This window comes from Mustela putorius, unplaced genomic scaffold (genome assembly GCF_011764305.1).
Source record: "Mustela putorius furo isolate JIRA1106 unplaced genomic scaffold, ASM1176430v1.1 tig00004007_pilon_pilon_pilon, whole genome shotgun sequence".
Classification (NCBI taxonomy): Eukaryota; Metazoa; Chordata; class Mammalia; order Carnivora; family Mustelidae; genus Mustela; species Mustela putorius.
The window spans coordinates 14,754,042-14,875,937 of record NW_025422145.1 but is presented as its reverse complement, the minus strand read 5'-3'; the positions used below and the strand labels follow the sequence as shown (position 1 = coordinate 14,875,937).

Below are 121,896 nucleotides of genomic sequence, written 5' to 3'. Positions count from 1 at the left end.
CCCTGCTGAGCAGAGAGCCCGATGTGGGGCTCGATCCTAGGACCCTGGGACCATGACCTGAGCCGAAGGCAGAGGCTTTAACCCACTGAGCCACCCAGGTGCCCCTGGTTCAGTCTTTTGGAAGGTGTTTTTTATTATTGTTGGGTGCAGTGGTGAGTGAGCCTGTTGTCATGGTTTCGGTTTCCGACTCCTCGTCGCTGGTTCTGTACCTGCCGCTCTGCTCAGCTGGTTCATTAGCTCTAGTGCATTTCTTTGGTGGATCATTGGGATTTTTTTTCTAGAGGATCATGTCATCTGTGAATTAGAGGTAATTTTACTTTCTTTTTACTTTATTAAAACTTTATTTTAAAAAATTTTTTATTTTTAAAGATTTTATTATTTATTTGACAGAGATCACAAGTACGCGGGGAGGGGGGAGCAGGCTCCCGCTGAGCAGAGAGCCCGACACAGGGCTCGATCCCAGGACCCTGGGATCATGACCTAAGCCGAAGGCAGAGGCTTTAACCCCCCAGGTGCCCCTGAAACGTTTTAGTGTTTTGACCAGCGGTGCTGGCTGGAACTTTAGTTGCCGTTACGAGCATGGACGGCAGCGGCCTCTCTCGTCTGTCTGGCTCTGCAGGAAGGTCTTCACGTTCGCTGTTGGCTGTGGGTTCACTGACGACATTTTATGATCACTATTATTCCAGAGTGGCTTTGCTCATGAACGGGCTTTGGATTGTGTCAAATGCTTTTCTTGCGTCCGTCGAGAGGACCGTGCCCCCCCACCCCCCCACGTTCTGTGGGCGCGAGGGACCCACCGATCCCACCTGGGCACGGCGCGGCGTCCATCTGTCATGCTGCTGTTTCGTTGAGGGCGTTTGCTTCCGGCAAAAATCCTGAGAGATGCTGGCATCTTGGGGTTAATCAGGGTAAACCAGGCCTGTGAGAGGAGTCGGGAAGCGCTCCCTTCTCTGATTTTGGGGAGCGTTTGGGAAGGGCCAGCGCCCGTTCTTGCCCGTCCTGGGGAGCACACAGTGAGGCTGCCTGGGCTAGCGCTGTCTCTGGTGGGAGGCGTCTACACAGATGCCTCTTCACACTGTGAAAGTTGGCGACTTCGTCTCTTCCTGAGTCACTTGCGGTGGCTGCGGGCTTCCGGGATTTCGTCCACTTCGCTGTGGGGATCTGGTTCTGCTGCTGCCACTTCATGGTGTTGTTGCGGCTCCTGGGACCTGCGGAAGGTCCACCGCAGTGGCCCTGATTTCCGCTCGCTTTCCCGTGGGTGTTTCCACTCCCCGTCAGGGAAGCTAAAGGCGCGACTGTTTCATCTCAAAGGTCTGTTCGTGGCCGTGAGCCCCATTTCGCAGCGGGGTTTGGAAGCTGCATCCCCCGGGGCGGAGGCGTCTTCATGCTGCACGCAGGGCAGGGGTTGACATGGGGAGCGGACCCAGGGAGCAGGGGGCTTCTGGGCAGAGGGAGGCAAGCAGCCACCGGGGGACCGCGGAGGCCGTCCTTCCCCGAGCCGGTTCGCGTCTGAGAGGGACGTCAGTCTGAAGGGTGCTGTGGGGCGTTGGGGCCGAGGTGTGGGTCGGTGGCAAATGCTGGGGGGACAGCGGAGGGGACAGCCCCACATGCACTCCTCTGGCAACCAAAACTCCCACCTCTGTTGGTCTGACACGTTAACGGGGAGATCAGCATTTCTAGAATTCCGGGAAGGCTCGCTGTGTCTGGCAGAGCCTGCGGCTGGGGCCTCCAGCTGCGTCTTCCTGAGAGCAGGAGGAGGAATAGAAAGAAACGGGAGTTTTCAGCCCAAGATGGCAGCGAGCGAGCACTGGGACCTGTTGGACGGACCAGCGACAGCAGAGCTGACAGGAAAACCCTGTGTCGGGGCTTTGAGACTGATGAGGAGGTAAGAGGGGAAAGGCCAAAATCAGCATCGGGAATGGAGAAGGGCCATCTCGCCCAAGTCAGGGACCGCTCCCAAGGTCACAGGGACACGAGGCGAACAGTGGGAGTAGTTGCACCAGAAACCGAGTGGAACCGTCGGGGGCAGGAACCGCTCGGTCTTCGGGCCCAATCTGGGCCAGTGGCGGTGACCCGTCACGTTCTTGGGTTCACCGTGGTGTCTGTCCTCCAGCAGCAGGGGCCCGCAGAGCACAGGGCCGTCCCAGGTCAGGTGCCGAGCACTGCGAGAGACCCGACGCCCCCGCAGCTCTCAGATCTGAGTGAGGTGCGAACCCTCCCGGTGGCCCAGCAGATGCCCCTGCCCGATGGCTGGGCGGAGGCTGGCGCACATCCTGCCTCCCACACGGCCCCTTGTGTAGTAGTGGGATCAAGAGGGCTCGGCCCCCTGGGTCAAGCCCCTCCCTTAACCTTGGTGGCCCCCCCGCCCGCCCGACCCCTGGGAGGGTGAGGGCAGCGTCTCTGGCGTGTGGACGAAGCCTGAGCCACTGCTTCTGCCACATCTGGTCCTCGCCAGCGGGGAGGAAAGGATGTTCTCGGTCCGCCTGGGCACAGCGGTCCAGCGGCCCCTCAGCCCTGGTGGGGAATGGTGGGCTCACATTTCGTGTCCCCGAGCCACCCTTCTTGTGTGGAAACTGCGGATTCCAAGAGAGGGCAGGGTCGGGCAGAGCGGAGGCAAATGGAGTTTGGGCCTTTCCCCTTCCTGAGGTGGTGCTTGTCCCGGCCTGGATTGGTGCTGCCCGTCACTGGGGGCTGGGTCGAGCCCCCACCTGCCTCATGTGTGACCAGGAGCAGTGTGGCCCTGAGGGCTGTGTAGGTGTGTGGCTGCCGGGCTGAGCCCAGGCTTGTGCTAGCGAGCTGGGGGGACCTCCGGAGGAGCTGTGCTGACATGTGGGTGGAGGCTGGGGGAGATCTGAGGGGGCTCCTCTGTCAGAGGCCCCATGGCCGGGACCCAGAGTCCCCTGCCGTGGCCTCCACGGTGAGCACGTTTGTCTTGTCCCAGGACAGGGGCGCCTCCGGGACACGAGGCCTTCCGAAGGGTACGGGGAGGCCGGGGGTGGTGCCGAGCCCGACAGAGGCCTGGAGGGGAGCCCCCAGACAGGGGTTCTGAGGCCCCGGGGGACAGGGAGTCCGGCATGCAGCAAGGGCAGGCAGCGGCCGCCTGGGCCAAGGTGTAAGCTCCTTGGGTCCCTGCCCACTGTGGTGCCCCTGGCCAGCGGCGGAGTCCCCGGGACGGCCCCCCAGGAAGGGCCGCCCAGGCCGTGGCTGGCCGGTGCTCTGCTCTGTGCGGTGGCCACGGGCAGACTTGCTGGCTCCGGGCTCCCCGTCTGAGGCTGCGTCTGTTCTGAGATAGACACTGGGAGCCTGTTTCCCTGTGAGTAGGAACACGGCCTCTCTGTTGGCACCTGGACTGGCCGGCCCCCCGGGCAGGCTCTCAGGGGCGGGCGCCGCACACAGACCCGTACTTGTGCCCGCCCCGGCCAGGCCTCCTGCCTGAACCACCGTGTTCCCGCTGGGACCCTCCCTGGAGCAGCGTGGCCCTCCAGGCGGTTTTGGGTCGGGGAAGGGAGGGAGGGGAGCTGTGGGAAAAGGGAGGGGTGACCGGGGCTGGGCCACTGGGGTGCGGCCCTTGGTGGGAGCTGTTTGCTCGCAGCTCACGTCAGGCCTTAGGACTGGGGCCGCACACACGTCTGGAGGCAGATGGCCCGGAAGCCCCACCACACCGGGAATACCCCGTCCCGCCCAAGCCGCAGCAGGCACGCCCAGGGCCCAGGCCTGATGTCCCCAGCTGAGGCCCCTCTGCAGGTCAGGGAGTTGGGGCGGGGGGCGGGGGGACGTGGTCAAAAGGAGGGGGGAGGAGGTGGCCCACCGGAGGAGGAACAAGGGGCTTCTGTCCATGCCTCCGGATGCTGGACACGTCCCCCCTAGGGAGGCACGAAGGTTCTGAGAAGGGGGCAGGCATGAGGGGAGGAATGGCTGCCTTGGCCTCTCCTTTTTCCAGGCTTATCCTGGATGTGGGGGGATAGCCACGGGGGCCAAGAGCACAGTGAGTGGCAGCTTCCTTGGGGCCACACCAGGCAGTGAATGGGGCTCAGCTGTCCGGGCAGAAGGGCCTGACTGGGGACCCGCCCTCCCTTGTACGGCAGGTGCCAGTGGACACCACGGGGTCAGGGGCTTTACAGGGGCTCTGTGTAACGAACTCAGGACAAAAGGAGGGGACCCGCTGGCCCGGGGAGCCCCTGCTCTCTGAGCCTGCTTCCCAAGAGGTCAGGACGCAGGGCAGCGGGGCCCGGGCACACGAGCCTTCACTCCAGCAGCTGGGCTCCTGCTTTTATTGGTCTGCGCGCAGGCCCGAGGCCGCTCCTACGGCAGTTCGGGGTACGGCCACTCCCGCGACTGGAAGTAGTCCTTCAGGTCTGGGAGGCTGACCGGGGGGAAGTAGGGCCCGAGCCTCCTGCGGACCCACCACTTGCCTGCAGCAGCGTGCCGGCCCCCCGGGCGGCTGAACTTGTACCTGTAGTGCTCTCCCCGGACCCACCTGTGAGGGGAGACCCCAGGTCAGGCGGCCTGTCCCGCTGCCTGCCGAGTGGCCACTCCTCGGAGTGGCACACGGACCCGGCCCAGGGACCGCAGGGGCCCAGGTGACATCTGCAGAAGGGCCCTCAGGCCCGGAGCCCGCAGGCCCTGCGGACTGGCCATGGCTGGGGGGGCTCCCAGCACAGGGGACCTGCACCCGCACGTTGCAGGGGTTCCAAGCTAGCTGTGGGTGCCTCTGGAGGAGGGGTCCGAAAGGCTGCAGTGCACAGGGGTCCCGTGCAGGAAGGGGTACCTACCTGGGGGGCGCCCTGTTCTCGAAAGGGTTGAGGGCCAGTAGGGACAGTGCCGTTGCGTCGTTGGCCAGGAGCTTGCCTGCCAGGTACAGGATCCACTCGTGGTGCTCGTAGGTCTGGGCGAGAAGGGAGAGGGCGCGGGCTCCAGGCAGAGCCGGGGACGCAGGGAGCCCTCTGGGGGAGGCAACCCAGCCGTGGGCCCAGGGCCCTCAGCTCCCCGCCTGTGCCCCCTCAGGTGTGGTGGGGGGTCAGCCCTCCCGGCAGGTGGGCCCATGCCCGCGCCTGCCCTGGCTCACTGGGCAGGTGTCTGTGGACGGCCCCTCTTGGCGGGAGAGGGGGGAGTCCTGCGGCGGTCCCCTTCTGGGGGGGCGAGGTGGTGGCCTCTCAGTGTTGGCACCTGCCAGCCCTGGGGGTCGCACGTGAGCGACCATCTGCACAGGCAGACGGGACAGGGACAGCCCTACCAGGCCTGTCCTGCCATCGCTGATAGTGACACTGTGGCCCTCTGCGTCCACAGACCCTTAATGGAGGCGGTCCAGGCGATGCGGAGACCCCACCTGGGAGGGGCCCTGCTGCCCAGAGGCAGGGCCTGTGCTTGCAGGAACACCAAGGGAAAGACCCAGAAGGAAGATGTGTGCAGTGGGGTGGTCATGTGAGGCAGCGATCGCACCCCACCAGCCACACTTCGGGCGTCCCCACTGTGGGGCCTGCAGCCTTGGGAACCCAGCCGGTGGGGAGGACAGCAGAGGCCTTACCTGGAAGGCTGCGAACCACATGAGCCAGTCCAGGCGGTAGTGGTAGGGGGAGATGAGGCACAGCCGCCGCCCTGGGTCACCGGGCTTGCACTTGAACTCATAGTCCTCCCACACGGCATCCGGCATGCTGGCGTTGAGGCTGGCCGTGCCCTGCAGGATGACCTCTGTGCGCTCCTTGGTGATGCTGTGGGGAGACCAAGGAGGGGGCTGTGGCACACGGAGGGTCGGGGAGCTCCCTCAGGGCCCTGGGTCCCGCGTGTGCGCACAGGGGATGGGGCAAGGAGCTGCCGCGCCCGTACCTTCCGAAGGCGCCATACGTGTTGACGATCCTGAGAGGGTTGAAGGACGTGTTCATGACCTGCGTGGGACTCAGCAGGTTGACGACCACGGGGACACTGAGCCAGGCCACCAGGATGCCCAGGGCCACATGCACCGCCTGCCGTACCATGCAGCCTGGTGGGGGGCAGAGAGGGGGACGGTGGGCTGAGCTCTGCTCCGGGGCTCAGACCCTCGGCGGCCCCTTGCTCCCAAGCTGGGACTCTGGCTAGTGGCTCTGCTGTCCACTCACCGTATCTTGGCGGGGGCCGGAGCCCTCGGGCGGCCTCCTCCTGCAGCTTCAGGACTCGGTCCTTGAGGCCGCCGGGCCCGGAGGGAAACAAGAACCCCAAGGTGGCGTCATCGAAGCAGGCCACGCTGGGCACCATGGTCAGCCAGTTCAGGAAGCTCAGGTTCCCGCTGATGATGAGGACCGCCTGGAGGGGATGGGGCAGTGTCTGAGCCTAGGCCCACAGTGGACTCTGGAGGATGTGGCGGCTGCCGTGCTGGTGTGGGGGGACGTCTGGAGGGCCAGGCCCCGTGCGTGCCCACGCCTCAGCTGATCGGAGGCGGTTCTTACTAGAGCCCTGGTGTGCCCCAACCTGAGGACCTTGGTTCCAGCCTCTGGGGCTGCCCGACGCCCACCCACAGACCTGGGAGCCGGCGGCTTTGTGCGGCCGGGGGCTGGAGTTTGAGTGTGGGGCCGTCGTGCTGGTGACTGTCCGCGGGTGTCCTCAGTCCTGCGGGAGGTAGACGAGGCTCTCGCTGCTCCCCCAGAAGTCAGGATGAGGGCCCCTGTTTGGCCGCCCTACTCTCCATATCTAGCAGCCCCCGAGCCATGTCCTCAGTGACTCTGCGTGAGGCTGGCCTGGACCTGGGTACATGCTGGGATGGGCGTGGCTGACCTTCCCTTCCGTGCGGCTTCGTGGAGCCCGACCTCCTCCACTTTCTGGGCACCGTGACCTGGGGCAGGCCACCATCCCTCAGAGGCCTGGAGCAGCCTTGGCTTGTGCCGCCGAAGCGTCGGGGGTGACACAGGGTCTAGATGACATCCAGCGGGCCTCCCCCGTGTCCCAGTCCCACTGGGCTCATCTGAGGACTTGGTAATAACCGGGTGGCAGCAGCGTCCCCGTGGGGCTCACCCTAGAGACGACTTAGCCTCTTGGTCTTAAGAACCAAGGTCGCAAAGCCTCTGGCCGGAGTGCGACGGCCGGGGCTGTCCTGCGTGCTCAGCCCCTTGCCCGGTGAGCTGCTGGCCGGCGAGGGGCTGCACCTGAAGCCACCTTGCACCGAGACTTCCCGAGCGTCCTTCTAGCAGCTGCATGTGTTGCAGGTTGCTTAGTGACTTAAAAATAACATCTTTGGCCTGATGATGACACCGTCGTTGGGTACTGGAGGGCGATGAGGGGACACTGTGCGCCCAGCCAGCCCTCCGAGGCCGTGGCTGCTGAGGGGGCCCCTGGGAAGGAGGCGTCTGGGTGGGAGCAGGTGGCCCCACGGTGGCCCCACGGTGGCCCCACGGCGGCATGGGCTCAGGAGCCCATCGGGAGCAGTGTGTCCCTGGCCACTTGGCATTCTCTGCTCCTTAGTCTCCCGGACACACGTGGGAGGTCGCGCGTTTCTGAAGCACCCAGTGCAAAGGCTTTTCCCAGATGCTGACTCTTGTGCAAACCACCATAGAATCCTGAAGCTTCCATCCCAGACAGCTACCAACCTCCACCCTACGACCTGTGAACTGACCGCTGCCGCCTGTCACTCTGCCTGTTCCTGAACTTGGTGGGCGCTGTGGCTTGTGCGCTCGCCCCTGCCTCTGGGACCGCGCGTAGCCGGCTGGGGGCCCCGTGCACCTACTGGCCCAGCTGTGGTCCGTATGAGGCGCGTGGCCAGTGACAGCATCTCCAGGAGAGGAGTCTGCTTTTCACGAGGTTCTGAGTTACCCATGTCTCGAGCTTCACGACCGTGCTGTGCCCACGTTCTGGGCAGTGCTGGCTTCCTCTGGGCTTCCGAGGATGACGACGTACCCCAGCTGTGATGTGCTGCTGTGAATCCGCTTTCTGTGCGCTGTGAGGCCGAGGGCTCTTCCTCACGTGGACTCGGGTGTGGGGCTGCAGCAGAGTCTCTGCGGGTTCCAGAACTGTCCCAGGGGTGAGTCCTGAGTAGAGGCGGCCCCAGGCTGAGGCAGGAGAGGAAGCCGTTAACGGCAATCACTAGCCGCCACCTGCCGCCCCAGGAGCAGTGAAGATGGGAGGGGGACCTGGTGAGCTGGGCAGTGGCCAGACATGCTTCCATGGCGACTGCGAAAAATGGTGAGACCAGAACACCGCACAGTCACCCCAGAGGCTGGAGGAGAAGGGCCAGAGTTCATCCACATGCATGACCGAACGGACATTATTTCTGCAACAAGCGTGACCTTCAGAAGCCCACGGCCATCCACCAAGCAGAGCAGGCCATCCCCTCGCGCGGGCGACTGGACAGGTGTGGTCTGGCGTGGGCGGGGGTGTCGAGATCGGGCTTCCCGGCAGCCGGGCTCCCACTCGTCCTCTCCGGTGGGCCTGTCATTACTGGGCGCTGGTCTGCCTCAGCTGTCCCCTGCAGGAGGCGACCCACGGCCAACCACTGGCCCTGCGTCTCAGCCGGGTCCTGATCCCGGCCATCAGGGACGAATGTGAGGTCCCAGACGCCAGCCTAATGAGGGTCTGGCAGGAGGAGCCGTGCTTTCGATGGGTCGTGTCAGTTTTATGGATTACGATGGCATTTTACGAGGTGTGACCTGAGATGTGTGGATTCACGGCTCTCCCAGGATTAATTTGGAAACCTAGCGTTCTTGGTTCTGAGCCCCCAAATCGATGATTTCTCATTCTTCACTGTCTGCAACACTAATAGCCCTGGGCCGCAGTCTCTCCCCCAGGTGGGGCCCTGGGGCTCCTGCCCGAGCCACCTGCGAGCCACATCCCTGTGCCTCCTCCCTGGGGGCCTGACTTCCCAGCTCGTCTTTCCGGGCCGGCGGCCCCTCACACTCCTCTCAGCTCCCCAGTCTCTCCTTGCTGCATGAGCAAGAGACCAGGCAGGCAGGTGTCCCCGAAGCTCGGCTCTGCCTCCTCCTCTCAGGAGTCTGGGCTGCTCTGGCCGAGTCTGGCAGGTCTCTGCACGCTCACGGAAACGTCCTGTTTGTCTGGGTCCCCGTCAAGATGCCGACCACTGGCGGTCTCCGTGCAGCTCTCTGCGGCCACAGGGGAAGGTGGCGGCTGCAGCTCCCTCCACTGCTCTGTATGGCCTGAGGGCTTCTGAGATGGTGACCTTGCCTCCGTCCCCCATGGCCCGAAGCCCGTGCTTGTGCCGGGTGGGGCGCCAGGCAGGTGGGGGCCCTCACACCTGCCCCTCAGAGTCCCTGTTGAGCTGCTGGCCATCAGCAACCCCCTCAAGCCACGAGGGGCCTGTCTGGGCAAACCCTCACGGCAACCCTCAGACCGCCCGGACACACGGCCACCGTCACCAGTAGAAGGCCCGGCAGCCACGTGGCCAGGGGCCAACCTCTCCAGGCGCGACGAGCCCAGCCGGCAGCCACTCTGAGACATGGCGTCACCCCCTGGCCCCTCGCGGCCATGCTGAGAGCCCATAGCAACCCAGGCCCAAAGCCGCCTGTCGGACCGGACGCTCCTGCGGAGCGCTCCCTGCCCGTGCTCCCGTGTGTCGCAGCGAGCCCCGGAAGGACCCAGTTCAGAGCAGATGGGACTGCTGCGCCAGAAGGTACCGCCGCGCCGGAAGGTGTGTCTGAGAAACGCTGAGGGGAGGGCAGACCCGCCGACCAGCCCCAGGGGCTTCCCGACAGCCCTTATACAGGACGCCCCAGCAGAGTGACCTGCCAGCTCATAGGGCCCCTCGTGTCCTGGGATGAAGTCGATGTTAAGACCATGTAAACATTTAGACTGAAACATGGAAGGTGCGGGGCCAGTCGCCCGTGGATGCCGGGCCTCGGACGTGAGTGGGAGGACAGTGCAGGGGGTGTCCTGCGGCATTGCGGGGCTGCCCTCGTGCGGGGTCGCCCACTCCCCCCTCTGGAACAAAGCCCGGCTTGGAGCGCAGGTGGTCACGTGGTGTGGGCACAGCAGGTGTCGTCTGGAGAGAGAGCAGCACGCAGCCATGGGGTCTGGCTCCCCTAAGAACGGAGCAGAGCCCCGGGGCCCTGTCCGCCCAGGCACCGGGCCTCCCTGAGTTCCATGTGCAAACCCCCAGCGGTGAGGATGGGGACAGAGGAGAGTCCAGGGAGCCTGTCCGAGGTGCCCCGTTTCCTCCAGCATCTCCGTCCTGTCTGTGTCCCTGGAACCATCTGATCCCACACTCGGGCACACCCTTCCTGCCACTTCTGCGGAGAAGAGCCCAGCAGGCATGAACTTGGGAGTTTCTGAAGACTCCCACGGAGCCATCGGTCGCTGGTGGGCCACCACTGACCATGCCCTTTCGTTCTTGATAAGTGGAGAGAGCCCCTGCGTCCCAAAGCCACGACCCTTCTGTGCCGTCACTCAGTGGCTCTCCAGGAACAGTCTGACTCTGCATCCAAGGTGACTGGCTTCTCAAGGCTCAAGGGCTTGGAAGGCGGGAGCAGTGCTGCAGCTGGACGGGGGACAGGGCTGGCGACGCTTGAGCCCAGGCAGCCACACAGATCCATGCCAGCTTCTGCTCTCCCTAGAGGCATTTAGCGGGCCTCGGACCAGGGAAGGAACCCTTGAAGGGCAGAGCTTGATGCCGGGGAGGTCAAGGCGGCGGGCTGGTGCTGTGCCGGAAGGAGGCACGCAGGCCAGTAAGCGCAGGGACGGCCAGGGTGCCCTTGCGTCTGCCAGCCACAGGGTCCCAGGCACGTGGAAGTTCCCAGAGAACATGGTGGAGACCTAGGGGAAAGCCAGGCACATAGCAAAGACCCCGCCAGGCCCAGCCCCGAGGAAGGCTAAGCCAGCCCTTCCTCGGAGGCTCCGTCAGACCCGCCCGGTACCATGAGCTAGACCCGTGAGTAGGAGAGCTGCTTGGCAGGGCGGGATTCGGCACAGAGAAGGACACGGCGTCCGCACCCTCACCCACGGCCCATGGCGGCTGGCGTCCCGTCGGGGCCTGAGGACCCGCGAGCCAAGGAGAAGGGCTCAGGAGAATAGATGGGAGGCGGGGGGAAACCTGGAACTGGTGGATAAGCGTGTCCAAGCAGCCTCTACGAACGAGAGAGTGGATTTATGAGACGCTGTCACAAGCAGGAGAAATGCGCCAAGTGTGAAAAGAACCACACACACTCCGAGAGCGGCCACGGGCCTGCCAGCAACGGAGCGGCTCCCACCCAGACATGAGGTGAGTGGGCACAGGGACGGCAGGGCCCGGAGGCGAGGCGCCCTCTGAGCCGCAGCACGGACTGTGACGGGACCGGATGCCCGACAGACACACCGGGTGCCACGGGAAGGGAGGATGGCAGAGAAAGTACCGAGAGATCATGTCCCAGAATTCTGATTGAGGACAGTGACGAACAGATCAGAGATAACCTACGACACCACCAGCGGGATGAGGGGCAGAGTCACATGGTGAGCACGGGGGAGTGTGGCGGGGCCCTGCACAGACGGCACAGCCGTGCTGCAAGAATGCGGTCAGGCTCTGAACCGCAGTGGTAAAAGCGTCAGGAGGGTAGGGACTGGAGGACAGCGGCCGGCGGCCTCTCCGCACGGACTCCGGGCTGCGTGCAGGGGCACAGGTCAAGAACAGCCCATCTGCGCGTGAATAACTTCTGGACGTCTTTTCTATTCCCTTACAGCGTAGGCGTCCCAGGGGACACACGTGCTCATGGGCAACTTTGTGTGTCCTGGGACCCCAGCTCTGGGCGTGTGGCTCAGGAGCCGGGGGAGGCAGCTCCCTCTGGCTGTTGCCCTGGTGATGACCCTCACCATGACCCATTCCTGACTCCGACCAAAGTCACAGAGGGTAGAAGGAGCAGGACATGATGGGAGGCGGAGACGGGTCTCTCTGCTCCAACCAGGAGCCTCTGGCCTCTGAGTACCTGGTCCCACTAGGGAGGGTGCCCACTCCTATCCCTCACAGATGCTGCCCCTGCCAGGGTCCCTCCCTGACTCGAGGCTTAATGTCACAAGGCGGGGGGCGTCTGGGCCCAGGCGGTTCAGCTCTCCCATTGAGTCTCACGTGCACCTCTCCAAGTGGACAGCGGCCCTGTGGCCTCGCAGAACCCTCCGGAACAGCTGTGTAAACCGAGCGTAGGAGGAGAGGAGCATGTCCACATCCTCAGCCCTCCCCCGGAGGAATGAGCGGAAACAACCGATCTGGAGGTTTCCCTCGGACTGTTGGGCACAGGAGAAGCGTGGCCTGTCAGGACTGAGCATAACCCCCCCACTCTGTACACTGCTCCCCCCAGTGACCGGCCCCTGGCACAGCGCGGGGATTCCTCAGAATTAAGCTGCGGCCGCAAGGCTGTGCCCACACCAGAGCCCCAGACTGCCTGGGATGGCAGCAGACCAGCTGTCCGGCCATCCTCTCTGCTCCAGAGAGCTGGGCAGCGCACTGGACCCTGGAGAGCCACAGTGATACCGTGGCTCTGGCGAGGACTCCTGGGACATGCTTGGACCAGGGGATCCCCAGGTCTCTGGGGGACAGAAGGCAAGCTCCTGAGCTGGTCTTCTGGAATAACGTCCAGAGCTGCGGGCCAGCAAAGTCCAGCTTGGGCCCCGCCCTGCGCTCCTGGGGCGCTCGCTGTCCACTGTTACCCACCCGGGCAGCCGCCCCCAGGGCCGGGTCATGGCCCAACCCCGAGGCTGCTCCTGGCTGAGCCATCCACTCTTGAGCCCTGAGCCCCTCCACATGCTGTGGGGACACTGGTGGCCTGGGCTGGGGTTCGGACTTGCCACTGAGCCGGGTCCAGCTAACCAGTTGCCGGCCTGGAGCAGGAGTCCTGCCACATACTCTGTGGACAAGGGCACTCAGAGGGTCCCAGGTCGGAGAGCTGAGTCTGCCCTAGGGTAGCAGACCTCCTTCACTTACTCTTTCAAGTGACAGGACAACTGGCTTCTCCTTGGTACTCGTCACAGCCGGCCGTCAGGTTTTGGGGAGAGAAAGCGGGAGGTGGACACTGCTTCCCCCAGGCCCAGGCAGGTTTAGAGATTGGAGAGGGTCCCTAGCAGTCCGCAGCCAAGGTGGATGGGGGCTAATGAATACCCCCTAGTCCCCTCCCCAGGCAGTTGTCTGTCACCACGGTGACCCCAAAGCCACGCAGAGCCCCACTCCCAGCTGTGCAGGGCTGGATCGTCCGAGTTGCCTTGGAATTGGGACAGTAGGGGAGGGTCCGGCACGAGGTGGTGCCCACACTGGCGGACCCCATCAGGGGCGCTTGAGCCAGCCCGGAGTCGCCTTCTGCTGGCTTGGGACCGTGGGAGCACAGGGCTCAGGGTGGGTGCGGCAGGCGTGCGGCCCTTGCGCCCCCACCTACCGGCGGGTGGCCCTTACCTGGGGGGGGGGTGCAGGGCTCACCAGCCCAGCCGCAGCGCTGCCCTTGAGCCCAGTCTGGTTGGCTGATGTGTGAACTGTGGCGCCCGGACTGCAGAGGGTTGCTCCACGGTGGAAGTGAGCGCTTCAGCCGGGAGAACAAGGACCCCCGAGCGTGTGCTGCTAAGTGAGGGGACGTCTGGAGAGCAAGTGTCCCGGACGCCTGCAGCCACGGGATGCCCTGGAGAAGGCCAAGTGTCAGGGGCTGCCCTGGGCTTGAGGCGGGGAGGGGTCTGGGAGCACAGATGGCTGTCAGGGTGGTGGAGGGACTCTGACTGACAGTGCGACGGACACCTATCACTAGATGTGTCCGAACCCAGAGGATGCACAGTGCCCGTGACCCTGCAGCGAACTTGTAATCCCGCTGTCCGTCTGGGCTCCTGAGTCAACGTGTCACGTGGCATGGATAGGGGGTCCTCTACTGCCGTGTCATGTGACGGTGACATTGGGACCATCCACGCTCTGTGCTGTGTCTTTCTGCAGATCTGTGACCGTCCACAACAAGAATGTTACTCCAACAGCGGTTGAAGCACGGGGGATGATAGCAGGTGGCAGGCCCGGGCCTGAGCTCTTGGGTGGCCGCGGCAGCCGCATGGGGGTGAAATCTGGGCGTGGAGTCGTGCAGGGAGCACGTCACCCGCGGGAAGCACGTGTGTAACCACTGAGTCAGAAGACGGATGCTGAGAATAATGAAAGGAAGACGAGGGAACACAAAGATGTGAAAGTCCAAAGATGCCGGCTGGGACGGCTGCTCTGTTAGGGAAGCCGCTCTGCTCTGACGCGCCGCCCATCCCAAGGACAACGTCTGCTGCTAAGTCTGCCTTCAGAAGAAATGGGCGTGGCCCAGCCGCCAGCCCCAGGGGCCGAGTCCCCATCCCCCCACAGTCCTGCCTCTGTCCTGCTTGCCGGGAGCACAGCCAGGTAGGTCACCGCCACCGCTGCACGGCCTGCAGCGACGGCCATGCGTGGTGCACACCCACGCCGGCCAGGCAGCCCCCGGGACGCATCCCAGTGTGCAGGGTGACCGAAGAGGCGTTCGTCCTGGGAGGTGAACCGTGATGGACCACGTTGGCCACTTGGGAGCGTGAAGTGACCTCCTCACAGCAGGTGCAGAGAGAACCACGTGTTTAATTCAGTGACTAAAAATAGCCCAAGGAAACCACAAACTGACGGGACTTGGGGAAGGGTGGCCCACACCAGCATTCCCTGCTGGGGCCCTCGAGAGCATGCAGGAGCCCGGCGCTGCCTGCCCAAGCACTGGGACGGGGGCAGGGCCCGGACCGCCCGAGCCGCAGGAAGCAGTCGCGGGGAGCTCGACTTGCCGGTGTGCCGCCACTCCAGGAACTGCCACGGGGCGAGCACATGGTTATCCGGGACTGTCCGGCGCAGAGGCTGGCACGCGTGACGATGGCTGCATCCGTGGTATTGGCATGCTTGGGTAGCACAAAGGAAGATGTTGTAGTTAAAGATGGCATTTACAGTGTCAAAAAGCAAGGTGCCTCGTATGAACACACCCCGGTGTGGACCAGAGCTCCTGTGCCCATCATAGCCGCTGCGGGGACCAGCCTTGTGGTCGAGGACCCGAAGGCAGTCCCGTGACACTGCCGGTGTTTTCTGCACGCCGCCGCCCGCTGTCAGGCCCTCGGCCACACAATAGGACAAAGGTGGACACGTGGCACAGGGAGGAGGTAAAGCGAGGGGTTCGGGGCTGGAGGGCAGGGGACGGTGAGACCCCAGGACACGCACTTAATGTATGTCACGGCGCATTTACGAGAAGTGGGCATCCCTATGCCCATGTCATTGCAACCGTAGCAAGAAACTGCAAAATGCCGCAGACCTAGCGATTTCGGGGAAGGCGCCCCCACCCTGAATGCCTGCTTAACCCCGTGCGTTTGCTTCTGTGTTGTGCTTGGCCGTTCCTGGAAACTGGCAACAGGACGTGGTTCATGCCTTTCTACGTCTACCCCCGAGCGCATTCAGATTTTGGAGCGCATGCGCTCCCTTGCGGCCTCCTGAGTATGGGGTCCGTCTGCACAACTCGCTGCTCTAGTTACGACAGTGGTACCACGGGAGTCACGCCCGCCTGGACACGGGCCTCCCTTCACACCCCCCGCCCCCAGCCTTACCTGTTACCACAAAGACTTGGAAACACCCGGAAATTCCACCGAAATTCCACCGATGGAACAACAGATCAGCCAACTACGGGACACAGGGAGGGGCAAAGCCCGAGGGGGAGGGCCCTCCCCGGCCCAAGGCCCTTGGCTCTCCCTGTGGGCAGGCGAGGTGGGGCACGCACTTCCCAGAACGCTCACGCCCATGCCCTTCCCTGCGAGCTGTCCCCCGGCAAGGACAGCAGCTATGACAGAGCAGTTGGAATCCCAGTTTTGGACACTCCGTCTCCAAAGCTAATGATGACCTCCAGGTCGGCTGCCTGAATTTAAATTACAAGGAAACGGGAGACCTGGGTGGCTCAGTTGTTAGGTGTCTGCATTCTGCTCCGGTCATGATCCCCGGGGTCATGGGATCGAGTCCCATGTCAGGCTCCCAGTTCAGCTCTGCTTCTGCCTCTTTCCCTCCCCCGTTTGTGTTCCTCTCTCACTGTCTCTGTCAAATAAATAAATTACAAGGAATTTACAAGTCCCAACGGAGTTCTTCTTGGGAATCAATGATCAGATGCCCTAGTTGAGGGAAAGGAGAGGCCCAGAGAGTAGAGGCCCCAGACGGCGGCAGTGGAAGCACTGCTCAGGGGGCGCGGGCTTGGTGCCACGGGCACTGAGGCCGACGGCTGGGGGGAGGCAGGGCGGCAGGCGAGGGCTCAGGACCATGGTCCACGTGGACATAACATAGCACCAGCCTCTACCTTGGAGCCTGACTGACGAGGGCTGGACGGCTCACCCAGGAGAGGGATGACCCTGTGGGAGGATGCCCCTAGAACCCACCACAGACGGCTTCCTGGACGCAAGGGAGGAGCACGTCCCAGGCCACCTGTCTGTCCTCCCAGCGACAGTTACAGGGATGATGCAGGTGGGGGCTCACCTGGAACAGGATCTGTAAGACCCCGTGGAGGGTGCACATTCGCCGTCCGAGGAAGAGGAAGAAAGGCACCACGAGCTCGAGGAAGTGGTTGCTGAGGGTCTCGAAGCGGTGGACCCACCATGGGGACTGGTGCAGGAAGTAGGCCATAGGGTTGGGCACTGGCTGTGTCTGGGGGACAGAAGGAGGCCCGTGAGCCAAGCCTGGAGCTCCACCCCGCAGGGGACCTCTGCACACCCCCACCACGCCGCCCGGCCCTGCCCACTCTGTGCCCACTGGCTGTCCCAGGAGAGCGTCCTGGCTGGGAAAGGCTCAGGGGAGACCAGTCCCATGGACCTTCCTCCGGCAGCTCAGATGCCTGTGGCCAAGATATCAGACCTAGAACCAAGTGTCTCAGCTTTAGGGTGTGAATCATGGGCGCCCTCCCCCTGCCTGGTCTCCTTTAATTCTGACGCGGGCCCCGGGGGGCACCCTGAGTGTCCTGGGGACCCAGAAGCAAAGGGATGAGCACTAGGGGAACCCAGGTTTCAGGTCCGTGCTCACATGTGGGAATTTCCGCTTGGAGGCCGGTGGAAGCTGGGGGTTCCGGCCGCGTGTGTGTTCCTGGGAACAGCCCCCGAGCATGTGTGAGGGGGCGGGGGGGAGCATCCCGGGAGGCCTGCATGTTGACTCAGCCGTGGTGCTGGCCGCCCCAGGACCCAGCTGACAGGCCCTATACCTCTGACCGCAGTGGCCCAGTCTTCCCCCAGAGCCCTGGCAGCAGCCGAGGCTGGGAGCCTCCCACCCAAGCCCGATGCCCGGGTGGGTACACGCAGCCATCCGTGAGGAGACCACCACCCAGAGCGCTCTGGTTCCGGGAGCCGCGTGTGGCCCGGCTCACCCGCCACCCCCACCCGGGTCTGGAACCCAGGGCGTCCAAAAGCAGGTGTAGGGGAGCCCAGCCCAGGTGAGTGGCCTTGTTCCTCTTCTCGCCACTATGGCTCTGAGCACAAGCCCCTCATGTGCCCCATTCTTCCTCCTGGGACTTCTCTCCACGCCTGCCCATCGTGGCCATGACGTCGCCATCTGAGTGAGGGGAATGTCGGGGTCTCAGAGACAACGGGCAACAGCAGTTGGGCTGACCTGGTTCCAGTTTTGAAACTCCAACATGGTTCTGGTACAAAATGATGTCTACTCGTCACGGGTGTGCAGCCCCTGCCGTTGCCCCTGGAGGCCTGTGCTGGCCCCACCCGGCTCCCCAGCTCGGCCCGGCTGCAGGCTCTCCTACCCCTACCCTGGGTGTGTGTCCCCCCTCCCCTCCGGACACAAGGAGGTGCCTGTGCCACGGGTCCAGGTGTGCCAGCCCGGTGCTGCCCTCGGGGCACGGAGCCTCCTGCCAGGACACGTGGGGCGGCAGGATCAGGTAAGAGGCTGCGGGAAAAAGTCGCGTGAACGGCAGCCCTCGGCTGACTGCCCCTGCCCACCACTCAGGGCTGGAGATGGCCCCGGGAAGGACGGCCACTAGGGAAGGGCCACTGTCCCATCCAGTTCGTTCCCTTGCTAACTTTTCATTCGGACACAATTTCTGACTTAGAGAAAAGTCAGAAGAGGAAAGAAAACCCCCGAATGGCACACTTCGCGCCCATGCTCTCCCGCTTCCCACCACAGGAGCGGCGGTGGGTGGGCGGCTGGGCCCCGCGGCACCAGAGCGTTGAAGGGCGAGTGCTCCCGTGACTTGGCAAGCACAACCACGACGGGCCGTTGCGCCCATGGGCCTGGCTGGTGTGAGGGCGGCCCCAGGCCATGTGGCCTGTAGTCCTGCACCTTGCCAGCCTCTCATTGGAACGTCAGGACACAGCCAAGCCCATGTGCCCCGTGTCCCTCAGGGCGGGTCTGGGGCACATGCTCTCGGCAGGAGGCCCGCAGGGGTGACAGGGCTGTCCCGGCGGACCCAGGGTGGCATGGTGCTTTGTGCCGGGACTTCTGGGTTGAGGGGTGTCCGTCGGGTCCCGCCTGGCACTGTGAGGCAGACAGAAGCAGCCTCCTGTGTTCCAGCATCCTGGGACGTTTTTCGCCAGAATCTGGGGTTCCCTTGGCCACTGAGTGGTGACTTCCGGGGCCAGTGTTCCTTCTGCCTCTGTGAGCTGGCTTTCCACCGCAAGGTCAAGTGTGCTTCCAGCCTGTTTATCAGCGCTCACGTGGCCACGTGGGCTTTCTTCACGGCCACTTCTGATGTGTCCACAGCCCTTCCAGAGACTCCCGACTTTCTGGCCCTAAAGATGCCCCAGGGTCATCAGAACCCCTTGCTGCTGCTGCCCCCAGTGCCTCTCTTCTCCCCAAGGAGCCCTGGTCCCCATTAGGGCAGGCTGGGAGCCGGCACCCAGCCTGGGCGTGGGGGTTGCTGTCTCTGGGCTCCTCCGTGGGCGCAAGTAGAGAAAAAGGCGAGTGACCGCGTCTCCACTGCCGCACCCACGCCGTCTCGCTCACAGGGCTGTGCGTCCCACCGCGTTCCGAGCGGATTTCTGCCGCACAGGGAGGCAGACCGGTCTCTTCTCATCTACCCCAGGGGCTCTTGGCCACCGACACCTGTTCCCACCTGTGAGCATGGGGGGCCCACCTGCCACGAGACCTCTGAACCCTGTCTGCTCCCTCCTGAGGCTTCTGCCACACTGAGTCCCCAGCAACCACGGAATGACATGTGGCTGATACTTGGTAGATGGGCACATGGCGGCCACTGCTCGTGGGTGGGTAAGTGCAGCGCGTGTCCCTGTGACGCGGCCTTCCCGTTCATTGTCCCACAGGGTCTCCAGACAGGCGGCCGCATGTGCTCTGCCCTCCAACACGGACGGCCCACGGATGGCCGAAAAGGACAAAGGTCTTGGTGCCCGTTCTGCGGAGTCTTCAGCTGGCGCGCTTCTGAAAAGCACTTGAGACACATGACTGTCGAGGCCACCGTGGTGATAGGGTGCACACATGAGGGGAACGAGCACAGATGCAGGGAGAAGATGGGTTTCCCTTTGCCTTCGGAGCAGTCACTGCCCCAGAAGTGCACGCACCACAGGGTCACTTCCGCGTCTCTGGAGGTGTGGGGCCGCCCGCACCCAAGGAGGGCCCTAGTGACGGCCGACCTTCTAGGACTCCTCCAGGATGGCAGGCCTGGCTGAGGGTAGGATGCGTGTATAAAGAAAAAGAAACACAACTCGCCGCGCTTGCTTGGAGCCTGGGGAGGGAAGCCATGCTCCTCTCTGAATTCGGGAGAAACTGCCAGAGGCCCCCACCTGCGACACTTCCTCCCCATGGAGGGTGCCCGGCCGCGGTGCGGGTGGCGACAGGGCAGAGAGCACGACTTGGCTTCAGCATTTGCCATAAGAGATACACTGTCCGGGGCAGGGAGTGAGGCTGAGCGGCCCCTGAGGCCTCTGGGCACTGGCCCCACCTTTGGGCTGCAAGGCTCTGTCCACCAGGGCGGGCTCACTGCGTCCTCTGCAGGCTGGCCCCTGGGACCAGGGATGAGGAGGGGACCCGGCAGTGCACCTGCTTCAGCCTCTGGGTCCTGCCTGTAGCGGCGGGAGCCCAGACGGAGAGCACTGCAGAGGCAGGTCAGGGTTCGGAGAAGGGCTCCAGCCCAAACGTATCCTCTCTGTGGGGCAGCGACTGCCAGTTCTGGTCAGCACATGCCTAGGGAGTGCCGAGAAGCCATGCTCAGCAGAAGTATCCCTGCCACCACAGCAGGGAGCAGCTGCACGGCTGGGGGAGCAGTGGGGCCGGGGTCGGCAGGTGTGAGCTCAGAGCAGCCGGGCCCCACCGTGCTGTGGAAATGCCAGCTGATGCCTGGGGACAGACGCTAGCCGCGGCGTGGAATTCCTTCCAGGGATGCTCTGTCTTCCAGTGCCTGCACTGCCCGTGCAGGGACTAGGCTCCTCTTGTGGGTTTACGGTCTGCTGGGCAGGGGGTGTCAGCTCTACCTGCCCTCTCTGCAGGGCCGGGGAGGGTCCCGAGGCCTTCCTGCTCCTGCAAGCCCAGGACAGTTTTATTTTTGTTTGCACTGAAGCTGGGAAAAACCCCACTGTGTCGTAGAATCTGGCTGTAAACCCTGGAAACGGCGTCTGGAACATCACACCCCATAAAGCGGGGGAAGGGGTGCCCAGTGCTGCCTCTGGCAGGAAGCTCAGCCACGCTCACCCTTGTGGCCAAGTGGCCCAAGTGCTGCACAGCCTGGATGTTGGCGGCCGGCCAGCCCTGACCCCAGGAACACTTTACAGCTGGTTCCCTTAAGAAGAGACACTTTTAAAAAAGAAAAACACGAAGGGTGATAAAAACAGTTGTAGGGTTTGGGGAAAGCAACGTTCCTTCATGCTTGTTCCAACACCTTCCCTTCCAGGCCTCAGTGGTGAGTCTGAAAGAGACAGAAATGGCTTTTTCAGCCATTTTCCCATTTCGGGGATAGTAAATTATGTGTTTGAGGCTTCAGTCAGGAAGGGTATATGTGTAATTCTTGTCTGAAGAACAAATTTCTGAAAATCGTCAAGCCACCTGCATTCTGTTCCGTCAGAAGACTGAGTCACAAGCCCTCCGCTGCAGGACCCCTGCCCCTTGTTGAGCCCAGAACTGAGGTGTCCACAGAAAGGCCACTGGGAATTCTTAGTCCCCATATGTTTGAGGGGTGGGGGGCCTCCCCGTATACCAGAGGCATCCACCTGCTGGTGGCCCCCGGACGGCAGGAGGGGGGACCGCTGGCATCTGGCTGGTGAGGGTCTCAGGATAAAACCCGGAGATGGACGCTGTTTGTACACAGCTGCCGGCCGGCTCCCCACGGGCCTCGGGACGGGTGGGGCCCCAGATGTCAGGGCTGAAGGCTCCGTCCGGAGTGAGAGGCCAAGGCAGAGCCAGCGGTGGCCGCCGCCCCCGCCCACCCAAGGCCCACCCAAGATGCAGGAGGAGGAGCGAGCTATGAATGTGACAGGGCGCCCCAGGGCCCATGGGACAGGAGCAGTCACAGTGCTGTGGGGCAGGACTGGACACCAGGGTGAGCTGCGGTGGCACCCCAAGAGCTGCCGCCGACCACCCCGCTTTGCGGGGGCTCTTCCTGCCCGATGGTGGGGAGAGGCCGGGTCCCACCCTTGTCTTCGAGGGATGGGTGTGGTCTGCCCCCGCGTGCTGTACCTGTTGCACACCACCCAGGCAGGCAGGAGAGAGGCCTTCAGAGTGGAGCCCGCCGGCAGCGAGCCCACGCGTGAGCAACATGAGGGGCGTCCGGCAGGCAGTGGGGGGACGGCGGGCTGGGTCCAGTCGACGCGGAGCAGCGTCCAGTCGACGCGGAGCAGCAGCCCTGGAAGTGGCAAGTCCGTGGACGAACACAGGAGCACCGCGACACGCGGTTTCTGGGACGGGAACTGTGTGACCACAGCCACGGGGGGCTGGGAGGGAGAGTGAGAGAGCATCGCGGCCACAGCCCTACGGGTCCCCAGGGCTCACTGGAGCAGCATGTCACTCACAGGTACGCGGTGACACACCTGAGACGTGCTGTGAACCCTGACGTTCCCGCTCGTGAGCCAAGGGAAGCCAAGGAGCCGTGGTGAGAATGGAGTGACCCGAGAGAAGCCGTGGGCGATGCGGGAGGACAGACGGGAGAAGGAGCCAGCAACGGTGTCGGAAACCAGGTCGAAGCGCAGCTTGGTGCGGGCGGCCCAAACGCACTCCGAGGCAGAACCCGGGGCTGCCCAGGCGGCTTGTCGTGACCTCAGAATCCTGGGATCGAGCCCCATGGCTGGCTCCCTGCTCCGCTGCCCATTCCCCTGCCTGTGCGCCCTCTTGCTCACACTCTAATAAAATCTTAAAAAAAAAAAAAAAGGCTGAATTTGTCATACCCCCAAGACAAGACCCAGCACAGCGGCATGTGAGACGCACACTTTGGAGGCGAGGGCGCACGGGGGCGGCTGTCAGACCTTGGAAGCACCGAGACCAGGGACAGAAGGTGGTTTCTTAAGGCCACTGGGGATCACCAGGAGGCCCCAGGGCACCGACACTTAGGTGCCTTGTACCAGAGTGTCTAGACCCACCGCGTGGGCAGCAGACACCATAGCTGGGGCCCACGCGCCCACAGTTGCTGCTGCACGTTTTGGGCCCTTCTCAACTGTACTAGGACGAGCGGACAGCGGGGAGGAGACCGGGAGGCACCGAGCCCGCAGCCCAACTTTGGGAGCAGTCATGCGGCACGAGACATTCCTGTGGTCGGCTCAAAGGCAGTGCTCCCTGAGGCCACGCTCTGGGCCACGACACAGGTCTGAGTGGACACACGCTGTCTCTGAAAATGATGAACTAAATCAGAAAGGAGTAACCGAAAACCACGTGCAAAGCACCCACCTGTTTGGGTACTCGGTCACGCCGATGGAGCAGCCTACCTGAGCACACACTCTAGTATACGGGCCACGAATCTGATCACAACCTCAGGGTTGTTACTCAAGTGGGGGAAACCGAGTCAAGCTGTGAGGTCGCTTCCTTAGGAGCATGTGAGCCAGTGTGGCTGCGGGAGGGCGGGCAGCACAGGTCTGTACGAAAAGCAGGAGTGACATGGACCTGTGCTCAAGTCTAGTACTTGCAGCAGCGACCGTCACTGACCCTGATGCTCTGTCCCTGCATCTCATGGACTTGGCCTTGGTCTGGCGGGGCTTGCCCTTCCCAGTGACTGCAGGGCATGGGCTGCACCAGGAGCACACACCAGACTGCATTTGCCTCCTGGCCCCAGCGCTGACCCACCCAGTCCCCAGGACACACACAAAAATATACTCTTCCTATAACATCAGTAAAACCGCAGGGGCACAGAGCACAGAGGCCCAGGGCCTCCCCACCACCCACCGGAGATAACCGAGTCACGGCTTCTGCCAAGTGAACATTCATAGCTTTCATGGTAACTTCAACCTTGATTCAAATTACTTCCAGGTTACCAGACCCTCCCCCAGTTACGGGACAAAACAGCTGTAACCGTGTCCCAGGGTCACAGTTAAAGGTTGGACTCACCAGCCCGAGAGACATATGGAAGCCTCCAGTGCTGGGGCTGGTTTGGGAACTCTAGAGGAAGGTTCCGCTGTGCTTGGTGGGGGCCGCGGCTCAGCAGCCCCAGCTGTGCCCTCGGCTGCACCCAAGGCCACGGGCATAGCACACAGGGCGTTGGCTCTGGAACCAAGGGAGGGACTCATGGGCCCTTGGGCAGGAGGGGAGGGGAGTTTGGTGGGACGGGGCGAGATCTCCAGTCTGATCTCCCCGCCAAACACACCCCTGCAGGACGTCCCTGCTGCCAGGCTGGGTCACAGGTGACATGGCCGCAGATGCACCCAGGACTCGGGAGGCAGCAGCTCTGACACACCAAGGACTGAAAAGCCACAGGAGGAGTGGGGCGGTCCCAGCAGCGTTTACAGGATAGCTGCTGCGTAGCTGTGAGTGGGAGACGGAGCAAGTGTCCCATCTGACAGGTGGCGCTCCAGGCACCACCAGTGTTTTTGTGGCCGACAAGGGGCAGAGGACACCGTGACAGGCATTTGCTGTGTCCACGGATGAGTGGATGAGGTCGCTCTGACCCAAGTGCCCTCGTGTTAATTCATTCACGGGGAGACACGGTCCCAGCCCCCCACAAACATGTGAGCGGGCAGCAGGGACAGGAATGTCTGGAGGAGCTCGGACCTGGGTGGGGTCCCAGGGAGTGGGGGGCAGGGATGACAACTGCCTAAAGCTGGGGGTTGAGGTGGGGGAGAGGGCCATAGGTCTCTGAGGACAGCAGGACTTGCACCTCCTCCCATGTCCATGTGCCCTGATTTGGGGGGCAGGACATGTGGCAGAGCAGCTCCCCACTATGCACTCCTGTCGGAGGCATGTCTGGCAGCCCCGATGCCAGGAGCAGGGGGTACCTGGGCAGGACCACACGCAGCGGTGGAGGGACCAGTGCCCACAGCCAGAATGGACCCCTGGACCACAGCCGTGGGGGCCAGGAGACCCCCGCCAGCCCAGCACACAGGACGTCCTACAAGCGCCCGTGTGACCTGCCTGTGCCCTGCCAAGAGAGCAAACAGGAGGGGCCTCCATGAACTGAGCTGTGGCCTCCGAGAGGCTTGCGCCTGCGGTATGAGGGCCGGTGCCCCTGGACCGGGCAGGCAGGGACAGGGAGCTGGGTCCGCGGCCGCCATGCAGCTCACCTCATAGTGGAAGTCCATGCAGGTGAGGTCCCGCCAGCACTGGTCCCCCCGGATCTTGATCAGGCCCTGCCAAGGCAAGACACAGAAGCGTGAGCCACTCCCGAGGCTGCCAGCGGTCCCAGGGGGCGTGCAAACTGGCCGCAGGTGCAACCCAGGAGGCTTCAGGGGAGCGGCAGGAGGGCGTCTCCTGCCTGAGATGTGCAACAGGAGAGACATAAGCGGCCGCAGCAACAGCACAGCCAGGCCCTCGATGGCCAAGTCCAACATGCATGCGATGCGTCCAGCTACCAGCTTCCTTGGGTGAACGTGGTGACCTCTGTGCTTTCCTGAAACTCCGGTTCTCTGAGCACCATCGCACTTCGGAGGCTTTGAAAGCGGACAGGAAAGCAAAGCTACGGCTGGACAGATGCCAGAGGCCGAGGGAGCCAGGAAAGGGGGCTGCATGTCTCAGGAGGGCGGCGAGCGACTCAGAAGCTCGGGGCCTGCAGATCCCCTCCCGGCAGCCCGAGGCTCACTTCTGCGCAGCACGCAGGGAAAACGGGTGCCTGACCCGAGTGTCCAGGGAACGGCTCTGCCGCTCTGGAGGAGGGTCTCCTGAATGGTCTGTGGCCGAGGTCCCCAGCACCATGCCTGCTCCCTACTTCCTCTCGGGAACTCACGGCCATCCCCGCCAGCACTGGAAGCTCCACTGGGGAGCCTAAACGTGGACTCGTGGTTCCAAGGAGGCGAGGAGGTACGCGGCCCGTGAAACCAGTGTGGGACGCAGCTGGGCTCTCTCGTGATGCCGGTTTTTACAGCTGCTGCTGCTCTGGCCGAGGCCCAGCTTCACCCGCCCGCCCCGTCGGCAGACTCCCCTGCAGTGGCCCATCCCGGCACGGGAGCGGGCCTGCCTTGGTTGGGGTGGCGTGGGCAGAGAAGAGGCGCTGGGCTCCTCGGCAGGAGGGCGGGCAGCCACGGAGAAGCAGGATGGGCTGGAGGAGCGTGGAGCAGACACGGACGCGCCAGGCAGCGGGGGTGAGCGATGCCTGAGACTGGCGCCTCTGGAGCAGAGAAGACCAGGAAAGGCCATGGTGGACGATGCCCAGGGGCGCCGGGGCCACCATGTCAGTGTGGTTCGGGGAAGGACAGAGCTGGCCAGGGCTGAGGCTGGGAGGACGGCCACCAGGAGGGATGACTGCGGGAGCCTCAGCTCTGCCTTCTCACGGGCGCCCCGTGACCATGGGCTTTAGTCCCGTGGGCAGCACAGCCTCGTGGCAATGCCAAGCTGAGTGGACGCAGACCTGGGTACTGGCCCTGCTGCTGACATGTAAAATGGGACCTCGACGCAGGGAAGGACCCTGGGGTGGTGAGGGCTCTTAGCGGGAACAGGACGGTCCTGTGTCAGCCCTGTGGCCATCCAGGCAGAAGGACCACCCAGGAGTTGGGACGCAGAGCCCACAGGATGTGTTGCGGGGCAACACGGGTGTTGAGTGGGGAGCGGCATGGACACAGCAACACTCAAAGAGGCAGGGACAAGATGTGACAAGAAGTCCCAGGGACATGTGGCAGCCCCTGGGGCCCCCGAAGCCTGAGAAATGACGCTCTGGCCACGCACAGGAGCTCGGCAGGAGCTCAACATGCTGCCAACGGCCGGATCACAAACCTATGTCCCAGAGTTCCGAGAACCCCAGCGTCCCGAGCCCTGACCACCGGCTGCTCGGACCAGGTCGTGCACTCGCTGTGCTCAGCCCCCCCGGCCAGCTGGCCCCTCGGGGGTGCCCTTGTGCCCCCTCACCCAGCTGTAGCCACCAGGCACCTGGGTGGTACTATTTGGAGACTGGAGTCCTGTCCTTCCGGGAACTGGGTTTGCTTGGGCATAGCAATGTGGGAGACACAGCCCCTGGGTGCCCCTCTGTGGGACACGCAGGAAGACCTGCACGCCTGCGGTCCAGACCCAAGTGCGTCCCCCCAGGGCGGGAGAGCAGCTGCTGTCACGCGACAGCCCCGTGAGCGGGTCTCCGCTCCCCGCACCCCTCGGAATCCAAGAGTGGGTTTCTTTAGAGACTCGAACCAGGCAGAGAAGAAAAAAACAAAATAATTAAAATGTCATTCAAGTTCTAAGCTGATACGAGACACTTAAAGATCTGAGACATTCTTCCGGGAGCGGAGAGTAATTATATTCCTCCCCATCCGCTGACTTCTCCCTGTAGTGCACATGTCAGATTTTCCACGGATTTTTCCTTCCTGAGTGAGCGTCAAAGGAACAAAGACTTCTGTCAGCCTTTTTCAGCCCCAAATTAGTTCTGAAAAAATGGCTCAGACAAGCCAGTACCAGGCCAGACCCAGAGAGAGCCACGTGACCACAGCTGTCCACGCCTGCTCTCTGGGGAAGGGAGGGTGCGAGGTACTGGAACATTCCAGGCCTGCCGGGGCAGCCTCAGGCCTGGCGCAGTGAGGGGGAGGCAGAAGCACAAAGGCAGCTGCCCAGGGAAGTGGACAGGCCTCTCCAGATGTTCACGGGTCTGAGGACATGCTTCTGACACCCCCATTTGGACACAGGCAGCCCAAGGCCTTGGCGCAGGAAGGACCTCTGTTTCCTTGTGCTGCCAGGCCTGTGGGGGCACCAGGCGCAGGGAGCTGTCTGCAGCAGCCCCATCCCTGAGAGCGTACGGCATCCTGCTCTCCCACGGGCAGCCCTGCCTCCAACCTCTGCAAACAGGGGGGCTGGGCCACGCTGGGGCTTCTCCCCTCCGAGTTCCAGAAGGCTCGATGACCCTGGACTGCACACAGTAATGGGGTCATGGGCTGAGAAGGATACGCCACTCTTCCTGCGGGCAGGCCTGGCCGTCTGGGACGCCACTCGGGCTTCCCGCCATCCCTCTCCTCTGGGGGCTGCGCAGGCGTGTGGGGGCCTCTACGTCTTGAGTGTACGTGAGGGTGAGGGTCACGAGCTGTTGCTCTGCACTGGGGTCACAGGACCGCTTGGGCTCCTCTCGGGACGGAGCCATCCCACTGCGCCCCACGCCTTCAGTCTCCTGCCGTGGCAGGTGCTGCCGGCATTCTCCCGGCCCGGGGACAGCGGTGCAGGAGCCGCCCCGGGGTCCAGCGTGCAGGGTGGAGTCAGCACGGCCGGTAGGTGCCGGGAAAACAGTGTTGTGTGTGTGGGGGTGACTCACGGTGTCGTCTCCTCCCACCCCGGCCCGTGAGGGGCTGCCTGCAGCAGCTGGGAGCACTGCAGGCGCTCAGGAGCCACGAGGCCTCGCTGCCCATCTAGGCCCAGGCTGTTCGGAGGCAGACAGCAGCTGAGGTACCGAGCGTGCGGCCATGAGTGGGGTCTGCAGCTGAGGCCAGAGGTCACAGCGCTGCCGTGACCGAGCGGGGGTGTGGTCCGGCCTCCCGGCCCCTCGCTCTGCTGTCTGCACGAACGTGATGAGGCAGGTTGGAGGACGTGCTCTCCTCTCAGAGCGGGGATCCCGGGACAGGATGGCAAGGACCCGGTGACAGCCACGCGGGGCTCGCCTTCATGGGGGCATGTGACACTTACTCCATTATGTTTGACGCAGTTTTACTGGAGGAATGGGAGTCCGAGGGAGATTCCTGACTTCTACCCATGGTCAGAAGCTCGAGGTGGCTGGCAGCACCTCTCTTGTCCCCTCAGTGCCAGTCGGGACCCAGACCCTCAGGAGGGGGGGCACCCGGACACAGAACTGCTTCCCAGAGAGCTCCAGATTACTCACCTCCCAAGTAAAGAGCCGACGCAGGTGCAGCCTGGGGGGTTTCCTCGCCACAGCCCCTTCTCCCTCTCACAGAAGTGGGGCGAGTCTCCCAAGGGGTACGGCTTGGACACCGAGGGAGCAACTGCTTTGGTGCGGAGCAGACATGGGCCCATGTTCCACGTGTACCCGGAAACACTGTCCTGCTGCCAGCCAGCGTTGGAGCCTCGAGGGGCCCTGGCACAAATGGGCTGGGCTAAAGAGAGGAGTGCGCCACCTGCCCCGGAGCCCACGCCCCACATTCGGCGTCTGCTGGGCATTGGTGGTCTCTGGGCTGGGGTCCCCCAGGGCTGGGGCTGCCTTTGCCAGCAAGTCCTGTGTGGGAGAAGAAGACCCACGACACGCTCTGAATGACGGGCTCAGTGACCACATGAAACAGAACACCCATCGTGAATGTCCCGTGCTTCCTGACAACCGCATAGTCAGGTCACCCGTGCAGGATGCAGCCACTCCTCCCGCAAACGTTCTTGGGGACCCCCTCCCAGGCGTGCCCAGGCCCTGCTGGGCGGGAGGCAGCTGTAGCCAGCACCAGCTCTGCCTGTCCCCAGACGTCCACACACAGCCTCTTACGAATGCACCCCCAGCACCACCATTTACACTGTGTCGCTGGACCCATGGTTGTCCCGAGGTGTGCCTGTCATGAACAGACGTGCGGTGTGTGCCCGCCCCCATGTAGACGCAGGCTCTCCGTTCTGCCGGCAAACCCGCAGGAGTGCAAGGCTGGCTTGCAGGGGGGCTGGCCGACCGCTCTCCCTGAGGCTGCATCCCATCCCCGAGCCAGCATCGTGCCCCACGAGGTGCCCGCCCATGGGATGTGCTGGTCCCAGCCTAGACTCCTCCGGTGTCCGTCCTCCATGTGTGCTTAAGCCTGGTGCCCGCCCTTCTCCTGCGGTGTGTTCCAGATGTCAGTTTTTGGTTGGGTCTGTGCACTCTTTGCCTCTCTTCTCAATGCTGTGTTTTGATCAGAGAAATGTTAGTATCGATGAAGTATGTTTAGCAACATTTTGTTTTCTCATAGTTACTGTATTCTGTGTTCTGTCAGAGAGTCTTCACCTACCCCAAGGTAAGTGCAGGTGCATTCTCTTCGGGAACCTTTATTTCCTGGCATCTGTGTTTGTCAGCCAAGCCCTGGCGTGTGACCTCACGCCTCGGCTGGCCACGACCGACTTGCTGTGTGGGCTGCTGCCGCAAGGCGCTCTCCCGAGCCTTTTAGAACTTGGTAGAGCTGCTTCTGCACTTCCATCCAGTCCATCTCGTACGAGAGTTGGTGCGATGGAACCACACTCAAGCGTCCTTGCTTGCAGACTCACCATCTCCCCTCGGCTCTGTCGGCAAAAACGGGCTTTCCTTTTTCCATGGACTTGAACTGGGACCCTTGGCTGAGTGTCCACTGGCAGGAGAGACGTGGTCCATTTCTCTAGCTTCGGTCAGTGCCACACTTAAGTTTTACGTGAAGCTGTGAAACCAGGAAGTATGTCTCCCAGCTTTGTTCTTTTCCAAAATTCTGTTTTCCCGTGTATGCTTGACCGTCGGCATATTAACTTCTCCAGAAAGCCTGCTGGCACTGTGACAGGAACGGCCTGGAATCTGCACACGCGTGTGGACACAACACATGGCGGTGACAGTGTCTTCCTGCCTGTGAGGCCAGGTGCACGTCCTGGCGTCGGCCGCCCACGCACCTCAGACAGCTGCAGACAGGCTGCCTTGCGGCCCTGGTGGTGCTTGTGGCAGCTGGAGATGGTACTTCCCGGATCTTCTCTTGGAATGATCCCTTCATGGCACACCAAGTACGGCCGGGCTTCACGCTGACCATGTGTCCTGAGCCTTGCCAAGTTCACGCACTCGTTTCACGAGCTGGTTTTCAGATGCCACCAGGCTTTCTGCTTCTCTGATCACGTGTGTAAACAACAGTGTCATTACTTTTCTTCCAAGCTTTATGCGTTGTCTTTCTTTCTCCTATTTTCCTGCACCATGACTTCTAACAACGCTGACTGTGGGCAAGGACAGACAGTGGCCTGGTCTGCTGCCGCGAGTGCTCCTATCCCCAGCAGCCAGGACGGGCTGGCCGGGCTTTCAGATGTGTCCGGAGGATGGCCCCCCAGCTATCACGGTGAGGCGTCGAACTGTGGTGCGCACCTGTCTTGGGCTTCTGTTACCGGAGTGAGCTGCACTCACTGATTTTCAAACGTTAAACCAGCCTTGCATTCCCGAGATAGACCACGCCTTTCTTGGGTGCTGGATTTGATTTGCTGGTGTTTTGCTAAGGGTTTCTGCGCTTTGCTCCTGGGGGAGGAGGATGCCGGTCTCTTCCTGCTCTGTAATGACCGCCACGAGTCTGGTTTCACAGTCACGAAACGACCTGGCAAGTGTTCCAGCACAGTCTGGGTAGGAGTACGACCGTTTCCTCCTCCGGCGTCTGCTCGAGAAGCCGTCTGGCCCACACTTCTCTCTCTGGAAGGAGTTCTGATTACAGATTCAATGTATTTAATAGGCACGGAGCGGTTTAGGTTTCCTGTTTCCTCCTCGGTTTTGGGAAGTGCATGTGTGACGGGACGTGTCCATTTCATCTAGGCTGTCGGGCTGCAGACAGTGGCCTCTCGCAGCAGGGGCCTCAGACGCACCCGCCTGTGGGCTGAGGACAGCACCTTCTCCTGGGGCTGTGGCCACAGCCCAACCGGGGCTCCTGCTTCTGCCGAATACTGACCTGAAAAATGCAGGTGCACAGTCCTCGCTCTTTTCCTCCTCTGGTGGTTGCAGGACAGTCTACACACGTGGAGCAGTGGGAGGGCCCCACAGTGGGCGCTGCAGCCGGCGCCAGCACACAGCTGTGAGCACAAGCAGAACAGGCGCTTTGCGGTCACCCCGTGACGGAGCCGCACAGAGAACACACTGGCATCTCTTCCTGGCAGGCCGCCCAGGGCTCCACACGTATGGGACGGGGAGGCTCACGCCTTGTCAGCTTCCGGCAGGTGTCTGGGGGCTCTGGCACGGGCCCCTGCCTCCCACCATCGCACTCTCCATTCACTGAATATGCAGGTGACCTGCTCAGCCACCGCAGAATGCGCAGCTCCTGAACCAAATGGCTTACTTCAGCAGTGACTTGGTCATTAAGAATTCAGGATATTCATTTTTTTGGAGAGGTGGAGGGGCAAAGAGGGACGGAGGGGGGAGAGAGAATCTCCAGCAGACTCCCTGCGGAGCATGAGCCTGATGCAGGGCTCGAGCTCATACCAAGACCATGGGCTGAGCCGCAACCAAGAGTCGGACACTAAACTGACAGTGCGCCCCAGGCGCCCCAAGGGTATCATTTCTTGGCTAATGTGACGCACAGTCAGGAGAAGCGCGACACGCCGTTCCGGAAGAACCGCAGAGAGAGCAGAAACACGGAAGCCGCGCGGACCAACGGAGCCCAAGCCCACAGAGGCTGCTGCGCCCCCACAAGGGCGATCTCATGGTGCCCTGACTGTCCTTATCTGCCTGCGCTGAGGTGTGCTGCAGCGCTCCTCCCCTGCCCTGGCCTGATCCGCACACGCTCCTCCTCCTCGTGGGCCAGCGAGCCCCCTGCATGGTTCTCACGGGACGAGTTGTCAAGCGCCTGCCTATGGCCGCAAACCAAGACCAGGTGCACAGCCAGACAGGCACTGAGCGGAAGGCGGGCCATGAAGAAGATGGTCTTGGCTGTCCAGACAGAAACCAATTCCTGCCTCCCCTCGCTGCCGTCCTGCTCGCTTGCCAGGGCTCCAGCAATGGAGGGCTCAGCCCTTGGCACAGCAAGGGGCCAGGACAGCCGTGGCTCTGAAGCCACGTGGAAGCCTGCGGCCTGGTCTGACTCGGGGCACGGAGGCACCAGATGCAAAGCACTCGGGCTTCGGATGCTGGCTGCGCACGTGACCGCTTGCCCCCGCTGAAACCGGCCAGTCTCAATGGAGCTACAAACACGGAGGCGTTTCTGTCTTGACAAAAGCAGAGATTTGAGAACAAAGTGAAAACCTTTTTAAAGCATAATTAAGGGCAAACTATTACCTTAAATACAGTGAGTCAGACACCCACGCTCTTTGCCATTTTCTGCAAATGAAAAAGATTCTCCACACTAATATGGTTGAAATCTATGCAGCTAAAAGAGAAAACTGAGCTGAAACAGGCAAGAAAGGTTCCAGAGCTTTTCCAGAGATGCACCTGGGACGTGTCTGCCCCATTCCAGCGGGAGGGCACAGGGGAACCCGCGGAGTGGACCTGTGCCATGGCTCCAAGGGAGGGGGCCGGGGGGTGGTCTGTACCACACGGCCGCTCCCGGCTCAGCAGCGTGAAGGAGCCCTGCTCCCTGGAGAAGCCCCCAGCAGGTCAGCTCGCAGCCACATGGAGGGAGCTGCCGGAGTGTAGCTCGTCAACAGGAGCGGAGGGTTTGGGGCATCGTGGAACCTCCCTGTTGGTGGCGCTAAGGACAGGAGACAAATCAGGGTGTCCCACCCCACACGGCCCATGCCTGCAGTTGTGCCCAGAGTTGGCAAGGAAGCCGGTCCTGTGGTACTGTCTCAAGCTGAAGCTTCCAGCTGAGCTGGTGGTCCTACAGGAGTGCAGGGCACACGATTCTCTCTGGCACTCAGCAGAGGCATGGCAAGGAGAAACTGCCGCGTTGTCTGTCTCTAGCCCTGCCCGCAAACACAGAGATCTCTGCTCAACATGGGGGCCCGCCGCCATCTCCCCCGCTGCTTCCCCCACCGCTGTTCACCTCGTTAAGTTTCAAAAAATGATTTGTCCTACCAGGAAGCCTGCAGCTCCCCTACCCCATCAGCACAGGAGACACTCTGAGTGTCCGCCCCCCCCCCCAGGAGTCCCCCCGCCAAATCCTGGAGAAGTGTAACATCTTCTAACAAAACAGAAACATTTCTCAGAACATTGGCTATGGCCACGTGCTGGCCCTGCTGTTCTGGAAGGCCCTGCACAAGGACCTGGACAGTGTGTCTGACTTCTCTCCCCCAGCACGCCACCTGCGAGATGGCGTGGTCCTCTGTGTTCCATTCTGGGGAGTCAGCAAGGTTGGTCCTCATGCTTCCGCTCACGGGCCAAGCTTGGTTTCTAGCTCCTGGTGCCGGGGGAGGCTATAGGCAGCGCATTTCCGGCTCCCCTGGCTCCGTCCCCCTGGGGTGGGAACACAACAGCGAAGAGGAGGCCAACTTTGTAGGTAATGGCCTAGCTGCTCCCACCCACTCGAGTTGTCCTCCCCAGTCTGCAGGCTGAAGCCTCAGCCCCCCGTGTGGCCATATTTAGACTGAGGAAAGAGCTAAGTGTCAGAGAGGCCGGAGGCTGGGATCCCGGCCTGACAGGATAGGCACACACAGTAGAGACACGGGGGCTTGCCCCTTGGCCAGCAGAAGACGCAGCAGAGAGCGGCCGTCCATGAGCCAGGAAGCATCCCCACTGGGCACGGAAGTCCCCAGAACGTTGTTCTTCAGCTGCCAGCCTCCAGAGGCATGAGGAAGTCTGGGCTGTTGAAGCCGCTCAGCCGGTGGTAGTTGGGGCGGCCCTAGCTGGGATGCTTGCCATCTGTCTGTCCAGTTCTTCCTGCGGTGGCCAGTGAGGCTGAGTGGGGTTTCAGGTGCTGGCAGCGACCATCTACGGGTCTTGGTAAACTACCTGATAAAACCATCCCCTTTTTCTGCCGAGTGATCCTTGTTACTGGGTTTTATGCATTCTTCACTGACCCACCACACGCTCTCCTGGTCTGCCACTGGCATCCGCCAGGAGCAGAGGGTTTTTATCCCAACGGAGTCCCACTCACCTGTTTTTGTCTTTTATGCTAACGTCCTCCGTGTTCTAAGAAACCTGGGCCCGTTGCAAACTGCAGACACACCCTGTTACCCTCAGGACGTGTGACTTCAGGGTACTGCTCTCAGTGCCTCTCCGATGTGTGCCTCTCCGATGTGTGCCTCTCCGATGTGTGCCTCTCCGATGTGTGCCTCTCCGATGTGTGCCTCTCCGATGTGTGCCTCTCCGATGTGTGCCTCTCCGATGTGTGCCTCTCCGATGTGTGCCTGTGCGCGGCTCGCTGGCCCTCTGCAGAGAACCACACCCCCCGGCACCTGGGTGAAGATGCCGGTCTTTCTTGGTCTGGGGGACTCCTCCTTTGGCAAAAAGTGTGTGCCGGTGATTTCCGTGTGGGACTATTTTCAGACACATGGGCTGTCCCCAGGTCAGCCGTCTGTCCTCATGCCCTCACCGCCCATGGTCAGTCTTGCTGACCATGACCTCTGGGAAGTCCTGAAACCAGGGACAAATCTCTGACAACTTATTCAAGATTTTCTGGCTATTCTTGGCCTGTGGCATTTCCATCCAAATCTGAGTCAGTTCACCAACCTTTTTTTTTTTTAATTAAAAAAAATTTTTTTTAAAAAGATTTTATTTATTTGACAAAGATCACAAGTAGAGAGAGAGATGGGGCACAGAGAGAGAAGGGGAAACAGGCTCCCTGCTGAGCAGAGAGCCCAATCTGGGGCTCGATCCCAGGACCCTGAGATCATGACCTGAGCTGAAGGCAGAGGCTTAACCCACTGAGCCACCCAGGTGCCCCTGTTCACCAACTTCTAAAACGAAGATCCTTCTAGGGTTACATCTGGGCTGCAGGAAATCTATGGATGGGTTTGGGGACAGCTGTGGGGGGCTGTGACAATTCTGGGAACTTTTTTTTTTTTTAAGTTTGTATTTATTTGAGGGGGAGAGAGAGAGAGAAAGCCGAGAGGGGAGGTCAGAGGGGAAGCAGACTCCCCACAGAGCAGGGAGCCCAATGTAGAATTCGATCCCAGGACTCCAGGATCATGACCTGAACCGAAGGCAGACGCTTCACCGATGAAGCCCGCCAGGCGCCCAGTTCTGGGACTCTGACTTGCACATGCGTGTCTGTCTGTTGAAGCCTGTCATTTCTCTCAGCAACGTCTAGTGGCTTTTGGGGTACAGAGCATCAGACTTGTTAAAATTTCCCGATTTTGGATGTTATTAATGATGTAGTTAAAATTTTGTTTAAAAGAACACTCAGGGGACGCCTGGGTGGCTCAGTGGGTTAAGCCGCTGCCTTCGGCTCAGGTCATGATCTTAGGGTCCTGGGATCGAGTCCCGCATCGGGCTCTCTGCTTGGCGGGGAGCCTGCTTCCCTCTCTCTCTCTCTCTGCCTGCCTCTCCATCTACTTGTGATTTCTCTCTGTCAAATAAATAAAAAATAAAAATCTTTAAAAACAAACAAACAAACACTCAGTATGTTTATTTAATATATTCATCACAAGGGATAAACCACAGACTCAATTTAGGAAACAGGAACAAAACAGAAGTGACACCACAGATCACAGAGTCATAGACAGAAGCGAAGAAAGGGACAGATGACCACAGGAGAGAGTAAGAAGCACCAGGAGAGGCTCCCAGGTTAGGTGCCAGCCGGGGGCCTGTGTTCGGCGCCATCTTTGTAGAGACTTCTTGAAGGCTCTGGCTTGTCCCAGAGCTCGGCAGCGTGTGTCTTCAAAGGGCCTTCAATGTTGCCTTCTCCTTGCAGGCTCTGGACGGAGAGCGGGTTGGTCCTGACGTCACCGACAGCAGACCCCTCGTCTGTCAGGATGTCCAGGCAGATGTGACTCCGGGTGTTGGCGCTGGGGTGTCGGCAGGGTGCACGGCATGGGGACCGCTAGGGAGCTCCGGGGAGAACTGACGCCTCAGATCTTCATTTACTTTGCAGGCTGCACGGTGGTCCCCGTTTGAAAAGGTCTGATTCAGGGAAGGCAGAAATCGCCTTGTCGCCAGACACCATGGGGGCCACTGCTCCTTCTGTAGCCTCTTGTGCCCAGGGCTCTGGGCAGCATTCCCGCTGGGCCCAGATCCTCTGCAGCAGCAGTGGCAATGGCAGCAGCCAGGTCGCAGTTCCGGAAGGCCTCCCGGGTGGTGTGGGCCGGGAGACAGGACCTCGGGTGAGCACGACTGCAACTGCCCAACGTTTCATTTCCTGAGAGCGTCTGCCCGCGTGGGGAGAGCACTGACTTCTGCGCAGGGTCTGTGGCTCCTGCCCTGGTGACTGCGTAGTTCCCCCCGAGGAGCTCGTGACCCTCCACATGCGTGGTCTCCTCTCCCGTGAGGACAGGTGCTTCTTCCCATGTTCGGAGCTTTTGTTACGTTCTCTTGCTTTTCTGCAGAAGCCACTCTCTCCATCCTGATGCCAAGCAGATGTGACGATGGTGCGTGCTCTGTGTCTCGTGGCAGGAGAGTGCAAGCCCCTGGCAGGGACGGGGTCGACATTGTGTCGTGTCAGCCTGAAGAAACCGCCTGTTCCTCATGAGCTGGAGGATGTTTCATGACCTCTGGGGTTAACAAATGTCCTCCCTCCGTTGGCTGAGATGACCTCCCCGCATCCGGTCACTGGCTGAACCACAGCGGTGCGTTCCCGCCCGCCCAGTCCTGCGTCCCGGGAAAGGCCGCTCGGTGCCCACGCCTCACGCCATTCTAGCGCTGCAGGCTCCGTTTGCTAACGGGTCAAAACGTTGTTGGTGCTCCTGAAGATTAGCGCTCCGGAACGTTCTTTTCTTGAAACGCCCTTGCCCTCCGTGTTTCACACACCTGAGCTGGGAAGGCTTTCCTCTCCGCTCTCTGGATGCACGGCGCCGAGTTTACACACTTCCTGCCGTAAATGTTGAGAGAATGTGTTGGCGAGGGCTTCTGGGCCCGTAGTTACGCAGTTGGAAAGGTGCGCTGTTCCTGACATTTCGCAGAGTTTTTGTTTCTTCTGTCTGTTGGTAATTCACGTCTGAGAGAGCGGAGTGTCTTCTCGGACTGTCCCCTCCATACACGACAAGTATGTAAGCTGTTTACCTTTTACTTCGAGAACACCCCAGCGCCCGGGAAAGCTGTGTACACGGCACGGAGGCCCTGCGCACCTGTCACGTTCATTTCACGCCAGAACCTCCCCACGCTGCCCGATGTTACCAGTTCCCCCCAGAAGTCCTCCCCTGTGCCAGGGCCATCCAGCACGCAGGCTGAGTGGCTGTGCTCCCCGGGCGGAGCCATGCCCTGCACTCCATGACCTCAGCCCTGCAGAGTGCTGGGGAGTAACTCTGAAGACTGTCCTCCGGTCAGGGTTTGCACGGCCTTGGGTTCTCCTGGTCAGATCAGAGCTGGGCACTGTCGCAGGTCTCCAACAGCAACGGGCCGTGTTCTCCTTGGGGCTCCTTCTGTGCCCAGCGCCCTCCTTCCTGTACCTTGCCCCCAAAGTCCAGCAGGACGTGAGGCGGAGCAGAGCCAACGGGCGCCGGCTGTTTCCCCCAGCCCCACTGTCTGCTGTCCGGTGTGATGCGGGCCGCACAACACCCTGGGTCATCTCCAGCTGTGTAGGGAGAGCCGGGCAGCCCACTGCCACCGCTCCTCCACGGCCCCACGTGGCATGAACACGTGGGAGCCCTGAGAAGGGGAGGTTGTGCCGCCCAACCGTGGGAGGCCTGAGCTCTCAGCACAGCGGAAGCGCTGCGGATGACACCGTCACCGCAGCCTCCGTGTCCAAGGCTCCAGATCGGCACAGGCCAGGGCCCGGGGCTCCCAGCTGCTGGCAGCCCCGTCCTTGGCGGCCTCCACACCCTGTCACTTCCTAAGCAGCAGGCGCTGTGCAGGCTGCCGCTCTCCCGTCCCATGCATTCTCTGCTTCCGTTCCCACAAAGGAAGACAAGCACCCAGTGCGCCGACAGAAGCACGAACGGCTCCTCTTCCCAGTAACTCCTGCGCAGCTGGGGTTAGCCGTCAGTCACGATGCCATGGAAGGTGCTTGGGGGTGCCGGCAGGCCCCGTGGGGGCCACTCCCCTCCCAGTATCACAAGCCCTGCGCCCAGCATCCTGACAGCTCCGCCGCCCCGTGCCCCGCGCCCCGACCCTGGCTGTGCTCCCATGGGGCCCTTGGCTTCCCGCCCCCCACCTGATGAAACTGCTGCCCCAGGCAGGTCCCCCGCGGCGAAGGAAACTGCGCACGCTATCATCTTTAGTATATGTGCTGCCGAACCGAGCACCATGCTGTCATCTTTAAAGGCAGCTGAGTAGAAAATCAAGATGAGGTGGGAGATGTGCACGGAGCCTCAGCCCACTACTAACCGTGTCCTACGAGACGCAGCCGGGAACTTCTCAGTGGCGGAAAAGGAACAGTGAAAAGGAGGCTGGCCGTCCTGGTAGTGACGTGGACATGGAGTCTGGAGAACGCACCCTTCGTGGCTCCACAGGGCTGCTCCCAGCACCTGCAGCCGCGCACGCCTGCCCGGGGCTGAGCACCTCCCGGCTACACCATAGCCAGACGCATGCTCCTGTGGCTTCCCGCACGGGCACCCAGGTCCCAGGCAGAGCACCCCGCTTCTGTACTCTGGCCGCTCTCGAGAGCCCCGGGTGCGGCATCAGCAGACCACAGGCGGCCGCCACACCAGCACGAAGCTGCTTTGGCATCCTGGAGGGTGTCAGAAACACGTAAGCACAGGCTCCTGGTGGTCCCATAAGCAGTCGGGGCCCTCTGTGCCCACAGACACCTGTGCTGCTCAGGAACCACCCATTGCCAGCAAGAGCGGGCCCTGCTCAGCATTTGAGGGCGATGCGGCAGTAAGACAGACTCCTGCTGGCCACGCAGACCTGGGGAGCGAGGGCATCCGATGACTGGCAGCCCCAGAGGGGTGTACGGCCGCTGGGTGGAGCAGAGGGGAGGTGGACACACTCCCACGTACAAAGCGTCTGTCGAGGGCAACCACAGAATCCCCTGGGAGTGCACCACACCACGCTCACTAAGTACACAGTGGGGGAGAAGGCAGCTCCTTGGAGAACTGGCTGGACATGCCTGAGTCAGAGACAGGACACACGGACCCTGCCCCGGACTGAGTGAGAGGCTGCCTACTGGGGATGCAGGGCACACAGCCAGTGTCAGTTGCAGGGGACGGGGTGGGGGGACTGTGGGCCATCTGGACTGCAGGGGACACGGGCGGGGGGGCTGCTGTTTCGGGCACGGCAGAAGCAGGCTGTCTGTGGGTTCATGCTGGCCCCCGGTCCCGGCCCCTGGGGAGACTTCAAGCAAACAGGTACTTCCCAGACCTGAATGACAAGGTGTCCGGTACGAAAGAAGTTAGTGTTGTAGGATAAAAACCCAGATCTCGTTACCAAAGGAGAGAAGTGCTAGAGCAAGTGAACACAATTTGCCAGGCTCCGTGCCTCGTCAGTTGGGGGTCAGAAGGAAACATGTCACTCCTGATTCTACGGTTCAGAGAGCGTTTCTGGAAATGGGAAAGGTGACGGGAGGCAGACGCGTGCACCTACAAAGGCCCTGAGGAAGTTGGTGGCAGGGACGTCCAGGCCCGGGGCCTGGTGAGAGGGTGTGAGCCGAGACTCCGCGGCAGGCAGCCATGGCCATGCGCCGAGCAGCCACAGCGGTCGGACAGTGCTGCCCACTCGCCTGGCCTGTGGGAGACACTCCCTGGAGAGCGACGTGTCTGCAGATGGCACTCAGCAGGCGCAGACAGGAGGAAGCCGGCGTGGCTGCTTTGGGGTGACACGGGGACTGTGAGCCTTGCTATTAGGAGCTCATCAGACACGTATGTAGTTAGGACCAGGGGCCCCAACATGAAGCCAAGAAGCCGGGCCAGCTGAGACGAAAGTGTACTAGCATCCCGTTCGATCGCGTGCATGAGACACGAAAGCTTGCTATCTGCAGCCTCTGCAGGGGGGACTTTCGCAGGACGTCCCAAAAGAAAACGGTGACCCATAAAACACTGGCCACTATCACTTAGCCTCCAAATGTCCGGTCCTAAGAGCACCACCACGTGAACAATAAGAGGCAGACGAGTACGTGGTCAGAGCCGTCACACCGTAGTGGCCAACCCACGGGCCCAGTCTCAGGAGGCTTACGATAGCTCCTTGAGAGTGTTTGTAAAACCCCCACGTTGGAAGCTCACAGGGCACCCCTTCCAAGCCCGGCCCCTGCCCTCTCCAGAAGCTTTACACTCTCGCTCGAGAACGTGGCTTTGCTACCCACCACTCTGGGTCTGGTCGACCTCTTCGTTCCCTAAGGCAACAGGACCAAGAACCACGGCACCGAGGGACACGAATCCTCTAGCACGTCTCGCTTTGTCCCTGTCCTTACTGGCTTAAACCAGTCCCAGGAACCAGCAGGAGGGCTGGTGGGGAGAGGGGCAGCTGCCAGGGGACTCTTCTGTGAGTCTCCCTTGTGCAGCGGGTTCAGGGTTGGGACACGTTCACAGAGAGTGCTCATGCAAAGGGCCGGGGGCATCTCAAGGGCTCACGGTAGGCCAGAGAGCACGGAGAGCAGCCAGAGAACATGGAGAGCGGCAGGAGGGACCCAGCAGGCACCGCCCAGCCAAGAGGGTGGTGAGGGATGGCTCCTTTGCGACGCATTCCCCCGAAACATAGTAAATGAGAGTTCTACTTACTGCTCCAAGCATGATTCTGAAAATCAGCCATCGAAAGCCCCACAGCACAATCTGGGATGGGGGGGTCCCCGTGGGCAGTCGAGACAGACTCCAAAGAGGGCACAGGAAGATCCCCAGGAATCCTGTTTCCAGAAGCTGGGACTCCCATCCTGCAACGAGGACAGGAAGAACACAAAGGGCCACGTTAGCACCAGCCATTCTCCAGAGCAGCAAGTCACCAAACTCAGTTGAACTTACATGGTCCCCAAACCAAACAGGTGGTGTGACGATGTGTAGGGCCAGACATCCTGATGGGAGGGTCTGCTCGGTCTGCGCTAGGGTGGGGGAAGCCAGAGGGAGACACAGGTCCGGCATCAGGGGCCCCAGCTCCACCTCGGGATGCAAGGGTGCGAGCCGGAAGCTGCCGAGAAACGCAGCAAGCAGTGCACACGGCAGTGGGAGCAGCTCCACGTTCTCACAAGCATGCCCAGAGCTGGGACCTGAAGCAGATCTCAGGCTGCCGTCCCTTGGCCTTTCTGTGTGCTGCCCATGCCCCTTAGGAGCTCACTTTGCTCAAAAACCTTGTGCAGCATGAAAGCTACTTTACACAAGGTCCGTGCGCTACGGTCCCATTCACAGAACGCTCAAGAATGAGCGGAACTGATACAGGAGAAATGGACACCTAGCCTCCAGGGTGACACTGGCGGGGGTGAGGGGCAGGGGGTGCCTGGGCCAAGACTCATCAGAGACAGCTGAATGTGTACTTCACTGTAAATTTCTTCCTGCAACAAAACAAAACAGCCAACAGACAAACTTAACTGAGTTCTGAACCTGAGTTTTACGGCTGGACAGACAGCTCTTGGGGTCTGCAACTCGGGTTGACATGCACAGAAGGTTACAGCGTGGGACAGGTTGACGTTTGCAGAGCGGATGCCCAGTGTGGCCCTGGTGGTGGGTTTACGGGTCTCACCGCACCCCCTCTTTGAAACTCTGCAGTTTGACACTTTTCATAACAAAGTGGGGGACCCGCTTACTCTCATGTCTTCGGGAATTTCTGAAGTCCCAGTTCCAAACCCGCTCCTCTGTAGGAGAGGACGGTTTGCTGTGAGGCAGTGCCCGGTACCTGTGCTGGGGACTCTGGGGCTGCCAGCATGCACCCTGTACCCATCCAGAGGGGCTTCCAGAAGCAGGCAGAAGCCTGGGCAGTGCGGGGGAGGGGGCGCCTTCAGGAGCTGGGACGTGAGGTGGGGGCTGTGTCCAGGAAGGGGCACTCATGCCCCGTTCTGTGGAGACCCAGTGAGTGGCGTCCACCAGCCGTGACTAAGTGCTGGGAGACCTGACTCCTGTCCGAACTCCAAGAGGAAAAAGGCAGGAAGCCTCAGCACTTAGTCTGTTTTGGGGATTCCGGACACAGAGCACCCAGGGTCAAGGTTCCCTTCTCGTTCACGTCGCTGGAAGAGTTTGCTTTACAACTTGCTTCAAACTCCCTTTCTTGTCTCAAGCAGAAGAAATAGACTTTGTTCCTTGTGACAGTTTCTCCAGTCTTGTGTTGAGAGAGGGCTGTCGTCAACCTCGGGCTCGCTTCACGTGGACTGTTTCCCAAGCCATGTCCCTACTGCCCCGGGGATGCCACAGAAGGCGGAAGTGACCGGGCGCTGCGGCTGCTTCCCAGGGGGCGCTTCTGCTCGTGGAGAGACCTCTGAGGCCTGCCGCCGGCTCCGGGCCCTCCGCCCATGCGCCGAGAGTGCGAGGGAGCCGGGAGGCCCCGCGGCACGGAGCAGCAGTTTGGGGCAGTGGCCCAGCGAGCAGGCAGGTGCGGGGCCTTCTGGGCAGAACCTGGCAAGCCACAGAGACGGACGGGCAGGTGGGGCGCCCGCCCAGAACCCCATGGTCATGGGCACGTTTGCTCGGCCCCCAGTACAAGGCTGGTGCTGCCCACACTCACAGGAAAGCCCTGGCAGACTCGGAGCCGCTGGCGCGGGTGCAGAGCGTTCCCCAGAGCACAGGCCCGCCTTCTCTAATTGCCGCCGCACTTCACACAGATGTGCCGAGCGGAATTTTAACACGTTGTTTGAATGACACCAGTCAAAGTGATGTGCAAATGGCGGAGCCCAGAGACCCACTCAAGTGCCGGCAAGCGGGTGATGGGGCGGGCGAGGGATACACAGCCACCTCGGGGACTCACGTGGACTGGCAGGGGTCAGCCGCCCTCCTGCTTCCTGTGAACCTGCTGGAACCTTCCTTACCCTGCTGGCGAGTTCGGGGACAGTGGAGACACCTAAGGCCCTCGCCAACCCCTCCCAGCCGGCTGGAGCCACCAGGTCACTGGCTGCTGGCTCCTGGGCCATGAGCACTCGCCAACACCGCTGGGATGGAAAATGTCGCTGGCAGAGCCCCCTGCTCCTGCAGATCCTGTCAAGGCCAAGCAGACTGGGTTGCGGCACAAGGAGCAGCACTGTTCTCACCCAGTGTGGTGGGCAGGCGTCCCCAGAACCAGATGCCTGGACGGCTGGCTTCCCACAGCCCCGTGGCCAGGTGCAGAGGACGGCCAGCCCACGCTTGCCGGGGCCCCACAACACACGGCTCCCCGCCGCAAGCGCTGAACGCCACCCGCAGACTCCACGGCGGCCTCACCGCAGCTTCAAGTCCCTCGGGGAGGGCGCCTGCGCCTCCTCCACCTGTACTCAGACCCTTTTCCGGACGGGAGACTGCAGACTGGCTCCTGCACTGCTATGCCAATGCCCGCTTATGGGGCTCAGTCGGCTGGGCGGCGTCTGACTCAACTTGGGCTCACGTTACCAGCTCAGGTCGTGGGGTGGAGCCGGCACAGAGTCCGTTTGGGATTCTGTTTCTTCTGCTGCACCCCCCACAACTCTCTCTTTCTCTCTCTCACAAATAAATAAAATCTTTAAGAAAAACATTTCGCTTCCATGGTGACCCTAGAAGGCTCCGACCCCTCGGGTGTCTCTCAGGGGTGCTGCTGATGTGTGGTCCCACACGGCTCTGGGGGGATGGCTAGTTGACGTCCTCTAGGAAGCCACAAAGCCTGAGGTCCAGGGAGCTGCCTGTTTCTGGAATGGCCACTTCCAGAAACCTACTGGCTTATTTGCAATAGTGTAGACAAGCGGTGAATAGGCCACATTTGGGAAGCTTCCACGTGAACTGGGGGGGGAAGTCCTGCAGCTCAGAGAAATGGGGTCAGCACTCTTGACCCTGACACTTGGACAGTGACTACCGGAGCATCTGTCAGCCGGCAGGCAGTTCCCAAGCTATGTTAGCTCTTTGGCCATGTCACCAGATAGGCAGTGGGACCAGGGCTGGACCACACTCAAGAGAGGCTGCAGGGTCAACCCCCCGGTGCTGCTGCTGGGACCATGAACCCCGATGTAGCTCTGCCCAGAGCTTGGGGCCAACCACCACTGTTCACATCCTTCAGGTCAGAGGGCAGCCACAGCCCTGAGCCCTGCAGTCCGTGGGCGGCTTGTGGGGCCGGGGCCGGTGGGCACTGCTCTCTTGGCTGGTGCCACCGAGCTAGCATTTCACACTGGTGGGGCACACGCCCTTGTCTGCCAGGCCACTGCGGGGAGCCTGAGGAAAGACCCCAGGGCACGTGCTGAACGCGGACCCTCAGCACATGCAGAAGCACAGGGGTTCAGTCTGTGGCCCCGCGTCCCGCGACTCTGGCTCACCTCAGGGACCTGCTCTCGAAATAAAACCAGCATACCAGTGGCACCGAGCTTTCTGCCCTACTTGGGGACATGTGGAGAGTGAAGGTGCTCTTCTGTTAAACACCCAGAGAACCCAGCGCCCACAGGCCCAACCTGTGCCTGCAGACCCGGGAGCAGCCGAAGGCATGGCGCCTTGAGGCCAACGGCACGGGGGTGGGGGACCCTGGCTGCCTCTCCGGGTCTTGCCTGCTCGTGGTGGGAAGCAGACGTGCTCTGGCTGGTGAGGGGCTTGTGGGGCCAGGGCAGTTCAGAGGCCTGCACCAGGCCTCTGAGGAGGTCATCCGGAGTTGAGGTCCCATGAGGCACAAGCGCAGCTGCTTCTGAGCCTGGAGAAAGACCTGGTCGAGGTGCAAACTGCAGACGGCCGCTGGCAGAGACGGTACCAAGCGAGGGCTCGTCACCTTCCTGAAATTTATTACAGCTACTTAGAATACTGAAGCGTGGCACCTACAGATCCTTCAAGAGTGACAGCCGCCATCCACAGGAGGGGCAGGAAACCCATTAGCCTCGGGTTAGAAACTGGGAAGAGGCAGAGAGACGCCTCCCCTCTGACGGGCTGTCACTCCTGCACGGCGCCCTCCCCCCCCACGGCGCCGCCCGGGGCTCCCAGCGGCACCCAGAGAGCACGCACAGCTCTTCCACGCCGCGTTCTCCACCTTCGAGGTCCTCCGCCAGGGTGGGGAGTGATGAACCAGCCCACCAGTCCGCTGTGCACAGTCCGGCTGTGGCACCAGAGGGCTGTGGGCCACGGCGGCGCAAGGGGCCCTTTCCATGGTGTGGGGGTGACAGAGTGCCCCACACGGTTCTGGGGTTACCATGTCTTTCACGGGTACCAACGCCTTCACCCCTGCTAATATCCCCCTGCCGTGGCAACCAGCCACAGCCAGCATGTGTCACGTGTCTGCAGGAAAGGACACCGTTTGAGGGGCCTGGCCTTGATGACCCCTTTAGGCCATCGGAATGGCTTGTAGAGCTGACCGACCTTGCCCTAAGGGGACAGACTGGGGACAGTCCTTTGTCCTCGGGCTGGCGGTACTGATGCCAGCCTCACCCCAGAGATAGGCCCACACTCTTGCCTCCCCCAGCCCTGGCCTGGTTGGAGGTGGGTCTCCCCCAAGAATCCCCTAGAACCAGCATGAACCGAGTAGGGGAATGTGGCCCGAGAGGCTCTGCTCTGGCTGTTAGTCCAGGAGACAAAGCCTGGTTTCTGAAAGGAGAGGCAAGCCGGGGACTCCACATTTCGGAGGCAGGATTTAAGTCCAGTAGTGAACAAATCGTGAACAGGAGTGAATTTTCTAGCAAGTGGATACTTTTGGAAGAGTCGGTTAAAGGCTTCATGCTTCAAATAAAATCATTTTAAACTGCATGCTCCCAATTATGAATCATTTAGAAAATTGTTAATCTGTGTTGTGAGGATGTCCTTGGGCGTTGCAGGGAATAGGAAGTGACCTCTGTAACCTGCACACCCACACAGCGACCCTCCGTCCACTGCACTTTGTCACGGTGCTGGTTAATACTCAGTTACCATGGCAACCAGACTTCCTAGCCCCAGGTGTCCCCTGCTGCTCAGATCTGTGCAGGTGTCACCAGCTAGCCCGAAAACAAAACTCAGTAATGACCTTAGCTAGCTTTACTGGTTTTGGATAAATATGAAAATGCTTCCTGTCCACGGAAATTAGATCTAGCAACAGAGATTTCTTAGGATTAATATATTCCAAATAGCTAACATACATCCGGCTGAAGGGCACGATGCACTACCATTCCTTTGTCTTTTGTTTCCTTCCTGCGCTTGGAAACTAGCCGGAGCCTGTCTCAAAGCAGCCTGTCAGGATGCTGAAGACGTGCAGGTCATGCCATCTGGGGCTGCCGCGGCAAGGGATGCTCCAGGTCTACTGTGCCCCAGGAGGTGTGTCCGCTGAGGCACACCCTGTATCTGTGGGCCCCGCACGGCATTGCCTCATGCAGCAGAGGGAGTGCCCGCCTGCGTGCACAACGGGCCCCGTGCCCGCGGAGGCGGGCCACTCATCCCACATGCTCTGCGGCGTGACCCACTTTCACCCTCCACTGTTCCCGATCTTCCACATACTCCGTGCGTACGGTTTCTGGGCATCCCCGAAGCTGCTGAGGGGTGCACCCTGTCACCGAAGGAGGGCAGGCCTGGTGGGTGCACAAGGCTGGCACATCCACTTACCGTATGCATAGGCGAACGCGTCGGGAACCACGCGAGGGTCAGCTCTTCTGAACAGCAGGAAGGGGTCACGCACGACTCTAGCCGCTGTGTGCCCAGGACCGAGGTCGGGTGGCACTGCAGCCTTAGCCCCCCAGACACGGTCTCCCCTGGAGTCACTGCACTGGGCACAGCGGCGCTCCCCCTTCCCACACGCAATAGGATTGGCCTCACTCCCCTTTGAGAGGGAGAGATTTCTGGCCCTCTCATGAGGTGACCGGCAGCTCCAGGTCTGGAAGCAGGATGGCCACTAAGGCGCAGCTCACCCCACAGACCCTGCTCTGGGCAGCGTGTACGTTCCACGGTGCCATGGAAAGGAGAGGCAGGCGTCAGGCACAGAACGAGGACCCCGTGGGCACTGCCGGTGGCCAGTGTTGATCCCAGGTTGTGCGCAGAGAAGCCTGGGGGCGGTCTGGTGAGGGGAAGGGCCAGTGATGTCCACGGGCACCACATCCCTGAGGCCGTCAGGGCAGGTTTCCAGAAATGCTTTTTGTTTTTCGAAGGGTCAGGTACGACGGAGGAAGGGCTTCAGCTAAGTCAGCTGATGTGAATCACCAGAGGAAAACAGCACACGAGCGATGCATAGGCCCTGGCAGGGAGAGGGCAAAGCTCGCCGGCACCCCACTGACAGCCCCCCCCACCCCTCCGCTCCAGCCCGGCTCTCCTCCCTCACTGGAGACCAGGCCCACCTTAGGTCTCTGCCCCCAGTGCCCGTTCCTGGCCCCTTTGGTCAAGTCTCTGCTGAGATGCCGCCTTCTCAGGACGTAAAATTTACAACTGGGCCACAGCGCGTCCCAGCACAGCCTCCCGATCGATGCGCTAGCCCCGACTGCACGTCGCGCACCTCCCGCCTCCACTCACGTGAGGCATGGACAGACAGGGAAACTGCACAAAGAAACAGAACTACAAGAAAACAACCCGACAAATTCTAGAACTGGAAAAGAAAATATCTGAAATTAAAATTTTACTAGATGAATGCAGTAACAGCTGGGAGGACACAGAACAAAAAGGTAGTGACCGTGAAAATAGCTCAACTGAAGTTATTCAACTTGAAAAACAGATCTTTTTTTTTTTTTTCCTAAGATTTATTTTAGCACACGAGCAGGGGAGGGGCAGAGGGACAGAGGGTAGCAGGCTCCCCACTGAGCAGGGAGCCCGACATGGGGCTCGATCCCGGGACCCTGAGATCACGACCTGAGCTGAAACCAAGAGTAGGATGCTGACTGACTACCCAGGTGCCCCTAGATTTTTTTTTCAAAGATTGAGTAACAAAAGAACACACCCCTAGGAAGTGGGGGACACCATCAGATGTTCCTACATACACATCATTGGAACCTTGGAGAGAAAAGGGCAGAAAAAACCCTGAAAATATACTGGCAGAAGTTACTCAAATTTGGTAAAAGACATAAAGGTACAGATTCAGGAGCCTCAGAGAATCACAAGACAGCGTCCAAAAAATGCCACACAGAGTCAGACTGCCGACAACCGGAGACAAACCCTCCCCCACAGTCGGAGAAAAACACGGCGCTAGGTCTGGAGGAGTGACTGGGTGAGGGACAGCTGCCTTCTTGCCAGACAGTGGAGGCGAGCAGACCGCAGACTGAATGCAGACCCTTCCACCTCCCGCAACTGTGTTCCGAGACCAGAACCAAGAACCCCACGCTTTCACATGGCAAGGACCCAAACCGTCCGCAGAGACAGAATGCGGAGACAGTCAAGGATCTTTGGAGGACAGGAAGCACTCAAGCAGCCCAGCACAAGTGAGAGAAGGCACTCGTGTCCCTCGGGGGACAGATCAGCTGCCTGGGAGCACAGGACACAGTCTTAGAAAACGTCACTATGAAGAATACTGCAGCCTACGAGAAAGCGGGAGATGGTTCCCCACTGTCAGCTACTGAAGATCCGCTTTCATTTGGGTCATTTTGATTTCATTTCTCAGACATACCCTGTTAACGATGGCCCTTCCCCATAGGCCACCAAGATCAAGGATCCCCAGTGGGGGACGGACAGGCACACTGTCTGCAGAGAGGTATCGGCTGAGGAGGAGCTCTGGAAAGTGGCCGAGAAGCCAGGCACAAAGCAGACCTTCCCTCCCTGTGGAAAGCATGGGTGCGGACAGACACACCTCACAATAGACAGGGTCCTCCCTTTGCATACACGGGAGTGACGGGAATTTTCTACATCCTGACAGCAAGTTACACAGGTGTACGCATTTGCCAAACACTAAAACTGTGTACTTAGGATCTGCGCGTCTCATGGCACGTGAACTCTGTCGGGGACAGCGCTCCAGTCTAGCGAACGACCAGTGGTGCTGAAGTTAATGATCAGGGCAAGTACGTGGGTCACAGGACACAGACTCTGAAACGCATCAAAACAGATTGTGGATTGACAGATGGACAGAGATATGAAGAGATCAGCCAAATAAAGCAAAAAAGCTAGTAAAATGTAAACTGTAGAAGCTAGATGGTCCATATATGGGTTTTTACCACACAATCCTTTAAGCTCTTTTGGCATGTTTAAAATTTTTCATGACATGATTTAAAAAGTCCTATGTAACACTTATTCTTAGCCACTGTAAAAATAAGAAAAAAGTTCTAAGACTTGACATAGAAAAAAAACACGTTTGCCTACACAGAAAGTTTAAAAAAATCTACAGAAAATGAGCTTAACTATCAAGAGGCACTGGCAGCAATCGCAAATGACATTAAAAGGAACCCTATAGGGCACTTAGGGACCAGTGATTCTCCTGGAAGTTGACAAGGGAAAGATTAAGTGTTCTATCTTGAGTTTTCCGGAGAAGCTGGGTTTCAAGCGACCAAGGAGTTGAAGAAGGAAAGTTGATTCAATTAAAAAAAAAAATCGCAAAAAAAAAAAGAATTGCAGAGAAATGCAAGCAGAATGACAGAATGAGAGCATGTGCCCTGGGCGGGCACCGGGTACCGAGGAGCTGAGTCCAGACACTTGGTACAACCTTGGCTAGACCTTCCGGTGCTGCTGACGGAGAACTTTCTGGGAACAGATCGGGTTGGTAACACTTGGCCCGTTGCTGATCTCACCATCGCAGAGCGAGGGAAGGTAGCCTGTGCTTTCTGACCGACAGCGAGAGAAGTCCCCGCACCCGTGAGGCACCCCGCTCTGATGCCGCCTGGAGCCAATGGCTAGCCCACCAGCGACCGGCAGGGGATGGCAGGGCTGGAGGCAGTCAGCTGCTCACAGAATCCTGTCTGGATGCCCGGGGGCTGCAGGAGAGGCCTCCACAGCTATGGAACACACCGCGGTCTCCTCCAGACACAGCAACCCCACACAAGGTATTTATTCACGAGGCGGCCAGCAACGCTGGAACCTGTTGGAACCTGCTGGAACCCCCGCGACATTTCCAAGGTACGGCTGTAGGGGGCTGCGCCGGGGGGCGCGTTCCTAAGCAGCGTGGCCTGCAGTCCGCTCCAGCCGGCACAGCAGACCCTCGTTGCACACTCCCAGAGTCACGTAACCCTAAGTTCAGTGAGCAGGGCCTTCTCCCATCTGCTGGGACATCTAGACTGACTGCCAGCATGTCCACAAATCCTACCAGCCTGTGAAATGCAGGGTTTTAAACCACCATTTGTTCTAGAAGCCAAGCTTACAGTGAGTATGGGAATACGTCTTTTAAGAAAATATTCAGAAGGAAAGCCATTACACTTTATAGAGAGACACACAAGGTTTTTAAAAACACCAGCACAGCGTGCGTGCGTTTTCCAAAAGAGGACAGCAGCAGAGCAGCTGAAAGCCAGGGCTCCGGGAGCGTGGCGAGGCTAGCCAAACTCTTCAGGCGAAGCTCTAACAGCGGTTTCGTCGCCCCATCCTCTGTCCGGTGGCCAGCTGCCCAAAGGAGGTGAGGAGCTGGAGGCGGATGAGGGCCGGAGGGCTGGCGGCCACGGTGTGCTGATGGGGAGAGTGCCGCCCCCGGAAGCAAGCAGACTGCGGCCACATGGCCCGCACATGCCAGCCTGCTGGGCCCAAGGAAAGGGGAGGGAGGATCCAGGGTCCTGGGGTCCGGCAGCCACATTCACGAAGACTGAGGGTTCTGTTCCCGTTTGGTGACCGTGTAAGAGGGGGCGTCCTGCTCCCAAACCATGGAGCTCATGTTGACATAGAAGCCAACCGCTGCTCATACCCACACCAGGTGTGCCCCCGTCAGTATATTCCTTGGGATTAAGGACTATACTTGCTGATTTGGGCACCATCAAAAGGGAAGAGAACTGTCCGTTTATGGATACTCAATCTGGGTCTTCAAGCCAAGTGACCGAATGGCGGGTGCGAGAGCTGCATGAGGGCGTCTGTTCTAAGTGGCGGGCGCTGACCTTGCCACACTGTGGGAACGGGTACTGTGCCCAGGCAGGCTGGGCCCAGACACCAAGTGACAGCCTGAGTCAACACAACCACATACGTGCTTAGAATTTAGGAAGGGGCCGAGCTGTGGGGAGTCCAGAAGCTTCTGAGGCGCGGAGAGCCACTTGGCGTGGTGAGAATCACAGCTTCCTGTCTCCTGAGTCACAGCTTTCATCCCCAAGCCCCGGGCCTTTCTTGAGGCAGATCACACAGCTCTTACTCAGATGGAAGGGGGTTTCTTGCCATCAAAAACCACAAAATCAGAAACACAGCACAGACAGAGTGGACAGGAAAGCAGTAAAGTCACCAGTCCCGACGAAGCACCAAGAGCCACACTGAGCACCGCCCCTGTTCTGTGGACTGCCCTTGCAGATCCCAGGCACCAAATCCTTTCCTCAGGCTCACTCACACCCACTGCTGGGTTCCCTCAGTGGCTCCAGCAGACCATCTCCCTGCCTTACTAGCCCCTCCCACGATAACCTAGATGTCGCTTCCTAGACGACCACTCTTTGGACCCTCAGCTCTCTCCATGCACAACCTGGAGAGGGAGCTTTCCCACACACCACCTGCAGGGCATCTGGGGGGTTCTCTCCATGCACCACCTGCGGGGCACCTCTGGGCTCTCTCCATGTACGGGGGGTGGGGTGGGCGTCTCTCCACACACCACCTGGGGCGTTCTCTCCATGAACCACCTGTGGGGCACCTGCGGGCTCTCTCCACGTACCACCTGGAGGGGCTCTCTCCACGTACCCTCTGGGGGGACCCTCTCCACATACCACCTGTGGGCTCTCTCCATGTACCACCGGGGTGGGGTGTCTATCTACGCACCACCTGGGGGGGGTCTCTCCATCCACCACCTGGAGGAGCTCCCTCCATGCACCACCTGGGGGGATGTCTCCACGCACCATCTGCAAGATATCTGGGGGCCTCTTCTCACCTACCACGGGGGGCCTCTCTCCACACACCCCCTGGGGGACCATCTCCACATACCATCTGCAGGGCACCTGGGGGGCTCTCTTCACACACCACCTCACGGAGGGACTCTCTCCACATACCACCTGAGGGGCACCTGGGGGCTCTCTCCATGCACCTCCTGGGGGAACCCTCTCTATACACCACCAGAGGGGATTTCTCCACACACTACCTACGGGACACCTGGGGTGGTCTCCTCATGTACCAGCTGGGGGGGTTCTCTCCACATACCATCTGCAGGGGTACCTGGGAGGCTCTCTCCATGCACCACCGGGAGGCGGGGGTGGGTATGTCACCATGCACCACCTGAAGGCATCTGTGGGGCTCTGTCCACACACTGTCTGTGGGGCACCTGGGGGGAATCCCTCCATGTACCACCTGGAGGAAGCTCCCTCCACACACCACCTGGGGGTGGCTCCCTCAATGCATCATCTTGGGGGGGCCCCTCTCTACACACCACCTGGGGGGCGCTCTCTATGCACCACCTATAGGACACCTGCAAGGCTCTCTCCACGCGCCTGGGTGGCTCTCTCCATGCACCACCTGGGGGGGTCCCTCTCTACACACCACCTGGGGGGCACCTGGGTGGTTCTCTTCATGTACCCCTTCTGCGGGGGAAGCTCCTGTCCACGCACCACGTGGGTGGGGGGGGCTTTCTCCATGTACCACCGGGGCAGGGGATGTCTTCATGCACCACCGGCGGGACATCTGGGGGCCTCTCCCCACATACCACCTACGGGGCACCTGAGGGCTGTCTCCACGCACCACGTGGGGGACCCTCTCCACGCACCACCTAGGGGCCTCTTTCCACACACCACCTGTGGGGCACCTGGGGGGCTCTCTTTATGCACCACCTGGGGAGGCCGTCTCCACATACCACCTGGGAGAGTTCTCTCTATGCAACACCTGGGGGGGGGGGCTCTGTCCATGCACCACTGGGGTGGGGGGGATGTCTCCTCACACCACCTGCGGGGCACCTAGAGGAGCTCTGTCCATGCAACACCTGCGAGGGCTCTCTCCACGCACCACCAAGAGAACCTAGATAGACTGTGTCCAATCCTGCCGGGAGTTACACAGAGCACAGGTCAACCTCGGACTGGCCAACAGGAGAGACAAATCCGAGTCTGCTCCTAGTGTGAACACCCTGCCATCCTCTGAAGACCTCCACTCCTCCCAAACCCCCAGCAGGGGCAGGCCCCCATCGCCCCCACACTTAGAACAGGCTCCTGAACCCGTCCATATCCCACCTCTAACCATAAACACCATGAAGCCCCCAGTCCCAGAAAAGGAAGGGACTTTCCACCAAGCCAAAGGCCCCTAGCTGGGAGTAGGCCTCACTACAGCCCCCAGCCAAAGTGTCAGTGGCTCCCCTCTCCAGCCCTCCCTGTCCCAAGCCGGACTTCTCACGGCCTTCTGGGAGCGTGGTCCCTCTGCTGTTCACCTTCCATCTAACGCTGATCGTGTTTTACTAAAACCAACTTATTAAAACGAATGCTATCAACTTTACTAATTCTTAATGGAAAGCAAACATGCTCAGTTAAAGTGGAGCTAAGAAGAAAAGTGACCTGATCACCTAGAGATAAGTCTAATTCCCTGATCAGGTACCTCAAAATCATTTCAAAGGATTTCTCAGAAGTAGCAATGGAATAGAGTACATGTAGTTTAAAACCCACTTTAATATATTTTAAGTATATTTTTGCATCATTAAATATTACGTTTAGTAATCCACAGAAATGTCATTTTAACTCATTCTCTGTGGCTGAACCTTTCGGGCTGTTTCCATTTTCTCCTGCCGCAAACACAGTGGCAAAGACCTCACAGTCTTTCTGCACACCCCCAGCCTTGCCGGAGAAAACTGTCAAGTGGGCCGGCGACCCAGAGGCTCATGCACTTGGAAGAGGCCAAGCCATACCCGTGTGGCCATGCTGTCCTCGAGAGGTGGCGCTGAGTTGTGGGCTCGCGCTGGGACCCGGCTGCCCAGCCACCCCAGGGCTGCTGCAGACAGTCCTCCCCGGCACCCGGCACCCCCGCTTGTTGCTGGTTTAAGGACTGCCTCCCGCAATTCCTGGCCAAATCATGTCACAGGCTCTCAGTCCCGAAAACCGCTCAGCGAATGGCTTGCTGTTCCGGCACGTTGGCACTTTCTCTCATAAATGCCTCCGTGGAGGACAGCGCCCTGCGACACTGAGGTCCTCTCGCGCAGGTGCACAGTGGAAATGCCTTCCGCAAGCCCTTGGCGCACCGCGAGCAGACACATGGGCGGGCCGGACACAAGCACAACACGTCACAGGTAGCACATCCGTGTACCAGACCACATGGCCATGAGTGTGCAGATGCTGCACCGTGATAAGCACGCTCCATGCTTACGGTTTCTGTTTGCCTTGCCCACACATCCCTGCCTGCTTTTTCTAAGATTTACAGATGGTGCGATGGCCTCTTTGGGCCGTACTGCTCCGTGTTTACCGTTTGGAGCTGTCGCCGGCTCACAGCACGCCGAGGAGCAGTGCAGAGCCCCCAGGAACCCCTGCCGCAGGTTCCACGACGCGGGCACAGGTGTGGACTTGAGAAGCCCCGTCAGTGCCCACGCAGCTGGCTCCCCAGCATCACGGCGCAGGCGCCAGCAGAGCGGGCAGCTCTCCAGCAGCCCGGGGCCTCGGAGGGGCATCCGGGTCTGAGGGGCGCTCCCAGCCTGTCGGTGCTGGGCTCTAAGTGCTCACATACTTCCTGGCTCCGTCCACTGTGAGCGACGAGCGTATATACCCAGCACCTGGGCTGTGGCGCCTGACGATGTTCTCTGTTACAGGGAACCAGGGCCTAGGGAGAAAGAGCTGAAGTGACGGCTGCAGAAGGGACGTCTCTGGATGGGCCCCCATCTCCCGTAGGGCTGGGAAGTCAGGCAGGGGAGGAGGGGGGACTCCAAAAGGCCGCAGCAGCCAGCCCTGGGGTTCCCACAGCCACGGCTGGGCGACGAGCAGCGAAGCAGGTCCTCCTCATGCAGGATCCTACTCTGTGAAATCTTGCAAGTGGCCACGGCAACAAAAACGAGAATTTGATAAATAAATGGGTGGGGAAAGGACGGCCCTTCCATGCAGGGGAATTCCAAAGAAGGAATGAGGGAAAGAAAAATCACTTCCAGAACATCGCAGTAATCATGGCTGCAGGGAAGCCTAAATCAGCAGGCAAATCTTGAAGGAAAAAAATAGGACAATTGCATAATCTCAAAAAGAAAACCTTCCCCAGGGGCGCCTGGGTGGCTCATTGAGTTAAGCCTCTGCCTTCAGCTCAGGACATGATTGCAGGGTCCTGGGATTGAGCCCCACATCAGGCTCTCTGCTCAGCGGGGAGCCTGCTTCCTCCTCTCTGCCTTGTGATCTCTGTCAAATAAATAAACAAAATCTTAAAAAAATAAATAAATAAAAACCAAAAACTTCCCCAATTTCTAATGACTACATGACTGTAATGTGTAGCCACATATTGTTTGACACCCATCTTCTGGAACAGTGTGGGACATAACCCAGAGCCCCACTCGACGTGAGCCCTGGTGAAGATGTGGGGAGCCGACATGAACCTTCCTCACTGAGGGATTCCCAGTGATGCGGGGAGATGCCCTCCGGGGCTGGAGCGGAGTCCTCCCTCCCCTGGGGCATGGGCCGGGCCCAGTGACCGGCTTCCAGGGGACAGGGAACGGGCGGGAGGAGACACCTGGAAACACACCTTCACCAGGTGATCTAGGCCCGAGGCAAGTCGCGCAAGTCAGCACCCAATCGGTGACAAGGGCACCTCGCCTCTGTGACCTGTCTCGTGCCAGAAACACCAGACAAACCCAGTGTGGGGGCATCGGAGCAAACATGGGACGAGAGCTGCCCAGAATGATCAAGCTCACGAAGAGCCAAGGAGGTCCTACAGACTGCTGCAGACCAGAGGGGCCCAAGGAGAGACGGCGACAGAGTGCAGTGTGGCCCCGGGGTGGGAAGGGGCACCGGTGGGGAAGCTGGAGAAGCCCAACCATGGTCTGGTTCAGTCGACAGCCCTGCCAGTGCCAATGTCTGTCTGACCCCAGTTATGTGCCACCTGCAGGGACGCAAGATTAAGGCTGATGCGGCCTCTGCACGTCTCTCTGCAACATTTCGGTGAGTCAGAAACTAGGTCCAGATCATCGTTTACAAGAGCTGCTGACACGGTTCTACCAGGTACAAGTTACAGCCTCAGGTCAGCAGCGGGCTCGCAAGGCCTTGCCCCTGGACAGGATACCGGGGGCTTTGCCCCGGACAAGAGCCACCTCTCGCCTTGCAACCTGGGAACAAAGCACGGCCGTGCCACTGTTAACCCTGAGTTCACCCCGGCTGGTGCCGAGGAGCACAGACCTCACATGGGACCTCGCATGGTACCTCCTGCTCTGTGGTTGGTTTTCCATTTTGCGCTTTGTGTCTGGTCGGGTCTAATTGGTGCACCATGGACATCTTACTCAGTGCATCTTTTATGTGCAGCTCACAGCATGGAGGAGGAAGAGGTGCCACATTCCCACCTCTGAGGCTCTCATGCCACAGAGGCCCATGGAGTCCCCAGGAACGGCTGTGTGTGCGTCAACGCAGCCATGTCCCACACACCAGAACGCATGGTGCAACTGTGCCCGTGGTCTGAGTTCAAGAGCCACAGCACTGGGAACATTGAACGCCCTGATCGGTTTTCTCCGTGAACACGTCAGGCACCACACCAAGCTCGGCTCCTGAGCTGCCAGTGGTCTAGAGAAGAATGACAACGTAAGGATGCGTAGCCACTTCTACAAACCCAGACCACTGCCTCCTCGTGGCATGTGAGCGCGAACCCACGTGCAGGCTCACCGTGACCAGCCACGCTGTGATCGAGCTCCCCCATCCTGTGTGTCACAGTGATGCTGGGGGACCCACGAAGCCCTGGCCCTCATGGGCTGACTCTCTCAGGGAGGAGGACAGGCAGATCAATGATAAACCGACATACACATATGAACCCACGTCGGGGCAGGGGGAGGTGGAGACAAACAGGTGGGCTGGGGCCGTGTCCCACAGTGGGAGCAGCCAGTCTGGAGGCCAAGTCAGTGTGAATGGATGTGGCACAAAAGTGTATCACAGTCCTGTCTGCAGGTAAGTCTTCTGAATGCTCAAAAGCCGCTCGCTAAAGCCGAGGCTAAAACCAAATGGAAAACCAGCGGTGTTCCGCCTTGTCCCAGAGATGTAGATCTGCGACCTGCCAGCACGTCCACAGTAAGCACAGGGACCTCCTCCGGAAGAGCTGTGAAGTTCCCCGCAGGAAAAGGACACCAGCCGCTGAGAAGAGATGTGTTCTGTGCACTTAGGAACTATTAAGGGCACTGAAACAGCCCTGGTATCAGGACCTCCATTCAACGAGTCCACACACACAAGGGCTGCTATTGTAACAGCAACAAAGCACGGCCTCCTTGCTTAAAATTTCTGTTTTAAAATATCAAAGCATTTACAAAAGAAACGGGCACACAGCTGCTACTCCGGGCTAACTTAACAATGCCTCTCCCTGTTACTGGCGCTGGCAAAGGTCAGGCTCGCCGACGCTGGGTTCCTCTTGCATCCAACAATGGGGCATTGGAGCCAGGAAGCTCCAGGGACACACACCAGATTCTGGAGGTTCCAGGCCAGCCAGTGGCTGCAGTGGTGTCTGAAGACCAAAGCCCTTCTCTGGCCTCTCAGCCGCTCAGGGTGATTCAGGACGCGTTAATGTTTACCTGGCAGGGAAAGAGCATGGGGGTGATGGTTGGGGGCGATGGTTCTTCTTGCCTCAGAAAGGCAACTGCTAGTGCTAGGGAAGGAGAGGGAAGGACTCGTCTCCCCCGCTGCTTGTAGTGGTCTTTCTACAATGTGATCAATATAAGCACTTAAAAAAGACCCTTCCTAAGAATGTTGCTCTAGAAGATACATGGGGAAGAAGGCAGTGGAGTGGCTGTGTCTCTAAGCCTTTCCCCTAGCACCACTGGGACCACTCTCTGTGAACTATAACTCCAAATCCGGGGGCCTGTAAAGCATCCACTCCAGGGGGCTACGGTTCCCAAGCAGAAATCTCTGTGAAGGGGGAAAGGAAGTGATAGATTATTCAACATGTGTGGGTCAGTAAAAATAGTACTGGGAGAGGTCAAGCAGTTGTGTTGGTGAATGTGGAATGGAATGGTGAAGCATGATCAGAGATGGAAAAGCAAACCAAAAAAGAGGAGGCAACTATTAACTTCAGGAGAAACCAAGAGTTATTAGAGACAATTGAGCTCAAGCCACTGCTGGCTCAGCAGCTGACGTTTACACAATATAAAGAGTGAACATGAGTTTCATAAATTATATTTGTGACATAACTCTACTGAGGTGGTAAGGGAAAGAGAATTAGAGATAGGAGAATGTAATCCTTATCATTCATAATAAGAAGGATATCGAGTCTAGAAGCAGACACCAAGAATAATCTACAAACCGTATTATTCAGAAATAAGGAAGCAAATACCAGCAGTAGTAGAAGGAGTAAAGGAGTTGCTCTGGGAAACAGAAGGGGGTGAGCAGAGGTCAAAGAAGATACTTTTTGATGTTGTTGTTAGAAGCTGTGTGATAACAATTTCTTTCTAATCCATACACATCTTTTTTTTTTTTTTTTTTTTAAATAACTCAAAGAACAACCTTCGGGCCCACTTATCTGCTCACTATGTACTAAATTCAGAAACTGATCAACGAAAGATCACCTATAAAACTCTGAAGGGCTTGGGATTTTTGAAGCTCTTCTCTGAACAGCACTTGGACCAAATAAGTATCAGCACTGATGATTACAAAACCACAGTATGTGGGATGCCCAGGCAGCTGAGTTGGTTAAGTGTCTGCCTTCGGCTCAGGTCATGATCCCAGGATCCTGGGTTGGAGCCCTGCATTGGGCTCCCCACTCAGCGGGAAGCCTGCTTCTCCCTCCCCCTACTTGTGCTCCCTCTTTCAAATAAATAAAAGCTTAAAGAAAAAACCCCAAAACCTACACTATGTGCCATTGTCAGGAAGACACTAGAATGTCACCTGACAGGGTGGGTAGGCCAGGGACACAGTCAGAAGAGAGTGGCGACCCGTCTGCATGCTTTCATTAGCAGCCAAGAAAAGATGGAAAATTAATGAGTTAAACAATCAACTCAAAATCTTAGAAAATAATAAACCCCTTCCTCCTAGAAAGAGGAAACATATAAAAACTACAAATTAATGAACTGGAACACAATTTTTAAAAAATCAGATAAAACCACTTATGTGAAAAGACCCATGATAGTTTTGACCACAGAAATAAGGAGGGAACAGACGAGGACTCAGCACTGCCCAGCAGAGAGAGAACTACGACTGGGCGTGGGGGTGGGAAGGCCACTCCTAGCGGCCACTCACAGCAACAGTGGGACGGCGGAAGGGAGAGCGTGTACCAGTCAGACAGACCTGGCCACAGGAACTTGCACCAAGTCTCCAGAAAATGGGGTGGTGACAAAACCATGTTTTTCAACCACGAGGGCACCAGCACCCAGGAGACAACAGTTCATCGACCGTGTTGTTACGTGATTACTGCGACTAACAAGAAATGCTGTCTATATTAATTCCAAAGCACATCCTTTGCCACATTTAGTCTGTAGTGACTTTTCTGTTTGAAAGTCATTAATGGGGAGACTGGGTGGCTCAGTGGGTTAAAGCCTCTGCCTTGGGCTCTGGTCATGTTCTCAGGGTCCTGGGATCAAGCCCCGCATCAGGCTCGCTGCTCAGTGGGGAGCCTGCTCCCCATCCCCCACTGCCTGCCTCTGTCAAATAAATAGATAAAATCTTTTTTAAAAAAAGTTGTATTAAGTTGGATACAAATCATTTTTCACATTTATGTTTCAAATTATTGGAAATAAATCCAAAAGCCAAAAAAGCAAGTGTTAGTCAAGCATCCACATCTATACAATTTAGTAAAAGGTAATTCAGAAGTATTTCAGACAAAAGCTGCCCAAATGGATTCAGAACGAGAAGTATAAATTAAAGCAACAAAATGCTTCTTCACTATTCTAGAATTCTACATATTAAAGAGATAAGCAAGTTTAGAACTGGAAATGGGTAGCTAAACGTGATGGGAAAAATTGAGAAAAACAAAATGTTACTGATTGTGTAAGAAAAAAAGATCTTTAAAATATATTTTCTTGGGACGCCTGAGTGGCTGGCTCAGTGGGTTGAGCCGCTGCCTTCGGCTCAGGTCCTGATCCCAGGCTCTTGGGATCGGGTCCCACGTTGGGCTCCTTGCTCAGCAGGGAGCTTGCTTCTCCCTTTGCCTCTGCCTGCTGCTCTGCCTGCCTCTGTGTGCGGGCTCTCTCTCTCTCTCTCTGACAGATAAATCTTTAAAAAAAAAAGATTTTAAATTAAAAAATGTGTGTGTGTGTGTGTGTATTTTTTCCCCCCTTGTAGGTCCAACAAAAGAACTCTCACCAGACAGTCCTGAGTGAAGAGAGAGAGCAGACACACACGTAGCATGGCCCCACTCGGGTACAGTGGTGTTAACCGGAGTGCGTGTGCGTCCACGTGTGCACATAGCTCTGAGGAGGCATGAGGGTCAAAGAGGGTATAAGGCAGGGGGTTGACACAGAGGGAGGAGCAAACATCACACAAGAAAGGCAAAACTAAAAATCAGGCAGCATGCTCAGTGCAAACACGCGAGGATGGAGAACCCAGTACTGTGCGAGACGTCCCCTAAGGGGACTCTGGACCTGACTTTGCCCCTTCCACATGCTAGTCCCCTGGGGACAACTGTGCCAAGTGGGTCATAGCCAGGAGCGCCAACTGCTCCTCGTGGGGAGTGTGCCTTGAAAGACCCCCAGGCCCCAGCCCCTCATTGCTAGCTCCTTCTCTCCGGCAGCAGAAAGTCGCCGTGCCCTGGTGTTCCGGGGAGCAGAGGAGGGAACTGTGGTGTGCAGACAGACAGCTGGGCGAAGAGAGGATGGCGATGGCTGGGGAGGTGGCGGGGGAGGCAAGAATACTCCCCCCGGATCAGGACCAGCCCCAAGACCCTGGTTGAGAGAGCACCTGAAATTTCAGACACGACAGGCTCATGGCCGCCAGGCTCCGGGCCCCTCTCAGGCTGCCCGGCCAACCAGGGCAGAGACCCTGGGGCTCAGGGCTGAGCCCCTCGCACATGCGCTTAGAGACCGTTTCCTCACCATGCACTGCGCAGCTCTGCTGGCGGAGCCTGGTCACAGCCCATGCGGGTCACGTGGTGGCTCTGGGAATCACTGGATCCAGGCTTCTCTGTCCTTCCTCGGGACAGGAGTGGACGAGGGACCAAACATCAACAGTGCCGGAAGGCCCCTCTCAGGCCCACGTGTCAGGGAGGAAGGGTGCGCTGAGAACTGTGGGCTGTGCTCAGAGAGCAGCCTCGTCCAGCCCGAGCACCCAGGAAACAGCGGGGAGACACCCCTGAAAGGGTGCACTGCCAGGAAAGCTCACAAGACGGCAGGCCGGGCTGCCTCTGATTACAGCAATAATTTGATTAAAAGAAACTGCTTGCTTGGACATGGGGGCTGGGAAGGGAATTAGACAAACCATACATTAAAGCAGAGGATATGAGAACCAGGCAAAGCGCAGTGCGGGGGCCACGAGGGTCTGGAAACGGTTTGCTGGACCTGCTGCAGCCGAGTCAGCCTGGAACTCCGGGGCTGGCTAATCGCTTCCTGTAGGCAGGCTCCGCTCCAGCACTAATAGGTTTTAATAAAAAATTCCAATTGGACCAGTAAACCCCTCATTAAGCTGTTTTTAAAGCATGAATTTAAGAGCAGCAAGGGTAAGGGGTCACGGGGAGCATTTAATTCACAACGGCTGGCGGGAGGTGCTGCTTGGACTGACCCAGAGTTCAAGAGTCCAGACCACGTTACCATCGATGCCAGCACTGGACCTGCATGAAAATCAGACTTCATAAGGCACCAGCAGAAGTCTCGCTCTGGACAGGAGGCACAGCCGAACACCCGAAGGGGCTGGTTCTTCTGCATTCCAAGCACAGACACAGCAGGCTTGGACTAGGCCCTGCAGCGAGGCACCTGCCCTCAGTGCCCGGCCCAGCAGGTGTGGGCGCCCCCGCTGCAGCCCCGCTCCCGCCAGACACCGACCACGCAGGAGAAGCACCTGCCCGCCCAGCCCCTCAGCTCTCCCCTCTGCTGCTATCCTGCCCTCCACGCCCCTGTGAGAACGCAGTCAGCCCCCCAACTCCTCCAGGGTCCTGCTCCCTGACCCAGAGGTTTGTGGCCGGGCCTCCGGACACCGCCGGCCCAAGTAACAGCTGACACCCAACCTTGAGCACATCAGCATAAAACAGTAGTTCACGGAGCTTCTTACTGAAACCGACGGTCCCTAGAGCATACTGTCCCCCACTAGATGGGCCCTCAGTGAAAACAGAATGCTCTTTTCCCACAGAGGAATGTCCCCCAGCATGGAGCCCCCGGAACCCTTCTGTCAGATGCTTCACACTCCAGGGACCGGGAAGGGGTGCCCAGGCTCCCTGTCTAACCGAGAAGGACCTGTGTTTCATCGCCTCCCATGTTCAGGCGCCGTGTGAGGGTTCAATCTGTCGGCCCCGTTTGAGAAAAACCAAAGCAGACGTGACCCTGAGGCATGTCCCAGGCACACGCCGGCAGCACAGCTCAGTCGGCGCTTGCCTGCTGGTCCCCGAACTCAGCAGGGTGGCAAGGCCTTGGAAATGGCTGGATTTAGTGACCTCACGACAAAAGACCTTCAGAACCATGATGGAACGACCAAAACCGATGGAGACACCAGTCCATGAAGCAGCACTCCTGAGCGTGAACCAGACGAACTCACGAGGCACACTGCGCCCTCCTGAACAGCAAAGTTCCAGGGGCTCCTGACAGAAGATCAGGGTTGGGGAGACCGACCCAGGACCTGCCTGGGAGAGCACCTGGGGGCAACACCTGCACGCACTCGAGCTAAAATCTGCTTACGGGATCCTTTTAGGACTGGAAACACTCTAGAAGCCTCAGGGGCCTTGAACGCTACAGGAGGCCTCAGCCAAGCACCCATCCTTCTCGTATGTGGGAGGGGGCACGAGGGCCCCTGTGACAGCCTGGCTCCTGGCCGAGGGGACCGACCCCATTGTGGCCATCGGCCAGCCTCTCCTCGAGGTCTCAACCACACCAGGTCTCGGGGCCTGCCTCCGCAGAAGCATCTGGGGCTAAGCTGCCTGACTCCCCACCCGGAAAGGACTGCGGGGCCCTCTGTGGGTCCCAACCTCGCCAAACAGCACTTGAGCAACGGCAGGCGGTCGTGGGCTAAGAGCAGTCCCTTCTGGGTAAAAGTGACTAGAAGCACCAGCTGGGTGAGGCCTGTTGGTTCCTGGGCTGCTTTCAAGGACAGAGCGAAGTCAGACAAGTTCCCCGCCCTGAGCACACATTCCCAGGGGAGCAGGAAATAGCACTTAGCGGGGACCTGAATTAATCACACTTAGACCCATCTTTGCAGTAAAAGTTCCCAAACCAGGGCCTTCCAGGCGCAGCCGCACTAAAGCTTCCTCACAGACGCGGCCGGCAAACAACTTCCTAACACGCCAGGCGCTTCCCCGTGACCCGGGGTAAACAGCCCCATTCCCGTGCCCGGCCCCTCCCGCAGGCCCACTGGCGGCAAACGGGCACTCAAGACCCCGGGTCCCAGAGCCACTCACACTGCAGAGGGGACCCTTATGACAGCAGAAACCCAGACACCCCGAGAAACGTGACGTCCTTCTGAACAAAGGGAAGGTGCCTAGAAAGAGGCCCGGTGGTGCAGCCCTCGTCCCAAACTGGAGGGGCTAATACTTCACCCACCGTGTCCTTCGAGGTCAGGGAAGGCAGCTGCTTGTGTCCGTGCCTCTGGAGTCCCAGCCAGCGAGTCCACAGGGCTTCCTTCAGCAGCGGGCTGTGATGTGCGGGCCGACGTGGCTACTGAGCGCTGGCCACGGTGCAGGTGTGGCTAAGGGGCCGCACCTGCTCCCACCTGGGCCTCCTTAATCGACACCCCCGTGGCCGCCGACGCCAGTGCTGGGGTAGCTGCTCCAGCAGCCTGCTGGCGGAGCTTGCCTGCTGGGAACGTGCTCCCAGGCACCCTGGCCCTCGGCAGGCCTCTTCATCGGAGCCCACAGGTCGAAACAAAGATGCTGCCCACAGACGAACACGCAGGAGCAGGTGCACGCGGGCCCAGACGACCTGCTCCTGTCAGGAAACAGGCTGGCCCAGGGCCTCCATCTTCCTCCTGTGCTGGTTCGGGGCCGGCAGGCGGGCCTCACCTCAGCCGCTGGCGTGGCCTCTGCAATGAGTGAAGGGGAAAGCATCCAGAACCGGCGGCGGCGGCCAGCAGCGCTCTGATGCGGGTGGGTGGGCGGTCCGCGGGAGGCCCCCCCACCCCGGGCGGCTCGGGCTCCTCGTGACACAGCTGGGGCTCGTGAACGCCAGGACGACGCCCACAACGCACAGATGGCTCGCAGACTGCCCGACCGCCGAGCGAAACAGTGGCTGTTCGCTGGCTCTTGCGACAGCAACACTCCCGCTGGGATGCCGCCCTGGTCTCACAGCCACGCACAAGGTCCGTGTGCCACCAACTGCGGGGCCCCGAGGGGCTGGGCCCTGGACTCGGCCTCGCATGTCCCAGGGGCGGCCACAGGTCCCCCACAGCCCACTGCCCCGGCTTGGGCAGCCCTGCGAACCCCTGCCCTGCAGATGTCCCCTGGGGTAGGTCTTCCTGCTGCATCTGCAGCCACGCCGGTCCCTTCACAGCCACGGACCAGCGCTTCCGGTGGCTTCACGGAAACTGATCTGATGCTCATTCACTGTAACTGCCCCAAATGAGCGGCGCTGGGCACGGGGCCTCAGCCACCCTGAAATGGGGTGAGGGTCTGATGGTTGCTCAGTCACAACACGGTTACAGGTTCACACGAAGTGCCAGATTTTAGCCAGACAAGAAGAAGGCAGGTCTGCTGGAGAAGGACCCTGAGGTCGCACGAACTGAAGCACGGGGCAGCACTCTCGCTTGGATGTCCGTCCCAGCCCCACGGCCGCTCCTTCCCTTGTCGCAGCTGCTCGGAGCACCGCCTAGACCGTATCACCCCACTGGCGAGTGGGACGCAAGAGCGGATCCTGTGATCCCTGCATCACCTGCCTCTTGCTTCAGACAGAAGCACAAACCCCAGCAGGAAGACCATATGTGGGCAGGGCTGGCCGGGAAGGCGCCGGCAGCGCTGGACCCCGAGGGGGCCCCCCGCTCCAGGATGGCTGCGTCCAGCCACTAAGAAGTCCGTGAGGGACACAGGCCCACATGAATGAATAGCTTCACTTGCAACTTCAGACTTAGATGCTCGCTTGCTCTCCTATCTCTGCAAGTGGCCAGAGGCTCCCCTCCTCCACACGGACTGCCATCCTCCTCCTCTCGCTGAGTGAATGCAACCTCCGTGGGCATCCGGCCCCCTTGCCGGAAGGCTCCGTCAGCTCCGACGGCGGGCCACCGAGGGGAGGCGGACGCACTTTCTTGGGGAAGGCCTCATGTGGGCCGGCAGAGGGGTCTTCCCTCCGCTCTGGCGCAGAGGCAAGATTTTCTCATCCTGCTGGTTTTCAGCCTTACGCGTGTGCAGGGGGTGTGGGGTAGTCTCCTGGATCTGTGACCTGTGCCTTTCATTCACTTTTAGAAAGTTGGCTTTTACTCCTTTAAACCTTCCTCCACCAGCCTCCTCCAGCCTCCGATGTTCCGTGCTTTCCTCCTCCCATGCCACGTCACGGCGGGCACCCCAGGCAGAGTCCGTCCGCCAGCTGCAGGCCCAGCAAGGATGCCCTGGTCCCGGCACCTCTTTCTGGCCCATCCTTCTCGCTCCTCTGGGGGCTGGGACTGCGCACAGATGCCTCCCTGGATTTCAGAGCCCATACCTGGCAGTTCAACAGCAGTTGGAACCTCTTGACAACCCACCGTCAGCAAGTACTTTTTTCCACGGGTGTATGTCTGGGAGTTGTTCTGTAAAATGCTGTGTAAGACACGGTAGCTCTTGGGGCACCTGGGTGGCTCAGTGGGTTAAAGCCTCTGCCTTCGGCTCAGGTCGTGATTTCAGGGTCCTGGGATCGAGTCCCGCACTGGGCTCTCTGCTCGGTGGGGAGCCTGCTCCCCCCGCCCCCCGCCTATGCCTGCCTCTCTGCCTACTTGTGATCTCTCTCTCTGTCAAATAAATAAATAAAATAAAATAAAAAAAGAGGAAACAGTAGCTCCTGAAGGGAACATAACCCCCCAGACAAGCATTTGCAGAGAGGCTGCAGTCGGGTGGGGTGGGGAGCTGGGGATGGGGCCAGCAAGCTGAGAAACAGGCTGTGCTTGGGTCTGTAGCTGCCATCAGTGCCCGTGACCATGACCGCCTGCTGCCGTACTAGCCTGCTGGTTGGAAACAGGCTTGCACCGGCACACCCTGCCCGCAGGTCCAATGTCTCTCCAGGCCTCTCCTTGCCCTCTTGCTGCTAGGGCTTAGCCCAAGGTGAAAGGTGGAACCCGTCACGGCCCCGCCCTCCTGAGCCAGTGCCGGGGATGCAGACCCTGCTGCTGTCCCATGGAGGTGCCTGCCGGCAAGCTGCCCTTCTTCCATCTGGCGGGACAGAGGGCTCATGGGGAATGGAACCCCACCAAACAGGGTCCCTCCTCACTGTCCTGCTTGTTAATGGCCAGTACACGGCTGCTGTGCCTTGTGGTGTCCCCACACATGGGATAGGATGTGTCACCACTCAGCAGCTCCTGAGCCAGGGCCCAGCAGCACAGCACAGGCAATCCTCGCCTGTCCCCCTTCTCTGTCCCACTGCTGTACCCCCAGGGGTCAGTGTTCCCCTCCGATCCCATCATGCTCTCCCATCCCTGCTCTCAGCTCGGAGTGTCTTCCTGACTGCTCTGACACGACCCAGTGCAGCTGGGGCCTCACCTGTCTCCCGGCGCACCCTCTGCCCACCCCCGCTCCGTGACTCTCCTTCACCGTGGGCAGCTTTGCGGGCACCCTGGGTGGCCTCAGTTTCAGCTCAGGCCCCCATCTCAGGGTCGTGGGATCAAGCCCTGGGTCAGGCTCCATGCTCAGTGCTGAGTTGCTAAGCTTCTCTCTCCCTCCGCCCCTCCCTACCTGCGTGAATGCTCGCTCTCAAATAATAAATAAATTAAAACAAAACAAAACAAAACAAAACAAAACAAAGGCAGGGGCACTTGAGTGGTACAGTTACTGAGCATCTGACTCTTGATCTCAGCTCAGGTAGTGATCTCAGGGTCCTGGGGCCGAGACCCGTGTCAGACTATGTGCTAGAGGGGGGCCTGCTTCAGGACTCCCTCTCTCTCTCCGCCCCTCCCCGCCCTGCATGCGTCCACACACACTCTCTCTCTCATATAAATTAATGTATTTTTGTAAAAGTTGTGCAGCTTCACATAACGCATGGAAACCCGAGACCATGTGGGCCCACCCACTGTGTGCCCTCAGCCTGTCGCGTGTGTCTGCTCTGGGGGGCACTGTCCGTCTCAGGGTAAACAACGTCCTTTGCTTTAAATGATCAGGTGTGTGTAAAGAAAGAGGGGAGCAGAGGCATTCACGCTGCCCAGCAGATTCCCGCTCTCTGTGCTTGGCACTCCTCCCAGACGCCCAGCTTACCCTTCCATTCCTCCTGTCCCTCCCGCGTGACCTGGAACCCCACACTGGCACCCCAAGTCTGCCCCTGGACCCTGAGTTCTCTCACTCCCCCGATCTGAAGGCTCCGCCCCCAGACAGGGTCCCGGTTCCCACATTAGCACCAAGGCGCATGGCCCACTGCTCCTGAGCTCTCAGGGCCATGTCCCCTTTCTCCTACCGCTTTCAACACGCTCCCTTTCCCTGGTTTTCAGCAGCGTGTGGATGACCTGGAGGCAGAGCCTCCTCCCGTTCATGCTGTGCGGGATTCACAGGGTTCTCTGGGCCAGGCATCTGTGTGTTGTTCCACATCTGGAAACTTTGGCCACCGAGCCCCGCCCCCCAGGACTCCATACATACGCCACCAACCTCTGAGCTCTCCCTATGGCGCCTGAGCTCTGCTGGGCCTGATGGCCTCTGGGACCCCTCCATCCCCTGCTGTCACCCACATCCTGCCAGCCAGCCGGTCCAGGGAGTCTTTCGTTTCAAATACTGTATTTTCCACCTGGTTCTTTTCTCATCTAATCAGTTCCTCTCCTGAGAGCTCTTGTTTTCGTGCATTAGGGCCTTGCGCCCAGTCACGACAGGGGCACTAGACCCTGGGGATTCCTCGTGTGGTCGGGGATTCTGCCTGGGCGCTGGGGGTGCTGTGCGGTGGGGCATGTAGGCTGTCATGACCGCTGGAGCGAGCAGCCGTCTCTGTGATACTGGCGCGCGATGAGGCTCAGCCCAGAGGAAGTAGGGGGCTGTCCTCTGCTCACCCCCACCAGCAGCCTAGTGCCCACTGCCCCTCATTTCTGAACAAACCCGACTCCACAGGCTCACACTGGGAACAGCACTCCCCACAGAGCACGGGCTGCGGGATCCGAAGTCCTCCCTTCAGCAAAATGAACAGGCACCTGACCGCCTCTGGGGTGCCCACAAGTGTCAGCCCCAAGTTGACCCCTCCACAAGCGTGTGTCCTCTGGGAATTTGGCACGGCCTAGAGTGGGGAGGAGCTGGCCTGCAGGATGGCATGGCCTCCACCCAGGGAACGGAACTGACACGCGACAGGACCGCGCTGTCACTGCCGTGGGGCAGCTCATCCCAGCTGTGCGGAGACCGCCATCGACACCAAGACGCCTGAACATCCTCTGCCTCCTTGCTTGCCCTGGTCCACCACTGTGGGCACGGAAGCCAGCGTGGGCCACGATTCCAGACTAGACAGCGGACCTCAGACAACACGGACACCTGCCAAGCCGACAACAGCAGCTCAGGCAAGGAGACAAGCGGGAAGAGCATGGGAATACATACCCCACCAACAACGCTAAACTCCCACGGAGGACTTTCTGACTTCACTTACCAAATGAATACCTAAAAAACAAAAGGAGAAAAAGGCATTAAAATTCTGCCTTGCTGGGTGCCTGGGTGGCTCAGTCGGTTATGCATCTGCCTTCAGCTCAGGTCACAATCCCGGGGTCCTGGGATTGAGTCTTGAGTTGGGCTCCCTGCTCAGTGGGAAGCCTGCTCTTCCCTCTCCCTCTGCCCCCTACCCCAATTGTGCTGGCTTTCTGCCTCTCTCTCAAATAAATCTCAAAAAAAATGTTTTGCCTTGCTTTGTCAAAAAATTTGGTATCATGCTACCCAACTAGGTAAAGCCCAACTCAGTGACCCCAGGACACAGTGGGTCAGGTCACAGACCCCATGGACATTAAATGTGGTGGGAGAAGGTGGGGGAGGGGAGACCAGCCCTCAAGTGTTTTGTGCAGGGCCCACCTGCTGGCCAGGCCCCCATTCCACCTAGGGGTCTAAGGCCATGCCCACCCAGGCCAATCAAGGAGTCTTTCAGGAAAAAGCAAACGTAACAGTGGAAATCTGGCAAGTAATTCTGTAAGTAATTAAACTTCAGGAAAATGTCCTACCCTAGAACTTGAAAGTTTCAAAGTTGCCCAGTACCCCGAGCACAGATGATTGCAAAGGGGACCCTAACTGAAAGGTGTCTGGTCTCCACTCCCAGGGCTGAGGAAGGGTTGTCCCAGAGTGGACTGTGATGCGAACACAGGGTCCTTGGCAGCACGCAGGCACTGGGTGTGCAAGGCCACTGCTCCCACAGAGCGGAAACGGCCCCACTCTGCTCCCCGAACCTCGCAGAACTGAAGCAGGAGTTCACGACTATGTATCAATTCCATCTTCAGTCCATACTCAGTAGACACAACATCTGGGCTCTGGGCAAGGTCCATGGCAGAGCTGCGGGCAGCGGGCAGAGGCCGGGCAGTGGCGTGGGGCCTCAGGGAGTGCTAGTGTGTTTAAGACAAAATGAGGTTTTCACTGTTGACAGTCAGAAGGGAGCAGCCTGGCAGCGCACCCCGTGGCACTGACCCTGACCCCCGCGCCCCCCGCGGCCCTCTGGCATCTGCTCTCGGTGCTCTTTGAAGTGCAAGCTCTGTCCGCTCTCTCAGAGGGACGTGGCCAAGGCGGCTTCCTCCACAGGAAGGGACCCCCTGAGCCTCCCCGACCTCCGTCCAAGTTTCTGGAGATAATCCTTTCTTCTTTTGGGGGGCCAGGAAGGTGGGGAAGAGAAAAGGCAGTCGCACAGCCGTCCTCGCTAGCAACAAAGGAGCCCTTTAGGAGCACTGCCAAAGTAAAGCACAGATAAAAGGATCAGAAACCAGTGTTCTGGAAAACTGATGCTAAGTGGGGCGGCCGGAGCAAAGTCACAATTCTAGGGCCTCCTGTGTTCTTCCACGTTCCCCCGTCGGAGGACAGAACTGGTGCGACAAGACTCTTCTGTAAACTCACGTAAACTTCCTGTGGTCACGGCTACTGAACTTTCGTTCTCTCTTCCAATGTCACCGGTCCCCAAGACAGTTAAGGCCCTAGAGCAAGAGGACAGACACCCGAAGCCTCACAATGACTTGCTGTGACTGACACAGGGCCAGGAGACCTGACTCCCCAGCAGAAGCGTTCCAGTCCCCAGCACCCTGCCCTGACACAGGGCAGATGGGACCTTGGCCGGGAGCAGGGGGGCAGCAGCGGCGCAGGCGAGTCACGTCGGTGTCACCCACCCTGACAAGCCGCGCTGTGCTGAGGAGGCCGCGTGCACTCCATGGCCTTCTCCCCAAACCCACGGCCCAGTCCAGTCACGAGAAGAGCATCAACCAAGTCCCCGCGCAGAGACGTCCCACAGCATCCCTGACTGGTCCTCCTCAAAGCCGGAGAGTGAGAGATGCTGTCTCAGCCCAGAGGAGCCTGAGGGGACATGATGCCCAAATGTCCCAGAGGGGAGCCAGGGACGGAAGAGGTCAGTGTTAGCTCTTTAAATTGGACGAGGAAAAGGCAGACAATACAAGAAGCGGGGTGTGGGTACACAGGAGTTCTCTATACTGTCTCCGCAATGAACCTGTAAGCCCACAACTATTTCAAAAAGGAGGTTTATTCAATTAAAAGGAGGGGGAAGTAGCTAGGCAGCAACAGAATCTCTGCCTGGGGGAAGAAGCACTCCGGCCCGCCGGGTCCCCACCAGCCACCCGACCTGTGTGTGGCGCCCGCACAGGCCAGGCCCAAGCTTCCTTCCACAGAACGAAACCTCTGGAGCTCTGGGCAACGTGCAAGGCAGACAAAGTCAAGTCCTCACCAAGAACAGCACCCGTCCACAGTGCGTGCAGATGTGTGCACGCGGCCCACTGTGTCCAAGGACAAGGACGCGTCGGCTCAGCCACGGGGTGCCACCTGCCAGCCGTGTGCCCCGGGCCCCTTCTTGCTCGACCCAGTCCCAGGTCGCCTCCTCTCCGTGTGCACCCGGCAGATGGTGCCGCACCCCTGCTAACAAGGCTTCCTTTGCTCATAAGCAAGAGGAACCACTGGCGGTCATCTCTCTGCCCCAACCGCACAACCTCGGGGATGGACACCCTTGTGATGCTCCTGCCCTGTAGACCAGGCAAAGAAAACCTGTTCCGACCACACTCAAGAGCTGAGGATGGGAAGGGGGCGAAAGCAGTTGGGTGAAAGCCACTCGGCACCCCTGCACGGGTGTGCCCTACGTCGGCGCCTCGACTGCTGGCTCGCAGTGGCCTCCAAGATGAAGCCCCGGAGGACGTGGGGTGCCTGGTGCCAGGCCCTGTCCGTACTTCCTGCCTGCTCACCTCTCTTGCATGAGCAAGGCCTGCATGGCATCTCCTGTGTCCCTTCCTCTACTCAGGCAGAGGAAAGCCCAAGTCTACTGCGACACCACAGGGGAAAGGACCGCACTCCTCCCTCACCCTCCTGAGCACAGCACAGCCCCCGGTGGTCCTGGGACGCGCACCCCTGCCCCAGCTACTTCCTGCAGCAGACAGGCCCCTCCCCTGGGGTGTGGGGCTCCCATTCCCTGACAGGGGCCACAACCAACATCGTGTCTGCCCTGGTCCTCAGCACGAGGCTGACAGGGAGGGCGGTGGCCGGAGTCCATGGAGAAATCGTGATTCATCACCTTAGACTGCCCGACATACGGAAACAGTGGGTCTTCACTGCCCGTAAGTGGAACGACAGAATGAAGCTGGCCCGTGCCTGTGACAAAACAACACCGTGTGGGAAGGAGAGCTGAAAGCTGTCATGAACGTGGGGCCACACCGGGTGTTGACAGCAGAGGAAGGTTCTGGAAACACTTGGTAGGTAAAATCAGGAGGATGTGGAGTCCAGGGAAACATGGGGGAAGCGGAGAGAGTCGGCGTCCCAGGTTCCCCAGGTTCCCACCGATGGCTATGGAACCGCAGGCACGGGGGCTCGTGAGACAGAGGGGGTGGCCTCACGGAAGGCTGAACGTCCAGCCCGGCAGTGCTCCCTCACAGTCCACGGTCACCCCATGCCCAACCATAGGCCACCCACACTGCTGCCAGCCCTGCAGCTCTGGGACAGGGCCCGCTGGGGTGCAGCTGCCCAGGGCACAGTCCCCAGTCCGCCCCCAGCCTCAGTCCCTCATGCTGGCCCCTGTGGCCCTGGGCTCCCTCTGGCTGTGCCTCCCGCAGCCCCAGCAAGGACCTCAGAGCATCAGCGCCCCGCCCCCCAATTCTAAGGGCCATCACAGGCCGTCACTCTGCAGAGCGCTCACCGCCTGGATGGGAGCCGCTCTCCCCATGATGAGATCCCTAGTCACTGCCGTCACAAAGTGGCTTTGTGAGTTCCCACCCATGATACAGCGTCAGGAACGGGTCAGGAGAGTGGGAGAAGGACGGTTGTGGTTCTGGAAGGGGCAGGGTGCTGTGTAAGGACACCTGCCTGCACCCCATGGCATCTGCCTCAGACACTCACGGTGCCCCCAAGCACAAGGTTCACCTGCCTCCCAGGGCAGCCGCATGGGCTTCCCACTGCTCTGGAACACGTGTGTGAGATGCCAGGTCCTGGGCAGGGGCACTAGTCTGAGATGGGAAGCAGCTCGGCGGACGCCCCCAGAGGGACAGGAGACGCAGAGGGCCTAGCAAACCAACAGCTACCGCACACACGCAGCAACGGCCAGCGGACGCAGGGTCGTCCCCACAGGACCCCAGACCAAGGCAGCAGTGCCCTCAGAGAAGCACCCTGTGCCCCTGCCCGGAGCTGGACAACACCTGAAAGACGTCTGTCAAGAGTGCCCATTATCTGACACCTCACCTCATTCTTTTTTTTCAACTTTAAATAAATGGGACAGGTGAGAACAGTCTGTGCCTCTCACTCTGGGGTACCAGGAAAAAGAAAGCCTACTGTCCACAGGAGGGGTCCTCACTTAGTAAGTGTTCAATGTCACTCTGACCCTGAAGCTGCCGTCTGTCCGGGAAACCCGCATCAAGGGCAAGGCTGGACAGACCGTGGAGGCAGAGGGCTCGGAGCCCAACCCCGCGGCCCCACCAGAGCACGAAACCAGTGCCAAGCAGCTGGGCTGGGAATGAGTGCATCCGCAGCAGGGGCAGGGTGAAGAAACCACTGGTCTCCATGACAGATTTTGTTTTCTTCCTCATTTTCTAATCATTTCTGAGAAGATGTACCTTTATTCTGTTTTGCTTTAGTGAGCTTAACCTAATTTGAATCACATTTTTCTTTTTTACGTATCTGAGGGAAGGGGAGCAAAGTATCTCTTCCAGGGAAAACAATACAAGACTACCTTGGCCATGCGTACCCAAAATGGTTTTCAGAAGTTTAAACCTGGGGTTACTCTTTCCTGACCATACCCTACTTGTGACTAGGAAATACTTCTCACAGGGAACTTAAAGTCAGAATGATCTCTCTGGCTGCCAGACACCGAAGCGTGACCCAAGCCATGCACCATGCAGGACGTGTGCCGCCCTGGCCACCCACACAGTCGGGTGTGCTCACCGCGTGTGCCCAGAGCTCTCCCTGGTCTGGTGTGGACTAAAAGCACATGTCTCAAAACCCAGCAACCTCTTTAGCACCACAGAAATACCAGCCAGAGTCTCTGTGTGTGACCAAGAGCCTAGGGGCAGAAGGGACAGCGCCTTGGGCGTCTGACCTCCAAGAATTCCACGAGGGAAGGAGCAGGTGGGGGTCCAGGGGGCATCACACCTCACAGCTGCTTAATGTGCAGGAGGCATGTGGGACTGTCACCCAGACCCCACCCAAGGTACCCCAGCTCATTTGCACCGCCATGGTCAACAGTAATACACTGACAGGAGGGCCCCAGGCGTGGGCAGAGCAGGGGTCTCCCAGGGTGCCCGGGATACCCAGCCTTCTTGGCCACAGACCAGATCTGCATGACAGACCTCCTGCACGGGAGTGTCTTCCACACCTGGCCTCCCCAGTGTGGTGCGAAGCGGCACTTCCCACGGCCAGGAAGAGGCCAGAGTCCAGCCCCAACTCCTCTCCGAGTGGCGCACACCTGCCCACGGGGACCAGGGCGCAGCTGCACACGGGGGAGCCAGGCCACAGCCCTGACAGACCAGTCGAAACAGACCTGCCAGACGGGACTGAAGGGCAGGCAGCTCCGTAGGCCCAGGTGGAGACAGTCTGGGTCAGAGCCCACATTCCGGGAAGACTGCACAAGCCTCCCCAGGCCGGGCCAGCGCTAGAGGAACCGTCGGGACACTGGACTTACATCTGTCCTCCGGAAAACAGATGACCCTGCGGTCAGTGCCCACCACCTCCGCACGTGCACAGCTGCAGATGCTCACATCTGCTTCCTCCACATCTGCACAGACACCAACCCCCATCCCAGAGCTTCTCCCCAAACCATGCCTTTTCTTAGAGTCCTCCGTGCTTCCTCTGGAGCCCACGACAGGAAGGAGTGCCAGCCCTCGGCTCGGGCACACTGTAGCAGCCCGCGGCTGCTGCGCTTCCATCAGGGCCCCTGGAGGGTGGGCCACCCTGGCACACTCCCCCAGCTCCCCGTAGGACTCCTCCAGCCTCCCTGGCTGTGTGAAGCGCCAAGCAGGCCCAACCTGATAGTGACCCCTGACATTGCCGGTAGCAGCTCCTCCTGAACGAGGAAGGAGCTGGAGTGGGGACGAGCGGAAGAAACGGGCCCCCAAAGCTGGCCCCCACCCCCAGAGCACTCCCAGAAGCCCACGGCAGGACCCTACATCCACCTCCTATTTTCCGGCCCCAGGAGGCTGAATGCAGACTCTCAGGGGTGGCCACGCCACACTGAACAGAATCATGGTTCTTCCCAAGGCACAAAGTCCCTTGGATTCCGGTCAACTGGCAACTAGCAGACTCACCTACCGCCAGAGCGACATGGTGGTACCCCTCGGACGAGCGTGAGCAGCAAGCTTGCTCCGTCTCCCCAGCTGCCAGGAGGCTGCCAGGCCACGGGGCCCCAGCCTGCCTGAACCCCAACACTCCACGTCCTCCTGCTTACCAGATCTGTCCCACGTTGACCAGGGACATGTAGAGAACCCAGAGAGTGGCCATGAGCGCCATGTTGGCACAGCCAGTGAGCAGGACGAAAGACGAGACACCCAGCCCAAGCAGTGCCAGGGTGTCCAGGTTGGAGTCCATGTGTGACCAGTCCAGCAGCCAGAGCAGGGTGGGTGCATAGCTCACGGCATCCCAGCCGACTGGGCCCCGGAAATACTGCTGTACGCTCTTCAGGTATGTGCGGCACGGCAGCAGGCCCCGGTCTCCGATCAGCTGCTTGTTCTGGTGGAAAGCCACCAGGAACGCCACGACTGGAAGAAACAGACAGAAGGACCGTGAACAGGAGCACAGCCGTCTGTGGACACCTGCAGGAGGGGGCATGGCGGGGTGAGGAGACGAGGGGCTGTCTGAGCCATGGTTTGGAATCAAAGCAGGGATGCAAGAGGTCCAAATTCCAAAATCCTAGGGAAAATACTAGAAGACCCAATCTGGGAAGGTTAGGCTGTGTTGCACACATACACAAACCAACACGGGTTGTGTCCAATTACGTGTCATGTATGTGTATGTGACACAGATGCAGGTGTCTCACGTGACCACAAGGGAACATCACTCAGCATCTGTCATGACAACGCATGTCTGCACGGCCCATGGTCCAGGTCCACAGCGGCCCTCCCGGACGGGCTACAGCTCACATATCAGTCACGATCGCCCGCATTGGGGGCCGCGGGCTTCCTTCAAGCCCTGCCCCACAAGAGTACACCAGCACTCTATAGAGTCTAGGGTTGGGTGCGTGCACAGACGTGTCTGCACAGGGATGCCGCAGGCAGGGAGCGAGGGCACACATTCCCCTCCACGAATGTGTAGAGCAGGGCGACTCCACGCCCACCAAGGAGAAAGAGCAAGGCAACAGGCCATCTCAGGCCGCACTGCACGCACGGCAGGGACGCCCGCCCTGTGGACACAGCTGCACACCTGAGGGCCGGGCAGCTGCACCACAAGGCCGGATGGGGTAGAGGGAGAGAAGGGAGCATGGCTGTAGCTCAGATTCTAGTTCCACAAACACGGGTCTGGGCTCACAGTGTGATGTTGACTGGCGGAAACGTGTGTTACCCCTCGTCTAAAGCAAAACCAATCACATTCGCCTAACGCACATGAAGGGCCCAATGTGAGAAAACATCAAGGCCAGAGGGAGATGTTGGAAGCCACTCTTAGAAGGACCTGATGCCACACAGGAAGTTGCAGGCTCAGATTAATTTGTTTACTGGAAGTCCTATGGGAGAGCAAATAAAAATTTAAGTGACTCTAAATAATTAATACAGATACAAAAAGGGAATCATAGAAAATGCTAAACTAACCAAAGAGAAGGCAGGAAAAGAAAAAAAAAAAGAACAGAAGAAACAAATAGAACACAACTAGCAATATGACAGATTTTAATCTGATGCTTTAAATGAGAATGTTCTAAACCTACCAGTAAAGACAAATTGTCAGAATGGATAAAAAAGCAGGACTCAGGTGCCTGGATGGCTCAGTCAGTTAAGTGTCTGCTGTCAGCTCAGGTCATGATCCCAGGGTTCTGAGACTGAGCCCCACGTTGGGCTCCCTGCTCAGCAGGGAGTCTGCTTCCCCCTCTCCCTCTGCCCTTGCTCATGCTCTCTCTTGCTCACCCTCAAATTTAAAACAAAAAAAAAAAGACTCAAATCTGTGGTGTTTATAAGAAATTCATTCAAAATATAAACACACAGGTAGACTAAAAGCAAAAGCACAGAAAAACATGTATCATACAAACATTAATCAAAAGAAAGCTGATCGCTATATGAATATCAGACAAAAGACATAAAAACAAGGAACAATATGAGGGATAAAAAAGGACATTGCATAATGATAAGGAATCAACAAATAGACATGAGAACATTAAATGCACGAGTCTAGCAACAAAACTTATGTATATTAAATCACCTCAGCTAAAACATATCTATACGCTATGCGTACATTAACTGACTTGATCTGACAGTTAGAGACTGTCATACGGTATAAAAGGGCAAGATATGGTACCATGACATCCATAGAACACCCTACCCAACAGCTAAACAGATATGATTTTCAACTACTATGCGGAACGTCCGCCAGGACACTCCACGCTGTGACCGCACAGCAAATACCAACATACCGAAAAGAACTGGAATCAAAAATAATGTGTGTCCTGAACAAAGAGAATTAACCTAGCAGTTGGCCACAGGACGTTATCTGGAAACGTACCCAAGTCTTTGGAAATTACACCCACTCTTCTAAATAAACCATATATATGTGATGAATACTTATGTTAAATGTGATGAATACGAATTGAAAAAATACACATATATAACCACAAAAAGGGGCACCTGGGCAGCTCAGTTGGTGAAACCTCTGCCTTCAGCTCAGGTCATGATCTCAGGGTCCTGGGATCAAGCCTCCCATCAAGCTCTCTGCTCAGTGGGGAGCCTGCTTCTTCCTCTGTTCCTCCTCCCTGTTTATGCTCTTTCTCAAATAAATAAAATCTTAAAAAATAAAACAAAAGCAAAATTATAAGGTATTTTTCAACAGAATGAAAATTGAAAACACAATATATCAAAAAAAAAATGCAAGATGCTGTTGAAGCAGCACTTAAAGGGAAATTTATAGTAAAGTGCTCACGTTAGAAAGATAGGGCTCAAGTCTAAACTTCTACTTTAAGAAATCAGAAAAAAAGAGCAATGATACACAAAACAAGCAGAAGGAAAGAAACCTTTAAAAACTTAAGAGTGGAGTTGAATGAAATTGAAAACAAGAAAAAAAAATGGATAAGATCAAGAAAATCAAAAGTTGGTTCTTCCAAAGGATAACCGACAGACCTCTAGCCAGACTAATCAAGAAAAAGAGAGAGCAGTATCAAGAACAGAGAAGGGAGCGCTGCTACTGGTCTCACAGACACTAAAAAGATGAAAAGGATACTACAGGTCTCTCAGCAGCTCAGATGAAACAAATTACTTGAAAGACACAAACTACCAAAACTCACAAAACAAGAAATATGGGTGACAAATCGCAACCCACTGCAGGCCAGGGATGCAAGGCTGGTTCAATCCTCACAGATCACTGTGATGTACCAACGACCAGACTGAGAAGAGAAAGCAATACGGTAAGACCAGCAGACACATGACAGCAGTGACAGCATTCAGCAGCTGCTCACGGTGAAAACCTCCAGCACGCTGGGAACAGAAGGGAACTTCCATCAGCCCACAAGGGCGGCTATGCACAACGACAGCCAACACCAGACCTCAGTCCTTTCCTGAGATCTGGGACAAAGCAAGGACATCTCACCAACCTACTGAGCAGTGTATGGAAGTCCTGACTCACACAGTGAGGCCGGCAAGAGAAGTAAAAGGCACATGGACTGGAAAGAAAGAAATCAAACTGTCTTTATTAACAGATGATATGAGGGTCTGAGTAGAAGATCTCAAAAAAATACCAAAAAACCCCCTCTTGGACCTAATCAACAAGTTGATCACAAGCACAGAACACAAGATCAATACTTAAAAGTTCATTGTATTCATATGTATCAGCAGTGAACTGTAATCTGAATTTTCTAATTATAATAAATAGCAACCCCCAAAATACATAAGTAAAACTCTTACAAAACACCCGCAGAGTCTGTATGTGGAAAACAGAAAGGCACTGACAAAGGAAGACCTAAATAAGCAGGAGGTACATGACGTTTGTGGACCAGGAGATTCAGCATCACGAGGATGTCCACTCTCCCCAGTCTGACCTACAGACTCACTCTCGATCCAAGCACCCAGAAAGTTCCGCTGTTGGTAGAGACAAGCTGGTTCTAAAACAGATGCGGAGAAGCAAAGGAACTAGAACCGCCAGAGTGACCCTGAGAAAGAACGATGCCGGAGGAGCCGTACTACCCAATGTCAAGAGTTACTACAAAGCACGGCGATCAAGACAGTGTGGCAGAAGGAAGGACCTGGATGGCGTGGCACAGGACACAGAGCCCAGAAACAAAGGCACATGAGTATGGCCAACTGATCTCTGACAAAGAGGCACAGACGGGTCGACGGAGAAAGATGATCCCGAACAACGGGCGACCAGAAGCAGACGGACGGTCCCACACACATCTTACACGTTACCCCGAAATTTACTCAAAAAGGACCACAGACCTCCACGTGAAGTGTAAAAGTAGGGAGCTTCTACAAGAAAATCTGCGGCTTGGGTGTGGCAACCCCGGAAGTGTGACACAAGACAGAGAAAGACCGACAGACAGAGCTGCATCAGACGAAAACCTCCTGCTCTGTAAGTGAGGCTGAAAAAACAAAGCACGGATTGGGAGAAAACATTCACAGACCACATAAATGACCTGATCAGGCACTTGCATCCAGAATATTCAAGTGCCGGAATCCTGTGTTCGCAGGATACTAAGTGCCTTCAAGAAAGTCAAGAATAAGGAAACAAACAGCCCAATGTTTAAGCTGGGCAGAGCACCTGGACGCCGAAGTCATCTGCGGCACATGAGTAAGACACACGGATGTTACATACACACAGAAAAGACGCTCAGTAGCATTTACTGGGGAAATGCCAAGTAAGGCCTGAATGCACCAGCACCTATCACAACAGGCAAAATCCCAAATGCGGGGAACACCAAGCGCCCCCGAGGGTCCAGAGCCACAGACGCTCACCGCCGGCGAGAGGGCATGGGCTGCAGCTGCCGTGGGCGAGGCGCTGGCTGTTTCTTCTAAAGCAGAACCCGGGTTACCGCAGATAGCCCAGAAGTCCGACGCTTAGGTTTGTGCCCGCATGAACTGAAAACTCCCATTTCCGCAAAAGCTCGTGCGCAAATGCAGCCAACAGGGGCCTGGTTCACAACCGCTAGCATGGGAAACAGCACAGAGGTCCCCGCATGTGGGGGGTAAACATCCACAGGTGGAAGCTGCCTATAGTCGGGGGACAGTGGGGGGACAGTGGAGAGAAGCTACACAAGCCGCTGAGTCACACAACAGCATGGCAGGATCACAAATGTCCTTTTCCAACGAACAGAATAGGACCCAAAGGCTACATACTCTAGGGTTCCATTCACACTAGAAAAGGCAAAGCCAGGGGGACGACAACGGCCGTGCCGGGGCTGGGTGGGGGGTAGGTGATGACATGCACAGGGGAGTCTGGGGGGGATACAGCTACCCTGTATAGTACCACCGTGACAGAGAAACATGCATGTGTCAATACCCACAGATCTGTAGGTCACAAGCAATGAACTTCAGTGTTTTCGAACCATCGAAACAAGCCAGACTGGAGGTCAGAAGAAGCCAGGACGAAATGCAGACTGTGACCCCTGAACGCCACTCTATGGCAGATATCTAACGTCATCGCACTGTGCCCAAGGAGGAAGGGAAGGCTGGCTTAAGGGACTCCGGAAAATGCTTCGCGTGAACAGTGTCAGGACAAAGACCAAAGGAATGGCTGAGAAACCCCGGAGTCTGGCTGGTTTTTTTTAGGGCGGGAGCGCAGCAGTCTGAAGCCGTCTGCATGTGCGGGGGGTGGAGCAAGGGTCCCAGCAGGACACAAGGAGGTTCCAGAGAAGCGAGGAAGGAAGGGGCGCACCTGTGTCCTGGATCGGGACTGGAGAGGCCAGCGTGAATTCACGTTAACCCCGGCAGACATTCCGACGGATTGTGACCGCACGCGACAGCAGGCACTCCCGGCACACAGATCTGGGCTCCAAACACTGCTCCCTGGGGAAGAAACTACGCCAGACAAACCACCAGTGTTAGGGATGGCAAAGGCGGGTGAGGAGAGCAACAAAGGAAGGAAGGGGAGACGGCAGGGCCGGGCGGGGCAAGAGGAGCGCAGAGCGCTGACCAGAGGCGGACAGTCTGGAGCCACAGTAAGGAACAGTGTGGGACACAACCTGGAGCCCCTGGTGAAGACAAGGAGAGCAGACATGAGCCTTCCTCACAGAGGGATTCCCAGTGATGCGGGGAGATGCCCTCCGGGGCTGGAGCAGAGTCCTCCCTCCCCTAGGGCACCGTAACCAGGGACAGGGAACCGGTGGGAGGAGACACCTGGAAACACACCTTCATCAGGTGATACAGGCCCACGGCGAGTCGTGTGGACTTGGGCACCCGATCGGTGACAAAGGCACCTCGCCTCTGTGACCCGTCTTGTCCCAGAAACACCAGATAAACCCAGTGTGGAGGCATTGGAGCAAATATGGGACGAGAACTTCCCAGAATGACCAAGCTCACGAAGAGCCAAGGAGGTCCTACAGACTGCCACAGACCAGAGGGGCCCAAGGAGACGCGGCGACAGAGTGCAGTGTGGCCCCGGGAGGGGCCCTGGGATGAGAAGGGGCACCTGTGAGAAATTCCAATGAAGTCTGGGGTTTTCTTAACAGGTTGGTCTTTTTCTTCCAAGTGTCTTGAACGCCCACGATATGAAGCTCAGAGCAGCGGAGATAGAGAAGTGAGGCCTGACCCTCACGTGACCACGGGAGGCCAAGGGAAGGGACAGTGGGTGGGAGTCACCTGAGGACGAAAGCCCCCACCATCCACAGAGGGTCAGTGGGAAAGCAGTGGAGCACCCGCAGACATCCTTCTCCCTCACCCGCCTCCACCTCGGGCAGAACCAATCAAGTCCACATGCCACTGACCCTCGAGGCCACAGCAGGGCTGCCCCACATGGAGCCCAGCCCGTCTCCTTCCTCACTGACAATACCCTGGCCCATTCCAGAGCCGTGGGGCTCACCCACACAGGGACCTGATGAGCGATGACGGAAGAGAGGCACGTCCTTTCTCCCTATGACCATGATTCACACTCCATTGCCAGGGAAGGAAAACAAGATCTGGTCTAACCGATCTGTTCGAGGACTTCTCTCTCTCTCTCTCTTTTTAAAGTAATCTTTATGCCCAACGTGAGGCTCGGGCTCACAATCCCAAGATCAAGAGTCGGACGCTTCACCGACTCAGCTGCCAGGGACCCCTGGTCTCACCCATTATTTCTTCCTAAAAAAAGATTTTACTTATTTGACAGAGAGCGAGCGAGCACATACACGAGTGGGGGAAGGGAGGCAAAGGGAGAGGGAGAAGCAGACTCCCTGCTGAGCCCCAGCTGCGGCTCGATCCCAGGACCCAGGACCACAACCAGAGCTAAAGGGAGCTGTTCAACTGACTGAGCCACCCAGATGCCCCGTACCAATTAGTTTTAAAAAGTGATTCTAAGGCAAGAAGCTTAGGAAATTTCCTATCTTATCAGGAAGCCATGAACAAAGCTTCGATTAAAATTTCAGGAAAGAAAACCTATTTAAATTTCCACTCCTGTTACAGAAATGCCTAAGTAGAAAGAAGTGAAAATGTCAAAATATCATAGCATCCAAAAGCTCAACCAACCAACTGAACCTCCAAAGCCTTAGCACCCCCGCCCCGCCACCCCACCCCAGGCAGGCAGGAGTCTGCCCCACCCCCACCCCAGCTCCTGAAGGCAGGAAACTGGGGGTGCGGGGTGGGAGGTAACCCAGATGCTGATCTAGGAGAGGTGAGCAGATTCCCTAAATATCCATTACCTAGGACGTCTGCAGATACTTTCTTTAGAAACTAAAAATTGAGGTTTCTGTCTCATTCAGATGAATGTCTATAAAACTGAAACAGAATCACCCCAGATGCCATTCTGGGCAGGGGTTTTACCGAGTGTGGCTAAGCCCTGGCCAGGGCACGGCAGCGCCCAGGCCTCGCTCTTTGGAGGCGTGCGCTGCGGACAGCTCTGAAGCGGGCAGTGGCACCTGTTTTTAAACAACCTGGCAGCGCTTCACAGAGAACCCTGTAAAAGCCAGCAGAGCACCTTGTTCAAATCCAAGGGCCCGGAGCACCTCGTTTGAATCCAAGGGCCCGGAGCACAGACAAGGGCTGACCTCCGCGAGCTCTTGGAGCAGGAAGCGTCACCACCATATACAATGAAGCAGGATTTCTTTTGGCTCCATTTTTTCCTCAAACTTTCCACGGAGCAGCTAGGAGTTCCGAAAGTCCAGTGCCCACCAGGCCCGGGCTCTGCTGTCTGCGCGGCAAGCGCCCCCTTCCCGGTCCCTGGGGTGGCAGTGAGGGAGGAGACAGCAGAGCCCTGATGGGGAGGTCAACCAGCTTCTGCTTCTAGAAAGTGCAGTTCTGACTCGCCTCGAAGAGCAGCCGCGGTCGGGTCGGGGCTAGCACATGGACTGAACAAGGAGAGCCGCCAGAGCCGCCACACACACACGCACGTAAAGCAAAACCAAGAATCAGCGTCTGGCCACAACTAGCCCCGAGACCACTCAGAGACAGGATTTTCAAAGAAATTCGATTCTAGGGACTCTGCAGTAAGAGAGGGAAGTGGAATGTGCAATCTGCTTACATGCCCCCGTCCTCTGTGGCGTGGGAAACAAAGGCAGCCGAGAAATGATCACATTTCCGTGGCTACCTAAGCCCACTGACGGGTCCTGGAACAGGCAGTGACCTTCCTCTAGGGACTCAACTGCCCCAATGTGGACAGTTTGCTAAGGACAAAAGGCAGTCCTAGCCCAACCCTGTAAGTCTACTTGAACATAAAAAAACTCCTTCGGAAACTCCCTTTTCTCTACCCCTCAAGATGCGTGTTAGCAATCACCACCCAAGCACATGGCCCACAAATTTACATCTGAGGGGTCTCACAACTGAGTTTTTACTAAATGGTAAGAATGGCCTTTTAATAACAATAGCTAGCACCCTTGGGATCTTGAAAACCTTGTTTCCAAAATTCCTGGGAGACTCACACTGTCCCCAACCCTCCCCAGACTTGAAGGTACGAATGGGCCACTCCCCATGACCTCGGCTCGGCTCCTTCTGCCCATAGGTCGCCTGTGCCCGTGCTTTAATTAAATGACTTTTTTATACCAAAGACATCTCAAGAACTCCTTACTGGCTCTCAGCTTCGAACCCTAATGTCTCTGCTCCCACAGTGCTCAGAGCCCCCTCTGGAGGCCCCCACATCACTACTCGTGGACACTCAGCAGACTGGGCCATCACCGCAGCAGCGTCCACAGGGCCTGGGAGGGGCCCATCTTCTCCAACAGGCCCTTATTTAGCTCCGGGAAGTGGCTTCTCAGACAGGCTCCCACCAACCTGGGACGCTTGATGGGGACAAGTCCGCTAATGGGGCACATCTGGGACCCACTGGGGTGTTCGGACACACAGGGACCTAGAGGCAGCAGATGGGGCACGGTCAGAGAAGCTGTCCAGAACTAGGGCAGGAGCCCTGAGAAAGAATGAGGAAGGGACGCTCACGTCGACATGCCATTAAATAACAAGGACCCAGAATAAGATGGCACAGCAGCAGGGACTCTGAAAGCCTCCAGAGGTAAACACAGGTCACTGTAGTATCGCCACCTATGCCACCTATGAAGAAGCAAAGAACCAGAACCGTTTCTGCTTCTGCGCTCCTCGTCCCTGCTCCTGGGAGTTCGCTGAGCAGCGGGGCCGAGAGGAGCAGCTGCAGGGGCCCCTGACCAGGCCAGATGCGCCTTACCCGGCTTCACACCACCTAGGGGAGCAGCTTGAGGGCTGGTGGCCAAAGGCCCTGACGTGGGATTAGAAGGCTGGAGATCAAGCCCATCATCCAATGAGCCCATCAGCCCTGAGCTCCCCTAAGAAACCAAAATGAAGGGGTGCGGGAGTCTCTGGGCACATGGGGGTGCCAGCAGGGGGCGGGTGGCCCCTGGGCAGGGGGCAGGGCCTGGAAGCCCCGTGCTCCTTCCACATACCCACCTGCCCTGGGGGTGTCTTCCTTCTGCTGTTCCCGGGTCCTGTCCTTGACGATGAACCGGTAACTGGAGTAAGGTGTTTCCCTGAGTTCTGTGAGCCATTCTAACAAATTAAGGTTGGACAAGGGGGTCTGGAACCCTGACTTACAGCTGGTGACAGCCTGGACGTGGGGGCGGTCTCGTGGGGCCAGGCGGCAGCTGCACTCATGCCGGACAGATAGCGTCAGAACTGCTTGTGAGGGAAAAAAACCCACATTTGGTGTCAAGAGTGTGTCAGCAGAAAAATGAAAGTGTTGGGGCATCTGGGTGGCTCAGCTGGCTAAGCATCTACCTTCCGATCAGGTCATGATCCCGGGAGGAGCCCAGCACTGGGCTTCCTCCTCAGTGGGGAGTCTGCTTCTCCCTCTGCCCCTCCCTGCTGCCTCTCTCTCAAGTAAATAAATAAAATCTTCAAAAAAAGTAAAAGAAAAAGGAAAAGGAAAACGCTTCTACTTAGGCGTCCGGAGAAGAGCGAGTAGGGGGTCCGGCTGCGTGAAGACTTATCATCAGCCCCAGAAGCTCTGAGAAACCTGCTCCGACTGAGAACGGAAGACCCAGGCAGATTCATAAGACCCCTGGGTGCAAGAAGACCAGAGAAAGTCCAGCTTCAAGTTCTTTCTTAAAAAGTTGTTTGGGGACAAATCCCAGAAAAAGAGAGACTAAAAGAATAAAAGACAAAAAGACGGCGATGTGAGAGCTGAAGAACTGCGACTACAACCCAGAGGGAGTCGGCCTCTCGGGCAGGCGGTCTGTGTCCTGAGTGTCCGCACCAAGCAGCTGGTGGGGGGGGGGCGGGGAGGAAAGGGGGACACAGATGGGAAAGTATCCCGTGGGGACAAAGAGTACTGATAAAGATTATGCAAGAAGTCAAGGAAATTTTCCGAAGCACGAGATGCCGCTAGAAGATGGAGGACAGAAGTGTGAGGAAGAACCCGTCCCAGCCGCAGGCTCACGAGTGGAGGAACAGGGACGCTCAAGACAGGACTGCAAAAACTCTCTTAAACGTGCAGAGAACGAAGTGCAGGGCAGGGGTTCATTATGCAGCCTTGGGGTGGGGTCAGGAGTCCACAGGGACAACTATAAAATTCCACATCAAGTGAAATGTGCAGGCGGCCCCCATGGCATCATGGAAAACACTGGGACTTCAGAAACTCTGAGGTAGTTCAGGCTACCAGAAAGATCCAGAACTTTCCAGAAAGGGACCAATGCAAGATGCATGGCCACTTGCCCAGGGTCATCTGTCAGAGAACTTCATCCCTGGAAATGGGAAACAAGTTCCTTCATACAACTGAAAAACACTGATTCTACCCCAAATGTAGAGAAAAGAGGGAAAAATGCATGTCTCAAAGCAAGTGGTTCTGTGCTCAGCACAGGGCTTAAATTGTCCACGACCCAGCAGCTCAGAACAATCTCTTCAGGACTGGAACAGAGAAGCCGCAGAGATCAAAGGCAGCCCTGCTCCCAGGGAAGCCGGGGCTGGCGTTAGCAGGCAGTGCCACGGGCCAGCTCCGGGCTCCCCTGGTAACAGTCTCTGAAGCCTCCTTGGGGACCTCTGTCTCACTCCATCTCTTGCTAAGTGACAGCTCAAACACTCCCAACGACTATGTCACAGTGTGGAGCACAAGGCAGCACTGGCGAAAACTATGTTTACGGTAACAAAAGAGAGGGAGGCATTGCGGAAAGCCACGGAATTGCTCTGGAAAGCCGGGTCTCCCCTGTGCACCAGGAGACGCAAAAGCCCGGCGCCCTCCTAGGGCGCAGCCCACAGTTCCGTGATTCTGTAAGGACAGTGCTGCTTCCTCGGGGGATGAAAGAGCTGAGAAACGAAGCTGAGATGTTCGGTGACCCCCGCGCGGTGGAGGCCAGCAATGCCAGGGACCAGCACCCTCTGGATCCCGGAGCAGAGACCACCAGGGCTGGGGTCTCTCAGTCTGCTCCCCAGGTCGGCTGGAGAACCTGAGCTTGAGCTCCACTGCTGGAAGGCTCAGGGCTCCTGCGCCCTTGTGGATGCAGGGCGGGGGAGGGGAGGTGGGTTCAGCACCCACAGGCTTCACCCTCTGGGGCCAGGGCTGCTGCGGGCTCTGCACTGTGGAGGGCCCAGCGGCTCCTGGCCGGTCAAAGGAGGGCTGAGGCTCAAGCTTAACCTACCACGGAACGAGAAGCCTGCTCAGAAGCTTCCAGAACAGCGGTGAGGCTTGGGGCCAGGCCAGCCTCCACAGGCTCCCGGGTTGTGCAAGGGGCTGCCCGCGGCCTAGGTGCCGCTGCTGAGTCGGGGGCACAGGGCGCTAACGGACAAGGCTCTAGGGACAGGGGCTCGGAGGCCCCCACCCACGCACGCCCCGGCCGAACGCGGAAGCCCCGGGAAGTGCTCAAGTGGGGGCAGGTGCGGTCGCCCTTGAGCACCTTCACCTCAAACCCAACGCTCCAGACTAGGGGGGCACGACCGCGCAAGGAGCAGGGGCTCTGCGGTGCACCTGTCTGAAGGCTGAAGGGGAGCCTGTGGGAGGGGTGTTGCATCCAGGGAGAGGGGCACCCAGAAGCCTGGGTGGGGGTAGCATGGGGGAGGGGGTAGCGCTTGTGGGTCGCCCTGTCTGCCAGGGAGCGTTTTTTGGGGGGGGGGGCGGGGGAGCGATCCAGAAGGGAGCTTTGAGGGGAGAGGGGTGTGTGTCCCGGAGGAGGGGCGTCGTGCAGGGGAGGGGCACGAGTGGAGGGAGGAGCACTGGGGAAGTGGCGGGGAAGCGATGGGGGAGAGACCCGGGGATGCACGTTGTGGAGGGAGAGCGTCCTGTGGGGAGGATCGCCCAAGGGGGAGAGGCGTCCCAGGGAAAGGGGACCCTGGAGGGGGGGCGTCCCGAGGAGAGGGGCGTGGGGTGGGGTGATAAGCTTCCTGTGGGGAGAGGTGAGGAGCGCCCTGAGGAGTAGGGGCACGTCGGGAGAGGGCGTCCGGGGGAGCGCCCTGGGGGGAAGGGACGCCCGGGGGGAGGGGCGCCCTGAGGGGAGGAGAGGGGCATGTGCAAGGGGAGGGGCGTCGGGGGCGCTGTGGAGGTGCCCCGGGAAAGGGGGAGACGGATGGGACCGGGGCGGGGGGCGAAGAGTGCGAGGAAAGCGTTGTCTTGGGCGAGGGGCTGTCCCGGCGTCGGGGACGGTCTGGGGGACGAGGGCGCGTGCGGGGGCCACAGTGACGGGAGCCCTGGGCCCCGCGGACTCACAGTAAACGAAAGCGAGGGCCCTCAGGAGCACGATCCTGGTCAGCCAGAAAGTGCCCGCTCGGAGATGGGCATTACAGCCCGTGGGCTCGCGCCCCGGCCCCCGTCCCGGCGGAGACCCAGGCTCGGCGCCCGCATTCCCGGCTTTCCGCCTCCTCAGGGACTCCTCGGGGGCCGCCATCGCGGGGCCGCCAGTGCGCATGCGCGTGAGGCGCCAAGCGCCCGGACGCCCCGCCCAAAAAGGGAGGCCGCTCCCGCCAGGGCTGGCCACGCCCATGGGCGGGGAGCGCGCTCCGGCTCCAGGCGCGCGCGCGCCCCCCGCAGGCCGCCGGGCGTGCTGCAGCAGTGAGGGCAAGACGGGGTGTACCTGGGAGGACCAGCGTGTACTCCATCCGTAAAGCGGCGGACTCATTCCCTGGTTGGCGCTTTCATCAGCCAGTGTTGCAGAAGCTCCCGGTGCACTTTCTCACCCACGCGGCTGCCCTCCTGGACCCTCTCTCTATGACTGTTGGAAAGCTTGTGTCTGGACATGACCGGGGTGGGCCTGGTCAGCGTCCGCGTGGGCAGCAGAGGACCCTTGTGGGTGCTGCACTCCCTCTGCGTGCCCCTGCGGTGTATGGAGTCGCATTCCAGGAGAGGAAGGCTTGGAGGCAGCCACTGACAGCTCAGCGTGTGTGGCCAGGGGTCTACAGGTGCCCTTCCCATGCCCTCATGTCTGCTGTCCTGGGAGGATGTTGGGGTGACAGTTACCCAGCTAGCAGGGAGAGCACAGTCAGCGGCTGGGTCCTGAAATCCAGCCAGATCCTTCAGCTCAGGGCAGCAAAGCTGCACTAGGCAGCACCCCTACAGGCTCTCAGGGTGGCACCGCCAGCCCCCTGGGGAAAGTGGCGCCGTGAGGATTCAGAGGAAAGAACTTACCGACCAATGTCCCAAGCAGAAACCTGGTGAGAACACCAGCAACTCCACGTTCTGAGCACAGAGCAGCCCAGGCACCGCTCAGGAGAAGCGTGCCATGTACTCACAGGCACTCCTTAGAAGAACACAGGGCGTGCAAGACGGCGTAGGTATTAGACCCTTAGTGGTCAGTGGGCACACTGTGAGGTGCTTGGAAGCACATCGCTGAGGCAAGTGTGGGTTTTCCTTATTCTTCACAACTCTTTACATTTTAAAGATCCTGTTCTTGTGTGTACATTGCAAATGTTTGTCCTGGGTGTTTTGTTTTGACATCTTGTTCTGAGTGTTTTGATGTATAAATTATGTATACTTGTGTGGCCAAATGATCAGTCTTGTTTGATTATATCTTTACTACCTGCTGTGTGAGCTCTGTGAGGGCAGGGACTGGCTTTGGACATAGACTCCCCCAAATCTAGGACAGATCAGCAACTTCTGGAACCTTTCTTCAGCCCCTGGCTGTCCCCCACCTGCACTGCTGGAGTGATAACACGTGCATCTTACAGTGTGAGTTTTTAAGCAGTGCCTTCCCCCCTTTTTTGCAGTGGAAAGGTCTCCCTTCAGAGCCCAACTGCAAAGTGGGGCATGTAAAAGATCAGCGGGGGGGCGGGGGCAAACATTTTCTGCATTTTTGTGAGCCCCCAGCAGGAAACCATGTGCCCAAGGGCTCCCAGCCCTGGGGGTCTGGGGAACAGTTAGTCCCTGTCTGTCCTTCCAGGTCTTTCCTTCAAAGCTACGATCTGCACTTCCCCTGCCGGGTCCGGGTGCTGTTTGGGATGGGTTAGCACAGCTGTCTGGGGGAGAGCAGGGAGAATTTGGCGCCCCTCAGCCCAAGCCCACTTGAGCTTCCATGCCTTCCCCCGGATGCAGGAGGTGCTCAAGGGACAGAAGGCAAGGAAGGACAGCTCTGCCATCAGGTGTGACCCAGGGTGCTGCTTTTCAGGTGGGGACAGTCCTCACAAAGGGCCCTTTGTCCTCGGCTTCCCCTGGCCCGAGTTGCATTGTTCTCCCCAGAGAAGGGCACAATGGGGCATTGTGTAGAGCAGAAAAGGGGCCTTGTCCAGCATCCAGCTTGCTGGGCTCCAGGCTCCCTCTCCGGGTTTACCCAGGGTGGGCGAGGCCATCGGAGAGGATGGCGGGGAGCTCATGTCCTTCTGTTTCCTCCGGGACCTGCCTTCCTGGTTGCTGACTGCAGAGATCCAGCGAGTCTGAGGGTCTAGAACGCACAAGGGAGCAAACCTGACAGAGCAGGGCTTGCCCTGAGGAGAGGCCGGCCAGCGGCTCAGGGATGGTCTGTTTCCACGCCGATTTAATCAGAAGTGTGCTGGTCTATTACTGAGCCGGAGAGCAGAGAGAAATATTGACACCTGCTGCATGTCAAGCCCAGCGGGAGCAGCGGACGCACAGGTCATGTGTGGTCCTGTTCCCCGTATATGACATGTCCAGGATAAACAGTCCGCAGAGACAGAAAGCAGACCGGTGCTTGTCTAGGGCTGGGGGTCGGGGAGTGACGAAAGTACTCCAGAGCCAGACAGAGGTGATGGCTGCGCAGCACGGGGAGCCCGCCGAAAGCCTACCCAGCGCACACTTCCAAATGCTTACACGCTCTGCCCTGTGAACTTCACTTCCACGCCTGCAAGCCCCAGGAATGCGGGGGTCTATCTCTGGAGAGGCTTCTCCCCCATACCAGGAGCCCTGGGGTAGGGGGAGGGCTCCTAAACCTACATTTTCAAGCCAAAAACTGCTGGAGGAAAAAGCCTGGTTCCCGAGGGACGGGTGCAGAGCCCCGCCTGGACAGAACGAGCGAGAAAGAGCCCAGAAGAAGACAAGAGGAGAGAAAGGGAGGCTTCCCCGAAATGACCCCTTAGCTCCAGCCTGGGGCTGGTGTCACACGGACCCACAGACAAGCCAGAACTCCTGGGCCCGTCCCAGGGGTGCTATCCACAGCTCCCCGGGTGCCGTCCCAGAGTGGAGGCGCACACAGGCCCACGGGCTGGCGGTATTCCCAGCAGCTGCGGGAGGGCTTCACGGAGGAATGAGCCCCGTGTCAGCACCTCGTCCAACTGTCCCCAGGCACCCTGGCTTGGCAGCCCCCTCTGCCTCAGGGCAATTGTTCCTGCCGTGTGTCTGCAGCTGTCTCTGGCACCCACAAGACCCCAGCTTGGGCCCGACCTAATCGCCCTCCCTTCATTTACCCCAATTTTTCATGTCTTGACATCTGTTGATGGGGGGACAGAACCCACGGGCGCTAACATCTGTCACTTTCTTCTGGGGGGGTGGTCAGTTTGGGCTGGTCCCCCCCTGACTGTCCAGTGGCCAAGACCCTGGGTAAGGCTGGCAGGTGCCGGTGGGGGTGGGTGAGCAGGTGCTGGGCCATTTGCTGGTTTGCGGGAACTGTGACTCACGGACGGCTGTTCTGCTTGGCTCACCCATCCCTCTCCTGGCACCCTCGCCTCTCTTCCCGTGCCTCCACCCCAGAAGGAGATGTGGTTCTGTGCGGCCAGGCAAGGCCGGTAAGCCACGAGCCACGAGCGCAAGGCAGAGACGAAAGCAGAAAGTCAGGGTGCTGTTACCATCCGTGGCTGTTGAGCCAGATGGGACAAGAATACGTGCTCTGAAGTGTTTCTCTTGGAGTCAGGCTCTGTCCCGGAGGAAGATTTGGAAACTGCCCAGGCCAGGGGTCACAAACAGGAGGACTGCGGGCTGAATTCTACTTGCAGATCTGTGTCAGTTACCAGTCACCACAACAATACTGTGTAACAAACAGACTTCAAACCAAAAATCATGGTGCCGGCCGCGCTGCTACCCTCCGAGCTGGGCTCAGGCTGTGCGTCTGCAGTTGGCTGAGGTCTGGGAGCAGCTGGACACGGGGCAGGCTGGGGCCTCTCTCCGGAGGCCTTACAGCCTGGCCCATAGTGGCTCCACACTCCCCTCCTGACCAGGCTCCAGATGGCATCGGCACCCAAGACCCCTGATTTGACCCAAACTCCTTATTTCATGGGCTTGCGGAGCTTGTGCCCCCCACCCTCTAGGACTATGCCTCACGTCTGGAGGATTTCTGCCCCTGATTCTAGCAAACGACTCGCTTCTGAAGAGAACAGGTGTCACTCCTATGAGGTATTCTCCGCGAAGGTGGAGACAGCCCCAGCAGTGCAGACGGGCTCTGGAAGTTGCTACTGGGACTGACAAGCGACAAGCATCAGGTGGGGTCTCCTGGATGCCCAGCAGCCGGCATCCACCAGTTCACATAGGCCCCACGGCGAGCCCGTGGAACAGACGGGCATTCCGGACCCCCCTGCTGCCCAGAGTAAGCCCGGACTCACCCAAAGTCAAAGGGCCACAGGGGACAGAGGCGTCACATTCCCGTGACCTCGACGCCCTCTTTTGCAGAACTTTAGTGCCTTCTCAGGGGACCCCTGCAACTCCCTCATGCCCCTTTCCACACCCTGAGGGCGGGAGGCAGGGGCAGGTGGCCACTCTTCCTCTGAGCCTTCCTGATGGGCTCCCAAGAACTCTCAGCTTTCTTCCCTTATGTACAAGGCTCCCGCCTGAGGGGGTCTTAATTCGAGCCTCCTTCGCCAAGTTCCGAAAAATAAATCTTTGGGAGACAGAGGAAATCTTTTGACAGGGTGTGTTTTAATTTGTCTTTGGTACTGCCCTGTCTCTGGAACCTTCTGTGGGGTCAGAGCCAGCCTGGGCCCCTCACTCTGAAAGAGGATTTTTCTCTCCGAGACTTTTTTTCAAGCTAACGTCTGCCTTTCTCGATCGTAACAGATGTGGGGCTCCATTCCCGGGGGCTTCCCACGTCTATCTTCAACAGGAAGCCTCGTTAAATCTGAAAGTTGAGTTCGGGAGGACAAGCACAGCTCCCGGAGCCTATCTGGGCTCGGAATCCAGTTTTCTGGACTGAGGGTTCTCTTTCGAAGTGCTGGCTCCCCTCCGGCCAGGGGGCTGGGAAAGCCTCTCCAAGCCCCGTTGCCTCTCAGAGGAGCCCAGTGATCAGAACGCAGGGGAGCTTGGTGCACAGGGACAAGGACCCAGCTGCTGGTGAAGGGCAAGGGTCCTGAGCTGGGGACTGGGGTCCAGGGGGCAAGCGCCCAGAGTAGCTGGAAAGCCTAGGGTCCAGAATGAGGGTGGGGTCTGAGGCCCAGGATCCTGTATTATGTAAAGCCCATGTGCTCAGGCAAGGAAGGGAACGTATTGTACCATGTCAATGCCATGGATCTGCCATGGGATGGCAGATCCCAGGTCTCTAACACCTCAGCGGACTTGGTTTCCCCCATCGATGATATTGCTGGCACCTGGCCTGGACACCTGGTGTCCAAGGAAGGCTGTATTCGGAGACCCCTGGGACCCTGCCTGAGGATGGTTTTTTTTGTTTTTTGTTTTTTTTTGCTACAGAAGCAGCGTCTGCCTCCCGTCAAAGACACACACCAAAACCTGAATGTCACTAGTGGAGTCAGCCCCCCAGGCCCAGGCCAGGGGGAGGAGAGATGGATAGGCACAGCTGGAGGCTGGGGCTGGTGGTGAAGGGTGTTGCTACCAGCAGGGGGTGACCGGAGGCCTGGGCAGAGACCACAGCTGTTCTCAACACATCTGTGTAGCACATGTCACTGGACAGGCCGTGTTCACTGGGGCTCAGCCCTCTGGGTTCAGCATCGCTCTCTCCCCAAACATTTTCCAAGAATGGCCACACAGAGGGTCCCACTGGGCCATCAGCAGTCATCCCTGGGCAGGGTGGCTTTCCTCCCAGGAGGCTTCAGAGCTGGTGACAAGGTGCAGACAAGAGCTGCGGCCATCCCTACCTAAAGGCTGGGCGGGGTCCTGAAGATACACTGGCTTGAGCAGGAGCCCCGCTCTGGAGCGAGCCTCTCAGCAACCCGCACACGCTGGCCCGCAGCACCAAGGTCTGTGGCGGAGGGAGCAGAATCCAGGCGGGATCTTCCTTCTAGTGTCCTCCACACGCAGAGCAGAGAAGGCCCAGGAACAGACACAGCCAGCTCCCAAGTGGACATCAGCCCAACCAAGGGGAGGGCTTTGACCCAAACCAGAACTTCCACGCCAGCTGGCAAACTAAGTCGGGGTGTTTGAACAAAAAGCTTGGCCCAGAGCCCTGATGGTCTGTTACTGAGGGACACTGGACTCCTGGCGCCCCTGGGAGTCCCCTCGCCTCTCTGGAGACCCAGTGGGGCAGGACGAGGCTGTCTTTATGGAGCCACTGTTTGGGGCTGACTGCTCATCTGTGTCTGAGACTTTCGGTTTCTGCAGACCAGCCAGTAATTAAAAGCACCAATTAATCTTTGAGACTGAGCCGGGGGTCCCAGGATGTGATGCCAACTGCCTTGGGCTGGCTCACAGAGAGGCCCAGGTCACGACTGCAGACACATAGGGGACATGCCGTCCCTGGGGCTCAAGAGCCCCCCCCCCCCGTGCCTTTCTCTGAAAGACCGTACACACCAAGGACACGGCCTCCCAGGCTGTCCAAGATCTGGGCTGGGCAGGGGGTGGGCAGAGACATCAGGGCACTGCGAGCAGTTAGAGTACAAGGCCCACTTCCATGGTGGGCAGCCCTTCCTTCCCACTCAGCCTCCCCAGGGCCCACCACACACACACACACACACACGTGCACATGAGCACACACATGTACACATAGTGGCACACATACATAGGCATGCCCACACATTTACTCGGGCACACACAGGGTACGTGCACACGCACACATAAGGGCACACACATGCACACACACACACACACACACCCGGGAGCATGCACATGTGCTCGCACATGTATGTGTATGCACACAGGTGCACACATGTGGGCAAGGGCTTTCTGAGCTTCCCTAGAAGCCAACAGGTGGGAGGATTGGGGGTCTTCTGCCTGGAAAAGGTCTCCCTGGAACCGTCCGGGCCTGGACCAGCCCGGGCTCATTGGCACAGGGGTGTTTGCCAGCCTGTACACCCTTCTTCACAGGTGCCCTTGGGGCCCTGCCGAGGGTGTAGGTCTAGAATCCTCATCTCCATCGACATTCCTAGGCCCCAGGGGCAGGGATATGGTTTACACCTGGACTATTGGATCATATCCCTGAGACTGCAAAAGCCACGGGGTGAAGTTGGGGGTGTGGGGGCAGGAAGGAACAGCCAGGAGGTGGACCGAGAGGAAGTTCAAAGAGCTGTCCCTCAAGTTTTAAATCACTGTAGCTTCACTCTTTCTCAGATACCCTATGCTCTCTGCTGCCTCAGGGCCTTTGCACATGTTGTCTTCCCCCAACTTCCTTGCCATTGAGAGAATGGTCTTTCCTCCTTTTTCCAGAAGTTGGAAGCTGAATTTTGCCTCCTCAAAAGACTCCTTCCCAGATGCGCGCACACACACACACACACACACACACACCCCTCTGCTGTGGTGAGTGTCGCATCTCTTTGGTGTTTGCCCACTAAAGCCCCTGGCACAAAACAGATGCTTCATCATTACTAAGGAACACAGGAAGCAACCACGGTCACCCCTTTCTCTGAACGCTACACCCGCGTACCTGCTCAAGGCCTGCCTAGCCATTGAGGGCACACACTGAGGTCAGCACTAATGGAAGAGGAGGCTGGATGGCACGCTGGTAAGTATACGGGCTTTCCAGAAGGCCAGGAGGCTGTGGAATATGTCTGCGTGCCATCCTATGTGTCCATAGCCTGCGCTGGGCCGATGAGCTTACACCTGGATGCTGCCTGGTGGGGAAGGGCATACACACAGACAGTCCGAGTCCGGGCCTGGCAGGATTTGCGCTCCCTTCCCATCCTGTTGGAGTCATGAGCTGTACATACATGATGGGCATGGCCCACCAGCCCTACCAATCTCCAGGGCAGTCGCTGCAGCCCCGTGGAGCTGAGGGTGGGGCCTAGGACCTGTATGACAGGGATTGGCAGGGGACTCCCCCTGCCTGGTGGTCACCAGCCCATGACCCTCTGGGCCAGTGGAGAGGCTGCCTTACCTGATGCCTCCCTTGCCGTTTGTGCTTCCTGTCTCTGCACACAGCAGATCTGGTGCCCAGGGGTACACTGGATGCAGGGAGGGGTGGGACCTGTTTTCTCGGGGGTCCAGGTCTGCCAACCTCAACCCTTCTCCTGCTTGCATTTGCAGTGGGTCCCCACGGGCCAGTAAGATGGATGCGTACCCTCAGGCGATCCCCGTTTGGGCCTCCCTCAGTCCTCCTGCTGCAGAGTGTGGAGTGCGGACCCCAGATGGAGGGCAGGACCTCAAGGGGAGGCCACTGCAGACAAGCAGGTAAGGATGTTCCCCCGCAGGTGACAGAGCCAAGGGAGGCCGGCCACAGGACAGGAGACAAGGGCACAAGCCAAGCCCAGAGGCTTCAGCTCTGCCGTCCTGGGGCCCTCCACCAGCGCTTAGACAGCAACGGCGCCCTATCCCCGTGGCCATAACGCACAATATCAGGTTCGCTGATGTAGGGCAAGCAGCGGAGCCCATCCTGTGCCTTGGGGTCACCTGCAGGTGACAGGAAATCTGGGCTCCTCCCTCTTAGACTCTGAGGTGTCCCCACAGAGAGGCCAGCATGTTCCCATGCAAGGCTGCGGGATCCCTGGGCAGCCCCTAGAGTCCCTGAGGTGAAGGCTTCATCCCTAGACAGGCAGCCCAGGTGGACAGGGCTTCAAGGCCCAAGTGCGAGCTAAAGAATCGGCAACCGGTGGCAAGGGCAGGCCTGGGTGGGGCCAGGAAGCCTGCCCTGGGCAGTCCGGGGCTTGGTGGTGAGCCCGGGATCCGTATTATGAGCACTCCGAGACTCTTCCGTGGACGCACCGACTTTAAATTTGGAGTTTTCTGGTAGCACACCCACTCCGTTCTGGGCATCGCCCCTTCGCTGCAGGGGCCAGTGGCCCGGGCGTCCAAGACTCTGAGGAGGGGAATCGGTGCCCTTGTCTAGGGTCACCCAGGGCGCGGGACCCAGAGCTCGCAGCCACACGTGTTCCCACTCGGCCACGCGGGGGCCTGTGGCGAAGCTCTGGGCAGCCGGTTCCTCGCCTCCCCGAGGGTTTGGCAAAAGAATCTGAGCCGCCCTCGGGGACTGCCAGGCCCAAAGCCAACTCGCGGGGGCGGCCTCGGGCGGGGACTCGGAGCCGCGGCCCAGCTCTAGCCTCAGGAGAAATGTCCCCTCTCCGACCCCACTGCCCCAAGACGGGCGGCACAGCCCGCCCCCTTCCCTCCAGGCTGACGCGCCCATCTCCTCCACCGAAGGCGCCTTGGGGCGGCCATCACCTTCGCTGGACCACCCAGGGCCGCCCAGCCGGAGAGCCTCAGCGCCCCCCGCCCTCAACGGGTCAGGCCCGGAAGGCCCTAGGCCCCCGCGTCCGGCCACTCCATCCGCCGGGCGGCCCCAGGGACTCCACAAGTAGGGTCAGCTCAGTCCCTGCCCAGCGCTCCCGCCTCCCTCTGCTGCCCGGCTCCTGGGGCCGCTCTCCCGCCCGCGCTTTCCCCGCTCATACCGGACTGGGCGGGGGACCTGGGATCGTCCAGCTCCCAGCCGCGGCCCTTGGGCGCGCTTTACCTGGACGTGCGCGGCGCGCAAACCAAGGGCGCCCTGGAGGGTCTTGCCCGGCGCGCTGGCCCTGCGGGCGGGGAGCCCGGGCTTTGAGGCTACACGGCCGAGCCAACCCTCCCTTGGGCTGCAGGCTGGCAGGAGTTGACCCCGGCGCCTCTGGGTTGCGGGCGAGACGTCGGGGCTCAGGACCGCCTGTGGGGGAAGCTCTGGAGGACCCGCCTCCAAGCGGAGCGGGCTTCTCCGGGCTTGGCGACCCGGCCGGGGGCAGGACCCGCAGAAGCCGCGACGCGCCTCGCAGAGACACCCCGGAGCGCCCCGCCGTCCCCGGTCCTCGACCCCTTTCCCTCCCCGACCCGACTGGAAAAGTGGCCCCAGGCGCGGGGCGGCGCCGGGCGGGGCGTGCGGGGGCGCAGAGGGAACCACTGCACTTTCTTCGGATGGGGGAGGGGCGGGCGCCAGGCTCCGCCCCCGAGGGCAGCGGGGCGCGCGCCGGCCAATGAGGAGCCGGGGAGGGGGCGGGGCCTCGCGGCCGCCGCTTAAAGAAACTTGTTGCGGGTCCTCGGTCGGGACGGAGCTTCGGCGGCGGCGGCGGCGGCGGCGGCGGCGGCGGCGGGGAGGCCCGGGTCGGGCGGCGGCAGCGGCGGCGGCGGCGGCGACGACGACGCAGGTCGGACCACGGCGCGGCGACCTCGGGTTCCGGAGCGGCCGCGGCGCAGCTGAGCAGCGGCCCCGCGGGTCCCAGTGCGCGCCCGTCCGCGCGCGGCCCCGATGCTGGACATGAGCGAGGCCCGCGCCCAGCCGCCCTGCAGCCCGTCCGGCACCGCCAGCTCCATGTCGCACGTGGAGGACTCGGACTCGGACGCGCCGCCGTCGCCTACCGGGTCCGAGGGCCTGGGCCGCGCGGCGGGCGCGGGGGGCGGCGTCCGGGGCGACGCGGCCGAGGCGGCGGACGAGCGCTTCCCGGCCTGCATCCGCGACGCCGTGTCGCAGGTGCTCAAGGGCTACGACTGGAGCCTGGTGCCTATGCCCGTGCGCGGGGGCGGCGGCGGCGCGCTCAAGGCCAAGCCTCACGTGAAGCGGCCCATGAACGCCTTCATGGTGTGGGCGCAGGCGGCGCGCCGCAAGCTGGCGGACCAGTACCCGCACCTGCACAACGCCGAGCTCAGCAAGACGCTGGGCAAGCTGTGGCGGTGAGTGCGCGGTGCCCCGGTGTGCGTGTGTGCAGGGACGGGCCCCGCAGCCGCGCGGGCGGGCTGCGAGCGGTTCTGGGGGAGGTGCGCAGGGACCCTGAAGATGGCCCTGCTCCCGTCCTGGGCTCTGCTCCCAGTGGCTGTTCTCAGGGCCAGTCCCAGTGGGAACCCCCTCTTTGACTGGGCTGCACAGGTGGTCAGGGCCACAGAGGGCTGCCCCGCGAGTGTGCAAACCCTAGCACGCTCCCTCAGTCGCCAGCAGCCTGCGGAAGGCTGGGATGGCATGTGGGGATTGGGGACCCCACGCGTGAGCGGCCCCAGAGTCTGGAGGCCTAGCCCTCTCCAAGGGAAGGTGGCTTCTGTCTGGAAGCAGGACACAGTAGCAGGCAGGGTAGTGCCCTCTGGAAGTGTCCCTCTTTGGAAAGGGTTCCCCTCCACTCTGACCACCATGTGGGGAAGAGAAGGCAGTTAGTTGGAGGGGTGCACGTCTGCCTCCTCCATGAAGGTGGAGGGTCCCCACAGCTTTTTCCTCCTTTCCCACCTCTGCACCCTGTGCAGGGAAGGATGAGAAATGAAATACAGGAGGGGTCCAGCACGGGCACGCTGCGCACATACTTGGGGATGGCAAAGCTGGACATTTTTACAGAAAGTAGGACAGCAGTGATGCTGAGAACTGCCTATCCCCACCAAATGTGTTCTATTCTACTTGGGTTTAAAATGGATGGCTGTGGGTTTGGGGCACTGGCTCCCATTTCCTGCCCCTCTCCTTGGGAGTGGGCACTGGGAGTTGGGACGTCTGTCCTCTGTGTGCCTGTCTCTGTCTGCTCTGGGCACAGCGGACTCTGGCAGCCCTGCAGCCTGTCCCGTAGGTGGTTGGAGGTGAGTTTCTGGAAAGGTTTGAGAGGACCGTGTGTGTTCTGAGCCTCAGGGAGGATCACACGGGTTTTGCCAGTTTTTCTGGGGGTCTGGGAAGCCCAGATGCCCAAGGTATCCCTGCCTGTTCTCAGGAAGTCTTGCTTTGTCCCTGGTGTGTTCTCTGCTGGGTTCGGCCTCCTCCCCGCCTGCCTGAGAAAGCCCCAAAGGGAGGGGACTTACACAGGCTCTGAGCGAAGGGAAGTAAGAAGATGATGGAGTGGGAAGGTTTAGGTCTTGTTGTAGCACGTTCCTGTGACCCTGGTGAGAACAGACCTCACCAGAACTCCTCGCTGGCCTGAGTGCCCTGTCCCTGGCGAGGGGAGAGCCTGCCTGGTGCCTGCTGAGGTGCAGGGGCACGCACGGGCCTCCCCGTGAGTGTCGGGGTGGGTGAGGCCCTGCCCCTGGGGCAGCAGTGGGGACCCAGGCCATCCCACGTCTGCCCTTGCTGCTGCAGCTTGCTGAGCGAGAGTGAGAAGCGCCCCTTCGTGGAGGAGGCAGAGCGGCTGCGGGTCCAACACAAGAAGGACCACCCAGATTACAAGTACCAGCCACGCCGCAGGAAGAGCGTGAAGACGGGCCAAGGTGACTCTGACTCCGGACCTGAGCTGGGCCCCCACCCTGGCAGCACCGTGTACAAGGCTGATGCCAGCCTGGGTGACCCACACCATCACAGCGACCACACAGGTGGGCTCCCGGGGCCCCACAGCAGGTGCCTGCCCCAGCAGGAGAAGTGGGGGTCTCGGCGTCTGCTGAGATGGGTAGTGGGGGTGGGAAGTGGGGCTCACTCCCAGGACAGGTGGCGCTGAGATAATCCCAGGTTCCCCGATGCACACGGGCGGCCGGGGGTCTGCTTAGCCCCCACCTAGCACTGAGGGTCTCGCAGCTTTGCTGTGGTCTGGAGCTGGGTGATGTGGGTGTGTTCTGCTCCGCCTGAAGGCGTTTCTGCTTCCACTGGCCTTCCTGCTGGTGCTGACCCAGCACTCCTGCCCCTGGCGTGGCGGTCAGCTGCCCAGCTAACATCAGACAGACGGGGAGAATCCTGGCCAGCCGAGCAGTCTCGGTCAAGCTGGCGAAAGCTGCGAGCCTCCGGGAGAACACGTTTTGTGTGGGTCCCGTTGTGGTCGTGTGCAGGGGGCCAGGCACTTCCTTTTCTTTCCCCTACCTTGGTCTTCACAGCGGGGCCTCCGCAGCCCCAGCTCTTGCCCTAGAACAGTGCTTAACGGAATTTCCTCGGCCAAGGAGTGAGGTCTAGGTCTGGCTGTGCTGGAATTTCTGGGAAACGTACAGAAACAAAAAGCCGTTGATTTCTACCTGCGGCAGTTAGCGGGCTCGCGTTCCTCCGGGTGCGCATCGCTGGCCTGGCCGGCCCCCCACAAAAGGGGCATTCATCTCTGAAACATGCTCTGTCCTCAGGGCAGACCCACGGGCCACCCACCCCACCCACCACCCCCAAGACGGACCTGCACCACGGGGGCAAGCCCGAGCTGAAGCTGGAAGGCCGCCGCCTGGCGGACAGCGGGCGTCAGAACATCGACTTCAGCAACGTGGACATCTCAGAGCTGAGCAGCGAGGTCATCGGCAACATGGACACCTTCGATGTGCATGAGTTCGACCAGTACCTGCCCCTCAACGGCCACTCGGCCCTGCCCACGGAGCCAGGCCAGCCGGCCGCCAGCTCCTACGGGGCTGCCTCCTACTCACACTCGGGGGCGGCAGGCATTGGGGCGTCCCCCGTGTGGGCCCACAAGGGAGCCCCGTCAGCCTCCGCGTCGCCCACCGAGGCGGGCCCCCCGCGGCCGCACATCAAGACGGAGCAGCTGAGCCCTGGCCACTATGGAGACCAGTCACACGGCTCCCCGGGCCGCGCCGACTACGGCTCCTACAGCGGCCAGGCCAGTGTCACCACAGCCGCCCCCGCCGCGGCCGCCAGCTCCTTCAGCAGCTCACAGGGCGACTACACCGACCTGCAGGCCCCCAGCTACTACGGCCCGTACCCCGGCTGCCCGTCCAGCCTCTACCAGTGCCCCTACTTCCACCCTTCTCGGCGGCCCTATGCCTCACCCCTGCTCAGCGGCCTCTCTGTGCCGCCTGCCCACAGCCCGCCCGGCAACTGGGACCAGCCCGTGTACACGACCCTGACCAGGCCCTGAGGGTGCTGTGGCCCCAGGGAGGGGACTGGCGTCGGTGCGGGACAGCCTGGATCTCGGCGAGGATGGATGGAGCCTCCTGTCTAGTGGGAGGGGTGCGCTAGCGAGGGAGGGCCGGGGACGGCCCGGCGGGTGCAGGCTGAAGTGTGCCGGGAAGCCTCGCTTTGTAACCCACGTGGGGGCTTCCAGATCTCCATGTTCCCTGCGTCTGACAGAGCCCCTTTCCCGTGCTCTTTTCACCGTGGCTGGCGACTCTGGAACCAAGGACTGCCACTGGGCCCTCTTCCCTGCCGGCACCAGCGCCTCGGTTTTGCCTCTCGGTGGACGGAGCAGCCACAGCACAAAACAGAAAGGAGGGAAGAGGCGTGGGGTCTCCGGCCTCCTGTGCTCCAGGGTCCCCACCAGCCTCACGTGCGTGGAGACCTCCAGGGGACCCCATTGCAGGAGCCCCTCTGGGGACCGGCCCGTCCGCTCTGAGGTGCTGCCTGCCATGAAAGGCTCTTCCTGGCAAGGTTTGGCTGCGACTAACATTTCTCTCTTTTTATTTTATTTTTTTAATTGTTATTTTTGAAGCTTAAACACATTCGATTTGTTTGGGAAGCTGTTGAAGTGTATTTATGTTCTGTATTATTTTATCTTTAATTAATGAAGTCCATTCGTACTGAGAGTAGAATTGAAGACAAAACGGAGGCCGGTGGCTGAGCACGAGGGCTGGGAGGTCAGGTGGGGTGCCCCCTCATCCCCCTAAGCTCCAGGCCCCTCTGGGGTCCCCCCCACCACCCCTGCCCAGGGAGGAGAAGGGACTTGCCTTGCAGTGTCTCTGACTGGGTTGGGGCGCCCTGGCCCCGGTGCCGGCATCCACCCGACATTTGGAAGGCAGGGCTGTGGCTCCAGTTGGTCTCCGCCCAGGATGGGGATTTCCTGGGACGGGGTAGCTCATTCATCGGGGCTCTTAGGAACCAGACGCCACCTACAAGCTGTGAAGCTGAAACCTCATCCACTAAAGTGTTTAGAGGCTTAGTCTTAGAGGAGTAACCCCTGCTTCCGCTGTGTGCAGAGCCCTGACCGCGCCTACTTCATGGAACCTTGTGCCTTTCAACTTTGTACATAGAGAGACGTCTGAGAAGTCGCTTCTTTTTACTTTTTCTACTTTTTCCTACCTTTTTCTAGAAACAATTTTTTTTTTTTTTTTTTTTTTTTTTTTTTTTTTTTTTGGCCTGTCTCTTCCTGGGCGAGCGGGCAGGGAACTACAGCTCATTCTCACGCCGACTCTGCTGCTCCGCGCAGAGTCTGGCCTTCCGCCGCCACTACCTGCTGTGTTCTGCTGCTTTCTGACCAAGCAACGCTAACTTTTGTACAGACCAGTTTGATAAAATTAAAAAAAAAAAAGCTTTTTATCTACGTGGGCTGCATTTTGTGTGTTGCTTTCTGTACGTATGGGGTCCCGTGCGGGAGGGCCTCGGCCAAGGCAGGAGTGGGGTTCGCCCCAGGCCCTCCTTGGAGGATGTGGGCACCAGAAGCCTCACGAGGGCGGAGACAGCGCCCCAGCCCTGGGGCACAGCCAGGCACCACCACCCCTGCCCCCGCCCTCCAGGGGCTGCATCTGCATCTGAGCAAATCTCAGGCCCCAAGCTGCTGGCTGGCCAGCCAGAGCCTTCCTTCCCTGGCCCCCCACCCCTACCCAAGGCCTATTCAGTAGGCAAATCGGGTCCAATATGGGGCCATGGTTTCCTCCCGGGCGAATCCCAGAGCTGGGTTTCTGGGTGGCTGACGGCATTTTTCGGGTCCTGGCGCCCAGCCAAGCTGGGAGCTGGGTGAATGCCGCCCTGCAGGCACCAGGCGGGGTGTTCCGGTTAGCTGACTGTTTCAAGAGAGAAATGCTTGTGGGGAGCTAGCGCAGGCGAGGGGTGGCCTCACCCCTTGCTGGGGCCGCCCCGGCCCATATAGCCGGCATCCGGGCTTCACCGGGCTGGGTGCACCCGCTGCCAGGCCCTGGGGATGCATCTGGGGCTGAGAGGAAGATCGAGCTTCTCACAAGGACCCAGATCCCTGAAACAACTAGCTCTGTGATTCCAGCGGGGGAGGGGGACGCTCAGCCAGTCTCCTGGTCTGCCAGCCGCCCGTGTGGCTGTGATCCAGGGCGCGGACCTCACCCTGTGCTGGAGAGCCTTGTCCCGGGCCTGCCAAGAGTAGTCTTGGGGAAGAGCTGCCCGGGTTTATGAGGGTTCGTGAGGTCTGGGGTGTGCCAAGCCTCCTGGGCCAGGCGGGGTCTGCAGGGGGCTGTAAGCCAGGCTCACGGATGCTTGTGTGGGGCCGGTCCAGCAAGTCCTGGTGCAGCTGAGGGCTGTCCAGTTCCATATGGCCCTCCAGGCTCTCCCATGGACACCCCAAAGCAAGGAAAGCGCCCGCATCAAGCTCCCTGACAGGGAGCGAGGCCACCCCTTCACTGCTCTGGAATCGATCAGGCCGTGCCAGGCTCCTGGGGGCGGGAGGCCCTGCCTGTTCAGTTTGCACTTGGAGGGGCTCCTGCGTGTTGACTCCTTGGGGGTGTGGCCCTTCCTCCCGCCAGCCTGCCTGGTGCAAAGGCCCCGACGGCCCTGGGTCCCAGCCCGGGCAAGCCTCCGGAGGGTTTCCTGTCTTTGAGCTCATCATGGAGTTGCAGGGAGAGCGAGGACGGCCCCACCATTCTTTCAAGGCCGTGCCTCTGTCCCCCACCCCACCCCCCGCTTTCCGGGAGCCAGGCCAGTGGGTTCTCCGAGGGCATGTTCTCAGGCATTGGAGTCCTGGGGGCTCTGCTTCCCAAACACAGGGTCCCCAGTGACGTTGCCAGGAGGCAAGGTGGATCCCTAGGTGGGGGGGGGCAGTCAGGGCCACTGGGAGGGGTCCCAGGGGCTGCCCTGGTTCTCAGGCTTGGGAGGGTTTTTCCAGGGAGCTCCCAGCAGACATCATTCACAAGGCTGGCCTTACCCCACCTTGCCTAAGGCCAGGGCGGCTGTTGCCACAGCTTGTCCAGGTCTGCGTCCTCAGGGAGAGTGTCCCATCGGCCCATCTTGGGGATGAGCTGGCGGGAAAAGTTCCTCATTTTTCGTTTCCTTCCCCAGAGCAGAGCACATTGCCTCTGATCTCAGCTGAACAGAATGCCCTATTCGGAGACAAAGGGGAAACAGCCTTATGACCCAGACCCTGCTCTGGTAGATTGGGAAAGCCCCCCGCCCCCAACGCCGGGCCTGTTCACAGCCGCTCTTCCTGGGATGATATCTGCTTTCAGGAGTGGGTTTTCTGTTTGGATGTGAGTTCATGGCTGGTGCGGCTGTCAGCTCAGGGGAGGGCCCGTGTCCTCAGAGCAGCTGCCGGGGGAGGCCCTCACTCCCCTACCCAGGCCTGTCCCTTGGGCACACTCTACCCCCACCCTGCCTGCTTTGACTTTTGGCCACATCTGGGGGACAGCCAGGGCAAGTGTCACCGACTCAGGGACGTGCCTTGCTATGTGGACCCCTGTCCTCCCTCCCCAGAGTCTGGCCCAGGGCCTCCAGGCTGGCCCTGGATGGAGGATCTTCACGGACCTCATCTGTGGCTGACCAGGTCTGCAGAGGCTGTGGGCCACACATCAGGGCTGGCATGACATGTTTGTGGGTGGTGACTGACGGCCGCTGGGCAGCCTCCTGGGACACTTTCCACCACACTTTCCACTTCAGGGGAAACCTGTGCTGGCCAGGACTGGTCTCAGGGCCACGGAGACAGTGGCGTGAGATCCCCTGCTCCCACCCCTGGGGCCAGTGTAGACCCCAAGACAAGGGAGAGGGAGCTGCTGCCCCAGGCATGTGGCACTACTGAGGGAAGGAGACATTTCCTTGTGTCCTGAGCCCTCCCTGCTGGGCACAGCCCTGCTGCTCCTCAGGCCCCGCACCCCCCAGGCCCGTCTGTCCAGATCCGGAGGACACCTGGGTGGCTGCTGGGAGCTGCAGGGACCCACCCCAGTCCCCAGGCAGAGAAGAGGAGCATCGTGGATCTGTGTTTTGGAGACTTCATGTCCTCATGCCTCCTGCTGCTCTGTCACCCTGGGCCACAGCCTGCCTGCTTGCGGGGTCCCTGGATCCGGAGGGGGCAGATGTGCAGACCAACCCCTCCCAGGATGGGCTGCCATGACCCAGGGGGCCTTCCAAGGAGAGAAGAGAAGACACACATGGCCCTGCCCTCCTGGGAGGACCTTCTGGTGCCAAGAGCCCAGCCTGGCTCACCCCCAGCCCCTTTGTCTCCAGGAAGAGAGGGAGTGGGGCTCTGAGGGGTTCCCCAGCTCCTGCCTTCTCTGCTGGCTTCGGGGCACTGGCTTCCCGTGCAGCCTCTGAGTTCCCAGCAGTAAGCTGGGAACAAGACCCCTCGTGGAGCTGGGGGCTCTCAGTGAGATTAGGAACCGGCTGCTGCGGCTGTGACCCAGAGCTCCGCACAGAGGCCCGAGAGTGACTGTTAAACACGTTACTACCTCTAATCACACACTTCTGTTTGCTCACCCGCACAGTGAGGTGGGTTTGTTGGTTAGAAAATTCAAAGTAAACCAGGCAGAGAATGTGCACTCAGAAGCCTCTCCCTCCTGCCGTATGGGGGGTGTCTTACAACCCCCCACACCCCAAGCAGGCCAGGCCAGGGGTCCAAAGCTCTGTCCCTTGTCAGTCATCTCTGTGTGCCTCTGTTTCCTTCCCCCGTGACCATGGGATGGTGACAGCCTCGCTGAGGGGCTCTGAGGATTGACCAGGCTTGGCACACGTGACAGACACACGTTGACAGGTACCCTCCTGCCCTGTGCCTCTGGGGCCTTGACTCTCTTCCCAGGGCTCCCCAGCCTCGAGGGCTCAACTCAGCCTCCCTCCCTCCTGCACCCACGCTGGGCGGCCCAGAGCAGAGGGGGGGATGCTGTCCTGTGTGTGGCAGATGCACCCAGCAGCCCCAACCTTTGGGGGTGGTTGCTGGGCCAGAATCCAGTCCCGCTGAGGCCCTGGTGGGAAAGTGCAGGACGCTGGTGGGCATGGTGACTGCGAAGTCCGGTCTGGGCTCTTCCCTGAGCCCTGTGTACGGGAGCCCCACTCCCCAGCTCCCCTCAAGCCTGAGACCTGGGAGGATGCAGCCAGGCCTTCGGGGCTGCAAAGGGTTAAGGGGTGCGCGGCCCGGGTGGGAGTGCGGGCGGGAGTGCGGGCGGGCGGGCAGGGCCTGCCTGCCGCGGGCAGAGCAGCCGGGCTGGTGCGGGGCCAAGAGCTTCGGCGAAGGCGCTGCATTTTAATGAATCATTATTGCCGGGGAGGCCTTTGTCTTTCTTTATCCGGTGCACAATAAAAGAATTAATTAGACAGAAAATGGCAGGGCAAGGAACTGACAAGTCATTAAGGGTTGCTGAATGACCGATGAGATGCGCGCCGGGCTGGATTTCGGCTCCGGAATGATAATGGCGGGGCCGGGTGCTTTGTATGCGCGACCAGCCGCCTCTGTGCGGGCTTTGTGGGCGCTGGCATTGTGGCCAGCCGGGCAGCGGGGGCAGGCCTGAGCCCCAAAGGCAAAGCGGGTAGTGGGAACCGCAGACAAAACTGGCGTATTAATTTTTATGTGCAGACACGGTGGTAAATATTTGGATGCGAAGGGACTTGGGGATGGCGTTCAGGCCCCTGGACTCTACTTCTGGCTGGGGGTGGGGTACAGAGGCTGGCATGGGGGTCCTTCCCCCACCGTGAGAGAGGCAGAAGGCAGGGGTTGGGGGAGGAGAAGGAGGGGAGAAGAAAGGGGGGGAGACCCAGAAGCTCTTCCCAGAGCCAGGCTCCTCCTCCCTGAGCTGCTGTCAAGCTTATCCAGACGTCACCAGGAAAAAAATGCCACCCACAGATCTGGCTCTCCCACCCAGAAAATTTGAGCTCCTCGGGGGGGCTGGGGAGCTAGAGTGGAGCGCCTGTGAAGGGGGGCTCATCAGGGGTCCTGCTGGCCGAGGTTCCTGGCCCACGGAGTGGGGGCTCAGTGCCGCTGTGCCCATGAGCCACGACTCCCTGGGGGCTGGATTTGAAAACTAGCTGCACTCTGTCCTTAGGTTTCCTGCTGCCCCTCTGGTAGCCTGTGGGACAGAGGGGGAGAAACTCCGGGTGGATGGGGAGAGGTCGCCCCTGCCCCAGGGATGATGAGAATGGCAGAGTAAAAGCAGTGTTTGTCAGTTGGTCAGTCAACAATATTTCCCTTGCCAGATGTCCAGGGACAGGGATATAACCGGCACTCTGCACCGCCTCAGCACGCCGCTGGTGGGACCGTGCCAGCACCGTCTCCTTCGGCCCACTCGCAATTCTGGAGGGACCCCTAAGCGACAGGTGATGAGGGCGCTAAGCTGTGTCCCTTACTCCAGGACTTGATCCTGGGCTGTGTCCCACGGCTGTCCCCATGTCCCTGAGACCAGAGGACAGCCTCTCACACAGAATGAGGGCGAGCCCTGGTCGTCTCTGGGTAGAGGGTCTCCACCCCGGTCAGGTGCCCTAAAGCAGAGGCCACACCTCTTTCTAGGTGACAAGTGTCTGTCAGGTGGTGGGGTGTCCAGACACTGCTGGGAAGTACCATCGATGTCTTCGCAACTCACTGAGGGGTGTGTGTGTGTGTGTGTGTGTGTGTGTGTGTGTCCCTCTCAAATGTGTGTGTGAAGCTAAGGTGGGCCGTGACACCCTGGGCATCAGCCCCGAAGAGGGGGAGCCTCCCCTTCTTCTCACTTCCAGAGGTCCCACTGAAAGCTAACAGGAGGTGACCTAGGAACGGGTGGGCCCCCAGGTGTGGTCACACCCAGCCCCAACACAGGCTCATGTTCCCCGTTCTACTAGGAGGGTCATGGCCGACCGCTGTCCAGGAACATTCCTCACGCCCTTGGTGAATAAATGAATTATGATCCTTCACACATCGGGAATCAGTCCGATGGTGAGAGGGAGTGCAGGCAACACCGAGCCGCCCCCGCGGACAGAGGACATCCCACAAGACCCCACTTATGTAAAGTAGTTAGGGTTTGGTTTGGTTTTGATTTTCTCTTTTAAGGCAGAGCAGTGAGAAAAACATTTCTGGGAGATTTCTTCCAGAATCAGTCCAGAGTTATGAGGATCTGTCTTTTGGAAAGCCATGTCCCTAGATGTCTCTCCCAGCCTTGGGGGTCTCCACATTCTAGAACATTCCTCCCGATTCAGAAGGTGGGAAGAAAACGTCCCGAAGTGGGGGAACGGCTCCAACGACAGCCTTTCGTACCTTCTTGGGCATCTGGAGCACTGTTCCTCCCCTGATGGAGAGGAGGGGCAGGGGGAGGGAGCCCACTCACAGCTGCCCCAAATCCCTGGGAGAGGAAACGCCCCCCGCCCAGGGAGCATGGGTAAAAAGAGGAAATCTCAGTGCCAGGTGGTCGATGCAGCCCAGGTCCTGGGGAAGTCATCCAGTCATCAAGGGACCCCCGAGCACCCCTGCATCTGGGCTGGGGACGGGTGGGTGTTCCGCGGTGAGGGGGCAGCTGACGTCAATGCCATGCCCAGAAGGAAAGCGTCCCAGCCGGCTCCTCTTCAGCCAGTGCACCCTCAGCGAGGCTCGGAGGCTTGCTGGCTGTCCTTGTCTGTGCCCAGTTTAATGCATGAGGGGACAGGGCCTGACGGGTCAGTGCTTCCCGGCTTGGCTGGGACCCCAGGCCAAACCCTGGGAAGGGGACAAAGAGGGCCAGGGCCCCGGGTGGGGGGAACGAAGGGATGCTCAGCTCAGCCCTGAGCCCAGGAAGGACCCGCAGGTCCCCAGGGAGCTGGCCCGAGAGGCAGGGTGGGGGGACGCCAAGACTGGCTCAGCTACAGTCCCCATGACCGCCAGGCCTGCCAGGCCAGGCGGGAGATGCCGGGAGGCCGGGCGACCCCCGCAGGAAGCTCTGGCTGGAGTATTTCCTTCCCCAGCCCAGCCCCAGCCCCACCCACCTACCCGCCTGGGGAAATGGATGTCGCAGGCCCACCAGAGGCTGCGGGGGGCGGGGGGGGGGTGTTTCTCAGCCCTTCAGGAATGCACGCAGTGTGGCGCTGCGGGGAGGTGGGCGTCCTGCTCCCATCTGGCAGGAGAGTCATTTTCTTGCAAAGCAGGGACGAGGCTTTGGAAACGGAGGCAAAGTACATCTGAATTTGCAACAGGGTCTCGGCCTGCGCCCCCGCCTCCTGCTTCGCACACCTCGAGTGTGAGATCGGAGGGCTCCCATCCCAGAGCGGGCGCCTGTCACCTGTTCCTCCCATTTGCGAGCTAATTCCGCAGGGGCTGTGGGCGGCAGCGGGTGCGGCAGATCCGGAGTGTGGGCGAGCCTGCTCCCTGCTTCGTTACAAAACAGCCCGCAAGGAGGCTCATTTGCATGAAGCCCCCAGGCATCCCCGACCAAGTCATCCTTTATTTGGAGTTTCTGCAGCTCAGGTCTGCACGGTGCAGGGCCCTACCGTCCCAGACACTGCGCAGAGGGGTGGAGGGACCCCAGCTACCAGCAGCTTCTGAGATCCCTGCTGGTACACGTCAGGGGAAGCCACAGACTCAGTTTACCCACCTGAGAAATGGACACCCATGTGCTGCCTGCCTGGGGCCCTCGGAGGGCGGGGGAGCCAGCAGGGACGGAGGTCCTGGGCGGTGGCCAGGTGGTGGGCTTGAGTGAGGAGGCGCTTGGACCCAGATGAGCTCACGGAAAGGGATTAAATTGCTGTCCCCACAGCCATGGGTGCAGAAGGCAGAGTGACGGGTGCTGGTGTCGGGCTCTGAGGCTGGTGTGGCCACGAAGTGAAGGACACGTGTGCCCACCGGGACTGCTGGAGACCCTGCCCCTCAGGCCTGGGGGGGTTTGGAGCAGGGTTCACAATAGGGACTGGCTTGCAGCGGGCGTCCAGGGAGTGCTGGTGCCTGGCCGTGCCCATGGGGAAGAAGGTAGAGGAATGGGGCAGGCAGGGAGCCTGGAAGAGGACCAAGGCCCAGGATGGCTGAGGGCCCGAGGTCACCCCTTGCACTCAACGCCTGAAAGGAAAGGACAGAAGGACTGCCCCCCAGCTGTGAGCCCCTCTGATCATTACCCCTGCTGCTCAGGTCCCCACCGGCTACCGGCACACCAGTCAGGACCGTGTGGGTCCCAGTCACCCTGCCCATACTTCGTGCGGCCCAGGAGGGCAACAGTGGGGCCCGCTTGGGTCATGCCAGGCCCCTGGAGTTGCCCCTCACAGCTGTGAACCTCTGAGGGTCTTCAGTCGACAGAGGCATGGAGGCTCCGCCTCCCTCTCTGAGCCTGTGGCCTCTCAGAGCCTGGGCAGGGTCTTCCGCCCTCTGCTGTGGGGCAACAAGGGGCTCCCGGTCACGAGGCATCAAGACACTGGTGAGGCCTCCCGGGTTATTCTCTGTCAACATGGGGTGCGGGAGGTGTGTAGACCTCCGGGGACCCCTAGGTGCAGGAGGGCCCTTACCCCATGACCCCAGACCTGGGAGGCAGATGCGGCCTCAGGCTTCTGGAGAGCCTGGGCTGGGACCGAAAGCAGGAGTAGCCCTGGGGTCGCCTCGCCATGGCTTCTGGGCAGGGTGGCCGTGACCCACGCCTCTGACCTCAGACAAGGCAAGACACGTGCCCAAGGTGCTTACGAGAACCTCACTTCCATCCATGTCCCTCCACCCCATCTCACAGGCAGTCGCAGGCGGGAGGGGACCACGGACATCCGCCTGCCACCAGGCAGTGGGCGTTGAGAGAGGGGAGCTGTGCTGGCCAGGGTGGGCCCCGTGGGATCAAGTCTTTTCCCCACCCAAGCTTCTCAGGACCTTGACAAGTGTCTGTCCACACTCCGGCGGCTGGCTCTCTGAGCTCTGAGCTCCCTCGGGTCCCGGCCTCAGAGAGAGCTGTGGCCTCAGACGGGAGCTCCAGGCCCCGGAAGGAGGCCACTCGTCAGTAAGCTCCAGCCCAGCTCTCTCTGCGACGTGCTCTGTGACGCGCGGTGTCTGGGGGAGAGTCTCGGAGACGGGCTCTCAGGCCATGTGGGCTAAGTTCAGGGTCGGGGGGTCTGCGCCTGCTCCACCAAATCAAAACCATATTTTCTCTCCTGGAGCTTCCCGAAGTGTTTTAAACCAGACTCAGAAAACTCATTTGGACCGATGCCCTTTCTACCCGGGAGGATTTGATTTTCCCTGGAATGCTGACAGAAAAATCAGCTGGAAGTAGAGCGAGGGATAGCAGGGGGAGGGAAAGCAGAGACTGGGCTGGGACCCCGGGGTGGGTTGGGGGGCACGGCCTCCCTGGGCAGGGACTCTCAGGCAAGCCAGGGGGGTATAGCCTCCTGGGCTCTGGCATCTCCGTCCCGCCTTGGGCACGCCTCTTGGCCTGTCCGGGCCTCCGTACGTCCCCTGCCGATGGGGCCCCAGAGCGATTTGGTGCGGGGCCGCGGGAGGGCCCTCACACCTGGCCCAGCCTGCTTCTGACAGCAGACGTGGACCGACCTGCCTGACAGGAAATCAGTGTCTCCGGACAGTCCCCCCAGGACACTGACACCCCACACCTGGGCTGGTTAAAATTAATGAGATCCAAATTATCCTCAGGCAGCCCCGGGCCTTGGTTTTCCAGCAATGCCTCCAGAAGGAACCACGACAAAATCGTGGCCAAGTGTGGGCTGGAAAGTGCTCACTTGAGGTCGTGGGCAGGTAGACAGAGGCCCAGGACTCGGCTACACCCAGGGGGCTGGACCTTGACCCCCAGGCAGGACCCTCAGCGGGAGAAGCCACTCACGAAAGGCCACGCTGTGTGACCGCACCTCTATGGACCGTCCAGACAGACAGAAAGTGGACGAGTGGCTGCAGGGGCTGGGGGAGGGCTGGGAGGGTCGCTGAGGATGGGGGCAAGGTCTTGTTTCGGGGGGGATGACCGTGGTCTTGGAGCCTGATTGACCTGAGGGTCGCACGTGTTGGGGCAGCACGAAATGCCACAGAATCTCACCTCCATGAAGAAAAGGAATTAAAGTACGAGGATCGTGGCCGCCAGGGTGACTCATCCAGACCATTCGCATTGTGGCCACTTAACGACAAACCTGACCTTTTCCAGAATGCTGAAAAGCCCAAGTGAGGTCCTGGGGGCACGGAGGGCAGGAGGTAGTCTTCATCCGGAGTGGAGATGGGCCTGAGGCTCTGGCCTCCCCTGCGCCAAGCTGCGGATGCAGGCTCGGCCCTCCCGGGTCAGGGATGGCTTTGGTTTTGGAGAAATGAAAGCCCTTGTCAGGGCCTGGCCGCTGGAGTCTGGGGGCCTGAACCATGCTAGGGGTGTGGAGGGAGGAGCTGGGAGGGGGAGGCACGGCTGGCGGCCTTTGGCGTCCCGGGGAACCCTGCCCAGAGCTGAGGGCTCCAGCTCCAGAGAGGCGCTGGGGTCGGGGCCGCACACCCTGCTCCCCTCACCCCTGGCCTCCCCGCGCAGTGTGCAAACCCGGAGAGTACCACGGATGGCCCCATACTCATCCCCGCGGTCCCATGTGGCCGAGGGGCTCGCTCGTCCCCCCCGAATCACACACCCCTCTTTGAGGAAGGGGCAGGCGTTGGCGGGATTTTCCCGGCTTCACAGACAGCCCCGCTGGTGGCCAGAGTCTGGGGCGGGGAGCGCAGACTTGGCCCCAGAGGGGGCTGCTGGAGCTGCTGTCCGCCCCGAGCCCCACATGCTGCATGGACCCCGGGCAGCAGCACCTGGAGGCTGCCCGAGCCGACATCCCCAGAAAGCGTCCCAGCATCGTACCCCTTTCATTATTCCTGGGCCATCGGACCTCAGTAACCAGGATCAACTGCTCAGTGCTGTCTCCAAGGGCTGCCAGACTCTCAGGGAGAGTGCGGGGGCCCTCCTCTGGGAACCCCAGGAGGCCATGGAGCCTCAGGCAGGTGTCCCTGTGGCCAGGCCCCACCTTTGCCTGGGTGAGCACGTGGGTCTGGGGGCTGGGCAGGCACAGGGTGACCCCTTGCAGGAGAGTGTGGGGGAGGAGGGTGCTGGGCGCTCAGGCCCTTGGCGGGGGTGGGCTGTGTGCCCTCCGCTCGCCTTTGCTCCCTAGGTGTGATTTCTCGATCCATGACTTTGCTGGCAGTGACGACAGCTGCTGCGGGAGGGACACAGTCTGCTCAGACACAGGCCCTTACACGCGTGACCTCCAGGTGGGGAAACTGAGGCTCAGAGAGGCTTGCTTCTAGGAGTCCTGAGGGGTGGAGAGAGTCCGTTAACAATTGTCTCCCAGCCCCATCACCACCAGCACCCGAGTCCTGCATGTCGCCCGAGGTCCCTGGACAGCGAGGTTGTCTCTTGGTGCCTCCTGGGGGTTAGAGCGCAGCATCCCCACTTTGGGCCTGGGGCCAGGGGAGAAAATCAGGGTCCCTACCTGTGGGGGTGAAGGGGCAGCCGGGCCTGGAAATGTTTGCAAATTGCAAAACCCCGATCATTGTCCCCACCTCACCTGGGGCGATTGCCGGAGGACATTGCCTTACAGACCAGTGTGTCCCCCAGATCTTGTCGTTGAAGTCCTAACGCCCAGTTTCTCAGCTGGGACTGTTTGCAGACAGGGGTGATTAAGGTAAAGTGAGGTCCTTAGGGGGGGTCTCCACCCGGGGCCTGGTGTCTCCAGGAGGTGAGCACACAGACTCACTGGGGAGCCTCCCCCTCCGGCGTCACCGGAGGAGACGGCGTCTGGAAGCCAAGGCCTCCGGAGGGTCCAGCCCTGCCCACACTTGGGTCTCAGACTTCCAGCCAGTAGGGTCGCTATCACACACACTCCTGTTGAGCCCCCGTCTGTGAAGCCCAGTGTGGCTGCCTGGCTGACAGAAGCCACCAGGCATTCTACTGAAGTATTTGCAGGCCAAGGACTGTGTGACTTGAAGCAGCCCATGGCCACGCTCTGGGAGGGTTTCCGGAAGCTTCTGTGCCCCTCGCTGTGTAAACCAGCCCCTCCCTGGGGCTCACGCCCCACCCCACTGCGTGGAACACAGTGCAGATGCACACAGTGGCCTGCGGGCTCACAGCCAGTCCTTCCCCGGCCGGACTTTGGCTGGGAGACCCTTCGCCGGGGGCAACAGCCAGGAGGAGCACCGTGGAGAGGGCGCCTGGCTCCGCCTTTGGCTCTGAGCCTGCCAAGCCGCAAGGCGAGCACAACGGTGAGTTTCACGCTCCTGCAGGGTTGGATCCCAAGGCTCCTCTCCCCTCCAGAAGCCATGAATGGGCATTTCATGGACAAGAAGCCCTGTTATGTTTCCCAACATAAATGTAAGCGCCCTTCGGGGGCCCCGGGGTGGCTCATAAACCCCACAAACATGGCAGGGGCCCAGGGAGTGTGGCAGGCGCGTGTGGGAGCTGTGCTGCAGGCCCCCCAGGGCCACTGCCCGCCCCCCCCACCGCCGCCCTCTTGCCCCCCCCTCGGCCAACAGTGATGATGAGCAGAGGTGGTGCCAGGGACTGAGACTTCTGGGTGACCCCGGGGCTGTTGCCAGGCTCGGAGACGCGGCTGGGCAGAGGGGAGGCAGGGTGAGTGGGGTGAGGGCACCTGCGGCCCCGCACTAGGGAGAACGCTCCCACTGCGTTCTCCTAAGGCTGGGTTTATAAAGGCGGCTTTCAGGTTCGGGGCCGAGGACGGCCCCCTCCCCTGCCCTCTGCTCTCCTCGGCCTGCCCTGCAGCAGCACCCCCCACCCTGGGTGGATGACTGTGGGGGCGGTATCCCCCTGGGGGATCTCACCCAGGCCCCAAGAGTGTGTTGGAGCCGAGAAATCGGTCGTGCGACCCCAAGGCCAGGGGTGGCCGGCTGGCCTTTCTTGGTGAGGCGCTGGGTCTTCAGTGTGGACCTGGGTGTCCACACGTTCCCTGGTTCCTGGGCTGTCTAGCCCTTCCAAGTCTTGGCCGTTGGTAAGAAGAAGCAGACCGGCCTGGGGCCCACGGGAGCATGCTCTCTCTGAGCAGGGAGTGGGGGCATTCCTGGAGAGACCCCAGGGTCTCCCAGCTCACCCTGCTCCCTGCAGCATCCTGAACCCAACATCTTCTCCTTGGTTACCTCTAGAGACAGAGGGCTCACTTCCTGCGAAGGTGGCCCATGCTTGCTGGGATGACTTGAAGTGAGGCCAAGTTTCTCTGTTCCTGCCTTCTTCTTTGGCCGTTCCTCTCGATTTCTGAGGGCAACGGACTTGGGCGTGTTATGAAGGTCCCCACGCCCCATCGCCTGCCTATGGCCTCAGGGTGGGCAGGTACTGGGGGCTGGGGCTGGGCAGTCCAGCAGCTGCCACCCCTGGCTGGAGAGGGAAGTCAGCTGTGAATGCACAAGCAAGTGAATGAATGAATGAACGGGTGTGCTGCAGAGAGCCACAAGGCTTCAGAACTTTTCCTGGGAGGGGCCAGCCCGCGCAGAAGCCCACCTCTGCGGTGGCTATTGGCAGATTTTCTCCAGGCTCCAAAGCAGCCCTGCCAGGAGTTATAAAAACACATGAGAGCACCAGGGTGCTCCGTGGCGCACTTGCTGCCTCAGGGTGAAAGGTTAAACAAATCCCAGCTCAGGGTTTACTGCACCGGCCGTTCGGAGCAGGGCCTCTCCCGGCACCCGCAGGGGTGCAGATCACGCAAGAAAGGCCTCCCCCAAGTGTCGGAGGGGGCCGGGGCCCAGCGCACAGGAGGCGGCCTCTGGATTTTTATGTGAACAAAGGTAGCTATATAAACTCGCCAAAAACAAGTCCTTTACAGAAACCCATTTGTAGGACTTACTTTCCAGTAACCAGTAAATCAGAAGGTAGGATGGAAATCGCACTTCGAAATGGGCAGTGATGCTTTTGTTTTCTTGATTCTGTGCTGATTTGAATTTTTGGAAGACGGAGTTGGGGAGCGAGGGGGGTGGCACCAGTTGAGAGGGGTCCAGACTCAGCTCTCTACCCGGAGGGCCCTGCCGACCTGCTTCCTCCTCCCCTCGTCTGGAATCTTCCACAGCACACATGATGAGTGGGGCCCTAGTTAGGTGTGGGGTCACGATGGTGTGGAGAGCTTGGCCTGGAGGGAGGCAGGGGAGCCCCTCCCCGCACCTACACCCAGCTCCAGGTGCCTATAGAGGGCCCGGGTCCAGGGACCCCTGATGGGAATCTGCCCCCGCCCAAGGGACAGAGGACCTTGGAGTTCTTCTTGTCCCCTGGGGCATGGACAGTCGGCCTTCCCTGGCAGGAAACCATCCGCTCAGGAGGCGAGCTGCTCTCTCCTGTCCCTGTTCACACAGAAACTGTCGCCGAGGCTGTCCTGGCATCCCAAACTTGGGGTGGTGAAGCCCCAAAGCTTCCTGGGCCCTTTGCTCAGTCACCAGTCATAAGGGGCCCCTGAGACTCTGGCCAGAGCAGACTGCATGGACCAAGAGGGATGGGGGTGTGGACCCCGGAGCAGGGCTTGAGGACAGCGGTGCAAGGGTGCTCTCCCTCTTCCAAGTGGAGACATGTCATGGCACCTGGGGCAGCAGCCTGGGCCTTGGGAAGCCAGAAAGAGAGGTGGGGTGATTGGGCCACGACCAACCCCCAGGACCCCAGTGAACTTCCCGGTGGGGCCTCATGCTTCGCAGGGAGCAGATGTGCAAAGATGCTTAGGTGGGGAGGTATGGGGGTGCTGCGGGGCTGAAGGAGGTCCCCCAGGCCTGGCTCCCAGCTGGCTCTCTGTAGGGCCTGGCACGGGGGCCTCTTGCTGCGGGGGCTGGGGGAGCAGAGCTCTTGGGCTCCCCTGCACTGAGGCGGCCAGCAGCTCCACAAGGGCGTGAGTCACTGTGGCTGGCAGGGTCAGGGAGGCCTGGCAGAGAGGACCCGGTGGGCGGGGCCGTGCCCCTGTCTGGCCAGACGGGTCGAGTCTCCACCAGGCGCCTGAAATAACTCTTGGGGCGCCCAGCGGTGGGTGGTGTGTGTGTGCCACACCGGCAGCTGCGGGCCACCCTGCCTAGCCAGGTAAGCAGAGCCTGGCCCAGGGATACCCCTTTGGCCCAGGCGCAAAGCTGGGGGGGCAGCCCCCCTGCCCAGAGGCTCCACATTCTCCTTCCACTACGGCCGTACCTCCTAGGCCCTGACAGAAACCAGCCCCCTTCCCCATGGCCCTGGGGTGAGGGGTCCTGACGCTCTGCTGGGTCTCTGTCCGGGACCCCCACTCTTGTCCTGAGCCTGCAGACCCTCAGTGGGGACCTCCAGCCTGGCCCCCACAGACTTTGTCTCCCCCTGGGCCCATCTCCAGCTGCGGCTGGAAGGCGCTGGCTGGCATCCTGCTCCTGGCCCCAGGACTCATGGGAGGTTGGTGTCAGTGTCCTGGGGCCACTGTAGTCACTCCACACAAAGTCTGAGAACAGCAACAAGGAGGCTCCCCTAGTAACAGAGGCTGTCTTCTCCCTGCTTGTGTCTCTCTTCCTACAAGGATACAAGGTGCTGGACTAAAGCCTCCATCTCGATCCAGGATGCCCTCATTCCATCTATGGAGGCTATTTCCACATGAAGTCACATTCTGAGGTCCCAGGGGACATGAATCGGGGGGACATCATTAAACCCAGTGCAGCGCCCATCTGTGGCCTCTGACTTGAGCTCATAGGGGAGGGCCAGAGAAGTGGACTTTTGTGCACACAGCCAGGTCCACGGGGGCCGGTGGACAGGAGGGCCTCTGTGGGGGCTGAGGGGCACTGGCTGGTTGCAGCTTTGGCCAAGCACTGGACCGGGGCTGGCCAGATGGGGTAGGGGTACAGTGATGGGAGGTTCTGGAGGTCCAGACTGGACCGGCACGCCCAGAACCTTCCATCACAGCCTCCCACTAGGGTGATGGCAGGCAGCCCTGCCCAGAGTCAGGGCTCCGAGAATGCCCAAGGGGTGGGAATGCCCACGGGAAGATGCTGGCGTGAGTCTGGCGCAGGGCGGCCCCCGTGGCCTCTGCAGAGGTCTGAGCCCCTGCCTGGTGGAATCCCTTGAGGGTCACACAGTGGGGAGAACAAGGATGTGGCCCCTGTGGGGACCCTTGCAAGGACAGGCAGGGAAGGACGCCCATCAGGAGTTCTTGGGGTGTCCACGGAACAGAGGCGCCTGGGAGGGCTTTCCGCTGTACATGCAAGGTGCCGGGGTGGGGGACGGGGCCAGACAGAGGTAACTCTGTAGCAGGCTGCAGGCACCTCCAGAGGCTTGGCGAGGCCTAGGTGTCTCCGTGGGTTGACCGGCTATGGGCAGGGGAGAGGGACGCACACCGGGGAGGCCTACCTCCTGGGGCTCTGGCAGTTCATAGTCTCACTGTCCTCTGGGCATCGAGGGAGGTGGCGCGAGCCCAGGGTGTTTCAGGCTGGCCCGGACGCCGAACAGCTGAGGAGCAGGGGGCGGTGAGCAGGCTCTGCCCCCGGGGTAGCAGTGGGCATAGCCCAAGGGGCTGGAGAGTGAGGACAGAGGCCCGAGGAGGTGGCTGCGGGCTCAGGATCCCTGGAGCCCCACTGCACTGGGCTGAGACCTTCCAGCCTCAGAACTTAGGGAGAGGACCCGACCCCGGCCGGGGTGGGTCCCGTGTTACTGGACCCTGTCCGACGTTAGTTTCCTACTGCTGCCGTTCTCCCCAGCCATCCTGGCCCTTCTTGGCTGGTGGCCACAGGCCTCCAGTCCACCCTCCAGTGAGGACACCCTGATGGTGTCCACGCCACGTCCGTGGCCCATCCTGTCCCACACGCGGTGGGGGTGGGGGAGGCTCCCACGTGTGGCTCTCCTGGGATGGCGAGAGAACTGGTGAGAGCCGCATGTGAGGGCTCAGGGGGCCTGGAGGAAAGGAGTTAGACTCCGTGATGGGTCAGTGTCCTTGTGGCCAGGGGCGTGACTCCATCGCCCACCGGCCAGCGGCCTTGTCCTCCTCCAACTGTGGGTGGGATAACCCAGTGGCCGCGCCAGCCCCACCAGCCGGCCCTCCCCTGGTGCAATAGTAGCTCTGGGGCCACAGGGACCCCCGTGTTTTCCTCCACTCGAACCCCCAGACCCGGCAGCACGGAACTGGGTGCGCAGCAGAGCCTCTGAGCCTGACTGCTCCCGCGAGTGTGGGTCCCTGCCCTCCAGGCGGGTGTTCTGGTGCGGCTGTCTGTGCCCACGGCCATCTGTACGACTGGACCCCGAGTTTTCTCTAGAAAACTTCTCCCTTCCTGAGCTTCACATCTGTTTTGCAAGTTTTCCTGCCACAGGTTTTCGATGCTGGGGGTGGGAGAACACGGGGAGAGCACAGGCCGCCGGCAAGAAGGGCTCTCCTCCGGGGCTCCGAACCACCCGAGGACCTCCGTGGGCCTGTTTTGGGGCTCTCGGGAGCACACTCATGTCCCCCTTTATCTTAATACACAGCCAGGAGCCCCTTGCAGGTGGGTGGGAAGGGGATGACGAGGGCCACGCTGGGAGGAACGGGGGAGGAGGTTACATCGGTGGAAAGTCAGTCTTCAGGGCTCTCTGGTGGCCGCCGTGTCCCCAGGAAGCTGAGGGCTGCCCCGCTCTGCCAGGCAGCATCTGTCCGTGCTTCCCAAGGCGATTGGATAGCCGAGAAGCTGCTCTGGAGTCACTCGTCGGGAAGGAACCGGGGTCTCTATGGAGCTCAGGGTGCGGAAGGGGTGCCTGCTCCTGGCTCTTGGGCTTTGGGCCACAGACCCAATGCTGCTCAGGGATGGGCTGAGCGCGGCACCTCTCCCTGCGCCGGCCTGGCACGCCCTCACCATGGTCACAGAGAACACACACACACTGCCATGACAGCACACACAGGGAGCGCGGCAGAGACACGCTTGCACACACATGTGCGTGCACACACACGGGGAGGTGCACACACTCACGGAGACATGCACGTGGATGTGCGCACAAACGTGGATGTGGACATGCATGTGGACGTGTGCACACTCACAGGGATGTGCGCGTGGACGTGCACGCACACACACAGGGACAGGCACGTGGACGTGCGCACACTCACGGGGACTTGTGTGAGGCCCACACACACACGTGGGCTAGAGAGCCAGCAGGCTTGGTTCATGCCCGCCCTCTGCTAATCCATGTCGGAAGCAGGTGCTGGTCTCGGGCCGGGCACCGGGCCTTCCCGCTCAGAATGCGTCGGCCCGCGTCAGCCCTCAGCAGAGGCAGGGACACCCCCCCCCTCCAGGGGACCCCAGGCGCTCGCAGAAGCTCTTGGTTTCTCCCGTGTCTCCTCTCGCCTTCCCTCGTTCACACGTGGTTCGCTTTCTTCAAGAACAACTTCCAGTTTTCTCTCTTGGATGTTAACTCAGACGCTCTCGGGTTTGCGGTTCTAAAGTGTGTGACTGCGATCTTCGTCTCGTCGTTTTCCAGCATCTCCTTGTCCCTCTGGGCGAGCCGGCCCCTTGGGCAGCACATCCTCGTGCCTGGCCCTGGGTGACCACTGACCCCGTGTCCTCTCCGGGCTCCCTGCCCTGGACGTGTCACACAGCACATGTCCTCATTTCATGGAGCGCACGCGGTCACGAGTGTCAGCGCTCCTCCCCTCTTTCTGGCTGGATCCTGTCCCGCTGTGTGGATGGACCGAGGGCCGTCCGTCCGCTCCTCTGTGGAGGGACATGGTGTCCATGTTGGGCTCCTGTGGGGGGAGCCAGGACACTAGCAATTAGTGTGCAGGCTTCCGTGGGGACGCGTGTGTCCAAGGGTCTGGAGGCTTGCCGGCGAGG

General features: G+C 59.8%; 2 protein-coding genes across 3 annotated transcripts; one reads left to right on the top strand and one right to left on the bottom strand.

Moving 5' to 3' along the window:
- Window positions 1-454: 454 nt before the first annotated feature.
- LMF1 (lipase maturation factor 1) lies at window positions 455-88,726 on the bottom strand. 2 transcript variants are annotated; one of them, XM_013055293.2, is made up of 11 exons: window positions 88,502-88,726; window positions 75,483-75,792; window positions 69,024-69,034; window positions 40,742-40,890; window positions 24,559-24,624; window positions 16,397-16,564; window positions 6,093-6,276; window positions 5,824-5,977; window positions 5,525-5,708; window positions 4,773-4,885; window positions 455-2,162 (listed from the first exon to the last, which is right to left on the bottom strand). In XM_013055293.2, exons 1-11 carry the CDS (start codon window positions 88,698-88,700, stop codon window positions 1,907-1,909), a joined length of 1,794 nt encoding a protein of 597 aa, XP_012910747.1. In that variant the 5' UTR covers window positions 88,701-88,726; the 3' UTR covers window positions 455-1,906. The 2 variants fall into 2 exon arrangements, with proteins under 2 accessions (XP_012910747.1, XP_004750888.1); XM_004750831.3 differs by lacking the exon at window positions 455-2,162 and adding an exon at window positions 4,258-4,477 and having other exon boundaries at window positions 88,502-88,725.
- Window positions 88,727-98,600: 9,874 nt separating this feature from the next.
- On the top strand, window positions 98,601-103,641 carry SOX8 (SRY-box transcription factor 8). The gene is made up of 3 exons (XM_045072137.1): window positions 98,601-99,178; window positions 100,548-100,777; window positions 101,507-103,641. Exons 1-3 carry the CDS (start codon window positions 98,757-98,759, stop codon window positions 102,241-102,243), a joined length of 1,389 nt encoding a protein of 462 aa, XP_044928072.1. The 5' UTR covers window positions 98,601-98,756; the 3' UTR covers window positions 102,244-103,641.
- The last annotated feature ends 18,255 nt before the right edge of the window (window positions 103,642-121,896 follow it).

Bases quoted from the DNA above. Each gene is read 5' to 3' on its own strand.
- LMF1 (XM_013055293.2), bottom strand. From the start codon at position 88,700: ATGCGCACTGGCGGCCCCGCGATGGCGGCCCCCGAGGAGTCCCTGAGG. The intron at 16,565-24,558 runs GTGAGCTGCATG...TCTGTCCCCCAG, and splicing joins GCATGGACTTCCACTATGAG to ACACAGCCAGTGCCCAACCC. The intron at 6,277-16,396 runs GTGAGCCCCCAC...CATCCCCTCCAG, and splicing joins TCTTACAGATCCTGTTCCAG to GCGGTCCTCATCATCAGCGG.
- SOX8 (XM_045072137.1), top strand. From the start codon at position 98,757: ATGCTGGACATGAGCGAGGCCCGCGCCCAGCCGCCCTGCAGCCCGTCC. The intron at 99,179-100,547 runs GTGAGTGCGCGG...TTGCTGCTGCAG, and splicing joins ACGCTGGGCAAGCTGTGGCG to CTTGCTGAGCGAGAGTGAGA. The intron at 100,778-101,506 runs GTGGGCTCCCGG...CTCTGTCCTCAG, and splicing joins CCATCACAGCGACCACACAG to GGCAGACCCACGGGCCACCC.